Source organism: Camelus dromedarius, unplaced genomic scaffold (assembly GCF_036321535.1).
Source record: "Camelus dromedarius isolate mCamDro1 unplaced genomic scaffold, mCamDro1.pat HAP1_SCAFFOLD_185, whole genome shotgun sequence".
Lineage (NCBI taxonomy): Eukaryota > Metazoa > Chordata > Mammalia > Artiodactyla > Camelidae > Camelus > Camelus dromedarius.
Genome location: NW_026989816.1, coordinates 139,619 through 283,797, shown reverse-complemented (window position 1 = coordinate 283,797; position 144,179 = coordinate 139,619). Strand labels below are relative to the sequence as shown.

General features: G+C 41.4%; 2 long non-coding RNA genes and 1 pseudogene across 2 annotated transcripts; 1 reads left to right on the top strand and 2 right to left on the bottom strand.

Moving 5' to 3' along the window:
* The first annotated feature begins 6,929 nt into the window (after positions 1-6,929).
* LOC135320847 (uncharacterized) lies at positions 6,930-55,687 on the top strand. The gene is made up of 6 exons (XR_010380194.1): positions 6,930-7,941; positions 9,173-9,287; positions 14,233-14,332; positions 41,893-41,990; positions 48,587-48,710; positions 55,318-55,687. It is a non-coding gene; the product is annotated as an uncharacterized LOC135320847 (long non-coding RNA).
* Positions 55,688-86,239: 30,552 nt separating this feature from the next.
* Positions 86,240-137,297, bottom strand: LOC135320837 (trafficking protein particle complex subunit 9-like; annotated as a pseudogene).
* On the bottom strand, positions 105,358-119,401 carry LOC135320839 (uncharacterized). Its single transcript, XR_010380185.1, has 6 exons — positions 118,354-119,401; positions 114,672-114,857; positions 111,976-112,200; positions 108,771-108,942; positions 106,592-106,775; positions 105,358-105,834 (listed from the first exon to the last, which is right to left on the bottom strand). It is a non-coding gene; the product is annotated as an uncharacterized LOC135320839 (long non-coding RNA).
* Positions 137,298-144,179: the final 6,882 nt, after the last annotated feature.

The following is a 144,179-nucleotide window of genomic DNA, read 5'->3' as shown; positions in this document are numbered from 1 at the left end:
TACAGAGAACACTTAAAAGAATGCGGTGTTATTTCTTTTTTTATTCCTTTAAGCCTTTGAATAGAAGGTTTTCTTTGCAGAGTTTCTGGAGTACATCAGAACAAGCAGGAACTAAAAATAGCTTTAAGAAAGCACCAGTATAGATGTTGCTTATAGTATGGTATCTGTCTTAAAGTTAACTCTTTAAAGCAGGAAGTTGCAACTCTCAATTTCTTAAGCAAATATAAACATTCTTGACTCATAATGACATTCTTTGTGGGGTGAAGCAGATTTTGCTTCCATTCTGAGCATTGAAAGGCCTTCTATGATACTTCTACCAGTCCTCAATATTTTATTTTCCCTCTGTTGTGAACTTGTTATTAAACTTGAAGCAGATATAAATATCATTAACTTGCTACATATGTAGATATTTAGTGTTACATAGTCAGAAAGTTTGTGTACATCACACGTATCTACATAATTCCCCAGTTTCCAACTGTGCTCCTGATAAAAGAATGGTGGGAAATGGCATTATGGGGATATGTCTTACAGTACACAGTGTTTCCCCTGTTCCCTCTACCAGATCTGGATGTTCTTTCATATTTCAGCTTCTAGAATTTCTAGCTCTTTTTCTTAAGACAGGTGTAACTCATCCCCCTGCTCACACAAACATGCGTACACACACACACAAACACACACACACACACACACACACACACACACACACACACACACACACACACACACAATCTGCCGTAGGGAGTAGCGTGCACCATCCCATTCTCCGACTCCAGCTCTGATCCCACCCACTGGAGGCAGTGTCTTGCACGAATTCATTTGTAAGTTCCTTTTTAAAACTCGAGTGGTCGGGAAATAGGACTGATATCCTCACCTAGTAGGCAGGCCCTCAAGGATAACTTCTATGGTTAATGCCAGGGTATCTTAATGTTTGAGTACCTGGGTTTCATGTCTTCCTGTACCACCTGTGTGACCCATGATTCCCACAGTTCTGTCTCCCGTTAGACTTTTTCCAACTCTGGACTCTTATAATATTCTGCTGATTTGGCATCTTCACTTGGAACTCTGATATCTTAAAACCAACATGTGTAAAAACTGAGCTCTTGGTCCTCCTACCCCCCAAACTGGTCCTTTATGCAGCCTCCCCCATTCAGTTAGTGGAAACTTAATCCTTCCAGCTGCTTGGGTCAAAAATCTTGGAGTTATTCTGACTTTCACTGACATACCACATGAATTCTGTCAATAGATCTGGTTTGACACTGCCTTTAAAACATATCCAGAGCCCAGCCACTTCTCACCATGGCTCCTGCCTCCACTGCTGCTTCCCTTCCCTGAGCCACTGTCCTCTCCTCCTGCATAGCCCTTCTCAGTAGCTTCCCACCTTTCATCTCTGACCCGTTTGCACTATTCTCACCCGGCAGTCAAGTGAGCCTTGAAAACCTAAGTTAGATTGTGTCGTCCTTCTGCAGTGCCTCCCCATTTCACTCCGGGTAAAAGCCACAGTCCTTACAATGTCCTCCAAGGCCATACAGGATCTGCACTGACCCTTCTCCGCAGCTCCAGCCGTGCCCCCATTCTGGAACATGCGAGGTCACGCTGGCCTTGGTGATTGTTATTCCGTCCACCTGGGACTTCTCACCTCCTAGTCTTAGTTCTAACCTCAGTTCACAGTTTGCCCTGCTCTCGTATTTAATACAACATCACCCTCATCCTATACCCTCAACTCTCTTTACTTTGCCCTTTTTACTTCTTTCCATGGTTCCTCTTTCCTAACATGCCACCTCCTCTGCTGCTCTGTTGTGTGAATTGTCATCTCCACCCCCCACCCCAGCTAGACTCCAACCAAGCTCCGTGAGGACAGGACTTTTGTTTTGTTTATTGATCTATTCTAAGTGCCTAGAGTAGTCCTGGGTTCATAGTAGGCCGTCAAAAATTATTTGCTGAATAAATTAAAAGGCTATTTTAAAAATGAATCATCCTTTCAGGAACAGGTGAGGAAAGGAAGCTGCATGAAGGAAAATGGTGCAGTAAATAATGATATTTGCCTGTTGTACTATGTGTGATATATATATATGTGTTTTAGTCTTAATTTGGTATCTCAGTTTCTTAATTTAATAGCTGTATTAAGGTATAATTTACAGGCCATACAATTAACATATTATAATTGTACAAGTCAGCCATTTTAGCTATTTCTAGAGTTGTGCAACTGTGTCCTCAAAAAGTCCCCTTGTGTCCGTCCATATGCAGTTCGCCCTCCCCTCATTGGCACCCTGATTTTATTTGTTTTTGTTTTTTGGCAATCACATCTCAAAAGAATAATTTACACAGCAGTACTAATATAGCTTTGCACTTTTAGAAATGACACACTTAAATATGAAATCAGCGGTCATTGCTGAATGTAGGCAGCAGTATCAGACATCGGTGAGAAGAATGGACTTCAGTGTCAGACTGGCTGCAGTCTTACCCAGCTCCACCATTTACCAAGTTACCCAAATTATTTTCTGTCTCAAGCTCTATATCTGTTATATAGGTGTAATAATAGCAGCTTACAGAGTTGTGAGGATTAAGCAAACAGGGAAACAAAATTTAGTGTAGTGGCCAGCTTATGTTATTACCTAAGAAATAGCCTTGCAGGTAGAGAGCAAAATTCAAATCAGTTTCTAAAGTATGTGTAAAATATGATCCAGTTACTGCCTGGTTTGTAAACACGTATGCCTACTGCAGAATGTAAAAGCAGGCTAATTTCCAACAGAAAAGATCATTTCTCAGCATTTCTTTCAAAGGTAGTTGCAAAATAATTTTTACTAAATTTTCTGTGCCAATCTCTGACAGAGCTTTGACACCAGGGAGGTAATTATCTACATTTTTGTTAAAATGATGCTGACCATCAGTAAGTGTTCTGAATTATATTTTAGCCTTTATGTTGGGAAATATTGTGAAACTTCTTCTAAATTAATGGGGGATGGGCATTCATTGTAGCTCTTGTAGCCTGATAAGGCTTCACTAAATTATCTTTTTTATTTTAATTAAAGTAATTAATTAATTTTTTGCAGGGGGTGGTAATTAGGTTTTATTTATTTTATTTTTATAAGAAGTTCTGGGGATTGAACCCAGGCCCTTGTGCATGCTAAGAATATGATCTTTCACTTGAGCTATACCCCCCTAAATTATCTGTAATAAGGTCTTTTTCTCTGTTTTGTTATTTTCTTTTATGTACAGATGCACAAAGCAGGGTCATCAGAAGCCTCTCAATTCCAAAGATGATTATAGTGAAAAACATTGCACAGTGACAGTGAATCCTTGGAATATGAAGAAAGATTGTAAAGTCCTGAATGAATTAAGAAGGAATTGTTACATTAACTTACATGTAACCATGGCTCTCTTACCTTTATTTTTCACTTTATAATGAAGATATTCCTCACCCGTCAAGGTTGCTTTGTTAGATATAGGGAATATCTAAAGCCTTTTCTGGAAGTTTTTTAAATAAATAAGAGCAGGTAATTTATCAGAAGTGTGAATGGTGTAATCTGCTCTGTCTAGTATGGTAGCCACCAGCCACATGTGGCTATAGTGAATTGAGATGTTCTATAAGTGGAAAATACATAATAGATTTTCAAGACTTCGTACAACAATAATAATGTAAAATATTTATTAAAAGTTTTCAAAGTGTTAATCACAATTTTGAAATGATAGTATATTGGATATTTTGGGATAAATATAATTATTCCTGGAATTAAGTACACTTGTTCCTTTTTATTTTCTAAATGGGATTACTGGAAAATTGTGACTTGCACTATGTTTCTATTGACAGTGCTGGCTTCTAACTTATTGCAAATAATATGAAAAAAACTTTGATTAAATATTTTATAATTGAGTAGTTGATTTCCATCATATTATTTTCAGGTGTACAACACAGAGGCTCAACATCTTTATAGATTATATTCCATTTAATGTCACCATAAAATAATGGCTATATTTCCCTGTGCTGTATGATACAGCCCTGTAACCTGTCCATTTTATACATAATACTTTTTAACTCTCAATCCCTTACCCCCTTCCTGCCTCCCTCTCCTCCTTCTCCCCATTGGTAACCACCAGTCTGTTCTGTGTACCTGTGAGTCTATTTCTGTTTTATTATAGTAATTAATTTGTTTTATTTTTTAGATATACATATAAGTTAATAAATAGAATATTTGTTTTTCTTTCTCTGACATATTTAACTTAGCATAATACCCTGTAGGTCCATCCATGTTATTGCAAAAGACATTATTTAATTTTTTAATGGCTGAGCAGTATTCCATTGTGTGTGTGTGTTCATGTGTATATATGTGTGTATATATGTAAATATACATATATATATATATAATATACCACAACTTCTTTATCCAGTCATCTGCCAGTGAACATTTGGGTTGTTTCAGTGTGTTAGCTATTGTAAATAGTGCTGCTGTGAACACTGGGGTGCATGTGTCTTTTTGAATTATATTTTTCTCCAGACATATACCCATGAATGGGATTGATGGATCACACGGAAGTATATTTTCAGTTTTTTAAGGAAACTCTATACTGTCCTCCATAGTGGCTGCAACATTAACATTCCCACCTACCAAGTAGGAGGGTTCCTTTTTCTCTTAAAAGGTCAAAAATTCCTACATTTATATACTTTCCTTACAGTTTAGGACACAATTTGGCAAAAGCCAGATAGAATTTAATAGGAGTAAATACAGTATTTTTTCAAATGTCCATGCATTATGGATAGATATGTTATTGATGAGTTGGTTCCCTATTTTTGTAGATGCAGAAGTTTTTATAGCTTCACAGACATTTCAGTCTTGCAGAAAGAAAAATGTCTTTGCATTTTGCTGAACTTGTCCGGGTGGCTTTATCGAATTTGGTCCAGGCCTGCAGAGGTGAATACACATCCAAACCTGAACCATTTGAATGTCTGCAAGATTTTAAGAGTCTAGAATGTCAGATCTGGACTATAACTCTGGTGAATGACATCAGTGAGTGGACACAAGAAAACTCCATTTGAGTGCAAAGCCTTTCATAAGCCAAAAAAGGCTTTGAAATTGTGGCAAAGCCAGAGACTTTTGTGCACCACATATGGCCACAAACCCATGGGGACAACCACAGGCCTTCTGGAGTGCCAAGGGAATTCCATGTGAGGAGTCCAGCACTCACAGGAATCCAACAAGTCCCTGCCAGCCAGAGCACCTTCATTGCTACTGTGGTATTTTGAGCAAATGTCTTTTCTTCAGGTTCAAATTGGTTTGTTGTTGTTTTTTTTTTATAAAAGAAAATCAAACAACTTCTTGTTCCCTTGGTGAAAGTAAAAGCCTAATATTTTCTGATTTCTTTTGACAGAGAAAACTTGAGCCTATGAATCTAAACTCATCTGAGATGGTCTGCAGCTGGGAGCAAGCAGATCAGTGTCAGTCCCTTTGCAGCCGTTGGCTGGGAGCCTGCATGTTCCCTGGAATGATATTTGAAACATGTCACCCTAGCCGTGCCTTCTCTCTGGACTGGGAGGCGAGTCAGTCAGAATCTGCATTATGGAATGTATGTTTCAGATCCAAAGCTAGGAGATCTTTTTTAATAGCCAGAGAATGTAGTCATAAATATATCTATTAATGTATTTATGCAAGAACAATTTTAAAGTTTTTTTATTATAAAAATTTCCCCCAAAATTGAAAATGAAAGAACATTGGAATGAAAATCCAATGGAATTAAAAACAGTGGAATTAAAAATCATCTGTACCTTAGTTATACATAAAGAATCTTAAAATCCTTCTAAACATTTTTTTTTGTTCAAATGTAGATATTTTTCCCTTCCAAAAATGAAAATAATTATTTCACATTTTTTTCTTTTTCCTTTTATTATATATTCCATATCAATAAATATAATTCTTTTAAATCCCTTTTAATGGCTGTTTAAAATTATATTGAACAGATATGTAAATAGTCCTAGGTTTAAGAAATTTAAAAAATTGTCATTACAATGCCCCTGCAAAGAATTTTTTCGTGTTTCTATTTTTAGTTACTAATTTGGACTAAAAGTTAACAAGTTTACTTTTCTTCATCTAAAACATTGGTTATTTTATGAATGAATTGTAAGGATTTTAAATAACTTTTCAGTAATTTCAACAAAGAAATTAACTTTAAGGCAAAAATATATGATGGTTTGCAAATCTATTTTTATTATATCTTCACTTTTACCAGTGTCATATCTGTGTGTGTTTGCACAAGTGCTATAACTACCAGCAATGTAAGAAAAATCTGTGTACTAAAAATGTGAAAATAGTTTCCTGGTTTGTGTTTTCATTCTCCCAATATAGGTTTTGGATGACAAGTTTGTATTTGCAAAAGTACACACCCTGTGGGAGGTGCTCTGTACATACACTGAGATACTGTACATAAAATTGCCTCTGAATCCCAATCATCTGAAAACCCTGTCCTCAGCCTTTGATACCTTCAGCTGTTTTATGAAAGTCCTTCAAGTGGATGAAAGTATCAACAACCGGAACAAGAGTTTTTCATTGCCCTATTTGAGAAGAGCTGCGTGAACGACTTTTATATTCAGGATAGAGATACATTAATCAATCCAACCACCAGGAGCCGCACTGTAAGTCTAAACCGAGTTTAGCTGCTGTCTTGGGGGTGATTTAGAACCTGCTGTTGAATTATAAGTGATTTGGTATTGTTGGTTTGGTTTGGTTTTTAAAAGCTGCCCATAAAAATGAAAAAAGAGAAAGAAAAGAAATATGCCTACAGATTCCTGTTAGGATAGTAAACAGTGGCTGGTTATTTACCCTGTATAAACCGCATGCTCTCTTAGAATCTATTTAGGTTTACTTCATCCTTTCTCAGATCAAGTATCAAGTAAGGGACAGTTTTAAAAAAAATCAGGATTAACAGGCTTGTGAGCTCCGGGATCTGCAAGGCAGCTTTCCCTTCCCATGGTGTAAGTCAAATGGCAGAAATGAAATAAAGCACTTCATGTATCCTCCGGTGTTAACAGGAAAATGTGAGTCTTCTTGACCTTGTTTCTTCCTGGGTAAAATGAAGATAATATGTCAGGAGTCGACAAGCCCATTTAGGGCAGGAACCATGTTGTCTTGTTCACTGCTGAATCCCAGGCACCAGGAAGGCTGAGTTTAACAAGTGAGTGAATGAATGAACTGTAGTTCCCCCAGAGTTACCATGTTGGGCAGTGTGGATTAGCAGCTAAGAGCATAGACTCGAGAGGTGAGGGTACAGCTCAAGTGATGGGGCGCATGTTTAGCACGCATAACGTCCTGGGTTCAGCCCCCAACACCTCCTCTAAAATAGACAAATAACCCTAATTACCTCCCCACCCCCATCAGAATTACCTTATTATCTCCCTGCCACCAAAAAAAAAAAAAAAGGTAGAAGTGGCCAAGAGCGTAGACTCAGGCTGGAACACTTGTGCTGGTTTCTCGCTGTCTACCTTGTAAAAGTCATTTAGCCTCTGTGTTTATCAAGTTCCTCATCAATAAAATGGGGATAATAATAGTACCCACCTCGTAGAGATGCTATGGGGATTAATGAATCTGCTTGAATTTTAGAACAGCCCTGGCTAATAGTAAGTACTATGCATCTGCCAGCTCTTTTCATAATTACTGACAGATGTTATTATCAACCAAAGAAGTATTAGTTCTTTGTAAGGGAAATGCATGTTAGACCATTTCATTTATCATTTTCTGTAATTCAGGCTTTTTCCCTCTGAAATACCATTTTCTGTCTGTGCACTAGTAAATCACAGGGCTTTCCAAATTTCATCTGTCTGAGTTCTTGTCATGATGACAATACTGCAGAGTTTTGACATTTTTTAGGGACTCCATCTGAGATGACAGCAACCCCTCAAATTCAGAAGCACTTCTCTAACTGACAACATCTCGCATGAAATGAAGTTTGTAAAATGTAAGAGCTTCAGACGCTAAATGATGCCATAAATGCAAAGATGTTATATCTAAGCTCTTTAAATAAATCCTGTCATTGAAATAAAGGAAATACTATATTATAGCGCTCTATGACTTTGTTACCTTGCTATCCGTTTATCTGACTCTCTAAGACAAAAGAAAGCAAAGACTGAGATTGATCATTACTACTGTGTGGTACACGTATTTGTGGATGAAGACCATACTGAAATGCACTGTCTAACATATTAAAATGGACACTAAACAGCTGCTTGATGCACATGCATGAACAGAACAGGGAGCTGGTTGCAGGGAGCAGACACTGAGCTTCCTGGATCAGAGACTCAGCATAGCAGTCCAGCCCAGCAGTCCACATGTTTTATATTTATATCCCAGCAAAATTAGCAGTGAGAGTCTGAAATGAACTTTGGGGACACTTGCAAACAGCTGTCATGATTACTAATGTGGGACACCAGGATTCTACAGTGTTTAGTTGGCATATGCACACAACCATTTCTTTTCCACTAAAGCCTGTTGTAATTGCTGGTTCCACATCCAGGCTGAGGAATCATCTCATGTGGTGTTTGGGAGGGAGGTAAGTGGAGTCAGGACCCATGCTAAGTCTGGGTGGGTAATAATCTGGTTCTAGTACAGGAGAAAGGAAAGTAGGTCAGGTGGGAAGGAGAATGACTGGATTTAAATTTTGTTTCTTGAGTAAGCTAAATATATAACATCATGTCAAGTTTCCTTATTGTTTATATTCCATGTGCTGTCACCGAATAACTACTGAATTGTGGGGACAAAAAAGCCTGGGTTTTAGAATTGACCCTGCCCCTAAACAGCCAGAGTCCAGGTTCCTCTGGGTGTCCAAGGAGGGGGCTGCTGCCTCCACTGAAGCAGTTTGGGCACTTGGGTGGCCTAGTTTTTTTTGCTGTGGAAGACTGGCCCGGTTGTAGGACATTAAGCATCTGCAAGGCCCTCACCAGGTACCCACGGTGGTCCCAGGACTGTAACATCCAAGTGTTCCTTTCCAGCCACGTTTGCAAATGACCCTCAAGGGGTTAGTATTAATCCTCGGTGAGAATTATGAAAAATTATATGGTACCTCCATCCCTTCTGGCAAAGGAGGGCCCCTTATTTACAAATGACCACAAAGTGTTAGCACCACATTTTATTAGCAGAACATGTGAACACGTGGTGACAGTGACGCTCACCTGTTTGCTTCTGCTTCCCAGTGCAACTTCAGCCTCCATCAGAGGACCTCAGCTGCCCCAGCGAACAGGGCCTTCTGTACAGGGAATGTGCTCCTCCTCGAAGCATAGACAAGAAGCAGCCCTTAGATCTCATCAGGTGAGCTGTTGTGGAGAGCACTCCAGTGGGAAGGGCTCAGGGTTGCCCTCATGGCTTCTGAGTGTGACAGTCCTCCAAGAGTGTTACCAACCAGGAAGCTCACAGGAGCTCTGAGCTTTGTTGCCCCAAGTTTTTACTGGAGGCTTTATTACAAAGACATGATTTATTGGGTCACTACTGACATGGCTACCCCAAACACTAACTGTAAGTCAAAGCCCTAACATTTGAGCCCCTACCTCTCCTGATGGTCAGTCACTTGTCACAAAGCTCAAAGCCCCACTCCTCTAATCACATGGTTGGTGTCTCTGGCTGGCCAGTCCCCATCCTGAGTCATCTCATGAACACAAGCCATCCAAGGGTCCACCATGAATAGTAAAGACACTCCTATCTTGGGAAATTTCAAGGCTTTAGGGGTTGCCATCCAGGAACTGGGAACAAAGACCTACCAAATTCTTCATTAAACAGGAGTAAATGTTAGGTTTCACTTAAATTATAAAATAAGAGAAGTATTCTCACTGCTTAGCTGTATCTGCTGTTCGACACCGTTTCACTACACCACGTGACTGTAATGTCGCGCTCAGCATGTGTATTCTCAGAGCATCAGAGCCGGCTGCTCCCCGGGAGCTTATGCTGTTTGTGCAAGGCTGCTGGGAGGAGGGAGGCCAAGGACAACTGAGCAAACAAAAATAATCGGGCTAATAAGGAAAAAATTTCAGATTGAAATGAAGGAAATAATACAGTGTTGAGATGGGAGACTTGGGGGGAAGTGAGTCAAGAAAGCTATCTTTGAGTAGGTTACATGTGAGCTGAGATGGTGATAAGGAGCCTGGACTTTGAGGATCTGGGATAAGTCACCCCAGGAATAGAGGCAGCTTGTCCATTGCCCCGAGGCACAAATGTGCTCAGCAGGTTTGAGGAGATACTGGAGCCAGCGCTGGTGAGAGTGATGAGACGTGAGGTTTAGAAGGGCATCAGGAGCACGGAAAGTAGTGTAGACTCTAAGTGCAGTGAGAAGCAGTCATGATAGTTTAAGCACTAAGGTAATTTTCTCTCACATTTTGCAAAGATAATGTGGAGAATGAATTGCAGGGACCCAGGAATCAGGGAGGCCTGGTCGGAGGCTCTTGGGGTGGGCCAGATGAGAGATGGTGGGAGCCAGGGAGAATGCGTTTGGGGAGTGGAGCTGACAGGATGCAGTTATGGGCTGGCTGTGGATGGTGAGGGGAAGAGAAGGGTCAAGGTAGCCCCAGGTCGGCCTGGAGCCAGGTGCCTGATCTTCCTAATCTCAGTGCCCCATTCAGATGCCCACCTACTTGGGCAAACCTCTTAACTTTCCAAGTGAGGGTTTTAAATCACTGAAGTCTTTTTGTTTGTTTCACATTTTATGGAAAGATTCAAACACGTACAGAAGTAGAACAGCACAGCCAGCCTGTCTGTATCAGTCACCCATCTCCAGAATTATCAACTCAGAGTCACTGTTGTTGCATCTTTCATCTCCACCTCTTCCCCTCCCCCACTTCGGGATCATTTTGAAGGCAATCCTACATAGCTTAACCTTTCATTAGTGAAATGACAAGGTCTCTTTCAAATACAATTGGAATATTCCTTTTTTTTTTTTTAGGGTTACAAAATAATTCCCTGATTGTCACAAAAGTACACTTTTAAGCAGTTTTGGGGTTGAAATCAGGATCCAGACTAAGTTCACACATTGCAGCTAGCATATCTCTCAAGTGGGTTCTAATCTATAATTTTTCTGTTTCTCATTTTCCTTGAAATTGCTGAGGGGTTTCTCTATTTCCTGTTTGGTTGATTTCATTCTCCCCTGTGGTTAGACTTATTTCTCCATCCTATGTATTGGCTTTAGCTAAGTGATTTGATCCTCCCCTAAAAGCTTGATCTGATCGAGGTTCAAATTTGTGCAAGAATATTTGTTATATGAAGTTTTGTACTCCTGTCATAAGGTACATAATGTCCAGTTGACTCTCTTTTTCGTGATGACAGCAGCCAATAATGATTGTCACCCGGGATCATTATTTCATAAGGGATTTTATTTCATGTGGTCATACTCTAATTTCCTCCCTCAATTATCAGCAGGATCACAGTCATAAAGAGGCACTTTCTCATTAACCCGGGTTATCCTGTAGAACACAGTTTTAAAAGAGGAAGTTTATATATTTGTAAATATTTAAAGTTGATACATTTTTCTATTGTTTCTAATTTTTTTTTCTAATGGAGGTACTGAAGATTGAATCTATGACCTTATGCATGTTGAGCACACACTCTGCCACTGAGTGTACCCCATCCCCCTTGAGATTCATATTTATATGGTATATTCCTTCTGTTATTTTTGTTTTATATTATACAGAATTTGATGGCAGGGCAATGGGTTTGATGGCTATTTAATCATTCTTTATGGGCTTTTGGGGTTGGTGTGTGTGTTTGTGTTTGTAAAGAAAACAATTTTCCCACTGTTTTAAGTATGTTTTGTAAAGGAAATTATGTTGATCTGTTCCCTTTTCCTGGTCCATGTATTCCCTTGTTGCTTCCCACTAGTGGCCCCTTGAGCACTGTGACAAGACTAGCATGTCGTTAATCCAGGTTGAAGGAGATCTGAAGAGATTTATTCAAGGAGATGAAATTTGTAGACAATGTATTGGAAAGTATTGAGAAAGTTATTCATTAGGAGGTCTGGGGTTGAACTGTTAAGCGCAGAGAAATCTAAGCTATGAACCACCAAGACAATTATTAACTCCAGGAAAAGCAAAGTAGGGAAGAAAAAAGTAAGCCTAGCAGACAACTTGCTACAGCTGTGAACAGTCTGTACAGAGTCCTAATCATGTAAAGCAAGGATACTGAGCTGATCAAAATTATAATGTATTTGTATCAAAAGGTTGGAAGAATGAAGGTTTGGGTGTGTACAGGAGATGTGGTTTGAAAGAGAGCTTAATCCTCATTTTCCAAAATAGAAAGTTAAATAGGTGATACGTAAAGCTGAAAAAGGCAATAGGCTATGTTACAAGGATATTCGGCAGAGATAGGGAGTTTTTATTCCAAGTGTCAGCAGTAGGAGCTGAACGTGTTTGCTTCTGGCCAGGAAATGGGGTGGTTGTTTGGAACTGCTCCTTTTTACAATCAGTGTTCGAGAACTGTTTGACTCTTTAATGAATGTATGGTATAAGTTTGATAAAAAGAAATCAAAGCTGAATTTTGAAAAATTGATGTTAAGAATTGGGGTGTTTTTGACAGAGAGAGATAACAATCAGACAAAACTACATTTGAAGGGATCCTCATTATTTCTAGCCTTTCAGCAAGGACTAGGGGGCAGACATCTGTTTAAGGTTCAAAAATTCTTTCTGACATTCTTGCCGGCATGTAAACTTTGGAAGTAATGAACACTCCGTCATTGTAAATATGCAGGCAGAGGCTGCCTGACCAGCTCTCTAACTGTAGCAGGGTGTGTTTACCATTGGCCAGTTGGAGCAAGCAACTTTTAACATTCTTTCAGTTTTGAATGTGGCATTTTCAGGATGGATAGTTGATAAGAATGTATTACAAAAAGCTTAACAAGAAAGAGTCCAAGACATCTCAAACCCATTGCCAGGGTTTTCTCTGCCAGACACCATCCTGAGCCTGCCATCTGTGAGCCAGGCCACAAAGACCAGTCACATGAGAATGAACACACTTTGTCCCTCCTATCTGATTTGGCATCGGGCTCAGCCATTTTCCCCATGGAATGGTCCACGCCCAGGTCTCTGACGATGGAACTGGTCTCACAGCAGCCCTGTGAGCGCTGGTCCAGCCCTAGGGGTTCCTGCGTGAAGTTTCTCAGGACTCCAGGCTGTTCTCAGAGCTGAGTCCCCCCTAGGCTAAGCCCTCGGAGCTCATCTCAGCTCCAGACTGAGCCGGAAGCTTCCGAGAGAACTCAGAGCTGAGGAAAGTCACAGGTTTTACCCAGCACTGCCGCGTCAGCAGTGCTCCAGCTGAGGGAAGTATCAGCAGCAGCAAACACACCTGAGCCGCCGCCTCATTGTTCCGCCTCATCCCTAAGCCCTCTGTGTCTGCCTGTCTGTGTCTGTCTCCCTTTCAGGACCAGCCTGGCACCGCTTCGTGCCCTGCCTCCTTTCTTCTAATCTTGCCTCCCTGGCCTGTTCCGTCTACTCCAGATTAACTGAGTAACATTGAAGGGTTTTTGAAACCTAGGAACAGCCGACGTGCTAGATACAAAGAATACAGGGCAGTTCCTTACTCAGCCACATCCTTCCTGCCCTCTCCCATTCCCACATGAGTTTTATAAATATTTTGTCAGAGAGACATTGCACTCCCAGTTTTTATCATTATCAGCCATTTCCTTATTATCTGTGGTTTACGATGCATTTGCTCCAGGGAAGTTCCCGAGATAAGGCAGACGCAGATGACTGAGCCAGTAGTTGAAGTCCACTTGTGTCAAACCTGTTAAGAATGATCTTTGGTGGGATTTGTTGAATGTGCCAGACTGTCCAGTGAGTGGTGATGATCCCCTGCATCTGCTCCGGAGTCGGCCTCGTCCCCTCCTTTGCTCTGTTCTCATTTATCTCTCTTCAGCAGGTGAACGAGTGATCTGTATTTCTATGATACGTAAAATACTTCTTATTTCACGGTAGAATTTGGGGGCTGCTGTGAAAACGCATATGTTTTAAGTGTGAATTGAGTCAGAGGTTTAAACTTAAAGCCCCCTTGATTTAGAATCAGAAATTAGTATGATGGAAGGAGGGTATAACTCAGTGGTAGAGTGAATGCCTAGCATGCATGAGGTACTGGGTTCAATCCCCAATGCCTCCATTTAAAAAACAAATAAATAAACCTAATTATGCCCCACCAAAAAACAAAGAAAAAAGAAATTAACATGAGGATGAAGCTACAGAGTGAATATGTGTGTCTTCTGAAACTACCTTCTGTCTTTCTGCAGGAAATTCTATGGAGAGAAGGTCGGAATCTACTTTGCTTGGGCTGGGCTATTACATTCAGATGCTCCTCCTGGCAGCAGTCGTGGGGGTGACTTGCTTTCTGTATGTATATTTTAATCAAAATAACTGTACTTAGAGGTAACTTCTCTTTATTCCTTGTTACGGTGCTTACTTAACTTAGAATGACATTCTCCAGGAGCATCCACGTTGCTGCAAATGGCCCTATATTGTCAGTTTTTATAGCCGAGTAGTTTTCCATTGTATAAATATACAACTTCTTTAGCCAGTCATTCGTTGATGGACATTTAGGCTATCTCCATGTCTTGGCTATTGTAAATAGTGCTGCTATGTATATTGGGGTGCAGCTGTCATCCTGAAGTAGGGTTCCTTCAGGATATATGCACAGGAGTGGGATTCCTGTGTCATATGGCAATTCTATTCCTAGTCTTTTGAGGAAACTCAATACTGTTTCCACAGTGGCTGCACCAAACTGCATTCCCACCAGAAGTGTCGGAGGTTTCCCTTTGTCCACAGCCTCTCTAGCATATGTCATTTGTGGATTTTTGAATGATGGCCATTCTGACTGGTTTGAGGTGATACCTCATTGTACTTTTGATTTGCATTTCTCTGATAATTAGTGATATTGAGCATTTTTTCATGTGCCCATTGATCATTTGTATATCTTCCTTGGAGAATTGCTTGTTTTGGTCTTCTGCCCATGTTTGGATTGGTTTATTTGGTTGTTTCTTATTAAGTCATATGAGCTGCTTATATATTCTGGAGATCAAGCCTTTGTTAGTTTCATTTGCAAAAATGTTCTCCCATTCTGTAGGTTGTCTTTTTGTTTTACTTAAGGTGTCCTTTGCTGTGCAGAAGCTTGTAAGTTTCATTAGGTCCCATTTGTTTATTCTTGCTTTTATTTCTATTGCTTGGGTAGACTGCCCTAGGGGAAGATTTCTGAGATGTATGTCAGCTATTTTGCCTGTATTTTCTCCTAGGAGGTTTATTGTATCTTGTCTTATGTTTATCTTGCTGAAGAGACTATCTTTATTCCATTGTATATTCTTGCCTCCTTTGTTGAATGTTATTTGACCAAAAGTATTTGGGCTCATTTCTGGGCTCTCTATTCTGTTCCATTTGGCTGTATGTCTGTTTTTGTACTAATACCATGCTGTCTTGACGACTGTAACTCTATAGTATTGTCTCAAGTCTGGGACAGTTATTTTTCCAGCCTATTTCTTTTTTTCTTCAGTAATGCCCTGGAAATTCTATGTCTTTGATGGTTCCATATAAATTTTATTGTGATTTGTTCTAGTTCTATGGAATATGTCCAGGTTAATTTGGTAGGGATTGCATTAAATCTGTAGATTGCCTTGGGCAGTGTGACCATTTTAACAATATTGCTTCTTGCAATCAAAGAGCATGGGATACCTTTCCATTTTTTAAAGTCTTCTTTAATTTCCTTCACCAATGCTTTATAGTTTTCTGTGTATAATTCTGTCACGTCTGTGGTTAGATTTATTCCTAGATATTTTATTACTTTGGGTGCTATTTTAAAGGGGATTGTTTCTTTACTTTCTTTTTCTGTTGATTCATCATTTGTGTAAAGAAATGCAACTGATTTTTGAACATTAATCTTGTAACCTGCTACTTTGCTATATTCTTCGATCAGCTCTAGTAGTTTTTGTGTGGACCTTTTAGGGTTTTCTATATATATTGTCATGTCATCTGCATATAGTGACACTTTTACCTCTTCTTTTCCAATTTAGACCCCTTTTACTTCTGTTACTTGCCTGATTGCTGTGGCCAGGTCTTCCAAGTCTATGTTGAATAGGAGTGGTGATAGTGGGCATCCTTGACTGTCCCAGATTTTAGTGGGAATCTTTTGAGGTTTTCACCGTTGAGTGCTATGCTGGCTGTAGGTTTGTCATATATAGCTTTTATGATGTTGAGATATGTTCCCTCAATACCCACTTTGGTGAGAATTTTTATCATAAATGGGTGTTGAATTTTATCAAAAGTTTTCTGCATCTGTTGAGATGATCATGTGGTTTTTGTCCTTTCTCTTGTTGATGTGAAGTATTACATTGATTGATTTTCATATGTTGAACCACCCTTGTGTCCCTGAGATGAACCCCACTTGAGCATGATGTATTATCTTTTTTATGTGCTGTTGGATTTTATTTACTAGTATTTTGGTAAGGACTTTTTTCATCTGTGTTCATCAGTGATATTGGTCTGTAATTCTCTTTTTTGGTGGTGTCTTTGCCTGGTTTTGGTATCAGGGTAATGGTGGCTTCATAGAATGAGTTTGGGAATATTCCTTCTTTTCAATCTTCTGGAAGAGTTTGAGAAGGACTGGTATGAGCTCTTCTTTGTATGTGTGGTAGAACTCCCCGGTGAAGCTGTCCAGTCCTGGACTTTTATTTGTAGGGAGGTTTTTTATTGTTAATTCAATTTCATTCCTAGTGATCCATTTGTTGAAGTGGATAGTTTCTTCTTGATTCAGTCTTAGTGGACTGTATGTTTCCAGAAACTTGTCCATCTCCACTAGGTTATCCATTTTTTTCCATGTAGTTTGTCATGATATTCTCATATGATATTCTGTATTTCTATGTTATTTGTTGTAATTTCTCCATTTTCCTTTCTTATTTTGCAAATTTGTTCTCTCTCTTCTTCTTTGTGAGTTTGGCCAGAGGATTTTCGATTTTATTTATTCTTTCAAAAAACTAGCTTTTGGTTTGATTGATTATTTTCTCTATTTTTTTAATCTTTATTTTATTTATTTCCTCCATGATCTTTATTATTTCCTTTCTTCTGCTGACTGTTGTGTGTTTTTGCTCTTCTGTTTCTAGTTCTTTCAGCTGGTGGGTTAGATTGTTTATTTGGTATTGTTCTTCTTTTTTGAGGAAGGCCTGCATTACCCTAAACTTTCCTCTTAGCACTGCTTTCGCTGTGTCCCATATGTTTTGTGTGGTTGTGTTTTCATTTTCATTTGTCTCAAGGTATTCTTTAATTTCAACTTTGATTACATCATTGACCCATTGGTTTTCTAATAGCATGTTGTTTAATCTCAATGCTTTCCTTTCTTTCTCCTTTGTTTCTCTGAAGTTGATTTCTAGTTTCCATGGCATTGTGGTCAGTAAAGATGCTTGAGATAATTTCTATCTTCTTAAAATTGTTGAGGCTTCTTTTGTGACTAAGTACATGATCAATCCTAGAAAATGTTCCACACACATTTTAAGAGATTATTTATTCTGTTATGGGGGATTGTAATGCTCTGAAAATATCCACTAAATCCAATTATTCTCTTGTATCATTTAATTTCTCTGTTGCCTTATTTATTTCCTGTCTGGAAGATCTGTCTAGTGATGTTAATGTGGTGTTAAAATTTCTGACAATGATTGTATTCCCATCAATTTCCCCCTTTATCTCTGTTAGTAGTTGTTTAATGTACTTAGGTGCTCATGTTGGGTGCATATATATTAATGATTGTAATATCTTCATCTTTTATTGATCCTTTAATCATTATAAAATGTCTTTATTTATCTTTCTTTATGGCCCTTGTTTTAAAGTCTATTTTTTCTGAAATCAATACTGCTACACCTGCTTTTATGGCATTTCCATTTGCATGGAATATCATTTTCCGTCCATTCACTCTCAATCTATATGTGTCCTTCTCCCTAAAGTGTGTCTCTTGTATGCAGTGTATTGAAGGTTCTTGCTTTATTATCCAGTCTGCTACTCTGTCTTTTGACTGGAGCATTTAGACCATTAACATTTACAGTAATTAATGATAGATGAGAGTTTATTGCTATTTTGAACTTATTTTTGCAGTTGATTTGGTATTTCTTCTTGGTTCCTTTCTTCTTCCTTTTGTGGTATGGTAATTTTCCTTTGTATTGTATTTAGTTTTTGTGACTCACTTGTAAGATTTTGGCTTGTGATTACACTTTTTTGTAAGTCTGTTAACCAATTACTGTAACTGTGTGTACTAAACAGATATTAATGTAATCTCAAACCCATCCTACTGAGAACAAGATTTAAAAAAAAAAAGAAGAAAGGAAAAATACTCTCACAGTCATGAATTCTCATTTCTGTAGCATCCTGCTTCTTTTCTATTTAGAGTAGACCTTTCAATATTTCTTTTAGCATGGGTTTAGTGTTGCTAAATTCTTTTAGTATTTGCTTCTCTGTGAAATTCTTTATCTCTCCTTCTATTCTAAAGGATAGCCTTGCTGGAGCAAGTATCCTAGGCTGCATCTTTTTTTTTCATTCAGGACTTTGAATATATCTTGCCACTCCCTTCTGGCCTGTAGTGTTTCTGTAGAGAAATCAGCTGAGAGCCTTCTCTTGTAACTCACTCTTTGTTTTTCTCTTGCTGCCTTTAGGATCATTTCTTTATCCTTCAGTCTGGCTATCTTGATTTATGATATATCTTGGCGTGTTTCTCTTTGGGCTCTTCCTGTTTGGGACCCTCTGAGCCTCCTGTGCTTGGGTGTCTGATTCCTTCTTTAGGTTTGGGAAGTTTTCAGTCATGATTTCTTTAATTACCTTTTCCATCCCCTTTGTTCTTTCTTCCCCTTCTGGAACCCCTATTATGCATAGATTGGCATGCTTTATATTTTCCCATAGGTTCCTTATATTGTTTTCATTGTTTTATATTTGTTTTTCTCTCAGCTGTTCTGATTGGGTGCTTTCTGTTGTCCTGTCTTCTAGGTCACTTATTCGTTCTGCTGCATTATCTAGCCTGCTTTGTACAGCCTTTAGGTCAGATCTCATTTCAGCCAATGAATTTACCAATTCTACTTGGCTCTTCTTTATAGCTTCTATTTTGTTTTTGATATATTTTATGTCTCTAAAGACTATCTCTTTTAGTTCCTTCAGTAATTTGATCACTTCTTTTTTGAAATCTTGATCTAGTAGGCCATCAATGTCTATTTTATTGATCGTTCTTTGAGGGGATTTCTCTTGCTATTTTAATTGGCAGGACTTCCTCTGCTTCTTCATTCTGCTCATATCTCTCTGGCCCTGTGGCTTAAGGAGTATCAGTTATCTATTGTGGTCCTTAAAGGAGTTTATTTATTTATCTATCTAAAGCCTATGTGGGAATAAAACTTAAAAGAGAGAGAGAGAGAATTTTAAAAGAATGAAGAAAAAGAAGGTTTGAAAACAGTGTATAATCAATAATAGAAGAGCAAGTTGAAGCAGAATAGGAATCGAGTTGAGATATCTTTTAAGAATCTTAATAAAAAGAAGAGAAAATTCAAAATACAATATTTGAAACCTGTGACTAATAAATAACAGATCAAAACCAAGAGAATTAAAAATGAAATGAAAATTGTAAACATATAGAACTGTTTAAAAATAAAGATTAAAAATGTAATAGGAATAAAACAGATATAAAAAGATTTTAAAAACAATGATGTGTTCTCCTAGAGACTGTGTGCTCTTAATGGTTTTATTGAGAGGCCTTTGTGTCTTCGCCCTGTTTCACAAACTCACCTTGCTCTGTTTGCCCCCTTGTCTGTGTTGCTCACAGTGTCTGTCGGCAAGAAGATTGCACCCCTCCAACACTGGGTCAGGTGATCCTCTCCTTTGTGGTGGGTGGGTGGGTCACTCCCCCTCCAGATGCTGCAGTCAGTGCTGGGCCAGTTGCTCCATATGTGGGCTCAGCTTCAAAAGTAACAGCTTTATGGAGATATAATTCACATACCGTAAAATGCAGCCTTTGAAATTGTGCATTAGGGTTTTAAGTACATTTCAGGGTTTTGTAGCCATCACTCCCAAAAGCAACCAGTACCCTTTAGTAAGTCACTCCCTAAACTTCCTTTCCCTTAGACCCCAGCAGCCACCACTCTACTTTCTGTCTCTATGGATTTGCCTGTTCTGGGCATTTCATATAAGTAGAACCATACAGTATGCTGCCTTTTTTGATTGTCGTCTTTCATTTAGTGTGACGTTGTCAAGGCTCATCCATGGTGTAGCATATATCAGTACCCAAAGCCCTTTTTGTGTTCAAATAATATGCCATTGTTATAAATACACCACTTTGCTTATCCATCCATCAGTTGATGATGAATAATTCTGCTGTAAATGCTCATGGACAAGTTTTTGTGTGAACACATATTTTCAGTTCTCCTCAGGATATATCAAAAAATGGAATTGCTGGGAAGTATTCTACTTTTAACATTTTGAGGAATTGCTAAAGTAGTTTTTAAAGTGACTGCACCATTTTATATTTCCAGTAGTAATGTATGAGGAGTCCAGTTTCTCCAAATCCTCATCAACACTTTTTATTACCGGGTTTATAGATACATATTTATATATCATATATCATATATATTTGTCATCCTATTTGGTATGAAGTGGCATGTCATTGTGCTTTTGATTTCTGTTTCCCTAATGCCTACTGATGTTGAACATCTTTTTATGTGCTTATTTCCCATTCGTATGTCTTCTTTGGAGAAACATCTATTCAAATTCTTTGCCCATTTTAATTGTATTTGTCTTTGTATTGTCATGTTTTAAGTCTCCTTTGTCTGTTCTGGATAAAAAGTCCCTTATCAGGGAAAATATTGGAAATATTTTCACCCATTCTGTGGATTGTCTTCTTACTTTCTTGATGAAGTCCTTTGAAGCACAGAAGTGTTTAATTTTACTGAAGTCCAGTTTACTTGATTTATTTTCTTTTGTTGTTTGTGCTTTTGCTGTCATATCTTAGAAGAATTTGTACTTCAAATTCCTGAAGAATTTCTCATTGTTAATTTTCTAAAAGTTTTATAATTTCAGGTCTGTGATTTATTTTGAGTTAATTTTCATAAATGGTGTTAAGATAAAAGTTCAGTTTTCTTTCTTTCCAGGTGTATGTTCAGGTGTCCCAGCATCATTTTTGTAAAAATTACTTTTTCCCCATTGGATTGTCATGGAACCTTTATGAAAAATTAACTGGCTACATGTAAGAGTTTGTTTATGGACTCTCAGTTCTTTTCTCTCAATCTATTTGTGTGTCCTTTATGCAAGTACCACGCTGTATGGATTACCATTTTGTTACTGAGTTTTGAATTTGGAAACTTCAAAACTTTGTTCTTTTTCAAGATTGTTTTGACTATTCTGGGTATCTTGCATTTCCATAGTTTTAGGAACAGTTTGCTCATTTCTCTCAAAAAGCCAGATTTGCATTGAATCTATAGGTCACTTTGAGGACAAATGCCATCCTAACAATAATAAGGCTTCTGATCCATGAACACAGAAGAGCTTTCCATTTATTTTAGGTCATTTTTAACTTCTATCAGTAGTATTTTAGTTTTCAATATACAACTTTCAGACATTTTCCTCAGTATTCCACATATTTTTCTTAATATTCCTAATTATTTTATTCTTTTTGATGCTATTGTAAATGAAAATGTTTCCTACATTTTATTTTTAGATTATTCACTGCTGTTGTATAGAAATATAATTACTTTTTTATATATTGATTTGTGTCTTACAATTTTGGTCAAACTATGTTGTTAATTCTAATAGTTTTTTTTTCTCTCTCTCTCTCTCTCTTTTCTTTGTGGATTCCTTGTGATTTCAATGTATAATATCATGTCATCTGGAATTGAAATAGTTTTATTTCTTTCTTTCTAATCTAGAGGCTTTATTTTCTTTGTCTGTTTGCTTTGACTAGAACCTCTAGTACAATGTTGATTTTGGGAGGAAATAATTCAGTCTTTCACCATTATGTATGATCTTTGCTCCAGGTTTTTCATAGATGTTCTCTGTCAAGTTGAGGAAGTTCTCTTCTATTCCTAGTTTTTATCTATTATTCTATTAATATGGCATATTACATGAATTGACTTTTGTATGTTGAGGTGCCTTTGCATACCTGGATACATCCCACTGAATTGTGGTCTATTTTATATGTTACTGGATTGGATTTGCTTGTATTCTGTTGAGGACTTTTGCATTTATATCCATAAGAGATAGTCTTTAGTTTTCTTGTGATGCCTTTGTCTGGTTTTGGTATCAGTGTGATACTCATGTCATTGAATGAATTGGGAAGTGTGCCCACCTCTTTATTTTTAGACGAGTTTGTGAAGCATTTTTTTGTTTGTTTGTTTTTTGTTTTTGTTTTTTCTTTAAGTAGTTGATGGAATTCACCAGCAAAGCCATACGGGCCTAGCATTTCCTTGTGGGAATGTTTTGAATTACTATTTCAGTCACTACTTATTGTAGGATTATTTGACTTTTCTATCTCTCCTTGAATTAGATTTAGTCACATATCCTTCTAGGAATTTATCCATTTCATCTAGATTATCTCATTTATTGGCTATACAAGTATTCATGGTATTCCCTTATATTCCTTGTTATTTTTGTAAGGGCAGTAGTGACATCCTTCCTTTCATTTCTCATCTTAGTAATTTGAACCTTCTCTCTTTTTTTCTTCAGTACTAGCTAAAAATTTGTCAATTTTCTTGATCTTTTCAAAGAACCAACTTTTCTTTTTGTTGATTATTCTCTGTTATTCATCTATTCTCTATTCCATTTATTTCTGCCTTTACTATTTTGATTAGAATATTTAATTCATTTACATTAATGTAATTTCTTATCAGGTTGAAGTTACATCTGCTATCTGCTTTCTATATGTCTTTTTATTTCCCCAATGCTCTATTACTACACTTTTTTGTACAAAGTAGGCATTTTCAAGTGTGCCATTTTAATTTGTTGTTTATTTTATCTTTTTCTTCTCCTCCTCCTCCTCTTCCTCCTCCTCCTTCTCCTCCATTGCCCTGGAGATTATTATTAACATCTTGTTTTAAAGCAATCTAGTTCACATGAATGCCAACTTAATTTCAATAGTACACAAAAACTTTGCTTTGATATCAATCTTTTCCCTCCCCCTCCTCATGCTGTCACTGTCATACAAGTTACACCTTTATGCATTTATAAGTACATCTACACAGTTTCATAAGTATTGTTTTATGCAGTTGTCCTTTACATCAATTAGAAGAAAACACGTACATGTAATACTGTATTTATACTGTTTTATTTTCTTACTCATGTAGTAGTGCTCTTTATTTTTCAGGTGAGTGTCTTTTCATTTACACCTGCTGGACTATCCTTAGTATTTCTTGTAGGGCAGGCCTGCTAGCAATGGATCCTTTCAGATTTTGTAGGAGTGTGTTAATTTCTTCTTTTTTTTTTTTTGAAGAATCATTTTGCTGGCTATAAAATACTTGGTGACAGTATTTTACTTTTATCACTTTGACGATACCATCCCACTGCCTTCTGGTCTCCATGGTTTTTGATGAGAAATCAACTGTCTTACTGAGGAGCCTTTGAATATGTTGAGCCTCTTTTCTCTTTCTGCTGTCAAGATTCTTTGTTCTTCTCTTTTGACACACTTAGTCTGATGTGCCTATTTTCGATGTCTCTACGTTTATACCACGTGGAGTTTGTTGAGCTGCTGGGATGTACAAATTAATGTTTTCATCAAATTTGGGAAGTTTTCAGCCATTATTTCTTTATATACTTTTTCTACCCCTTTTTTTCTCTCCTTCCTTCTGGCGCTCACATTATATGTGTATTGGTATTGTTGATGGTGTCCAACCTATCTCTGACACAGTGTTCATTTTTTTTCATTCCTTTTTCTTTCTGTTCCACAGACTGGATAATCTCAGTAGTTTTAAGTTAACTGACTTTTTCTTCAACAAGTTCATTTCTACAGAGAAATCTCTTATTGAAATTTTCATTTTAGTCATTATATTTGTATCTCTAGAATGTCCAGTTGGTTTTTAATGTAAATTTTATCTATTGATATTCTCTGTACAATGAGATGTTCACATACTTAAATTCTTTAGGCATGGTTTCGGTTAGCTCTTTGATCATATGTGTAATTCCTTATTTATGTCTTTGTCTAGTAAGTCCAGTGTCTGGGTTTCCTCAGGGAGTTTCTATTGACTACTTTCTCCCCTGTGTTATGGCCAAACTTTTCTGTTTCTTTGTACATCTTGTAATTTTCTGTTGAAAACTGAACATTTAAAATATTAAAATATGGCAGATCTGAAAGCCAGATTTTCCTCATCTCCAGGGTTTATCGTTGTTTCCATTGTCATTGCTGCTGCAGCTATTTATTTAGTTACTTTCCTGAACAAATTCTGTAAAGTCTGTATTCTTTATCATGCGTGGCCATGAGATCTGTATGTGTGCAGAAAGCCTAGTTGTCATCACTGTAATAATGATTGGACAGTGAATTCTTTCAATGCCTGGAGCCAATCGTTTGAGCTGTTGCCAGGTGGCTGTGTGCCTGCGTGCTGAGGGATGCCCTCAGCACCGGCAGGCATTCTGCAGCTATTCTGTAGCCTTTAGTTCTTGCTTATGCAGAACCTCAAGTTCAGCCAGAGTTGAAGGCTTAAGATTTTCTCAGATCTTTCCTTGCCATGTGCCACACATGTGTACGGACTTCTACAATTCTCAGAATTTTTTGGAGCTATTTAACCCTACCTCCACCCCCAGAAAGTCTCAATACTCAATTTTGCCTTCTAAGTTTCCTAGTCAGCATCTAATTAGCCTGTACTGGTACCACTGCCTCAGGCAGTTGTAAAGTTACTCACTGCTGATTGTTTTCCACAAACACTCTGGGGACAGGCTGTTTGCACAGCATGAGTTTGAGATAGGTGAATTAGTGACAGCTCTCTGGGGGCGGATTTTTTGGGTAACTTCAAATCACTTCTGCCCCTTCCTTGATTGTGAGACTGTTGCTTTTAAAGGCCACCATTTAGGTGAGGATACGGGGATGGGGGTAGATCAAGTTACGATATGACAAAACTGACTATCTTTATGGAGATTTAGCTGTTATTTTTTCTCTAATAAACATTCCCCGTATTGCTGGAAGCCTTGGTTAAATTTCCAGAGTTCTGCAGAGGTTAATTTTGACAAATTTTGCCATTGTCATTGCTTAACAGAGGAGTAAGTTTTCCAAGATTTTTACTCAGATATTGTAGACGTGTATCCCATTTGCATTTGTTTTTAACTGAGTTACTTGCAAGAGTAACTAATTCTACAGCTCCAGCCCCATTCACATAAGAGTCCATCTGCATGGTTTCTCCTACAGGGAGAAGTGTGCAACCTGTTGTCCGTTTGTTGTTTTACTTATTAAAGTGTAGGGGTTTTTAAGAATATGCTCATGAATAGCCCTTTGTCATTTTTACACGTTACAAATCTTCCACTAGTCTGTGGCTATTTTTTTCCCTTTCTTTTAGTTGTTTTAATGAAGTTCTCAGTTTTAAGGATTTTCAGTATAGCAATATGTGGATGCTGATTACACGGGTGAGGCATTTAACTACTGTCTAAACCTCAGTCTTTGCTCTGATTCACTGTCTAGAACATCTGAACATATCTACTGAACCCCATATACCAATGGACACTGACAGTCCTAATTAAAAAAATGCTTTTTAAGTAAAGCAAAAAATATTATCTTTGACACTGGAAAAGATAAATTTCAAATTTACTAGCTGATCTTGTTTTCTGTGATCATTAGCTACATCATGATTTAGAGCCGAGAGGTATATTGAGCTACTGATTTTATTTCATCGGATTTTAGAATGTAGAACACATTTCAGGCCCACTTATAGCACCATATGTGTATCTTTAAGGATATGTACATATGATGATGTCTTTATTATAAGTACCTTATTTTATTTTAAGTACCAACTGCTGTGAACCTCATTAAGGAAACCTTGGAACTGCGGGACTGAAATTTTTCACACCACCACCATCCTGTAGCATCTCTTTTGCACTTAGATGTTGTGTGGCAGAGTATTTTTCTGCTCCCTAGAAATGATCAATTTTGAAGGGGGAAAAAAATCCCTCCTCTAATAAATAAAGTCCAAATCACATATTTATCTGAACAATGGCCACCATTTTAGTCCACACCAATCCATCTACTCATACTGACTCAGAGTCCTTAACACAGACAATCCACAACTGTAGTCAGGGTCCTCAGCCCACGTTGTATCCCCTCCCCATTCTTTGTTGATTCTGACCTACTTTTGTCCAACACGTCCTGCCAGCCTCTTCGCTACCTTACTGCAGTTTTTAATTTTTACCTTTGAGTCCCAGGCTGTGCCTAGTGATTTCCAGAGAATAGCGAGACACCTGGCTCATCAGGAGGAGTGGGGAGGATTTCAGGAAGCTATTACCCTAACTCACTTACAGATCAGTAAGTGGCTGTTGTGAGCATTCCTTCTAGATCTCTGCCATGCCCGCTGCATCCACCCCAGCAAAATAACGTAGCTCCTCCACCCACCTTTGCCTCCATTCATCTGGGTTTCTGCTTTAAGTGACACTCAGAAGCTGCTGATGGGCATTATATATATATATATTTATTTGAAGTATAGTCAGTTACAATGTGTCAATTTCTGATGTACAGCACAATGTTCCAGTCATTCATATACACATATATATGTATGAATTCCTTTCCATATTATTTTTCATTAAAAGTTATTACAAGATATTAAATATAGTTCCCTGTGCTATGCAGAAGAAATTTAGTTTTTTTAGCTATTTTTATATATAGTAGTTAATATTTGCATATCTCAATCTCTGATGGGCATTTTTAAAGCCACATCTGGAACCCTTGCTGCAGAAAAGTCTGAGAAATATATTTTCAACCTCATAGCATTTTGGTTAGGAAGTTGGAATAAAGGCTGAGCTGGCTCACCTAACTTGTCTGCCTTTGTGAGTAAAGAGGTCTGGAGATTAAAGGCCCAATGAAATGTCCCAGCCCTTCAGTAGCAAACTCTTAAAGCAACCAAAATGCTCCCATCTGCCAGAGCATGACTTGTCCTTAGATACTGCTGGCCATAACCACCAACGCTGTCTAATGCATCGTCTTCATCTGGTGCACACTTTCTTTAGATGTCTAATATCCTGATTAAGAGGACAAGCTGGTTTGGATTCCCAAGGTCACAGGCAGCCTTCTGCCTGACTTTGGTGTATATATGTTCATTGAAGAGTCCTCTCTCAGATCAGCTAGAGCTGCCTGGTGTGTGGCTTGCCAGAGAATGTGGGTATATTGCTCCCCACCAGAGTCCTACCAGTTGTTTTATTGCAGGAAGAGATAAAGCAATAGAGGCAGAACAGAAAGTTCTTGTCCAGCCTCAAGCACAGTAACCCCTGCCCAGGGCACTTGCTCTGGGACACAAAGAAGTACAGGTCAGCAGCGACGTGGCCCTGGTGTACTCTAAAACATGGTGTGGTTTTACTGGGCTATCTGTGTCTTTCATGGACCCTGCAAAATTCTCCCCATTTGTGAAATGGGGTACTAAGGAACTCCCACCCATGCTTGTAGCTCCCAGGGTTTGCACCCTTATGGGTTTTGAGGATTTGCTGGCAATTCATTCTTTTACACCAGGTCATTTCTCGGTTACACGGCAGTCCTGTGACTTCCTCATCAGAACTACTCCTTAAGTTTGGGATTCAGTGAAAGATGCCATTCATGTTCAGGGAGGAGGAGGAAGACAGCACAGATCAGAATTGCTGTTTTGCTTTTATTGTTGTTGTTGTTTTCATAAGCCGTCTCCAGTTGTCGAATAGACCCTGAGCAAATGAATGACTGTTACACTCCCATTTGAAGAATGAGGAAAATGACACTCAGGGAGAGGAGGCAAATATCCTGAGGTTCCAAAGACAAAAAGGGATGAGCACAGAATAAGATCCCTGCAAATTTCTTGGCTGTCATCAGCCTTTAGGTCAGTGACAGAGTGCCGTGTGTAGTATTAAAGTTGTAGCGTGCATTTAGAAGGGTGCAGATATTCTTGTTTTAGTTGATACAATCACACTGTTTTGTCTGGGACTCTGAAAAAGAGAAATGGGTTAGAAAATGTTGGTTTCTCATCCTTGGTCCTTCCTCACCCTCACCCGTCTCATGAGATCAGTACTCATTCATTTCATCCCTGCCCACCTGTAGGTGATAAAGCATAGCATGATTTTCATGTCCTGCTTCACTGATTCTTGTGAAATTAGGTGTTTGAAGATAGGAAGTCATGAAAGGAAGCTGCTTTTTTTAAATAAAGTGCAGTAATTTTCTTAGCAGTGTAGGAAAATGAGGATTTTCTTCATTGAAAATCAATAGAGATTTCAAGAATATCTGTATTTCTGATGTGTAGATTAAAATGACAAAATCTAGAGGGATTACAGAAACACAAGGAAGATACAAAAAGTATCTTTAAAGAGCTTTCCTAAGACTGGGCTTGTAAAAAGACTGTTAGTTGACAGAGACCCTCTTCTCACCCATAGTCCCTCTCCTTAGGTTGCAAAGGGCCAGCGTTTCCCCTGTGTGCAGTCCTGGTGATTCAAGTGAGTTGTGGGGTAGGGCGGTGCACATGGTGCTGCCTTCAGTTTGTCCACCCTAAGTAACCTCTAACAGTCAAGGGGCGAGTGTGTTGTAACGGCATGAACCATGCGCCATGCTCTCTGGGGTGTGTGCCCATCTCAGCTCATCCCAGCTCAGGTGATGGCAGAGCAGAGAGTGGTGGCAAGAGGTCAGACATGAGTAGCAGGGAGCACCTGTAGTCAGCTGGGACCCAAGAGGCTAGGAGTTCCAGGTGGAAATCCCAGGACTTCCCACAGCTCATTCATTCAGCTAATACTTCTCCAGCACCTGTGATGTGCTGGTGCTTCCTTTGTGAACAGAACTAAATCCCTGTCCTCCTGAAGTTGATGTTCTAGTGGAAATAAGAAATGATACACACAGGAGCAGATCCTGGTCAGGACACATGAGTGCTGTCTATTTTGGAGTGCACAAGGTGAGATCCTTTGGGAAGGAATGTATGATACAGGAAAATGTGGGGGAGAGGATAGCCATATCCCAGGTCGTATTTGGGTCCCTGGGATGCACCTCACCAAGTGTGGGTCCTTGGTTTGCCCAGCAACGAATTCGAGAGCCACAGTTCAGTAAAAGTAGATTTATTCAGAGAGATATATACACCATAGACTGAGTGGGCTGTTTCAGAAGGCAACAGAAAGACCATGAGGCGTGGGGGTTGGGTGCTCCAGTTTAAAGTAAAAGTAGATACACACTCCACAGACAGTGTGTGGACTGTCTATCTCAGCAGAGAGAGCAACCACGAGGTGTGGGATTGTTAGATTTTATGCACTCAGTATCTTCATATGCTAATAAGTGGGAGGAATATTCCAACTGCTTTGGGAAAGGTGTTGGGATTCCCAGAAATTGGGCCACCACTCACCCTTTGACATTTTATGGTCAGCCTTGAACCTGTCCTGGGACCTGTGGGAGTGCCATTTAACATCCTGCTGTATTTCGGTGAGTGTGTATTGAAGCTCAAGATTTACTGGGAGTTGACATTTCCACCATCTTGGTGCTAAAGGCTGTGCCATTCCTTTATTGGATTTGCCCGGCCCCTTCCTTCCTTTCTCATGAGGGAGCTCTGGACTGATTGCACAATTGCAGAGCAGGGGACACAGTGGAAAGAACTTCATAAGTGGAAGGTGGAAGGCAGTGCTTTCAGTAGAATTCTCAAGTCAATTACAAAGTAACGGTCTTCTTTTTGCTGGGGGTACATGGTGTCACATGAGGCAACTGTGAGCCTTGGATACTGTAGTGAGTGGGTGGCTCACTGTGTATACTGTGTTGCTTCTTAGGTGGCCCGAGGACAGTTGGCTTATAGGTGACCCATTCCCTCAAGCAGGGGTCTGTTTGGGGATTTTCTGCATGTGAGGGTAACATGGGTCACTTGGGGGGCAGGACCAGCCAGTCACAGCTTGGTCCACAGTCACTTAGTGCCCTCAAGGCTTTCACCCCATGGATGCATCACCTCCCCCTGGATGGGGACAAGGGCACAAGTGGTGGGGCAGCTTCTCAGTGGTGGAGGCATTGCTCTCCAGACCCAACACTCAACAGCGTGGACCCCTGGTGTTGGCCACAGTCTTGGCTAGATGAGGCTGTTCGGTAGCTGAGCTCATGAGACATGGGTGCCATGCTTCCATTCTCACCAAGAGCTCTAGTTTCGAAGGTTTTCGTCAGACAGCCACAAATACTCCATAGCCCATAAACAAAGAACAAGTCTCCTTCAATCGGGGAAGGGCACACAGAAGGAGAACGGATGATCCCGAGAGCAGGAGAGGACAAATCCGTCCTGCCATCAGGGATCTGACAGACGAGCCAGCTCAGTTCCTCTTACTAGTTGTTTACTTGGAGGATCTGGGGTATTTGGGTGACCTGCAAGTGTCAGGAAATAGTACACGAGGGCTTTGTAGATTTTCTGGTCCGGTGTTTACTCACCCCATTGTAGCTGTCGTGTAAGGAAACAAAACTTGTTGGACAACAGGCCATGGCCTCTGCTCCCTGGTGGAGCCAGGAGATTACAATATTAAGTACGACTGCAGGGGCATCATTTCTATGTTGAGAGGCCAGATGGCCTTACATAACTCTCATGCTGGATGTCTAAGTTGCAGAGGGAAACTGGATTCCATCCAGCTCTCCAGCCAAGGAGGATACCAGAAGTGGCCTCCGCCACCAACTGTGAGCTCTTTGCCTCCACTGACAGCAGCATCTATAGCAAAAAGATGGGCTACCACCTGCGTTTCCGTGTACACATCCGAGTACCCACAGCAATGGCCTCGTGAGGGTTGGTGTGCCCAAGGAAGCGGTGTGTGAGATGGAGGGAGCAGTGCCGGGGTCAGACACCGGGCGGGCAGGCAGGCAGTGACGACATCTGTGCAGCGCAGGGCCCATGGAACTGAGCCAAAAGGAGGCGGGTTTTGGAGCAGGGAACCTGGGCAGTGCCGTGTTATTCGTAAGAAGATCCTGGGCTCTGGATCCACGAAGTCATTGGCTTGAGTCCAGACACTAACCTTCATCTTGGGCAAATGTTTGAAGCTTTCTGTGACTCTGTTTCTTGGTGTCCCAAATGGGGACAATAGTAGCAATTACCTCTGAGAGTCAGGAGTGCCTTTATAGTTGTCATTTCATTACGCTCACAGCAGCCCACGAGCACGGTTCTAGGTCCCCCAGTTTACACGTGGCAGACCGGTAACCTTTTAATCAGTAATCACGCAGCTAAGAATGGTCAGAACGAGCATTTGAATTTGATCCCTTTGTCCAGATTATTTCTATTCTCACCCAGTATTACTGGAAAAGTAGTAAACTCAGAAGAAACACTGCTGGGAAGTGGGTGCTTGAAACATGTTTGTCATTGGGGAGTGTTGAGTTCACGTTCCTCACAGCCCATCCGAGGCTCCCTGAATCTCCGGCTGCCCTTTCTGGGGTCTGCAGGGCTCTGGGAAGCTTCTCCTTGATCTCTACCCCAAGGCTCTCTGCTCTCTACAGGTTGATTCTCAACCCTGACTGCTCAGTAGAGCTAATGTCTAAAAACAAAAAAATGGTGGGGAGGGTATGGCTCAGTGGCTGAGCACTTGCTTAGCATGCAAGAGGTCCTGGGTTCAATTCCAAGTACCTCCATTAAAATAAATAAATCTAACTACCCCCCCAAAAAAGGAAAGTATTTAAAAAACAATAAACAGTACAAAGGCCCCACACCAGGCTGGGGCGCACTATGTTTTAAAGGCTCCCAGATGCTTCCCATGTGCAGGACGGTGAGAGCTACCCCTCTACGTCTCTTCTCGTGAGCTTGTCCACTCACAACCATTAGCCTCTTGAAGCAGGAAAACTACTTGGCTCAGCCTAGAACTTTCTCCCGATTTCTAGACTTTTATTTGCCTATTGGACATCTCTCCTGGAGCCCACAGGCACCCAGCCAGAACTGAATCAGTTGTCTCCTCTCACGACTTGCTCCTCTTCCTGCCCTTCTTGTTTTAGGAAATGGCACTATAATTTGGCACACTGCCAAAGCCAGAAAGCTGGCCGGCATCTTTGACCTCTTCCTGCCCTTCCATCACATCTGTGGCCAATCCGTCCACCTGCTGAAATGTTTTCTTCTCTCTCCTCCTAGCGGGGCCTCAGCAGGCCTTCACATGAACCTGCCAATAGGTCTCCCTGCCTCTATCTTTTTTCTTTCTAGATCACTTTGCATGTCTCCTTTACCTTGGAGGCACACAGAGTCCTGTGTGATGTGCACCTGTGATCTCTCCACCTGGTTGCCTCACCTGCCTCCCACACCCTGTGCTCACTTCTAGACTATTTGCAGTTCCTGGAAGTGACCTGGCTCTCTTTGGCCTCCCTCCTTTGCATGTGCAGCTCCCCAGGGAGAAATGGCCTTAACATTATAACTTCACCTGATCACTTCTAGGGCATCTCAGAACTCACCACAGTGGTTCCCTCCTCTGGGAGAGCGTTGGCTACAGTTCCGGCTCTCTGCCCCGAGCACCCACTGCTGACTGTTATCCAAGCCCTCTTAACATGCCTCCTCAGCCATCATTTCACGATGAGTCCTGTGCACCTAGGAGCTCCCGGAAGCAGGGACTGTGTCTTTTTTCTCTTTATTCTCAGAGCATGGTAGAGACTCAGGTATAATGGTGGAGGGAACAGTGGTTATTCTGGAATTTCTCTAGAGTTAGGGCCTAGGGTTAACAGTCTGGTTGGAAGAAGGGCTTAGGGGATTTATCCTGAAGCCACATTTTTCAATTAACATTTCATGTTGTTTTTGTCTACTATTTGAAGTTACGAGTCTTAAAACAGATTGACGATTTCTAAAAATTACTTTACCGAAGATTGAGGAAAATGGCAGTTTTCCATATTTAAGAATATTATTTTAATTTTGTGTGACTGGGGTGGTGGAAAATAGAAATGCAAGGGTTACTAAAGCATTGTTATCCCCTTCCCCACCCTCAGGTCCTTTGGACAGAAGAGACAGGGATGTGAGGAGAAGGCTTGGAGGGTGGACCGTGCACTGCTTTTAAATTGTGACAGTTAATTTTACTTTTTTTAATTTTCTTTTTTAATGGAGGTACTGGGGTTGAACCCAGGACCTTGTACATGCTTAGCACGTGCTCTACCACTGAGCTATACCCATCCCCCTGATATTTGTGTTTTTAGTGGGCATAATGTGCTGGTAGCAGGTACTTTAGCATCAGACACAGTCACCTGCGTCTGACCATCACGTTAATACCTTTTTCATGAGCTAGAGAGCTAGTCTGTTTCCAAAAGTTCAATAAATAATCTACATTTTCTTTTTTCTTAAAAAAAAGGCATTAACTCATGTTTCTCTTTAGTATCGCCTATAAATAAATGTGATTTTATTAACCGTTTACCAAAGTGTTAAGGGTAATAAATATTAAGTACTGGTTTCTGAAGCATCAGTCATCACTGAAGATCCACATTCTGCTGTTCTCTCTCTCTGTTAGTCACCTTACTTCTGGAGTTCTGGAAGCGGCGCCAGGCAGAACTTGAGTAAAAATGGGACACGGTTGAACAGGAAGAACAAGTCCAGCTAGAATAGGAGGCGCGGTGTCCCCACGTGGAGACAGATGAGATTACCCAGGAAAAGCAGGCGCTGTTTAGATGCACTTTAGTCTGTTTACTTCTGGGCTTGTCAGCCTTGGCTGCATGTTGGAATCACCAGGGTACCTTAAAAAATGTTGGTGCCTGGATTCCATCACTGCTAACTCAGATGGTACTTAGTGGCCTGTGGTGCATTCTGGCATAGGGAAGTTTTTAAAGCTCCTCTGGTTATTCTAATGTGCAGCCAAGTTGAAGGAGCACTGACTGGAATGGTGTACACAGAAGAGAAGTGTGGTCCTTCATTCATAGTAACAGTAAAAAGGGGGAAAAGAAAAAGTCTGGTATAAGTGTATAAGAAAAGAGGCATTGACTTTTATCCTTTCATAACACCAATAAATAAATGCAAAATATAAATTAGCTGCTATGACATAGATGTAGGAGGAAAGACACATTGGTTTTTATAGTTGACTCCCATTTTTTCACATGTGCCTTCATTATTGCCGCCTCCTTTTCATCGTAGACTAGGTGCCCCTTTGTCTTTAACTAAGTCCCGGTCACTGCTCCCACTTCCGGTTGGGATGTGCACAAAGCAGCATGACTCTCATCCTAAAGTCAGAGAAAGGGTAGGAGAAGCAGGGAAACATTTGTTGAGATGCCATCAGTGTTTGAGCAGTGTTTGAGCTAGGCATTTTATATAATTGGAAATGTAAATTTATTGCTGCCACTCCTGCTGCAAAATTAAAAAAATAAAACTATATATCTTTGTATCAACGTTCCAGAGCTATGAAAAGATGATTTTTTGAGTCATCTGTATTATTGCTTCTTTCCATCAGCTGAGATAATTTAGAGCTGATGGTACTTGCAGTCAGCAGCAGCAGGACAGTATGTTGTGAACATGAATAACTCTTGGAAAGAAAATGCTTTTACTAGGAGCATCTGAAAATGTCTCCAACTATAGATTTAATAAATTGAATCACAGATCTACAGAATGTTGGCACTGAAAAGTTCTGGAGGGAGCAGGTAAAACTCCTCTTTTTATAAATGGAAAAAAATGAGGTTCAGCTACCAATAGAAAGTGACATTTGTCTTTTACAATGTAATAAGCTTCTAATAATCCCCATTATGAATATTTCCCATTGTTTACAACTGAAGATGGTGGTCAAAGCATATGTTGGTAAAAGACTGTACATTCAGAGTTGAAAGCTGAAACTTAGACAAAATTAGATGTTCATAATGCTTTTGAGTCCTGAAAAACAAAAACGTATCATATTGGCAGCATACAAAAAATACTGAAGAAAAGTTTTTTGGTCATTTAAACTGCCAATTTTAAATTTAAAATTGCCAGCTAATAAGTTTAAATTTTCATTAGAACATGCTTGTTGAAAAATTGAAGATGAAAATTCATTTCACTTTATCGTACTTCCTTATTTAAAAAATTGCCTAATATTTTTTTGTTTAGTTTTTTAATTGAAGCATTTTACTTTACTTGCGAAAGTATGCTCCATTGTTTAGAGAGGCCAGCATTGTGGTAGTGAGAGCTTGGGAATGAAGTTGCCTAAATTCATATTTGAACACAGCAGCTTGCTTCCTGAGTGATCTTGGACAACTTAACTTCTCTGTGCCATAGTTTCCTATAAAATAAGAATAAGAGGGTTGCTTCTTCATGACTGTGTCAATGACGGGTCGAAGTAATGTACAGAATCTACTTGGAAGACTTCCTGGCACAGAGGAAGGGCCATGTACTTAGGGACAGCTATTATTATACTATATCTGTTTTTATAATCCAGGTAAACCTTGATTCTTACTGATTTCATCTCTTAAAAAAATTCGAAATATAAACTCTAAAATGTAAACTCTAAAACTTCATAGTTGTAGCTAATTAACACATAAAGCTCAACCAAGAAACACACAGTGGAGACCAGTTAGCTGCCGACACCTGTGAAACATTCTGTCCTGCACGGACTCTATGCTGTCACTACCGTCACTTCTGAAATCTAAGGCAAGCTCAGGCCTCGTCAGGTACCCAGACCCCCAAGCTCAGACCATGGCAGGGAAATAGTTTACCGTTCACATATGCATTTTCAAAAAATAGTATTAAAATGAACACTGTACGTATTTTGTTGTTTGTTTGACATCGTTAACAGAAAAGAAAAGAACAAAAAAAAGGAAAAAACCCATGCAATTACAAATAATGAGGCTATGTCTGAAAATTATTTTTTTTAAATTATGTTTAGGATTTATTGACCAATTAGGAGAAAAGTCATTTCATTGTTGTAATCCCTTGATTGACTTAACTTGTTTTTTTAATTAGGAAGAAGAGAGTTTTCCATTTACCACCTGGGGAAAGTTTATACATATAACCCTTTGTGCAAGTGCTCTTTTTCTGGGTAAGAACCTGCCACAGACTTTTTAAAATCTAATGTGAAATCCTGAGAAAACTGAAAATCAAGCTGGGAACTATGAAGTCTCATAGAGAAAACTTTTTCCAGAGAACATCTGAGCCAATGCAGGGCTCCACTCTGGAGGTTCCACAGTCTCTTCTGCTCACAGTGCTTCCCCCTATTCTTTTCACCTCATTTGTTCAAATCAGATCATTGGTTTAGGATTCTCCAGGGTCTGATTAAGAGACCAGATGGAGGCATTAAGATTTCTAAAATTTTCCAAGAGTAATAACCAAGGTAAAATGTCTAAGAATAACCTAAGAAAAGGATAGTAGGAACTATCAAAAAATAAAAGTAAAAACTACTGAAAGATATAAAAGATGCTTTAATCACATGATTCTAGATTAAAAGATCATATCTCCAAAATATCAGAAGTTATAAAATTGATTTGGGGTTTATTGTGAATAAAATCATATTAGTAATATAATAATTAATAAGATAATGAGACTTTTAGTAGTTCAAGAATAGCCAGATTAGAAAATAGGACAGGAAGTCCAGATATGGGCTCTGATATCAATAATAATTTAATATAAGAGATGGAAGGCATTACAAATCAGGGAGATAAATAAAGGTTATTCAGTGAATGGAACACTCGTTAGCTACTTGGGGGGAAAAGAAAAGATTGAAATCATACAGTGAACCATATATTGTGATAAATTCCAGAAACATTTAAAAAGTAACACAATTAGAAAGAAACTAGAAATAAATATGGATGTTTACACAAACTCTAGATGAGCAGTAAGTTTCTGAGGAAAGTATACAAAGATTTCCATGCATCAGAAGCATCCTAATTTTAAACAAAACACCAGAGGATGTTATTTGTTTACAAATCCAACAAGGGGCTAATTCCTTCAATACATAGAGAGTTCAGATCACTTCAAAGGTAACATCAAAAAATCTCAGGAGCGTAGAAGGCAGAGAAAAGGAACACACATTCACAAAGGAAAAATAGATGTCACACTCCAATGGTAATTCACTCAGTGCACATCAAAATGAAGTAGTTTTCCACCTCTCAAGTGACACAGCTCTGTTTATGAGGATGAAATGCCAGTGATCACCAATCCCATGCCTAGGTTACTGGATATTTTTTGTGAAGTATGGTTGATTTACAATGCTGTGTTAATTTCTGGTGTACTCCTCAAGCTTTCTTAGAAAGCAGTCTGGCAGTTGATATCAAGAGTCAAAAATATTCCTATGCTTTAATCAACTAATTCAGCTTTGAAAAACTTTTAATCAGGAAGTATTTCAAAATGGCAGGGAAAAGTCATTACGGATGCAAGTCACAGACATACTTTTATATGTATATATATATATATATAAAATCTCAGCCAAAATATTCTTCCAAACGTTCACAAAGTAGAATAGTTTGCAGCCATGAAAAAGTGTGTCCATGAAAATATTTTATGACATGTCAAAGTGTTACACTTACGATAGGCTTGAGAATAAAATTAATATATAAAATGATTTGTAATATACAAACAATGTACCCTTCTGAAGGAATTATGTCTATAGGTAGAAGCATTTTCTTTATTTTATTTTTTATTCATTTTCAGAGTTGGAGTCCTTTCATTGTAGGTGACAAAATCAATTTCCAATGTGTTTAAACAACACCCAAAAAATTGGGATGCATGGGATTTATTGGTTCCTGTAAATGAAAACCTCAGATCTGAGGTCTGGCTTCAGTCAAGGAGAGATACTGTAGCCCAGATGATGTCAAGGGCTGGTCTTGTCCTGTCTTCATTCTGTGTCCAATGATGTCTCAGCATGCTGCTTCTAGGCACTCAGCATCCCAGATCATCCATCCAAACCAAGAGAGGTCTCTTTGGCAGCTTCCTCTCTTGATAGAGGAAGCTTATCATTCACATGGGCACAAGCACGTATCTCCTCACATAATAGTGGCTCTTACTGGGTTATTTGCCAATTCTCCAATCATGTGCGAGGCCAATACAATGAGGGGTATTATTTGTCTTAAACCAACTGAGATCTACCTCTGGTGCTTCAGAAAGAGTGGGTTAATCGAGCTTAAATCACAGGACTAAAAACAAAAGGGAGGTTATTTATCCTAAAGCAAATTCTGGGCCCTCTTCTAAGACTGGGGACAGATCCAGGACAACAGTTCTGTCCAGTACTGAGTACTTTCAAATTTTCTTTAATGAGAAAATGTTAAAATTATGATCAGAAAAGATGATAAATAAGAAGAAACTTGAGGAAGGAGAATGGAAAGCTTTCCTGTTTCATAAGAAATATTGAACCCATTAAGTGCTTGGAAGAAAAATGGAAATGTGTCAAGTTTGTAAAAGTTCTGAAATGAATTACAATTGATTTCACAGACCATGTAGTAGACAGTGCTCTACAGTTAGTGTGTCTTTGGGCTCTTTGAGTATTTCAGTTCTTTCACTTAATAGTTGCTTCATTTGGGGCAAATTGCATCATCTCCATGTGGCTCTATTTCCTCATCTGTAAAAGAGATATAATATTACCTTCCCAACAGGGTGATTGTGAGGATTTAGAAAAATAGATGTGTGCTGAAGCAATAGTAAGCATTTAAAGAATCTTAACTATTAAGATTACTTAATACATAATTAAAAAATTATTATGCAGACTTTTTAAAAATGCATAGTATTTAAATAGCCTATATGTACTGTACAAGAGAGGAAGGCTTAATATACCTTGTATAATACATTTTTCACAGCCTTAACTAATTTTCACATTTAATCACACACACACCAAAAAGTTATTCCTTTCACAATCATGAAGACTTACTGTGAAGAAAAGGATGATGAAAGAGAGTAGAGGAGAAAATAAAATGCTTTCTCTACAAAGTGATGGCTTAAAAACTAAGAAAAACACCTTTTTAAGACTTTGGTCACCATATTCATAGCTAATACTTAGGTAGAGTTTTTCACATGCCTGTGGTTAATGTTCTAATTGTTTTCACAATTAGTAAATCATTGACTCATCACAATAGTCCTATAAATTGCTATTATTATCCCCCCATTATATGGGTGAGGAGATTGAAGCCCCTAGAAGATAAGAAATTTGCACAAGGCCCCACAGCTAGCATCGGAGCTGGGATCCAGATGCAGGAGTGTGGCTCCAGGAGGGGCTTGTAAACACTTCATCTGCTCTCCCCTGCAGGTGCAAGCCAGCCTCCCGCTGTTACTGTAAATAACATGATGTGGTTCACCTAGTCTTGAAATTCACATTCTTTGTAGCTTTCTCTCTGGGGCAGCCATCAGGAGCAGCCAGGGACCCTGAGTACATGCTTCTGGACTATGACCAAGAAGGTAGATGGAAGGAAAACAGTTTAAAAATGGGACCTTTAATGTGCATTCTTCAGTGGGCAGAAAAATACCTGCCTAGTGAGGAACTGAAGCCTTACCAGCCACGTGCAAATTATGCTTCAGACACTCCCGTTGCCCTTGAGTCCACACAGTAAGAACTACAATGGATCAGGGACATGAATCTCGTGCAAATGCAGGGAGTAGGAGTACCTGCCATTTTAAGATCTCAAGGAGTATGAAAAGCTTGTGAAGCTTTCATCAGCAGAGACCTGCTGTCACTTCCACTATTTCCCTCAGGGCATGTCCACAGCTTCACTGGTCCTATTCAGAATGAAGATGACAGCTAGCACCTGCTGACCCCTGAATCAGTGATAGGTTCTCCCTTGAAAGGAAGCATATCCCCTTCATGGGTTACAACTAGTTCATAACCTAAGTAATTCTATAGATGTAGAAGGGTTACTTTCATTGGTTCTGCTATCACAGACTTGTCTCCAAAAGAACATGCCACCAGTTACTCCATTTTCAGCCATTTAAAGATATACTTAACAGGCTTCCTTCTTTAGTGCAGTTTTAGGTTTACAGAAAAATTCACAGAAAGTGGAGTTCCCATATATTCCTTATGCCCTGCACACAGCTGCTCCTGCTGTCAGCATGTTACATTAGTGGATGCACTCATTCTTTTTGACATCCTTCATTCCTCCTCCCCGAAAATTTAACATGCCTGATATTCACGTCTCTTGTGGCATTTACATGCGATTTACATCACTTCTCAGGTTTATGTGAGGTTTACAGCACGTGCATGTTGTCTGTTTAAGCGTAGATTGGGGGCAAGTTTTCTGTGTAAAAATACGATCATTAGTGAGCCTTATGCTGCTGGGCTTTCGGGTTGTCAGGTCCTGTTGACCATTGCTTCAGTTATTGGGATCATTGTCTACGGACTTTCAGTGTTCATTGTATTTTCAGCAGAACTTCCCAAGAACCTGAATGGAAGCACCCAATCCAGAAGTACCTGACTGTGCAGGTGGGCCACGCCCATCACTGCTTCCCTCATCATTTTTAACATCATCGTGACCCTGAACGCCATATATGAGTAAGTGGCAATCAAGATGACTGAGTCTGTTAAGCTCCTTCTGCAGCTGAGGTCATTTCTACACCAGTTTTAGAACCAGGTCAAAACAGAGACTTTATCTTTTAGGCACTTCAATTCCAGTACATTACAGTCTTTAGAAAACTTCAAGTGTAAACGTATTTTCTCTAGCCTATATGAGAAGTGAATTAGCTGCAGCTATGCATTAGTAAAAGGGACAAAGAAAGCTTTAGAATGTCCAAGCTCTGTGTAAATATGTCAGTGCTTAATAATAATTTCAATTACATTAGATCATGTACCCTATTGTTGAAAGTAAATAGTCTCTCTATTGCAAATAAGTGGAAGAGGGTCGTGGTTCCAGTGGCAGATTTGCTTGTGCGTTACGGAGAGGACAAGTAATCACACTGTTATGTGTCCTCCCCCCATGCTGTTCCTGTTAGTGTAGCTCCATTCTCATCAGCTGTGGCTTCTATAACAAATGTTTCTTCTCTCTGGCTTGTATCCCAGCCAGCGGCTTAGCGGCCCTAGTTAACTGCTTCCCACACGCTGCATGTGGCTGGGTCATTCTCCCAGTTGTCTGCTCAGTGGTCATCTTCTGAAAACACTAAGACCAATTCAAATTTTGTATTAGGAGGATGTTTTATGTTCCCCAAATGCTTCTAGCAAGTTGCCCCGTGTTTTGTTTGTTTTCTTCAATAGTCCTACCTTCCTGCCGTTCAGGGAGACAAGAGAATTTCACTTAGCAGGATGTTTAGAAGTAGCTTTCTTTCAACTTACACCTGACAGAGGACAGTTCTTGCCCATTGGATACTGTTGTGCTTATAAATTTTAAGGAACGGGTGACTTTGTTTTTTTTTTGCCTTGTGTGATATTGCATTCATAGTGGGAGAAACTCTTACAACAGTGTGTACAGTTGGAATTAACATAGTAGCTATTTTAAGGAATTCAAAACAACTTACATGAAAAAAGTGTGAATTGTGTATATATATATATATATATATACATATTTAGCGTGTTAACTCATGTGTCCGTGGCTTTGATTATGGTCTCAAAGCTGTTCACAGTTTTACAGACTTAACTTTTCTTTATTCTAGCTGCAGAGATCCCAAGGACCAGACTGACTGTGGGAACAACCTAGCCATGAAGGTGTTCTTCTTCCAGTTTGTCAGCTACTACTCCTCGTGTTTCTACATCACATTCTTTAAGGGCAGATTTGTGACTTATCCTGGAGATCTGGTGTATTGGCTGTGAAAATACAGAAATGAAGACGTGTGAATACAGCTTTGTGTTCGGACAGTCTAACCTGTTTCATGTTTTCTCTTAGTTGCCCAATGAAGAGTGTCTTTACTCTCTGTTCCTTAGATTTTTTTAGGCATAAAATAATGACTTTATTTCATGTTAGAGCTATCTAAAATTTAAATGAGATTTTCTTTCTAATATTCCAGTGTGACCCAGGTGGCTGTCTCCTTGAACTGATGATGCAGCTGACAATAATCATGGGAGGACAGTCCATCTGGAATAACATACAAGAGGTGTTACTTCCGTGAGTACTAAGTCATGTGATCTTGGGGTGAGAACGGCCCACCCATCCAAGTAATTTTCCTGCATGCCCATCTCTAAAACAGGGGAGACTCTCTGCTTATTAAAGCTCTCCAGATAAGATGATCCAGCCAACAGTGTAAACATACCTCCTGTTTAATAATTATGTTTAAATTCCTTCCTTTTTATGTTTAAATTAAATCCTCAAGTGCTATAGTTTCTGCTTATTAGCCCATCACTGGGGACTGACTGATCAGAGCCCTTTGAGAGATGGCCCTTTTTGGGGCCGTGAACTAAGTTTTCCCACAACTTCCTGCAACTTTCTCCTCCTTTTATACATGCATTTAAAAATCCATAACAGGAATTTGTTGAGTGCCTAGTATGTGTTAGTCACTGTATTAAATGTTGTACATATATGTGTGTGTGTGTGTACAATTTAATCACCCAAACAATCCTTATTCTTATCTTCCTTTTCAAATGAAGATCCTGTGGCTTAAAGACAGTAAATGATTTGCCCAAGTTCTCATTGCCAATAAGAGACCACTGTGGGACTCAGATGTAAGACCCTATCTCACGGAATTCATGTTCTTCTAAGAACAGAGACTCTCTTGGTGTCCTAAGGCACAGGGCTACATAATGTTTTAAGAGTCACTTGTCTAAAATAATAACTACAGAGGTTTTGACTTACTGTTCTCTTCCTAAAAATGAGAAAAGCAGATGTTAGCAAAGGTCACACTGTCCTTTGGATTTTCACATATGCCCTATCCCATATCAAAGTGGACAGTCCAGTGTTATCTGCAATTTCTGAACATTTCAAGGAGCTTAGTGTATTCGCTTTCTGTTGTAACAAGTATCCCCAAATGACATGGTAGTAGGAAGAAAAAAGAAATAGTCTCCACTAAACAACACAAATTTAACCTTGTAGGGTTCTTGAACGCAGGAGCCTGCTGAAGTCAAAATATTGGCACGGCTGTTTCTGAAGGCCTCAGGGGAAACTGTATCTTTGACTTTTCTGGCTTCCAGAGGCCACCTACGTCTCTTGGCCTGTGACCTCTTTTCCTTCTCTCAAGGTCAGCATGGTTGTGTGCCTCTGACTCTGATCCTGTGGTCAAATATCCTCTCCTCTCTCCCCTCTTCTGTCTCCCTCTTCCTACTTTAATGACCCTGGTGATTACAATGGGCTCACCTCTATAATCCAGCTCGTCTCTCTTAGAGAAGGCTGGTTAGCAACGTTAACCACATCTGCAACCATAGGCCCCCTTTGCAAGGGAAACTGACCTCTTCCTATTTTCTGGTGATAAAGACATAGACATATTGGGGGGGAACATTTTTCTGCCCACCACACTAAGCTTTTTAAGATAATTTCTGGCTTTGAGTTTCTGTCCTCATGAAACTGTTGATCTCTCTTCTGTCTTGCCTTCCACAAAAGCATTCTGCTCCTGGCCAACCTAACTGCATTGCTCACCACTCTCTGTGGTGTCCCCCAAAACCAATTACACAAGCAATTCTTACTGTTGTTTGGAGCATGGAGGAGAAACTCAAACAACTTGAATTTTGAAATAAAAACCTCCATCATTTTAAAATCTTCCATGCCACTATAAAAAAAATTATTTTTTTAACTTCATTTTTTAATTTTTAAACTATTTTAAACTTTGTAACTTTTTTTAAACTTTACTTTTTTTCTTACCATCCTTCATTGTAAGCTCCAGAAACCTGCTACTCTGCCCACCGCATCCAAGTTCCCTTTCACTGTTTCTCCTCCCTTCCCTAACTTTCCTTCACTCTCCCTTATTACCAATTTTCTGTCCATTCTCTTTATAGGGCAGTTAAATTATTTTTTCTTTCCTTCTTTCTGTTTTTGCAGAGTGAACACATTTGGGTGTCAGTGTGTCCTTCCACATTTCTTCACAAGGTCTTCATCTTTCAGCTTCAGGATGGATTACTGTGGTCTGTCTCTAAACAAAGGCATTTCCCTTGTCCCCCAGCTCACCATGCCCCTCAAAAAAAAGATTCTGATCTTTGCTGTGAAATGAATCTTTTTTTTCCCTACTGTGCAGTAGACAACTCTTACCCTGAGCTCACAGTCAGATTTCTCCAGAGGAGTAAAAGTAGCTCATGTGCAAATAATAGTACTTTTCTCTGTGAAAAGAAATAGATCAGATAGAGGAAATACTTAACTCAGATTACTCAAAAGCATTTCCTGAAGGAAATAGGTTAATTATTTAACACTAAATTTTGTTGAATCTGGTTATCAGTGAGCTATTTTTACCAATCAAGAAGGATATATTTCCTAAATTGGTACTGAGCAATTCATGTGAAATGAAACTTGCTCACATTGACTAGTTTAAAGTAAAGGATGCATTATAGTATCTGTGGTCTGTTTATACCTTCGCTTAAGTAAGCACATTGTTGTAGGTTCCAGTGAGCTGAACTTTGCCTACATGTATTTCTACTCTGGGCTAAAATATTTAGGGAAAATATTTTGAATTATGTTTCCCTTTTTTGAATACCAGAAATTCTGAATGGTAGCCAAGTTCGAGGGTGGCTTGTGTTTTCCTCACTGCCTCTTCTCTTTGTATAAGGTGCCAGTTTCCTTCTTAATTTTTCATATAAAATCATAACATACTAAAGATCTATCAATTACTCTTGCTGCCCCAAAACTATACCCATCCTCAAAAATACATAGGAAGGGAAAAGAAAACTTATCAAAGTTAGTGACTATTTTCATGCTATTTAAATATGTCTAAAGGAACATAATGAAATGAATTCTACCATATCTCACCTGCCTCCACCCCCCAATCCCATGTGGGTATGTTGAGTAGGTTTCTGGGAGCAAATGAAGAAGGACAGTGATGCCGTGATCCAGGCTCTCTCTGGGGTCTCCCCAGCACTTGGATCGGCACTTGGTATAAAGTAGGTCTCAGTCCGAGCCAGCTGAGTGAGTGAGTGACTCACAGGCATCGAATGATTAACATCAGTGAATTAACAGCATTCTTTGTAGGACTCAGAGAATAAGCTGAGTGCACTATGGCCTTCCCAGCCTCACGTACTATTTTGATGTTGGGGTCATTTCTGGGAATGTTATTCTGTACTTGACAAAAGTCTAGTACAATTCCAGGGTTAAGTAACTTGCCCTAGGGAAATTTTATGATAAAATATTAAGAAAAATGGTTAAATTCCCAACATGACATAGCACTGTCCTTTGGTGTTTAGATAATGTATGGCTGTAATTTTCTTACTTTATATGCTTTCTACATTTTCCACCGTGTGTACGCACTACTATATAGTAAGAAAATGCAAATATTTAAAAGAGAAAATCTCTCTTCTCCAGATATGATTTGGTTAGAGGATGAGTCAGATAGATATATTAAGAGAATCTTAAATACATGTGTCCATAATTCACTCTTTAAATCCAGGAACAGGAAACTCAGGAATGAAATAGATTAAGAGAATCAAAGATACTTGTATTCAAGATTAGCAAGTAGGAGTGTCCTCAAAAGAAATGGTGATTATCTATAATTCAGGGATTAAATGTGATAATGAACGTACAAAGACAACATGAAGTAGAAAATGCCACGTGGGAAGCACTGAGTAAAGGGCAATTTACCATGATTATGCCAATATGTGTGGTCAATTCTCAAGCAAATTATTGTGTAACCCCTGCTAGAGGGAGAAAGCTTCCAGCCTTGGCTGGAGAGTGGGGAGGATCCAGTGTCTGTATTTTTTAAAATGTCTACAGGTGTTTCTCATGTGCAAATTGGTATCCCTGCATGAGAACCATAAACCAACAGAAAACCCAAAAGACCGAGGACAATGATGGGTTGCCGACAGCCCAAGCTTTTCTGCCACAGAAGAGTGGTTCCAGTCAGGAAGACTGAGCAAGAGGCTCAGAGTCTTAGCTAAGGACAAGCAAGTCGGGACTTCTAATACGACCTAATGTCATCGACGGGGGAGGGCAGTTCAGCACAAGAAGGGAGCACCAGGTGAGTTAACATGGAAGTTACATCCTGGATCCAAGCCGTGATGGATTTGGGTCCCGGAGGGTTAAAGCCCTGCTTCCGTTGGGCATGGACCGCATTCCACAAGAGGCTGAGACAGGAATTATGAGGCAGAGAAAAATTCCCCCAGGGGACTCCCGAGTCTGGGTGCCTGGAAGGGTGATGGACGAGCGCGGTCCCAGCTCCACCCGCACCGCAGGGCTCCGAGTGGCTGTGGAGCTGTGCGCTCCCGGCCGGACCTCAGACCTGACTGCAGTGCTCCGGGCTGCGGCCTGGGGAGCGGCGTCAGGAGCAGGCTGTCCCCGTCATTCTCGTAGGTGCTGCAGTGACCCCCACCCCGGTGGCCACGGCGTTCCCAAGCCAAGGGTCTAAGTGACTTCAACCTTATTTACAGGTGACCACAGCTGGTTAGCCTGTGCTGCTCAAAAAGAAGATCCCAAATGGGGTTTTGATGTGTTAGGGGGTTTGCTAATACCTGGCCTGCTTTGAATCGTTTCATCTTGACAGCAGCCTGGGCAGTCGAAGTTTCACCTCCCAATTTTATTTCAACATTTTTTGTTGAAAGTATAGTTGGTGTACAATATTGTGTTAATTCTTGGTATACAGCAGAGTGATTCACATATACATACATATATATATATATATTCCTTGTCATATACTTTTCCACTATAGGCTATTAAAATTTATTGAATGTAGTTCCCTGTGCTATACAGTAGGATCTTGTTGTTTGAAACAAAAATTACTAAACAAAGTAACAAAGGAAGCAGACTAAACCTAGCCATGTATACGGCACAGTTGAGTTTATCTCAGGATTTAAATGTGGTTTTGATCTCCAGGATCTCTTTATCAACTTATCATATGTATAGTGCCTGTGGAACACTTCTCAGAAAAATGTTTAAAAATCATAAGATTTAGAGAATAAAGAAGGAAGATAATTATACTGAAAAGCAGGTATCAAAATATAGAAATGGGCATTTGTGATACAGTAATATCTGAATTATTGGAAGGACGTGTTGAATAAGAGGATCCAGTGGTGGGTCTACTGACCTCAACATTCTGCCACAGCAGTGAGTGTAAATCAACTTCTGAGATCTGCAACAATTGCATTTTGAATGTAAATAAAGTTAAATAACAAATAAGCCATGAAGTGTGGATTCAGATTCAGGGGTATCTCGAGTCCATATCCCCACCCCCTCACAGAGCTCCCTGCTCTTCCCCTAATGTCATTGAAAGAATTGGGGAAAGTTTGTGAAGCGAAGGGCATGTTCCATTGCAAAGAAATCTCGTAGCAACCCTGGGAGCATGGCCAGGGAAAGGTTAACGCTGAGATCAGAGGCAGTGGGAAACCTAGCAGGGGCAGCTCTTTACAAGTCACATCATATACTCTGTGTGTGTCCACGTGTGTGTGCATACAGACGTGTGGGCATGTATTATGTATACACCTGCCTTTCGTGTGAAGCCGCCTCACTGTCCAAATTTGAAATCCATCCAAACGTGCAGTGCAGTCAGCCGAAGCTCCGCCAGATGCTAAGTTGTCTGTTGTTGCTCTGTCTCTTCTGCTGAACTCCACGAGTAAACCACGCGCCAGCTGTTGCTTTCAGGAACAACAGCTCTGTAGTCTACAGGTCCATGCCTTGTTTCACTGCCAAATCCGAATTCCTTTCAGGACAAATTGCCATTTGAAAAAGGGGGAAGCATTCAGTTGTCCCACAAGCCTCTGAGTGAGGAAAAAATTTAACCTTAGAGACAGCTCTGTGGGACAACATCCAGAAGGGTGCAGAGCACTGGGCTGCGAGTCGAGGCTGTTTCTTTCAAGCTCTGCACTGAATTTGAGGTGGCATGTCACTTCTTTGGCCCTTGATTTGTTCAGCTTAAATTAGGGTCTTGGACCTGTTCGATCCAACGTTAGAGTATCACTTTTCTTCTCAGTGATCCTCCATGGTTCCACAATTCCTTCAGAGGGAAAAATGCCCACATCCTCATGGCAGCCTCTAAGGCTCCACCCCCCAAAACCACCACTTATTTCCTATTCACTCTGGCCCACACCAGCCTCCATGCTGTCTGTCCAGCGTGAGGGACCTCAAGGCCTGTGATCACTGTTCCCTCTGCCCACCCCTTTGCCTCCGTCTTTGCCTTATTCAAAGGTCACTTGCCCCATCCACACTCCTCCCTACCACACATTCCTCGCCCTCCTTTATTTTCCTCTGCAGCACTTATCACCAGCTCACCGACCCTGTATTTCTTTCTTTTACTTATTTTCTCTGACAATTTACAGACTGGAAATGCCATGGTGGATAATAGCAGAGAAATGGGGGAAAAAACAAATGAGGGTAGGTATCTTCTAAAAGCTAAAGTGCCCACCTGAAAAGGAGGTAGGAGATAAAGTAGTAGTAGTCGTTACAATTTTGGTAAACCCAAGGTACGTAGTCAGGACTAGTTTTCACAATACTTGAGGGTAGGGAGGCAGCAATAAAAAGAAATTTATCCTGAAAACAAGAAATTAAATTCTTGGGAAGATGATGTGTTCAGCTTGAAATGTCAGTAATACTTTTATGACCTTGGTCTGATAATATCTTGCCTTATAATTTGATCTGTTTGACAGCTGGGTCATGAATCTAATGATGCCACAGTTTCGGGAGCAGAACAGACCACCCCACGATGGGAATGGGACAACCATCTGTATCCAACGGGCAAACTGGGGTTATTTTATGAATACCCTGAAATGAGTAAGTCATCAGTGGGGATTTCTGTGCTGTCGGTTATACTAGAATATGCTTTGGGTCTCAGAAGCATCGGTTACCGAGCCAAACAAAGACCTAGCATACCGAAACGGAGCCCGCTTTTCTCAATTAGACGCAATTATGCAGTCAGGCTTTCAAATAGGTTGCCTGTGTATATCTTTGTCAATATTTATGTTATACAAAGCTGAAGGTTTACTGCCATGGAATGAAATGGAATACTCATTCAGGTAATTCTCCATCATTGATTCTCAGATCCTTCTGGTCATGTCATCTAAGGATGAACTCAGAACCGTTACTAGATGTGACTCAGCACGGGCTGCAGCCCGTGTGGCATAGCTGTTGGCTGATATCCTTCTAAACAGAGTCATGTGAGCCCGCCAGCCTGTGCAGAAAGCCCGCAAGAGCATCCTGCCTCATGGCAGCAAGGGTCACAGGGTCACCCCTTCCACACCTCACACCTGCCTTTGACATTTTTCCTATTTCTTCTGGCCGATGGTTTCAGCCTGGTTCCTTGAGTGACCTCATGGCACATCACTGGCTTGAATTCAGGATGAATTTGCTGATCTGGAGTATTGGTAGAACACAGATCCCCTCCTTCTCCAATGTCTTTGTCCATTTCTGTACATTTGCTTGGCCTTTGTTTCTCTTTGTTTGAACTTGGTTTTGAGCTCTCGGTTGCCTTTAAATTGTTGCATCTCAAAATAGATTTCCATAGGAAACTTCATCTTTCCTATTATGCATGGTGCACTTTTACCTACTAGAAGGCTGATGATGTGCACGTTTTGTATCTGAGACCTTTGAGCTCACCACTGCCTTGAATTACTTTTTTTTTTTAAGCTTAGGAGACAGGAAAGTATTTTTGTCAATAGGCTTTGCATTTATGCATGCGGGTTCATGTCTGCAAGACACCCCATTGGGCTTCCTGTTTATAAGTCTACAGAAAGAGGGAGTTTTCTTTTTCCTAAATTACATGCTATATATATAATAATTGCTTTTAAAATATATAATATACATAGAAACACATCTGATTCCCTCGGTGAATGAAAGGTCATTTTGTGGCATCTTCAGTCAGCTATGCTTTGTGGCCTGGTGTCTGATTTGAGTTTCATCTTTGCTTTTGTTGTGCTTAGTGACCAGGTTCGATTAAGGGTGCAGCTCCTGTCCCTGGTGTAGAAATTATGTTCGTTTTTTCTGCTTATTTTCAAAAGGACTTTAATCCAATGACCTGTTATTCCAAAATGAGTCATAATTGTAAATATTTCTTATTGGGGCTATTATCAGCATTAATAATAACAACAACATTCTGAGGGCAGCATATCATTTGGTATTTTAACACACACGAAAAAAGCCTTGGAAAATAGTTATTGTTCTAGTTAAGTCAAATAAAGGTCATTGAAAGGAAAAGTTGTACGCTTTTGGGAGAAATGGATAGGACTTTTAGAACTTTATAGTCTCATTAAAATACTAATTAAATAATTCAGCCTAACTCTACCCTACATAACAGGATGGAGTAACAGCTATTCTAGAGAGATTGTTCAGATTTATTCGTTTTCCTATTCTCTAAATAATCCCTAACGAATTAGAAAATTCAATCCATTTCTGAGAGTAGGCAGTCTGTTATTCTGTATTCAACGCTGGAGTGAAACTTATTTTGTGTTCTTTTCGTTCATGGGAGATAGGATTTCCAAGTGCTTTTTGAATTATTTTTATTCCTCTCAAATAAAGTGCCTTTGGTGGTGATCTCCTGACCTCAGTTTCCTCCTCCCAGTTTTCCCCATGATCATTAATGACACCCCACCTGCCTTTTTAGTTAGGCCTCTTAGCTGCTGAAGGGGAACAGCTTCTGACAGATGACCCTGGAGCCCTCCACCCTTGCTTCTTTAGGCCTCGCACCCTGCCACCATCCCTAGTCTCCTTCGCCAGAAGTATCTTTCTCTGCTTTTCTGCCTGGAAGGGCTCTTGCCAAGCCTTGGCAGCAAACCCTCCACTTTTTAGAGATTTTCTGCTCTCCTCTCTAAGCATGAATTGCAGTTGATTCTTGTCTTGATGGTGCGTGATCATGTCTGTGTCCATTGCGCTCCCCGGCTGCACTGATCCTGTCGGAGGCAATAGTCAGGCTTTTCATCTTCCCGTGCATGTCTGAAGCACCACAGCCTGGACCCTGGTTCTCATACGTGTTTAAGTGACTTGAGCTTGGAGTTTCAATGCACTCACATACAACTGTTAGATGAGTTGGCGGTAACATTGCCCCCAAGGCCCCCACAAGGTTCTATAGGGCATATGTTTTTTTCTGAGTGAAATTTCTCTTTTATTTGTTCTAGTGATTTCCCCACTGTCCTTTGAGATTATTGGAGTAACCCTGAGTTATTAACCACAATAGCTCACCCCCAGAAGCAAAAGATCCTGCTGTTTGAGAACTCAGACACGGGACATAAGAGAAATAATCTATCAGTCTTAAAATCTGGAAGCCATAAGATACCGTTTTGTACTTAGAGCACCCACAGCACAAACACAAGTCTCTCAAGAACTTGGCACTGCCTTCCCAGAGGGCGGGTGCCGTAAGTGAAATGCAGTGAGTGATGAAGTGAGAGCTCTTCGTCTCTGGTACTGCCTTTTCCATCCTTGCTGTGTTAACTTGATCTTCCCTTCATTTATTATGTCCTCTATTTTATTTACTGCATTTAATATCAGTTGTTCTTCAACATCTCCTTGCACCGGCCCCCTCCATTCCCTCTCTCTCCAGTGCTCTCCCACCCACGCCTCTCCTGCGCTCTCCAGGACCAGGCCTTTCTCCCCCACGCCCTCACCTCTGTTCTGTCTGCTCACCACCTGCACTGACATTTCCTTAACTCCGCAGAATGAACTTTCCAAAATGGCAGCTGAGTAACTGGGGGGGATTGTAGACCTCTCATCTCTTTACTGATTCATTCATTTATCTATCCAACAAACACTGAGCACCTGCTATGCCAAACACTGTATCAACTGCTGGGGAGACCAAGACAGGTAAGACTTGGTGTCTGCACTCCGCAGGGCAGGCGAGACTTGGCGAGTAGTTGATGGATTGCTAAGCAGGTGAACACACATTGGACTTCATAGAGCTGGGAATATTTGAACTGAATTTTGAAAGGTGAAAGGAAGTTAGCTCTCTAATGTGTGGTAGAGGGAGTGGACACTTCATGCAGAGAGGTAGAGACATATAAGAGTACACGGCATGAAGCGGCTTGGCCAGACTGAAGAACAACAGGTAGGGTTAGAACAAAGTATCCACAGGTGGGAATATCAGGTGCACAAGGCCACTGTCACGATGGGTCTTGTGTGATTAGACTTGAATGTATCCTTAAAGATACAGGGCTATATTGGAATATATGTAAGCAAGAGAATTGCATAATGATTATGTTAAAGTAGATCTGGTTATACTGGCAGCAGAATGGATAATAACATTTTTGGGGGGAGGCCCATATTTTGGGGGGAAAGGATATTTCGGGGGCCACCCCAGGTAATCCAGACAAGTGGCACACGCCTGCAGAGAGGCCCTGGGCAGAGGGAGAGAGTCGTGGGCGGCAGAAGTGGTGACTGCTGCAGAGGGGACTACAGGGTCTGGGCGGCGGGCTGCAGAGCTGCTGAGGTGACTTTCCAGTGACCCATCTGGAGAGCGGATCTGCAGTGGGAGTGTAAGGGGAGGAGATGCTTTCGAGGAGATGGTTCTGTGTGTGGCATTTTGATTGCAAAGTGTCTATGGGACATCTGAGGAGTGATGCCCGTTGTTAAGCTGGATTCAACAGTCAGGAGCTCAGAGGAGCTGTGGGTGAGGCCGTGGGGGCGATTCATTCCTGCCAAGTGGAGGATTGAGTACGAGGCCCTGGGGAAAAGGGCCATGTACATGGCACATGGGAGAAGAGAAATCCACCAAGAGAAAGAAGAATATCAGAGCAGTTGGGAGAAACTAGTTGAGGCAACACAGAGAAGGCTGTAACCTGGCTTAAGAGGGATTTGAACACTGACTAAAAGGAGCATAGTGAGAAAGGGGGGGGTTTGTGGGGCAATAAAGCAAGAGCTAAAGCCCACCTTTAATTGCCAAGCCTGGGGAAAAGGAGGAGGAGGACTATACTTAGGTAGACTTTAAAAAACAGATCTGTGTGTATCTGTGTGTGTGCATATGTGCACACAAACTTTTCTGTCTGGGCTTTTTAAGTTTATTTAAGTAAAACAAAAATTAAGGGGGGAAAACATCCCCCTGAGAGGAAAATATTTGTCCACGGCAAAAGCTAACTGGTAATCAAATAAACACGAGCTGAAAATGCTGACTAGTTAGAAACACGAAGCCACCGGCAGTACAACTCCTGTCTCAGTGCTGCGATGAGGGCCGTGGGGGATGCAGGGCTCTGAGCCCTGAGGAGTCTTCAGCGCAGTTACTTTTCCAAGAAACTGGACTTTAAAGGGAAGAAGAAAGTGTAGAACATATCAGAGAGCAATACAGGGCCGTGAGAGAGGGTTGGGCGAGGGTTCGTTTTGTTTTACACTGGGCGTTTCTGGCCTTGCTGAGTTGCTAGGCCTTTGCTCTTTTTGGTCTTTGTTCCAAAAGCTTTTTAGAAAGTTCTTCTCGCTTGAAAATCTGAACAGATTAAATCATGTTGGGTTATTTCTGGTGTTTTATTTTTTAATTAAAAAATTATCTGGAATTTATTTTAATGTCATAAATGAGGACAGTCTACCAGGCCTTCCAATGATTTAGCTAATTACTGCAGAACATGAATCCACTGATTTGAAGTGTCAGTTTTATAATATTACTAAAATCTCATAAATATCCACGTCTATTCTTGAAATGTAATGTATTTCATTCATACTCTCAGTGCACTATTTCTACACTGTTTCCATGAACATAGATTAATACCTCCTAGAGTTGGTCCTGTTTTATCCTTTTCCAGAATATCCCTAATACTACAAATTCAAACATCCCTCCTCATTACTTTATTTGTATATATAGGTATATTTCTGGAATACATTTAGGATCACCTTTCAGATTTTTTTCTTAAATCCATTTGGGATTATTAACTAAATTTGCATTCAGATACTAAATTTATTTTGGAGAAAAAATGTTCTATGTCCCCCAAATTTGAGTCTGCCCACTGAAGAGGGTGGTGCATTCTACTGTTCATTCAATCATCTTTTTTTTTTCTTTTTTTAAATCATTTATCAGAATCTTCTTAATATTTTTCATTAATTTATTTCTGAATGGTCTGTGCCTGCTTTGTCATTATAAAATGATATCTTTTCTGGGTTTTGATCTGGGTTGATTGCTAATAAACTCTTAATTTCTGGCTTCTCTTGAATAAGAAGGAGATCTGACACTGTGAGGCCCTATTTCCAATATGGTGATGGTGAGCATTGCATTTCCTTAGGATGTCCACTTGCCAATTTGCCAGTGGCTGCACCCACTCCAAGCATTTCTGCTACTTACCTGCCCCCTTAGGCAGATGAGCTCATGTAGGGTTAGGTGGGTTATGGACACAGATACTGACATCAATGCTGCCACGCTGCTGACCCTGTGGCGTCACTAACTCTGGTTCTTGCTCTCTGACCTCCCTGAATATGACAGCTCCTTTTGGGCTGTGGATCTACTGCATCTTTCCAGCACTGTCGGCTTTTCTGCAACACACGCCTGCCTCTCAGGTCAGAAGCAAATGTCAGCTCCTCCTACCCATCCACCCCATTCACGGTCTTGCCGTTCCTGGCCAGAGTGGTCCCTACCCTTTGACTGAGCAGTAACACTAAAGGGACTATAAATTTGCCTCTCATCCACTCTCTTAGTTACATACCTGTGCTAGTTTACTTTAAAGGTCTGCCAGTTAGGAGGGGAGGGTCTAAAAGTCTTTTAGATCTCTGACCTTATCATTTCTAACCGCTCCCCCACCCTATGGAACAGCTTACCACAGATCTCTGCTGCCCCATCTGTAGCATTGCCCTGTAAATTACACACAGAGAGAAAAGAACTTCTAAGCCACCACCATAACTTTGACTTCCTGTGACCACATAGACCATAGAAATATCAAGATAAAAATTCCTGAAGAAGAATATTTTGCTTAGGAAGACACTTTATTTGCATACCTTTCTGTGACTTGTAATAACTTCATAGACTCTCTGAATGTGCTGTACTCACCTTCCCAGACTCAAGGGAGCTTGCTCACTTGCCTATATTCAGTGTATTTCCTCCAACATTCTCTATGCATATCTTTCCCAAAGGTACATTTCTTATTTCTATTTAAATTGTTAGATACATCCACAATATTCTTTTTTTAATCCTCAAATACAAATCATCTTCCAAGATTGTATTATTTCAACACAGGGAGTGAATAATATGCTTCAAGATTCCCAAGTTTATTATGAGCAAATAATTATGGTTGGTTGAAGATTTTTAAGTATGTTATTCCTACTAAGGGTATATATGTGAAAGAAACAGGTTGTAATGAGTCTTCTTCCCAGAGATTTTATATTTGCCTTTTGTTTGGATTCTTTCACTGTTGAACATTATTATTACCATGAACGTCTTTTCTCTTTGGGATTTAGTTCACCATTTTCCCCTCTCTCTTTACAGGAGTAAAAGAATTTATGTTGTCCTTCCATCCATCCACCACTCCATGTTTTGTGTCCATTCCTTCAACAGGTATTCAGTTTGGGTTCACCACAGTATATGTGGCCTCTTTCCAGTGGCCCCTCTGTTGGCTCTGGAGAACAATATATTGGAAATCAGAGTGGGTACGTGGAAACTTGACTACCCAGTATAGACGCATTGTGCCAGAAAAAGCCCAGAACATCGCAGCATGGCAGCCCACCATGCAAGGAACAGCAATTCTGGCTTTGGTGGACCAATGTGAATAAAAAGGCTTCATTGGGTGAAGACTTAGAAAAGTCCAAAAATGCATTGGCGTTGTTTCCTAAGGAATCTAGTGTTGGGTACTGTTTAATATGAGAGGGAGATGCTAACACTATCATTGTTATAAACAACATAGTTATTGTAACTGTAATTATTATTTTTAATATATTTTCTTTATAATTATTATTTGTGACTTACAAGACCCTTACAGAGGCAGTTGTTAAGGAGCGTGGCCGTTATACTGTTGCTGAAGTGTTAATTCAGTAGAAGCATGGTAATAGCATTAATAAGTACTCACTCTTTTGATCCTCACATTGACTATAAAGGTCACCCAGCAGTGCTTGTATAATGGAGATAGAAATCTATCCGTTTAAGTGTTTGTAGAACTTAAAATAAGAGCAGACATTCCACCGCATTTGACCATATATTCCAGACTATCAGTTTAAAATAGGAACTACCTGATGAGGCCATAGAAACCCTTTGTGCATCCCCAATCATTCACTACCTTCCTGGTCCCCTGGGGCAGCGGTTCTTCCAGAAGGTGGCCCCATCTCTCCTCCCCACCCCACTCTTGGCCTTTGATACCAACTGTTGGTCATTAGCTAAGCATCCTCATGTCCTGCATGTGTCTGAGCTGTGAGGGAACAGAACTCAGCTGTTTACAAACTGTATTGACTATGACCAGTATGAACAGCCTCTCTCCTTACCTGCCCACAACCCCACAGTGCAACACGGGGCTCACAACCACAGCGATTCCCATGCCAGCCCATCAGGGAACCTTCTTTCCTAGAAATATTCTTACAACCAGAGATGTTTCCTCCCTTATTTCACTGCCAGTTTCACTCCCAGGTTACAGTCCCCAACAAAAGGCTATCCCAGTTTGAATTTCTTAATCAAGTCGCATTGACCCTGAGTACCTGGCTTTTTCCTATTAGCACTCATAGAAATAGAACAGGGCCAGGCAGTGGCTGTGGGCCAGGTTCCTGGGTGAGGGGACTTGCTGGGAGCTTCAGGTTCTGTAGCCTGGCCCGAGCTTAGCTCCCAACACGGCGTCTTCCCATCTGCATTATTTCGGGCCAGGCTTCAACAGTTCAGAGTTTCATTTTATCATCTGCAAACAGAATAATCCCCTGCTGCATATTTTAAGACTGTTATGTACCACAAAGGGTGCTTAGGGAATTCAGTGAGTCAATGCATGGAAGTCACACAACCTGGTCCTCAGGGAATGTTAGTTATCTTCATTATGCACCATCGATAAAATTGGCTCACAGACTTGGCCAGGTATCAAAGCTACAGGCACAAGAATTTGACAGTGTGTTACTGTCTGGATCATAGTCACAATTTTACACAGTAAAACAAGCTACCTGGGACCACCCAGCTGTCAGCCCACCCGACTCCCCACCCCAGGATCCATCAATTTATCTGATTTGCTTGCTACCCCTACTTTTTGGAGAAAGTTGGCAAATCACACACAGTCAATGACTGCTAGGTTATGTCCATTCCCATTCACTCAAATTGCCCCATTTTCAGTATCCACTGTGCTGCAAAACATAGACTAATGTTCAGAAATATTACAGCAAGGCCTTTCCCGTTCCACAGTCAGAGAACTAAGAATCTGTCATGTTTAATATGCCATGTGACACTAAGCAAAGCAGGAAAACAGGCTTCTGTGCTTTAAGAAAGTTTTTAACAATGACGTTTGAAACTAAAAGTGTTTTTGTTTGGCCTTCAGCTAACCAGAAAATTCAATTGACTCCTATTATCCATTACTCAGGTGTCCTGGTTTGATTGTATTAGGCACTTTTTCCTCATCTCCCCAGCATGGTTTTGCTCCATCAGCACAGATGGAGTGTCTCCAAGGCTGCTCCGTGTGCATAGGCGTGTGTATGCACACATGTGCACCCACTGATTGGTGCCTCTGATACATATCCTGGAGTTGTTCTGTCTTATAACTCAAGCACTGCTTTATTATATCCTAGAAAACTGCTTTTAGATCATTGATTGAACTATAGACCATCCTTTTGCCCACATTAGAAAGTGACATCTTCCAAGACACAGGTCCTGTGTGCTTGTATTTATGTATAAGTAAGAATTAAATATGTATGTCATCCCCTCACATATTTAATTTGTGCCTTCCCAATTGATTGTGCACAGTAAAGGCTAACTTCCCATAACAGGAGAACTTTTAGGAAGTAAGAAGAAGGAATTAGCCACCATGGAGAAGACAGGATATCAAGCAGGAGTTTGGTATAAAGTCATTTATTCTAAAGCTGCTCTGGCTCAATAAATAAGTGGAATTGACATTGTTGTATCATGCCAGAGCATCTGCTATTGAAGACTGATTTTAATTTACTTTGATATAAGTGGAAAATTATGTCAGAACAGCATGGGAAATGAAGAACACTGCATCTATCTGTACTCCTGAAGTGTGTTTCAGAGCTGCTCAATTTTGAGGAAAATTATCTTGTCTGGAGACAATAGAATTATTTTCATTGTTGGAATTTTTGTAGCTCCCAGAAGCACATCTGCAGGTGATTCTGTAAAAGTCTAGAGTTGACTTAAATAGCAGTAAATTTTAGCCTATTGAAATCAGGAGATGTGAAATATTTTTGCCTACCACCACCACCGCCACCACCACCACCAGGCAAGCACTTGTACACCCAGAGAGATTTCACATCAGAGGGAATGACAAAGCTGGTTCTGTTACTGAGGCCAAACTTGTTCTGCTCACTGCACAACAGTGATAAATAAATAAATCAGGAGACAAGGTTTTGGGGCAAGGAATAGTAACTTTATTCAGAAAGCTGGCAGACCAAGAAGATGGGGGACTAATGTCCTGGAGAATCATCTTTCCCAAGTCAGAATTAAGGCTCCTTTTGAACTAAAAAGGGGAAGGGGTGTGGTTGGTTGTGCAAACTTCTTGCTGCCGGGATTCTTTGTTCTTGCAGCCATCCATGTGGCTCAGGCTATTGTGTCCCTGTAAGCCTCCAACAAAACAAAGGTTATTCTCTATTTTGCGACTTGCCATCTCTGCATAAGTGCAGAAGTGCTAACATCCTTAAAGGTCAGAGCCCCGAGAATAGGCTTTCCTGTAGGTTTTAGGCTAAAGGCAACGTTGTTTTACAAAAGGTGCAAAGCCAGCAAGATTAAGCCTGGAAAACAGGGCACAGTGCTTCAAACTGAAGGAACAGATCCAATATGGCGTCAGATTTGTTCTCAATTACAGTTTTAGTTAGGGGAAATTTTGCAGCAGAAAATCCCCTCAGTTGTTTTTCTTGCTTTGCCTGAGATCTTGTTTGCTGGCTTGTGGTCTCATGGTGTCAAAACCGTATGATCAGATGAATACTATTAAAATCATATGGTGCACAAAACATACCTATTCTGCTTCAAAAAATTGACTGAAACATTTAGCTTCGTTTATTCCCATAGAATTTGGATTGAATCTATTCTCGACTTTCTTCTTCTTCAAACCAGTTTTTTACTGGAGGATTTAAAGCCCAAATTAAAGAATTTTGGAGAAGACTCATGTAATTTATAAGGCGTTTACATCCGAATTTAAGACTGACTCATATTTGTACTTTTAATCAAGGAACACAATAAACTTTGTTAGTCAATCATTTATGACGTTTTAAACTTTGTCCATGTAATCTTTTGGAAGTTGAGAGGCTTAGACAATTGATATAACAAAACAGGTATCATTGCTTAACTGTGTGAATGAAAGAATCCCAGTATAGTTTCCTGAAAGTATATTTTATTAAAAATAATAATGAATTCTTTCTCTCTAATATAGCAACAGACAGAAGCACATACTGAGTGTTTAAAATAAATAATACTGCGGGAAAAATTATCTAAGCAACTCAAGATAGTATAGAGAAAAAAGGGTGAACTTGAAGGAAAATAAATATTGTGCAATTAATATCTTATTTTTAAGAAGCAAATGATAAAAAAACCAATTTTTAAATGATTTATCGAAAAAGGATTTATGTAAAGCCAACTTATTTTCATAAGTATTACATAAAACAGGGCTATCTAAATCTATATTATTAAAGAATAAAGTATATGAAATATATCTCCAAGGTTAATTGATTTTCATAATATTATAATTTTTGAAAATATAACTTACATATACATATCCAAGAAGCTCTTCAGATAAACAGAGTAACCTAGTATACAGTTATACCTATTCCACATAAAAAATGAAAAGGCAAGGATAATGCCCTTGCTTACGAACTGCCACTGGACTTCTGGATATTCCTTTAGGTTAAAGACCAAAAGCAAAGTAACTAGTCTACTTTGAAGCGCTCGCTCAAGATTTTAAGATATTCACTATCTATATCCAGTTACAGGAAAGACTTAAGTTTTCTGAAGTTTAAAAAAAAGAAATCAACTGCTGAAAACGAAATTCTGTAATGTCTCATGGCCATAACTATAAAGGCTATAAATTAATGCTCCCTTAACTGTTTTTTTACAAGCACAGGTCATGATCATCACATTCAAATTCCATTTATGCTAGATGAACGAACGTCTCCCCACATGCTCAATTCTGAGAGTTAAGTGTGTGTGAAAGCCGTCAGTCACCTACCTTATTGAGAAAACACAGTTTCATTTAAGTGGGAAACAACACTACATACATACATATGGGGAGGAACAAGTTCCAACTGGGAATTAAAGTGAAAACTGCAGGAACTTAAAATCGGCAGAGGAAACATACTGAGAATCCAGAGTAAGTGTTTTAACTGCAAACCATTTCCCTTAAGCTAGATGAACGAATGTCTTTCCACATGATCAATTCTGAGATATAAGTGTGAGTGAAAAAGTCAATCACGTAGCTTGTTGGGAACACAGCTTCTTTTCAGTGGGAAACTACACTACATACATATATATGGGGAGGTTCTAGCTCCAAATCTGTTTTACAGTAAAAACTGCATGAACTTTCAACAGGCACTAGGAAACATACTGAAACCAGAGTAAGTGATTCTACTGAAACTCACTACATTTGAGCTAGATGAACGAATATCTCTCCACATGCTATGGTCTGAGATATAAGTGTGAGTGAAAGAAGACATTCACTTAGCTCGTTAGGAAAACAAACTTCTTTTCAGTTGGATTCTACACTACATAAATATATATTTATTGTTACTACCTCGAACTCGGGTTTACAGTGAAAACTGCATGAATTAAAACCCGGCATTTCGAAACAGAATGAGAAACCAGAGTAAGTGATCCTACAGCATCCAATTCCGTTTGTGCTACATGAAAGAACATCTCTCCAAATGCTCAGTTCTCAGGTATACGTGTGTGTGTGGCCGTCAATCATCTAGCTTGTTGGGAACATAAAGTTTCTCTAATTTGGAAGCAACACGACATACATATATATGGGGAGGTACAAGCTCCAACTCGGTTTTTCACTGAAAATTGCATGAACTTCAAAACGGTACTAGGAAAAATACTGAGAAACCAGAGTAAGTGTTTTTACAGCAACCCATTTCCTTTGTGCTAGATGAACAAACGTCTCGCCACATGATCAGTTCTCAGAGATAAATGTGTGTGAAAGACGACATTCACATATTTGGATGGAAAAAAAGGTTATTTTCAGTTGGAAAAAACAGAAAATATATATATGTGGGGAGGTACAAGCTCCAAAAGGGTTTTAAGGAGAAAACTGGATTAATTCCAAACCAGCACTATTAAACATACTGAGAAACCACAGTAAGTGTTTCTACGGCAACCCCTTCCGCTTCTGCTAAATTATAGAACGTCTCTCCACAGGCTCATTTCTGAAAGATAAATTTGTGTGAAAGCCTAACTTCACCTAGACTATAGGGAACATACAGCTCCTTTTAAGTTGGAAATTACACTCCATACATATATATGGGGAGTTTCTAGCTCCAACACGGTATTACAGTGAAAAATTTAAAGTTCAAACCGGAAATAGGAAAAAGACTGACTAACCAGAGTAAGTGTCTCACCTTCAAGCCGTTCCCTCTGTGCTAGATGAACGAACGTCTCTAAACAAGCTCAGTTCTGAGAGATAAGTGTGTGTGAAAGCCGAACTTCACATAGATTGTTGGGAACACAAAGTTTCCTTTCACTTAGAAACAACACAGCTTGGATATATATAGGGAGGTACTAGCTCCAAATAGGATTTACAGTGAAAAATACAGGAATATCAAACCGGCAGTAGGAAAGAGACAGAAAAAACAGAGTAATTGTTTCACCTGCAACCCGTTCCCATTGTGCTAGATGAAAGAAAGTCTCTCAACATACTCAGTTCTGAGAGATAATTGTGTGGGGAAGCCGACTATCACCTAGCTTGTTGGGAACACAAAGTTTCTTTTTAGTTGGAAACTACACTGCATAAATATATACGGGGAGGTACAAAATCCAACACGGTTTTTCATTTAAAACTGCAGGAATTTCTTACCAGCACTAGGAAACAGACGGAGAAAAGAGAGTAATTGTTTATCTTTCAAACAGTTCCCTTTCTACTACATGAGCGAACGTCTCTCCACATGCTCAGTTCTGAGAGATAAGTGTGTGTGAAAGCTATGCTTCACCTAGCTTGTTGGGAACACAAAGTTTCTTATCAGTTGGAAACAACACGACATACATATTTATGGGGAGATACTAACTCCTAGTCGATTTTACAGTGAAAACTGCATGAATTTGAAAACGGCACTACGAAAAAGACTGAGAAACCAGAGTTAGTGTTCTACAGCAACAAATTCCTTTTGCGCTAGATGAACGAACGTCTCTCCACATGCTCAGTTCTGAGAGATAATTGTGTGTGAAAGCCGTCCTTCAACTATCTTGTTGGGAACATAAAGTTTATTTCAGGAAGAAACTACATAATATACATATATATGTTGTGGTATTTGCTCCAACAGGGGTTTACAGTGAAAATTGCAGGAACATCAAACCGGCAGTAGGAAACAGACTGAGAAACCAGTATAAGAGTTTCCCCTGCAACCCGTTCCTTTTGTGCTGGATGAACGAACGTCTCTCCACATGCTCAGTTTTGAGAGATAATTGTGTGTGAAAGCCGTACTTCACCTAGCTTGTGGGGAACATAAAGTTTCTTTTCACTTAGAAATTACACTATATACATATATCTGGGGTGTTACTATCTCCCGCTTGGTTTTACAGTGAAATCGGCAGGAATTTGAAACAGGAACTAGGAAGCAGAGTGAGAAAAAAGAGTAAGTGTTTCTCCTGAAAACTTAACTTTTGTGCTAGATGAACAAACGTCTCTCAACATGTTCAGATCTGAGATATATGTGTGTGTGAAAGCCGTCCTTCACCTAGCGTGATGGGTACACAAAGTTTCTTTTAAGTTTGAAACTGAAATATATACATATATATGGGGAGGTACAAGCGCCAATACGGTTTTTCAGTGAAAACAGCAGGGACTTCAAACAGAACCTAGGAAACAGACTGAGAAAACAAAGAAAAATATTTTCCCTGCAACCCGTTCCCTTTCTAATAGGTGAACGAACGACTCTCAAAATGCTGAATACTGAGGGATACTTTTGTGTGGAAACCGTCCTTCAACAAGCTTGTTGGGAACACAAGATTCTTTTCAGTTGGAAACTACACTACATACATATATATGGGGAGTCACTAGCTCCAACTCGTCTTTACAGTGAAAACGGCAGGAATTTGAAACCGGTACTAGGAAAAAGCATGAGAAACCAGAGTAAGTGTTCTCCTGCAAACCGTTCCTTTTGTGCTAAATAAACGAACGTCTCTCCACACGCTCAGTTCTGAGAGTTAAGTGTGTGTGAAAGCCGTCCTTCACCTAGCTTGTTGGGAACACAAAGTTTCTTTTAATTTGGTATATACACTTCATACATATATATGGCTAGGTACAAAATCCAACTCAGTTTTACAGTGAAAAGGGCAGGAATGTAAAACCGGCACTAGGAAACAGAATGAGAAACCAGACTATGTGTTTCTCCTGCAAACTGTTCCCTTCGTGCTAGATGAACGAACGTCTCTCCACATGGTCTTTTCGGAGAGAGAATTGGGTGTGAAAGCAGCCCTTCACATATCTTGTTGGCAACACAAATTTTCTTTTCATTTTGAAACTACATTACTTACACATATATGGGGAGGTACAAGTTCCAGCTCGGTTTTACACTGAAAACTGTAGGATCTTCAAACCGACAGAAAGAAGAACACTTTGAAAGCAAAATATTTCTCCTTTATCACGTTCCCTTCGTGCTAGAGGAACGAATATCTCTCAAAATGCCCAGTCTGAGAGATACGTATTTGTGAAATGCGTACTTTACCTTAATTGTTGGGAAGACAAAGATTCTTTACAGTTAGAAATTTTACTACATACATATATATTTGGGGAGGTTTTAGCTCCAACTCTGTTTTCAGTGAAAATTGCAGGAACTTGAAACGGGAACTGGGAAACTGACTGAAAATCCAGTGTAACTCTTTCAACTATTACACTTTCCCTTAGAGCTTGATGAACGAAATTCCTCCACTTCCTCAGTTCTGAGAGCTACGTGTGTGGGAAAGCCACCCTTCACCTAGCTGTTTGGGAACACAAGGATTATTTTTAGTTCAAATTACACTGCATAAATGTATAAAGGGAGGTACAAACTCCCACTCGTTTTTTCATTGAAAACTGCAGGAATTTCTAACCGGAACTAGGAAACAGACTGAGAAAACAAAGTAAATGTTTCTCCTACAACCAGTTCCCTTTGGACTACATGAAGGAACGTCTCTCCACATGCTCAGTTGAGAGAAAATTTTTTGTGAAAGCCGTCCTTCAACTAGCTTGCTGGGAACATAAAATTTTTTATCAGTTAGAAAGTACACTATATGGATATATATATTGAGGTACTAGCTCCAATAAAGTTTTACAGTGAAAACTGCTGGAACATCAAACGGGCACTAGGAAACAAACTGAGAAAGCAGAAAAAAGTTTCCACTTCAAACCGTTTCCTTTGTGCTAGATGAACGAACGTCTGTCAACATGCTGTGTTCAGAGAGATGTTTCTTAGAAAGCCGTCTTTCATATATCTTGTTGAGAACACAAATTTTTTTCAGATGAAAAACATTATCTACATATATATGGGGAGGTAGAAGTTCCAACACGTTTTAAGTTTGAAAACTTCATAAACTTCACACAGGCACAAGGAAATAGACTAAGAAACAAGAGAAAGTATTTTCCCTGCAACCCGTTCCCTTTGTGCTGGATGAACGAACGTCTATACACATGCTAAGTTCTGAGAGATAATTTTTTGTGGAAGCCGCCTTCACCAAGCTTGTTGGGAACACAAAGATTCATTTCCTTTGGAAACTACACTACATACATGTATATGTAGATGTACTAGTTCCAAGTATTCATTACTGTGACAACTGCAGGAGCTTCAAATCGGCACTAGCAAACAGACTGAGAAAACAGAGTAAGCGTTTCTCCTGCAACCCGTTCTCTTTGTGCAAGTTGAACGAACTTCTCTCCACTTACTCAGTTCTGAGGGCTATCTGTGTGTGAATCCGTCCTTCAGCAAACTTTTTGTGAAAGCAAAGTTTGTTTTCATTTGGAAACTACACTTCATACATATATATGGGGTGGTACTAGCTCCAACTCTGTTATAGAGGGAAAACTGCATGAACTTTAAACAAGCCCTAGGAAACAGAGTGATAGAACAGAGTAAATGTTTCCCCTGAAAACCGTTCCCTTTTTGCTAGATGAACGAACGTCTATCCACATGCTCATTTCGGAGTATTAAATGTGTGTGAATGCCGTCCTGCAGCTAGCTTGATGGGAACACAAAGTTCCTTTTCAGTTGGAATCTACACTACAAACATATATATGAGGAGGTACTAGCTCCAACTCGATTTTACAGTGAAAACTGCAGGCACTTCAAACAGACACAAGGAAACAGACTGAGAAATCACTGTAATTGTTTCCCAGCAACCTGTTCCCTTTGTTCTAGATGAACGAAAGTAGATCCACATGCTCATTTCTGAGAGATAATTGTGTGTGGAATCAGTCCTTCAACAAACTTTCGGGAACACAAATTTCTTTCCCTTTGGAAACTACCAAACATAAATATATACAGGGAGGCACAAGTTCCAACTCAGTTTGATAGGGAAAAGGGCAGGATATTGAAACCTGCACTAGGAAACAGACTGAGAAACGAGAGTAATTGTTTATCCTGCAAAAACTTCCCCTTGTGCTAGATGAAAGAATGTCTCTCCACATGCTCTGTTATGAGAGATTAGTGTGTGTGAAAGCCGTCCTTCAGATTGCATGTTGGGAACGCAAATATCTTTTCAGTTGGAATCTACTTTTCATACATATATATTGGTGGGTTCAAGCTCCAACTCGGTTTTACAGGGAAAACTGCAGCCATTTCAAACAGGCACTAGGAAACACTATGAGAAAACAGAGTAAGTGATTTCCCTGCAACCCGTTCCCTTTGTGCTAAATGAACGAACGTCTCTCCACGTGCTTTTTTCGGAGAGATAAGTATGTGTAAAAACCTTCCTTCACCTAGCTTGTTAGGAACATAAAGTTTCTTTACATTTGGATACTGCACTTCTTACATATATTTGGGGAGATAATAGCTCCATTACGGTTTTAAAGTGAAAACTGCAGGAACTTCAAACCGGCACTAGGGAACAGACTGAGAACCCAGATTAAGTGTTTTCCCTGCGGCAGTTCCCTTTGTGCTAGTTGAATGACCGTCTCTCCACAAGCTCAGTTCTGAGAGATAATTGTGTGGGAAAACCGAACTTCACAAGGTTTGTTGGGACCACAAATAATCTGTTCAGTTTGAAACTACAGTACATACGTATATATAGGGAGGTACTATCTTCAACTCGGTTTTAGATTGAAAACTGCAGGCACTTCAAGCAGACACAAGGAAACAGAGTGCGAAAACTGTGTAAGTGATTTTCTTGTAAACGTTCCCTGTGTGCTAAATGAACGAACGTCTCTCCACATGCTCAGATCTGAGAGATAAGTGTGTGTGAAAGCCGTTCTTCACCTAGCTTGTCGGTAACATAAAGGTTCTTTTCAGTTGGAAACTACACTACATACCTCTATAAGGGTATTTAATAGCTCAAACTCGGATTTACAGTGAAATCTGCAGGAACTTCAATCCGGCACTAGGAACAGTCTGAGAAACCAGAGTAGGTGTTTCTCCTGCAATTCGTCCCCTTTTTTCTAGATGAAAAACTTCTCTCCACATGCTCACTTCTCAGATAATGGTGTAGGAAAGCAGTCCTTCCCCTAGCTTGTTGGAAACACAAAGATTGTTTTCAGTTGCAAACTATACTCGATACATATATATGGGGATGTACTAGCCCCAACTCGATTTTACATTGAAAACCGCATGAACTTCAAACAGGCACTAGGAGGCAGACTGAGAAACCAGAATATTTCTTTTACTAGAAATCACTCCCTTTAAGCTAAATGAACGAACGTCTGTCTATATGTTTAATCCTGAGTGTTAAGTGTGTGGGAATTCTTCTATCTTCTATCTTGTTTGGAACACATTTTCTTTTCAGTGGGTAACTACACTGCATACATATATATGTGGAATTACTAGCTCCAACTCGACTTTACAGAGTAAACTTCATGAATTTCTAAAGGGCACTAGGCAAAGATTCTGAGAAACCAGTGAAATTTTTTCTACCTCAATCAGTTCCATTTTTGCTAGATGAAACATCGTCTCACCACATGCTCTATTCTGAGAGATAAATGATTTTGCAAGCCATCAAAAACCTTACTTGTTTGAAACACATTTTGTTTTCAGTGGGTAACTACACTACATGAATACATGTGTGGAGGTATAGCTCCAACTCCGTTTTACAGTGAAAACTGCATTAATTTCCAAGCGGCACTAGGAAATATACTGTTTGTCCAGGGTAAGTGTTTCTATTTGAACCCTTTACCTTTGTGTAGATGAACGAATGTTTCTCCACTTGCTCAATTCTGAGAGTTAAGTGTGTGGGAAACCTTCAATCACCTAGCTTGTTGAGATCACACAGTTTCGTTAGAACCGGGAAATTCACTGCTTACATATATAATGGGAAGTACTATCTCCAATTCGGTGTTACAGTGAAAACTTCATGAACTTCAATCTGGCACGAGGAAAACATACTGAAAACCCAGTAGAAGTCTTTCTAGTAGAAACCATTCCATTTAAGCTAGATGAACGAACTTCTCTCCACATGCTCATTTATGAGATTTAATTGTGAAGCCATCAATCTCCTTGCTTGTTGGGAACACACAGTTTCATTTATGTGGGGACTACACTTCTTATATATGTATATGGATGTACTAGCTCAAACTCGGTTTTATCGTGAAAACATCATGAACATTAAACCGGCAGTAGAAAACATACTGAGAAACCCGAGTACGTGTTTCTACAAACCCGAGTACGTGTTTCTACAAACCCATTCCCTTTATGCTAGGTTATCGAACGTCTCTTCATATTTTCAATTCTGACTTTTAAATGAGTATGAAAGCCGTCAATCACGTAGCTTGTTGGGAACACACAGTTTCTTTTGTGTGGAAAATTAAGCTAAATAAATATATTTTGGGAGGTACAAGCTCCAACTCTGTTTTTCATTGAGAACTGCATGAATCTCCAACCGGCACTAGGAAAACATACTGAGAAACCAGAGCAAGTGTTTCGACTGCAACCCATTATTTCATGCTAGATGAATGAACGTCTCTCCACTTGCACAATTCTGAGAGTTAAGTTGTGTGAAAGTCTTCAATCAGCTAGCTTGTTGGGAACACACAGTTTCTTATGAGTGGGTAAATTCACTACACTTGTGTAAATGTGAAGGTACTAGTTCCAACTGGGATTTACAATGAAAACTGCATGAAATTCAAACCAGCACTAGGAAGCTTACTGAGAATCCAGTGTAGGTGTTTCTACTGCAAACCATTCCCTTTATTATACACAAACGAATGTCTCTCCACATTCTCAATATTCAGAACTGAATGAGTGTTGAAGCCATCCTTCACCTACCTTGTTGGAAACCCAGAGTTTCAGTCCAATGGAAATTACCCTTCTTTCATATATATGGGGACTTTCTAGCATGGACTCGGTTTTACACTGCAAACCGGTTTTATTTGAAACCGGCTTTGAGAAACATGCTGACAACTCAGAAAATGTGTTTCTGTATATCACTTAACCTTCAATGCTGGATGAAAAAACGCCTCTCCACAGGCTTACTTCTGACATCTGAATTTGTTTTGGAGACGTCCTACACCTATCTTTTTGGAAAACCAGATTTTCTGGTATAGGGGAACTACGCAACTTACATATCTAAGGGGAGGCACTTGCTCCAACGTGGTTTTCCACACTAAATCGCTTTTACATTGAAAACGGTGTTAGGAAACATGCTGAAATTTTAGAGAATGTGCGTCTATAATACCTCTGCATTTTATGCTGCATGAAGGAACTCCTCTCAACATGCTCAATTTTCATAACTGTATGAGTGTGGAAACCGTATTTCACCCAGCTTGTTGGAAACCCAGAGTTCCAGTCCAAGGTAAACTACGCTCCTTCCATATATATCGAGACGTACTAGTACGAACTCGATTTTACACTGCAAACTGCCTTTACTTGAAACCGGCTATGAGAAACATGCATAGAAATCAGAGTATTTCTTTCTGTATGTCCCTTAACCTTCAATGCTGGATGAAGGAACGCCACTCCACAAGCTCACTTCGTATATCTGAATGTGTCTTGGAGCCATTCTTCAACTAACTTGTTGGAAACGCAGAGTTTGTGGTATAGAGGAATTAAGCTGCTTACATATCTAAGGGGAGGCACTTGCTCCAACTTGGTTTTCCACAGCAAACCGGTTTTACATTGAAAACGGTGGTAGGAAAACTGCTGAGATTACAGTGTGTGTGAAGAATACCTCTGCATTTTATGCTGAATGAAAGAACGTCTCTCCACATGCTCAATTTTCAGAGCTGTATGATTTTGGAAGCCGTACTTCACCTAGGTTGTTGGAAATCCTGAGTTACAGTTAAGGTAAACTAAGCTGCTTTCATATATATAGGGACGAACAAGCACAAACTCGGTTTTACACTGCAAACGGCTTTTAGTTGAAACCGGCCTTGAGAAGCATGCTGAGAAATCAGAGTAAATGTTTATGTATGTCACGTAAACTTTAATGCTGGATAAAAGAACGCCTCTTCACAAGCTCACTTCTGACATCTGTATTTGTGTTTGAGCCGTCCTTCACCTAACTAGTTGGAAACCCAAAGTTTCTTGTATAGGGGAACTACGCTTCTTACATATGGAAGGGGAGGCACTCGCTCTAAAGCGGTTTTCCACAGCAAACCGCTTTTACATTGAAAACGGTGTTAGCAAACATGGTGAGACATCACAGATTGTGTGTGTAGACTACCTCTGCCTTTTATGCTGCATGAAGGAACGCCTCTCAACATGCTCAGTTTTCAGAAATGTATGAGTATGGAAGCCGTACTTCACCTAGCTTGTTGGAAACCCAGACTTTCAGTCCAATGTAAACTTCGCTGCTTTCATATATATGGAGATGTACTAGCACGAACTCAGCTTTTCACTGCAAACCGCTTTTACTTGAAACTGGGTTTAAGAAACATACTGAGAAATCAGAGAACGTGTTTGTACATCTCACTCTGACTTTTATGTTTACTGTGAAATGCTAGTTTCAAAAAAATTACTTTGCTTTGGTAAACTGTTTTGAATCGTGTTCCTCTGCTTTGATATGTAAATTGGGTAGTTCCCGTATTCCAGAAACTCTGGTTTTCCAACATGTTAGGAGAAGGACGTCTCCAACACAAATTCAAATGTCAGAAGTGATCTTGTGGAGAGGCGTACTTTCATCCAGCATTGAAGGTTAAGTGACATACAGAAATACTTATTCTGAATTCTCAGCATGTTTCCTAATGCCAGTTTCTAAGGAAGAGTGGTTTGCTGTGGAAAACCGCTTTGGAGCGAGAGCCTCTGCTTAGATATGTAAGCAGCGTAGTTCCCCTAGACCAGAAACCCTTGTTCTCGAAGAAGTAATGTGGAAGAATGGCTTCAACTCACATTTAGATGTCAGAAGTGAGCATGTTGTGAGGCGTTCCTTCTTCCACCATTGAAGGTTAAGTGACATACTGAAACACTCACTCTGATTTCTTAGCATGTTTCTGAAATCCGTTTCAAGTAAAAACGTTTTGCAGTGGAAATGCGAGTTGGTGCTAGGACGTCCCCAAATATAAGAAAGCAGCGTAGTTCCCCTAGTCCTGAAACTATGGTTCCCAAAAAGTTAGGTGAAAGACGGCTTCCATACATATACAGATTTGAAAATAAAGCATGTGTAGTGGCATTCTTTCATCCATCATAAAAGGCAGAGTGACATGTAGAAACACATTCTCTGATTTCTCAGCTTGTTTACTAACGCTGGTTTCAAAGTAAAAGTGGTTTGCTTAGGAAAACCGCGTTGGAGCAAGTGCCTCCGGTTAGGTATGTAAGTAGCGTAGTTCCCCTAGACCAGAAACTCTGGGTTTCCAACAAGTTAGGTGAAGGACAGCTCCAACACACATTCAAATGTCAGAAGTTATCATGTGGAGAGGCGTTCTTTCATCCAGCATTGAAGGTTAAGTGACATACTGAAACACTTACACTGATTTCTCAGTATGTTTTTCAGAGCCGGTTGCAAGTAAACGCGGTTTGCAGTGTAAAACCTTTTTGGTACTAGTGCATCCCAATAGATATGTATGTAGCGTAGTTTCCCTATCCCAGAAACTGTGGTTTCCCAATTAGCTAGTTGAAGGGTGGCTTCCAAACTCATACATATCTAAAAATTGAGCATGTGGTGTGGAGTTCTTTCATACAGCATAAAAGATGGAGTGACATATAGAAACACTAACTCTGATTTCTCAGCATGATTCTGAAAGCCGGTTTCAAGTGAAAGCTCTTTGGAATGGAAAAGCCTCCTGGAGATTGTGCCTCCCCTTATATATGTAAGTACCGTAATTCCCCGAGGCCAGAAACTCTGGGTTCTCAAAAACCTAGGTGAAGGTTGGCTTCTACTCACATATGTTTCCAAAATGGAACAAGTGTAGAAGCATTCCTTTATCTTACCTAAACAGCAAGGCTTCATCTCAAGCACTTACCATGATTTCTCTGCATGTTTACTTGAGTAGATTTAAAGCTAAAAGCATTTTTCGCTCAGAAACCTAGTTAGAGCTTATTCCTGCTGTTATATATATCGGTCGGGCAGTGCCCCAACACCACAGTTCTGTGCTTCCAGCAGTGTTGGTGAAGGATGGCTTCCACACACTTTCGGTTTTCTCTTCTCCTCACTCTTCTGCTTAGACATCAGTGCAGGTTGTGTATTGTGGAAGCCAAGGATTTTTTTTTCATTTAGGATCGGCCTCGGAGAAAACTGAGACCTGCTTCTGCTTCTTTTCCCTGCTAGATTTCCCCTTGGTGCATTTCAAATCCTCAAGAGTGAGTTCCTTTAACCAAGTAATTATTCAAAAAAATGAGCAGGTTTCCATAAGGCCATTTCTTCTTTTATATTCTTGCTTTTTAATACCTCTCTTCCATCTCTTTATCTCCAGTTGTCTTATTTCTATGTCCTTTGGTTTGGGCTGATGGCTAATCAGCATTAGTGTAGAAATTGTTGCTTGATATTACTGATCTATATTCTTTCCATGGATATTTGATTTATCATTGGATTTTAGGGAAGATAGTTTCTTTAAAATAATTCTGGTAAGTAACTTATGGGGGATACTGATTCTCTTGGCCTAGAATTATAATGCTTAATTTCTGAATAAGTGATACTTTCATAGAGCTCAAAATTCCAAAGGTTTGTGTGCCACCACTGTCCCGAAGCCTTTTATACTTTTCTTTGGGGGCACTCAGAACTGAGTGTGTGTGTGTGTGTGAGTGTGTCCTTCTGAACTTAGTTTAGCCTGAAATGAGCAAAGACAAGTACCCCCCATTTTACACAGATGACTTTCACAAATTGATACCTTTTAAAAATATATGAACTGTAATGTTGTAGAATTTTAGAAGAGGCAGTGACCTTCAGGGCTGTCAGCAATGGAGGCAGAACAGTTGGAGGGACAGCAGGTGCTCGTGCTCAGAGGCTGAAGTCACACAACATCCGCGGCCACCTCTGGTTAATCTTATAGAGTTGTTGCTGTCTGCAGGCATTCAGGGCTGTGCCCCCCTCCCCACCAAACATAAATATTAGGAAAAGTGTTGAGACTCAGTATAAGAAACAATAAAGAATTAGTAAGGGAAATTGAGTTTATTGTTTTTAAAAAGAAAAATTAGCATCCAGGTAGTTTAATTTCAGCTCCTAATAGACTGATGTGTTGACATTCACAAGGATGCATAAACACCTGCAAGATCTTGGGTCAGCACCGGAGACTCTGAAGCAGCATTCACCACACACAAAGTTCACTGCTGCCCTTGACAGCCTTATAGAATTACTTGATTAAGAAAAGGCCATAGATGTTAAATATCATCATTTTGAGAAACCAGTTCTTTTGAAATCTTATATACAAATGTAACTGAATTGGATAAAGAAATGCTAAATGTGTAATAAAGTATCCAAAGAGGTAATGATTACTGAAAACACCACAAATTGAAGAGGACCACAGCATAATGTGCATATATATTTTAATGATCTGGAAGAATCAGCTCAGCAGTATATTCAAGACATCTAGAGATGATGTCAAAAGGGGGTGTCTTTGGATAGCTTTTTGTGAATGTTAGAGTGAAGTCAGGGTCAGGTACACAAATTAGGTTTAAAAGCAAAAGGTGAACCAGATTTCTTTTCAAAAATCTATTGTGTCTGTTTAGAAATCATCAAATCCATGGGTCAAGGTAAGAAAGGAAAAAAAAACTAGTGACCACGTGACAGTTTCAGGAGCTGGTAGTAAAATGACAGTTGACAATTGTGTAAATTAGATATGATCTTGTTGCCCAACTGACCCAAAGATTTTTAGTCCATGTGCCAAAAATATATCAAGGAATAAATAGTGATCTATGTTTTGTCAGATCTTTTATCCCCCCTTCAAGCCTGCATTGTGATTGGGAAACTAAGAACTTCTACTGCAGGGAGGGGGATTTTCAGAAATGGAATGTCCCCCAACTGAGAAAATAAAGAAAATGTAGCCGTACACTGTAGAGACACAGGGAGATCTGTTGAGCCAGATGACACTTGCTTTACTGTCAAATAGTAGGAGGTGCAGGTTTTGATGAATTGGGTACCATGTTGCTGCTTTTCTCAAGGTATTGCCCAAGGCTCTTGAGAAGCGATGAATTGGGGCCAAGGAATTAGCCTCCGATTGCCCTTTGCCATGGATGTTGTCTGTATTCTCCAATTTTAAGCTTTAGCTTAGACAAGTTGTAGCGTCTTGCCAAGTGAGCTACAGACAGGAAGTGAGTCTTGAAGCATACGGCTCTTTCTTCCTCAGTGCAACAGAGAACAACTGCATTGGAGCATCCTGAGATGTCATCGATGGTCATTTTTCATGTTAGGAATCAGTAAGGATGCTATGTCCACATGTATGAGGAGGGTAAGATTTCAGTCTCTAAAGTGGTAATGATGGGTTGACCTTTTCACTTAAAGAGTCTCACATCAACAAATGGGTGTCTGTTCTGGACCAAGAAGAAGCAAGTGTTTGAAAAAGAATAGCTTGAAAGGTCAGTGGGACATGTCAGGCATCTTCTTCATGTCTTCAAGTTCGGGTATCAAAAATGCTTTTCCTATCCTGAGTGATACTGACAATTTGCCGTGCTCTGTGCCTCATGAATACCAAAGGATTTCCTAAATAATATATCTAGAAATGGTAACATTCTTGATATGTGTTAAACCGGGGGAGATGAAGGAATTAAAATTAGTTCCATATACTGATTTTTTTAAGGACATCAATTTTATAGAAACTTTTGAAGAATTAAAGTGACAGAAAATTTCAAAGCACTTTTCCTTCTGGTAAGAAAGGGTTCTGTATTCCTTTACTGATGAATGTAACATAGAATCAGTACTAATATTGTTTGTATTGTACTTAGTGTTTACAGAGTGATTCACAGATATTCTCCTATTTCATCTGTGCAATGACCTCTGGAAGGTAAGATTTCCTAGTTATGCTTTTTAATGTCTATTTTTAGCTCTGTCTAAAAGCAGATTGATTGAGCTCCATTTGCTCAGTTTAGAAGGCTGGACTGATTAATTGTGTCAGAACATTCCAGGAGGCAGAGGAAAGGAAGATACATGGGTTCTACATGATGGAAACTGCTCCTGAAATGATTTGACCAGCAGCCTTATCCATTTTTCCCAAGGCTGGAAACAGAACACAACCCAAGACATGGAAAACAGGGAGCCCATGTGACCACAGCCTTGGCATGTATAGTCACGGCTGTACTCCTGTGCCTTAGAGAGGAGGATGCTTTTGGTCTCTGTTCTACAAACTCTGTTTTGCTTCATCTCCACAGTGTCTTGTTTTATTGGCATATGCTGAAACTTGATTTACATTTCATAGCATTAAAACAAAAATCAAGATCTCTTTATCATTTATTAACTATTTGGTAAATAGTTTTTGGTGAATATTGAACTTTATTATTAGGTCTTACCATGGCAATGTACAACACCTAGTTCCCCAGATAACAGCAGTGGCTTAAACATGCTAAAATTGTATTTCCCTCTTACATAAAGAAGTCAAGCAATCGGTAGCCCAGGGCTGGTTTGCATGATGGCCACTGGGTCAGAGAACAAGATGCCTGTTATCTTCAGCCCATCAACATGATGGCCCAAATTGGCTGCCTGAGGGTCAACCATCAGGTCCAAATTCCAGGAGCAGAAAGGAGGGAAGAAATGTGCTTTAGTTCCCTTTTGTGATGGTTCTGTAAAGTCCCTTGTAGCTTTCCTGCTTTTATTTTGCTTTAGACAGAGGGCTGAGAGACAGCTTTCTATGAGGTAAGCTCAATTCAGGACCAGCAATCTCCCTTGAGGGGAGGGGAGGGAGTGGGCGGGAAGGAACCGATCATCCTGCACATGGTGTAAGACACCACGATGAGCCGCCGGGGGCCTCTGCAGTCCGTCCATTGCTTCGGGCTGCACTGAGCAGTTGGTAACGGTTGAGATTTTCACATAGAGGTGCGTGTATGCTGGACCAATTGCTCGGTTCATTTAAACTAGTGGCGACCATAGCACGTTGGAAAACACATTTGTTCTCACCTTCTAGCCAGTGACCCTCCCGCCAGGTTTCTGTCCTGCTGTTCATTTCCACGTTATTTTCCAAGACTTCCAGAGGAAATGTAAGCAGCCTGATGCTCAAATGCTTTTCTGTGTGATTCCCCCCTTGTTCTTTGCAGGAACAATAATTTGCCTAGAAAAGAGTGGACGAAATTCCAACCCTCCATTTCTTTAAAACTCTGAGATTTGGTGTTAGGAAATAGAAGAAAATTCGAGAAACACCCTTAAGAAACATTATTCTTTCAAATGTGATTTGGAACAGCAAAGGACAATATATTTTATAGAACAATTTTTAAGACAACTGAATTGGCAGTAAGTTCACATAATGAAACTTCCAACAAGTCTTTATATTTCTCCTGGAAATTCCTTGGTTCTTGGTGTAAATTATTAATAATTAATATCAGCTTTCTATTCTTTCTCTTCCTGTAGTTGTAGAGTTCACATGAAAATAGCTCCTTGTGTCACTGAGAAAGCCTCCTGGTCAGCCTTCTAGTTAAACAGCATGTGTGCTTTTCGGTGGCAGGTGTGCTAAATAGTAGTTTTCAGGCACTTGAGGGATGCCCATCACACCAGCACTGCGGGAGCCTATTTCTCACCCACGACCAGGTGAGACCCTCCTTCCTTCCGCTGCCTCGCCCAGGCCCCAGCATTCTGGTTCTTTCTCATGACCCATTTTCATAAAGTTCAGCCCTGCACCAGCCGAGCAAGTCTTGGTTTCTCAAAGACCAGGATCTTAGTTCTAGGCTTTCTGTTAAAGGACAGTGTATAAAATCAGGAAACTTTATATGTCTTTTGAGGCCTCAGGATCTCTGCAATTAAAACAAGAACTTGAGTTACAATACTATTCTTTTCCACTTCTGAATTTCTAAAACTCCACACAATAGCTTTTTTATTAAGTAGCTAAATATTTCTCCAGAATATATCATTCGAAGATTCACAAATATCTGTTAATTTATATTTAAAGATGCTATATTTAAGAAATGGAATAATTATTTACTTTTAAAAAATAATTTAAGTCAAGAAATATTTGATACTGAATGTTTACTATGAGTTCAAGTATGTAAGCTTAATTTTTGTGGTACTGTCGTTAAAACACACAACGTGAGAGTTGTGGGTTAAGTTTTATCTGGGGCAAAATGAGGACCAGAGCCCAGGTGACAGCATCTCAGAGAGCTCGGAGGAACTGCTCTGACGATGAGGGGGAGCTCAGCATTATATGAGATTTCATTGTATGCGGACGTGCAGTCAAGTATACGTTAAGTCCGAGGCTGCTGCTAGTCGAGGAACAGGTGTCTCTGTTAATGATTTTAGTGCTTTTCTAGATAGGAGGAAATGCAAGAATTTGGGCTCATAAAATTTCCTGAAAATGTCTAAATATCTGAAAGATTTTCTGCCCATTTTCCCAGAGCACAGAGCGCCCCATTCCTGAACTCCACACAGAACTACTTTCAGAGGGTGTTGAATGTCAGCAGCTGCAGTGGCTCATGACTTAATCAAATCAGAGGCAGATGACACGTGCCAATTTTTAGTTGACAATATGTATATATTTTAGGAAAAAATTTGCTTTTCAACCCTACCCCTGTTTTACTTTTAGTTAGAGATCACCTGATAACTGTTAGATGACTTAAGTCAGACGAGGGGTTGAAGGAGTCGTCTCTTGAGCCAGCCAGTGCTCTATGTCAACCTCCTTGATCACATTCAATTTTCTTTCTCTTCAAACAGCATGCATCTGATTTTATGAAGTTTGGAGCCTGTCCTGAGCACATGGGGTCTGGAAGTGGCCCTGTTCCTGTGGTCTTTGTTTATTCTGTGAATTATGGTGTGAATCTTTATGTGCCCAAGCTTCATCATAATTTCAAACTTAAAGGATTTAAATATGGGAGATGGATGCCAAGTTCTGGGAATAGATTTTCAGGATAACAGACAGGATTGGTAAAAACTAGGGAGAATGGATACAGCCTTTAAAAAGAAATGTTATTTTACAATTTCTGGCAGATAAATTAAAGTGCTTGTTGGGATTCTGTCAGGAATGTTTAATTGGGAGACCTATCTCCCATTTTTATGAAATAAAATAATTTTATTATTTGTTTAGTGTCTACTGCCTAACAAATAAATATCCCCTATGCATATAGTTTTATCATTTAATCTCTACAAAGATTCCCTGGAGAACACACGTGTCACAGGTGAGGGAACCAAGATCATCCAGGGTATGTGGCTGGAAGGCAGATGGGCTGGATGGCTTACCCTCCTTCAGGCTGAGACAGAGGCACCAAGGTTTATTGACAAGCTTGTTGTTGAAGTTGTTTATTTAATACTTTGCTTCCTTGATGAAGTGGATCTGTTGAAATTGTTTATGTCTGGACTATCTTCCCCTCTCTCCTCTGCCTCAGGACTTCTCCTCATAAATAGTATGAATTCAGCCTGAACTGATTCAGGAAAATCAGAAAATAAAAAATTAGCCCACACAAATGTCTGATAAGTCTTTGTATTTCAGTACTTCCTAAAACTCTTAGAAACACAAGGAAGGTGTGTTACCTCGGGGACTGAGTGCATTTGAAGTGTGAGGAATGTAAGTGTGATCTGGTAAAGGCACAGGCTCTATAGACAGTGATCCCTGTTTGGATCCTGGCTCCCCTAAGTACTGGAAACATGACCACCCAGAGCCTCAGTTTCTTCAAGTGTTAAGTGGGCAGATGGAGCTCACCTCCAAGTGGCCAGGTCAAAATGAGATGGTACGAGTGACTCTCAGGCAGAATGCTTGTCAAAATGCTAGTTGCTCTTGCTGCTTTATAATGTCTCATTAGGTAATTCCGTTGTCCATTGGCTTGCGAATACCTCCTCATTTGATTTAAAAAAAATAGCATGCCCTAAAAATTTTAAAAATAAGGAATGAAGATTTACTGATTAATGCTGGTTGTATTTTTATAGGTCATTTATTAAAAAAAATGTAGGAGTTCCCTAAAGAGAAGTTATTCTGTGTGCCTAGAATAAGATTCAGTTAAAAATGATTTTCCTTTAAATGCTTTTCAGAAATTTTCTGTGATATTTTTCTTGAATAGTAGTTGAAGATTTCTGAGAAGGTTTTACATTTAGAAAAGTTTATTCTTGTAATAATTGACACGTTAAATAAATGATTCAAACCCTGGACAGCATAAAGCCCTGGCTTTTTTTTTTTTTAATATATATAATTTTGGTGGTTAGTGCTATGACATATTATTATTTATTAACGGTTTTGATTTTGCTTCTGGGTTGTCCTAGGTTTCGGCACATGTGCCTTGGAAGGTCTCTCGGGCAAAGATGCTTATTTAAGAAGGTTGTCATTGTAAATGCTCTCAAGAGGATTAAACAAATTCCACAGCAAATAAATGAACATGTTTGGAAGGTTTTCCACCCTCATGTAATTTCCAGAAAACAGACATGATTCACTTGCTAAACCAAACACACAGGTACAGTAATGAGCCTGGCTCACATGACTGGACAGCACGGAGGGAGCCTCATCTATTGGCGTGGGTTACGCTGCAGGAAGCGCAACTGAAATTTTAATTAGAATTTATTTCCAGCGAGTGCTGCTTCCGCGTTTTTCTCCCCAAATTAAGGAAGCGCCCTCTTTGCCTGGCCATCAGTCTGCAAAGCCACACGGCTCACACACTCCCCTGTTCATCAGAAGGCTGGTGGAGTCAGTTTACTTGGACACACTTAGCTACACTCGCAGCGGGGATCATCAGTCTCTTCTGTGTGTTCACCTCCACGTGCAGAGGAGAAAATCGACTTTTGCTGCCGACAAACCCTAATTGACTACCAGTTGTTTCAGAGGGACTGTGATGTTGAAAACTGGTATCCCTTTCATTTTTATATGTTGGATGCTGACAAATTGCACGGCCACACCCCCACTGTAAGTACACCCACCAGGGAGGGTGTCGGAGTTTGAATCTGTGTGTTTTAGTATTCAGATCCTGGCACTGGTCAGCTTTCAGTGTTCTCGTTGGGTTTGGGAGACTATTTCTCAAGCGATTTCTTTGGCTACCAATAAATTTGCAAAGCCGTCTCCTTCAGTGGAGTTCCGATGAGTTGAGTTGGGAGGGGCATGTGAAATTGAGGAGGGCAGAGAGGTGCAATGAAAACTAGCCACCATCTGGTTACCTCTCATTTTTTATGGGCCAAAGATGCTTGTCTTCTTTTCTTTCCTCCTCCATCCATCCCTTCAGGTCAGGGAGTCGTCTTCAAGAATTTCATCCTAAAATGTAAAGTAATGATGAAGGCAGTGTGTTTCTTTGGTTGATTTCATTTGATTTGCGTTCATTGTTAAAGATTTTCTGGTGAGGTTCTTATGAGCTCTTAAAAGCTGGAAGAGCAGCACAACCAAGGAGAGAAAGTCAGAGGAACGAGTCTGCGGCCCCTGTGAGGTCTGCGGGATGAAGGCAGGAGATGGGGCAGAGGCAGCACCGTGGCCTCCCCTGCAGCCCTGAGGGCAACGTGCGCATGTAAAGCCAGCGTCTCTTGTCACCATGTGTTCTAACAGGACTCCCACTAAAGGAATGCGAGATTTGGGGAGGCCTTACCTTTTACCCTCTGGTCAAACATCTTTAATGCTGACTGTATTTATTCAAGATGACACAGAGATCACCTGCAGAGCGTGAGGGAGTGGTGCTTGCTTCCTGTCTTGCCCGCCCCAGGCTCACTCATCAGATACCTGATTCTCGCAGGCACTGCAGTGCCCGTTGGGGGAGCTCTGCTCCTGGGGGTTTCTGCTCCTGTGGGGGGAGCTCTGCTCCTCGGGGAGCTGGGCACTGGAGTGCGCACATTGGAGCCGGTCGCACCAGCGCTGATACCTCTCTACGTGTTGTGCCTTTTGTGTAAGTAGTAGAGGTGGGATCCAGAGTCTTCCTGTGTCTACGGAGCTCTCCAGCAAAGCCAACTTGGAGGAAAGAAAGAAAATGCCTACTGTTCCATGACTGTGTCCTAAGGGTTTAAAGCTCATGCGGAGCACACGTGAGATCTCATTCAGTAAATACTCTGGGGTCTTTTCTCTGACTTGTCATGAATTTGGCATTCTCTTAATGTTATTTCTCTTAAAACATGTCTAAGCAACCATTTTTGTGTGATGGTTATTGTGCGTAAGTGTCCTGAAGAAGCTGTTGTGGATGGAAGTGTGGGCATCAGTGGTACCAGAATGTTTGGTGGCCCTGGGGGCTGCCCGAGCTCCACAACATTTGTTACCAGCAGTCTTTCAGATTGCATCTTATTCCAGAGCTCACTGGGGCTCCCATCTCTCACTACGTATCTTGAGAGAATATTTGTTCAGAGGGTAGGGGACAGGATGCTTCCAAGTCTGGGTTCTGGGATTCCCTGTCTAAAGGTGGCACTGGCACAAATCCTTTATTCATGGAGTAATGAAGCCCCCCAGTCTCGTGGCTAATTGGGACTCCCTGTCCTTCTTCATGTTAGGAGCCGGAGGGCTTGGGTTAGGCCCCCAAACCTGTTTTGGTGAGCTTTCAGCCCTATCACACCACCTGTGTTGTCCCGTTTCAGTCACATGACTTTGATTTTTGCTGGTAGGTGTGACTCCTGGACAGTGCCTGGGACTTCCAGGTTTCCCCTACAGTAGGGACACTGAAGAAAGTTCACCCCATATGGTGTGTTCGGGGGCCTCGAGGACAAGTAGGGACCCATAGACAGATATCTGGATGGGTGGTGATCAGGCCCGAGTCTTGGAAGAACAGAGATTCCATTACTGTTTTAACAGTGAAATTGAGGGAGTAATTCTGGAAGGTCTGATGCAACTGAGATTAAAATTATTATATGGTTTTATTGTTAGCAGGAGTGGTTTTTAACCCTTAGACCCAGTCCCCCCTATTTATAATAAATATTTTGTAACAATTCTTTTCTGGTGCCCGGAAGTGAACGTCATAGAAAATGTAACCTAAGTATAAATATGATAAACAAATAGGTAGATGGAAAGATGTGGTGCCTAAATTCTTATATTATGGGGTATTTTATATTCTATGCTAATTAGTGACCTCTCAGGACAAAAGGCACATACAAAGGGAGTCACTTCTAATAAACTATTTTTTCAAGCCTTACCTAAATGGGAAACAAGTGGCTTCAGAATGTTAGAGCACCTCCCATGTCCCCGGGGAAATCTCCTTGTCAGAGTTACAATTGCTGATGGTGTCCTGTGCTAAGTGCAAGCAGATGCGGTTCGGAAGCTGCCCGGAGGCTGACTCCGGGGATTCCTTCTCCGTCGCAGCAGTGATGGAGCCTTGCCTTTGCTGACCTCAACCACAGAGGCGATTTTGAATCTCTGAAAACTGCCATACCAGTGTTTATCACAACCCTCACAAGATACATTGAATAAAGTAGAAAACTTTAAGTGTCTCCTTTAGGATAGAAATAGGGTATAAAAGAAATAAATTAAAAATTCTAGTGCCCGAATAAGTGCTACATTACACTGGCTGCATCGTAAGGTTAGAAAACTTCATTACCACTTTACATACCACATCTTGCAGTTAGATTTTATTTATTTTTTTTCCTAAAGAAAAAACAATCATTTGATGAGTTCTTGTGTCAGAGGTGACGAGCAGAAAGCAAGTGTAAAACCAGGAATCGTGGTGCTGGTTAGTCTAAGGCCATCTACGTCACTGTGCAGATCATCTTTACTCATTTTACTGCACTTTTTGGAATCACCTTCTCACTTGGAAAAACCCCTGTGACAGTTGGATTTGTTAGTAAAACAATTCTTTTTCTTACCTAGAACATCAGTGATGTTTTCAAGATGATAAAAAAAATTTGCCCATGGCATTTAAACAGTTGCTTGTTCTCGTAACTCATGGCTCACGGTCTCGTATTTGTCACAATTGGAGAACTGTGTTTTCTTTGTGCAAATTCTCATTGCTTTGGTGACGCAGGGACACTTGTCCTTACTGGATGGAGTATGATAGTAGTTTTTTGCATTCTCTCCCTAAATCTGGAGTCCTGTGTTATGTTTCCTGTTAACTTAAAAAATAGGAATATTGTTATTTACCTAAATATCTAACCTCACACCAGTGGTGCATATTAAATTGGTCCAAATGGGAATTCCAATATTAAATGAGACAGTAATTTCACAACCCACTTTTCCAAAAATTTGGATTGATGGTTCAATTATACCAGGGACATTAGCTGTTTTAATTGAATCAATCATTGCTTTCTTCAATAAAATTTTCCATTCCATCTGCTCTTTCGGTTTATTGTTCTTCAGTGTTTCATTTGCTTTCTTTCCCAAAAATATATGATTTTGGCTTTTGTCATTGAAAATCCTTGCTGGTTTTGCTACCTCATGCTGGAGAGGAAGGCTTGTGACTGTTTTATAGTCACTGGTTTCATGGTTGTATGAGTGCTTAATGCCACGTTGCAGGGGTGTGGAGACCTAATGAATTGTGTACATAAAAGGCTTATTATACACTGAGTGCAGGGTTAGTGTTCGCAGCCCATGTCATCAGTATCATAATTAATCCATTACAATCATCCTCTATTAATCAGTGTTATCCTTCTAACGTCTCCAGGAGAAGAAATGTAGTAGTCTAAATGCAAATCTTTGCCAAACTTTGTCAATTCAAAACCTTTAAAGCTTTGCTGTCAATAGGACTGTGTGCTTTCTGTCCCTAATTCTACTTCTCCTGACCCAGGACGCAGTCTCCACATCTGATGATCCGTGAGACACTGGATTCTTGAACCCATGGCTCTGTGTGTTCTGAGACATCTGGGGACTTCAACACTGTTTTAGGGTCTTTGGTTCCCACCTCTTCATAGCATTGCTGAGATGAGATCTGTGGGTTCACCCTCATTCTTGAGTGTATTGTGCATTTTTTCTAGAACCAACACACGCCATCGTGGCAGCACTGCTTTGACCACGTGCTGGGACAGCGTGTGCCTGTCAGTTCTTGGGTTTAAATTTTCTGTTCTAATTTCTATAATGGGGTATATTGACAGATACACTCCATGTAAACAGAAGCTCTGTGGGGTTTTCAGCAACTTCTAAGAACATAAATATTCCTGAAGCAGCTAATCTTCCTCCCAACAAGTGACGAGCAAGCCGGCAAGTCCTGGGTGCCTGTGGCGGCCAAGCTGTGCAGCCCAGGCTGCTCACCGAGGAACAAGGAGAAAATTTTAAAAACCTACTTCCATGCTGTCTTTCACAGAATCTCAGAAATGAACGTTTTAATATCTAAAGAGGGGTGATTTTTTAAAATAAATTTTTTATTTTTTTCCTTTTTCAGTTTTATTAGGTAGAATTTTTACAGTTCAAATTCACATACACATATTGCATGCAAATACATGTATAGAGCATACTGCATTTTTTGTTTACATATATGTACTAATTATTGTTTCTAAGAACAGATTAGAGCTTTAGATTTTTAAAATTAGTTACCAGAGGTTTAAGGACATCTACAAAAGAATAAACAGAATATGGTAATCCAATCACAAAGGACAGTCAGATGTGCTTGCATATATTTAAAAAATCAAAACAATATTTAGTTCATTTGTGGTCTTATTATTATTGCTATTAATTTTAGATTCCCCATAAATGAAGTCATATGGCATTTTTCTTTCTCTTTCCACCCCACTTCACTTAGAATGACAGTCTTCAGGTCCATCCATGTTGCTGCAAATTGCATCTTTTATGGCTGAGTAGTATTCCATTGTATATATGTATCACCTCGTCTTTATCCAGTCATGTGCTGATGGACATTTGTGTTGTTTACATGTTCTTTGTTCTATGTCCCTTCTGGCAACAATTACGGATTTTAAATATTTTCCACCTTAAAATCCTTCCTCAAGGAGATGTGGTAACTGGAATCAAAAACAGTTACAGCACAGGGTTGTGTGTGATGGGCCCTGGGGGCTTGGTAGAAAGGTTGGCAGAAATGATTTCAGATTCTGATCAAATGAGTCCTCCTCTTGTAGCCCTGCTGACCGCCTCTCTCACGGCCTGCCCTACAAGTCTGACCAGTCCCTTCTGTGAATCCTACTGTATTGTGCACAAATTTTGTCCAATTGGTGTCATCCAGTAGGGACCTTAAGTGAGGCACCCAAGCTCCTGTGTTGATTTCTTCCATCAGCCCTTAAATTCCTTGGGAGCCAGGACTGTCTCATTGCCCCAAGGATCCCTAATACCTAGTGAGATGCCTGATAAAGCTGATACTTAACAAGCACATGGGTCAAATGGAAAAACCTGATCAAAAAAAGGCCCTCATTTTTCAGACATACCTACTTGAACACATAGTGTAAAATGACATGTCTTCTTGGATTTGCTGTCAAATACTTCAACAAAGGAGAAATAAAAGAACAAAGGTCTGAATAAAGGAAATATGGAAAAGTTTGTGAATTCCTTAATCTGGGTGATGGGCTGATTGTACTATACTTACTGATGTATACATAAGTTAGTTTATAATTTTACTGTCATTAGCTGAATGGCAAGTATTAATACGTATTAATTGAAATCCTTAGAACTGAATAAACTTACCCCACACAAAATCATTAATATCCTAGTAGTTTTTCTTTCAGAAATCTTTTCCCACAAAGACAGGAAAAAAGGGAAAGGCAGATCCGTGGAGTATTTCCACGTTTTCAAAAGACCAAAGGCCGATACAAAAGAAGAGATTGTAAAAAAGATAAAGAGGCTGAAATTAATGTCCGGAAAACCTAGCTAACAATCCTAAATGGCCCAACATATCTAACCTCAGCACTGCTGCATCAAGAATTGGGCAAATAGCACCTAGTGGATTTTGTTTTTAATAAATAAATAATGATCCAGTTCCTACCACAGGCAATTATGAGAAGACTGTGTATAAGTTCTAACACCAACTAGTGTACAAATCATAATTTCTACTTGATTCAAACTGCTTCTTCTATAAAATTTGAATCTTTTTATTCTTAAGACAGATTTGTGGCCTATGACCTAGTGATAAAATTTTCAACTGGCTTGTATTAAAAAAGTTCACCATAGTGAGAGTTTATTACATCAGGTATTCCTTTTTGGGAAACCCATGTGCCTTGTTACCATCTTTCATAAGATTTCCTGTGGAAAATTCAATCCTTCATTCAGGAAAAGGCTGAGCAATATATTTCATGGAAAACCTTCATAAACTGAAACACAAGAAAATGAAAATGAAAGTGAGCAGCCCGTGAAGCCGGCAGACACACAGCGGACAGCTGTGTTCCCGCCTCGAATTTCTGTAACCAGCAGGGAAAATGTGCATTTCAAGAAATAGACATAAACACTTTTCAGGACCTGAGCACACAATTTCCCTTTCAGGGTTTAGTGGGCTTCCATTTAATTCTATGAGAAATGTTTAAAACAACAGAACAACACCTGAGATAGGGTTTAAAGTAACTTTTATGTCTTAGTGAAAATAAAGCCAACGGATAGTTATCATTTTTACTTTATTTAATCTCACTCTCTTATTTTACCTCCCCAACCTCCTCCACAAAATGATGGTGAACATCCCCTCCTGGGTCAGAAGGCTAAGTGGAAACTACCAATCAAATGGAGGTGTGCTTTGTTGTTTATTTTTCAAAACAAACAAGTTTCATTCGTATGATTTAATAATTAAGATCAGAAACAAAGTCTACTCAATAAATGGAAGCCAACACATGTCATCATAGCTGCTCATCAGGTTTGGCCCCACATTACACACTTTTACATGGACATGTGCCTTGTGCTGTCATGGGAAACGGTGAGTGGGGACAGGGCCTCTGCTCTCACAGGGCACACAGCCTGGTGGGGGAGGTGGTGTTCAATCATTGCCCTTTTTTTAATGTACTTACAAATTATGGGAAATGCTATTTAAAAAGAACAAAATGAGTCAATGAAAGTGAAAAATACAAGGACAGTATTTAGGCTGAGGGAAGACAGGGAACCTCTTTGAAGAGCTGACACTCCACTGAGACCCAAAGGACAACTCCGGTGCTGCAGGTGAAGGGCAGGGACACATTGATAAAGGGCTGATATCCAGAATATACCAAAATCTCTTTAAACTCAACAAGAAGGATGAACAACCTGATTAAAAAATGAGCAAAATGCCTGAACACACACCTCATCAAAGAAGAAATCTACATGCCAAAGAAGTCTATGGAAAGATGCTCCACAGCATCTGTCATCAAGGGGATGCAGACTGAAACAGCGAGGTACAACTGCACACCTGTCAGAACTGCCAAAAAGCAGAACACTGACAGCACCGAATGCTGGTGAGGATGTGGAGCGTCAGGAATTCTCATGCATTGCTGGTGGGAATGTAAAATGGCCCAGATATTTTGGAAGACGGTCTGGCAATTTTTTACAAAACTAAACGTACTCCTAACATATGATCCGGCAACTGTGCTCCTTGGTGTTTACTCGACGAAATGGAAACTTATGTCCACACAGAAATCTGCATACAGATGTTAATAGCAGCTTTATTCATAATCACCAGAACTCAGAAACAACTAAGCTGTTCTTCAGTAGGTGAATGGATAAACTGTGGTCCAGCCAGAAAATGGACTATTATTTGGTGCTAAAATGAAATGAGTTATCAAGGCATGGAAAGACATGGAGGAACCTTAAATGCTTATTACTAAGTGAAAGAAGCCAATCTGGGAAGGTTCCGCAACTGTCTGATTCCAACTGTATGGTGTTCTGGGAAAGGCAAAACCACAGAGACTAAAAGATCAGTGGCTGTCAGAGGCTAGAGGGGAAGGAGCAATGAATGAGGTGCAGCACGGAGCATTTTAAGGTCACTAAGACAGACTACTCTGTATGATGCTGTGACGGTGGATACATGTCATTGCACATCTGTCCAAACCCACAGAGTGCACACAACCAAGTGTAAATCCTAGTGTCAAGTCTGGGCTCTGGGTGATGATGACTTGTCAGTGCAGGTTCACCCATTGTCGCAAATGCACGCTCTGGTGGAGGCGTCAATAGTGAGGAGCTCTGGGGACAAACTGCAGTTCATACACCGAATCCAGCCCCAGCCAAAGCTGTTAATAAAACTCTGTGGGTGTGTGGAATGTCCGGCTGCTCTGGCGTCTGAACAGCAGAGCTGAGCAGCCGCACTAGAGATCAGGAGGTTTGCAGACCCTGAAATACTTACTCCCAAGCCCTTGACAGAAAAAGTCTGCTGAGCCCTGTTCTAAACAATCACAATTCACCCTGATGAGACAGGACAGCAGGGCCCAAACCAGGCATGGTTAATGGGACTGAAGCAATGTTTTAGTTCCAACACCTTTGCTGAAGTCCTGCAGATCCAGCGACAGACTGTAGCCAGGAAGCGTCTGCAGAAGGAGTCGGTAGCAGGCCTTCCCGCCAGGCTCCGGGATGCCGGGGGCCGCGCGCTGCACGGGGGCCACCCGCTTGAAGAAGGCGGACTTGCGGTGGAAGCCGATCAACTCATAGCGCTCGGAGAGGATGCTGCACTGCTGAATTCTCTCCTAGGAATGCTGAAGCACAGGGAGAAAAGCAACAAGCATCTGAACCAAACATGTAAGTGAAAAAAGACCCTTAAGAAATTTTCCCTTAAAACAGAGACGCAATGACACAGGAAGGAAGAGGAAGGCTGACTTCGTGCACTGATGGGACCGGATGCAGAAATGCAGGGAAGCAGCGCTGTGCAGACGCTCCAGACCTCCTCTGGGCCCCACCTTTCCACGTTCCGCCTCTCCTTTTACTAGAAAGGCGCGTATTCCCTGAAACAGATGAATCTGCTACCTAAACATGGGACACAGAGAAGGGAAAGAGGAAAAGGACGGGAAAGTAAAGGAACAACAGTTCATCTACACCCTAATGTTTGGGCGGGAATTTCACCAAACACACAACCTCTCAAAGCACAGAGCACAAAGTGAGAGGCTGACAGAGTGACTGCGACTTCTGCTCCTTAAACACCAGCTACCTGCCAGCACACGCTGTGCCCGTTACTGAATCATTATAATCATTTCAGAAACTATTACTACCCCGGCTCACAGGCAAGGAAATCTGAATCTCGGGGAGGATTTATTATCATCCTGGACAAATTCCCACGGCCAAGAAGTGTCAGAGCCTCCGGCAGACACTGGACTAAAATGCTCCTCATCACCACGGGCCCTGAGCCTCAGGCTGAGGCCACGTTAGGTCTGCACGGGCCCAGAGCATGAGTCTGTGGGACAGGGAGTGGTCCCACTTGAAGTGCCAGGCCAAGGCCCTCAGGAACCTATGTAATGAAACCAAATACCCAAACTGATTTCCAACGCACTTCCCTGTCCGGTAGGACTGCTCGGCACATCTGGCTTATCACCTGTGCACAGGCTGTGCAAGGGGCCCAGACAGTGACGTGACGTCCCAATGGAAGTGGCTCAGAGACCGCTTCATCACAGGACAGACTCTCCCGGCTTCCAACTTTAACTCTCCATTCCATTTCCAACTGGAAAGTAAGTTTAGACTTGTTTTCCTCTCCAGAAACAAAGACAGTGTTAACATCAGCGGGAAACTCAAGACTGAGGAAGAGTCTCTTGGCCATTTGGAAGGATAGGCTGGGGAGGGAACAGAGATAGGGATCAGAAAGACCAGTGTTCCAGTCCAAAGTCTGCACATCACTCGCTTTGACAGTTTACTTATTAATACAGGTGATAAAATCTAATTATGATTGTTGGGAAAACTAAATGAAATAACGTATGCCACTAGCATAGGTGTAAAATCCTAAATGAATGTTCCAGAAATGGACGTGACCATTGTTAGATACTGTCTGCCAAATCTTTTGTGCTAAGCTCACATCAGCCAGCCAGAGATGTGCCAGAGAATGCCTCAACAGCCAGCAGCCTTCTCCAACTTGGAAACTCACAGTGTCCGAAGAACAGGCAGTGGTGGATGCTTTGGGACACTGTGGAGGTAGCACTCCAGTGATGACTTTAAAAAGCTGGGGAGAATTTAGGGGACCATACAGTTCAAATACAGTAAACTCATTCCATGTCTACAAATATTCATCTGTAGCCATGATGATTCAGAGAGGAAATACATATTCAAACGTACATCATTTTCCCACATAAGTGCATCAAAACAATTTGGAAAGAATGTAACTTTCTTCTCTAGATCACACAGTGGGGATTACGAGGTTTGTACTGAAAGCCCTACGTGTAAATCATCTGCAAAAGTAACTGGGTCCATTATCAGTCATCATCATTTGAAGGGAAGGATGGAAAAGAACAAAGCCAAGCTAATACGCTCCGGTATTTTGTTGGGTTATGATGTCACAGAGGAGACGGACAGGTCATCAAGGAACCACTCTGCCGTGATCACGGAGCCAGGGAGCGGGATGGGCGGCAAGATGTAAGGCGCAGCCGTAGCTGTGCCCGCGCTTCTAGGCAGGTACCCAGTCACTTCGACAAGGTGTCAAAAGTGTATGCCAACGTCCTCATCACCTGTCATGCATTAAAGAGAAATGGAAACCTATAAACGGCCAATAACCTCGGTGGGTACACCGTCCAAAGAGCAACGTCACAGTTTGACAACTGGCCATCCCGTTTCCCTGGGCTTCATTCTTGGAGAACCTTAAAAACCACTCCTCTGTCCTCAAGAAGTGCTGCCTACTTGTCCTATCTTTGGCTCAGGGATACAGCACGTTCACGTGGACTTTAATGTCTGCACAGATTTGACTGTCTTTCTCCAGGTTCACTTGTCCATTCTGAAGAGGCCTGAGTTAAGTCCAAATTCCATAAGATCAATTCCCTCCAGTGACAACTCAACGAGCCTGCAATTACAAACCAACTGAACAGGACTGTCCTCAGCTAAAAATGTCACCCGCCCTTCACTGCTTTCTTAATCTCCTGTCCTGGCTAAATGCAACAGACTAACACCACCCTCCACCAAGTTCCCCAACTATGTCAAATAGAAAGTAAGGTCCATAAAAGAGGAGACAACTCCATAGTCACCTCTGAATTCCTAGCATATATTAATGTCAATAAATAGAACTATGATTATGGCTTCTTTCCTTTAAAACCTTTCTGGTTATTTAAATGAGACCGTGGAAGGGAGGTGTTTGGGTCCAGTATCTTGATCCAGAAGACTCTGGAGACCTTTTTCGGAATGGCTGCCCACTGATTCATTCAAAACACAACTTCTCTTTCCGGCAGGAGATTTTCTGCCAGGAGTTTGTTGTCACTCTCATGCCAGAATAGATTTAAACTAAATACTTACATTGGATATGTTATTTTCCCCCGCTTCCAAAAAAATTGACTTTCCTTACTTCCTTGCCTTGAGGAATGCTTATTTACTTTTCTTTCTAATTCACAATTTATAAAGCAGGATTCTCAGGATGTGCTTGGCCTTACATAAGAACAGCCATCCAACTCCCAGTGTGAGAGGCCTGGGGCTCAACCCTACCCTCCTGTCAAGGCAACTGAAACTCAGTTCAGGAGCCAACTGGCCCCCAGGGCTTCTAAGGGTCACGTATCTCCCAGAATCCCTGCTTTCTGGTTTGACTTGGCTTCTGAGGATTTCCCCTCACTTTCTTGACAATTAGCTGTGCAGCTTGAAAGATGAGGAAGGAAGGTCTTATTTCTTAATCAGCATTTTAAGGAACTTATGTAATGAAGGTTTTCAAGAGTTTCTAGAACCCTCCATTGCCGAGACAGAAAACACACTAGATATATTCTAAATCTAGCTATCATGTGCATTTTTTATTTGCTTTTGTTTTCTAAACTGCTAACAGACATTTTTTAATTAAAAAATAAAATAAGGCCCCAAATAGGATAGAACATTGAAGAGGAAACAAAATTAAAGGGCAAAGACAGAAAAATGATAAGTACTCTACAAAGTTAATAGAAAGAATACACTATAGATCAGATCAGCAGTTCTCAGTAACAGCAAATTCAAACCTGACCATGAGGTAAAATGTCTCTCCTGTGAGGCGACGGCCAACAGAAAACAGAATTAAATCAACAAACTAAAATTCTAAGTCTGGCGAGGTAGAGAAGTCTACCAGCTAAATGTGTTTTCTTCTGGTAAAGAGGGAGACTCACAAGATCTTTCCTGTGGAGCCTGAGCCCAGGTGAGGATGGTGAAGTGAGCTCTGTAAGTACCCAATTAGCAAAGTGAGTGATGAATAAAGAGACGTGAGCTTTGATGACAGAGATGATGCTACTATTCACTTGTCCTGTAAGTATGTCTTCACGTTCAATGATCAATACCTTGGCGTCCTCAGGGATTGAGATTATAGGAAAATGCACAGCCCGGGCCTAGACCTCCTCTGTGATTGTGGCACTGCACTTAGATGTTTCAAGGGCACCTCCAACTCCACCTGCAAAGAGCTGACTTCATGGTGCTCCTCCCATGGCCGTCCTGCCCAGGGCCCCTTGTCGGGGTCAAGGTCTGTCTGCCTCTCCCAGCTCAGTCCCATCACTCACAGATGTGACTGGACCCCTCCTTCAGGGCCCAATTTCCTCAGTCAACGAGTCACACCACCCACACCTCACCTACTAGGTTCTCACTGGCACTCCCTCAGCACTGACTCTGTGCTGGGGACCACGCTGTACATTGTGTACACGTTATCTCACTGGATCTCCACAGAAGTCCTGGGAAGTCGGTATATCACTGCTTCAATTAATAAGATAAATTGTTTCACTTCCTTGAGTGCATCATCCAAAGTGACACGGCTACTGAGCCACAAAACTGGGACTGAAAACCACTTGAAAATTGAACACTGCTACACCTCACAGCCACCCTACTCTGACTTATCACATCACCTCCTTCCGAGCCTTCTAAATGTTTCTAATCATTCTACAATACAAAAGTGATCTATGAGAGAACCCCTCTCCCCTACTTAAAATCTGACAATGACGTTCCACTTCCCTTAGGAGAAAGCCCCCCCGGCCTGAGTACAGCCCAACGGCCCAGCATCTGCGTTCCCTGCGAGGCCGTGCCACCTCACCCACCACGCAGCGCTACACTTGCCGTGTCCAGGACAGGGATGCTGACTCCGTACAACCCGGGGCTCTTCTCACTCAAACAATGATCACCCTCTTCAGTGCTGACTCTCAGAAAAATGTTTTCTCTGGATGAATCAGTATCTTTTTCCTTACAACTTCCCATCATTGATAATGAGCTCCCCCCAAAAGAGAGAAAACCTAATACTCAGACTCCTTATCTGTAAAGTGTGAATAACAAGGAAATATGAGAGGTTTTAAGCGAAATAATATTCATGTGAAGCTAAGGGACAATTCCCAACATACAGTAAGCACTCAATATGTGCTTACTTAATATTAAAAAAATAGATTCCATTCCAGCAACCTTAAATCAATGCTTTATGGCTTTGTCCAAAAGACTACCAACAAACTATTCGACGAACCCCTTTGAGCAGATCCACCCAAGCGTACTGGGATAGGTAAGACTTGACTCCAGTTATAGCTGCAGCCAACCAGCACTACGGGGCGGGGGCAGTTTGCTCAAACTCTTACATGTTGTTTGAGCATTTAGTTGTAGTTATTGAATAAAGACAGGTATTATATAGTCAAAGCTCCTGAAACATAAATCTTCAAAGATTGATGCAAATTAGTTTCAAGTACAACACTCTCACTAGAAATTATTTGAAAATTATAGTCTTAGCTCCTCCACACATCGAAAGGGCATTTTCTTAATGTATCTGACTATAAACACTGAAAGGATTGTTTAAAAGAAATTAAGATGAAGCCATAATGAATAAGCTTTCAGTATAATCTGCACAAAGCCCCAACCAAGGGTCTCACTTCTCACTTCCACATAGGTGTTCAGGTAGCTTAACCTGGGTCTTGGTTTCTTATGACACGGGGGTGGGAAGAATTGTGGATAGATTTATGTAGCAAATATAAATCTAGGGTATTTGCTGTGTAGGAATCCTAGAAATAAATAAATTGATATATAGTCCCACCCTTAGGAAGCTCAACCTTTCCAATTACAACAGCATTAAAAATAAAATGAGAGATACATTTAACAAAATTTTACAAGATTTGCACATTGAATATTTTGAAGTATCACCAAAAAAATATTAAAATATCTACATATATGGAAGGTATCCCATGTTCATGGAATGGTAGACAATATTGTTAAAAATGTTAAGACTCCCGAAAGTGATCTACAAATTTAATGGAATCCCTATCAAAATTCCAGCTGACTTCTTTGCAAAAATTGAAGAACTGATGCCAAAATTCATATGGAAGTGCAAGGGACACAGGTCAGCCAAAACAATCTTGAAAAAGAAGAGCAAAGTTGGAGGACTCACTCAAAGGTTACTACAAATCTATAGTACTCAAGGCATTATGGTACTGGCATAAGTTTGGATGCATAAATCTATGAGACACAATAAAAAATCCAGGGGGGAAACTTACATTTACAGTCATTTTTCCAGAAATGTGCCAACAAAACTCCATTGAAAGAATAGTCTATTCAACAAATTGTGCAGAGACACCTGAGTATCTGAAGGCAAAAGAATGAATCTGGAATCTGGACACCTCTATTTTATATAACAAATAAAATATTAATTCAAAATGGATCATAGACGGAAACGTAAAAACTAAATGTATAAACATTCTAAAAGAAGACATAGTTTAAATATTTGTGGTTCAAGGATATGCTATGGCTTCCTAGATACAATACTAAGAGCACAAGTGAAAAACAAGTAAGATAAAATGGACTTCATCAAAATTAAAAGCATTTGTTACAAAGGACATCATCAAGAAAGTGAAATGAAGGGGAAGGGGGTAGCTCAAGTGATAGAGTGCGTGCTTAGCAAGAAAAATAAAATGAATAAATCTAATTACCTCCCCTAGAAAGAAATTGTTTTAATGTTTAAAAAAACTAAAGTGAAACGACAATCTGCAGAATAGGAGAAAAATTTTGCAAAGCATATATCTAATAAGAGACTAGTATCCAGGATATAAAACAAATGCTTACAACTGACCAATACAAAGAAAATCGACCCAATTTTTAAATATGCCAAGTATTTAAATAGATACACAATTGGCCAATAAGCATATGAAAAGATGCTCAGCATCACTAGCGAAATCAAAATCAAAATGATATCTGATTTTACACTCACTAGTATGGTTATAATCAAAACATGGACAATAACAAGTGTCGGTCAGGAGGCAGAGAAATGGGAACCCTCAATACGCAGCCATTGGAAAGGGGCAATGGTGCAGCTTCTTTGGAAAAGCCTGGTGTTTCCTCAAAAGGTTAGAATTATATGGCACAGCAATTCCACTCCTACATATAAAGTCATCCCTCAGTATCCTCGGGCGGTTCGTTTCAGGAACACCCCACCCTGGATACCATAATCCAAGGATGTTCGAGTCCCTTTACAACCACCCATCTGGATCCATGAAGTGGAAACTACAGATATGGCGGGCCAACTGTACAGCCAACAGAATGAAAATATATTCTCACAAAAACTTGCACATCAATATTCATGGCAGTATCATTCAGAGTAGACAAAGGTTACAAACAATATCCATCCATCAATGAACGGATAAACAAAATTACCAAGAATAGTCCCACAAACTGTTGGTCATTGAATCTTTGACAAAGGAGGTGAGAACATACAATGGAGTAAAGACAGCCTCTTCAGAAAATGGTGTAGGGAAAACTGGACAGCTGCATGTAAATCAATGAAGTTAGGCTACTCCCTCACAGCATACACAAAAATAAATTTAAAATGGCTTAAAGACTTAAACATGTAGACAAGACACTATAAACCTCTTAGAAGAAAACATAGGCAAAACATCTGACATACATCCCAACAATGTTTTCCTAGAGCAGTCTACTCAAGCAATAGAAATACAAGCAAAATAATACAAGTAGGATCTAATTAAACTTACAAGCTTTTGCACAGTAAAGGAAACAAAAAGACAATCTATGGAATGAGAGAAAATAGTTGCAATAAATGAAACTGACAAGGGCTTAATTCCCAGAATATGTAAACAGCTTTTACACTTAATAAGAAAGAAAAACAAACAATTCAATTCAAAAATGGGCAGAAGTCCTAAAGAAACTTTTCTCCAATGAAGACATACAAATGGCCAATAGGCACATGAAAAAAATGCTCAATATCATTATCAGAGAAATGCAAATCAAAACTGCAATCAAGACTCACCTCTCACCAGTCTGAATAGCCATCATTCAGAAGTTCACAGACAGTAAATGCTGGAGAGGCTACGGAGAATTGGGAACCCTCCTGCACTGTGGTGGGAATGCAGTTTGGTGGAGCCATTGTGGAAAACTGTATAGAGGTTCCTCAAAAGACAAAAAATTGACCTCCCATATGACCCAGCAATCCCACTCCTGGACATATATCCAGAAGGAACCCTAACTCAAAAAGACACTTTTACCCCAATGTTCACAGCAGCACTATTTACAATAGCAAGGCATGGAAACAACCTAAATGTCCACTGAAAGATGACTGGATAAAGAGTCTGTAGTATATTTCTCCAATAGACTACTATTCAGCCATAAAATAATAATAAAGTAATGCCATTTGCAGCAACATGAATGGACCTGGAGAATGTCATTCAAAGAAAAGTAAGCCAGAAAGAGAAAGAAAAATACCATATGAGATCGCTCACATGTGGAATCTTAAAAAAAAAAATCAAAAAACAAAGACACAAAAAGATAAACTTATCTACAGACCAGAAACAGACACAGAGACATAGAAACCAAACTATGGTTACCAGAGTGGAGAGGGTGTGGGAAGGAATATATTGGGAGTTCAAGATTTGCAGATACTGAGTATGTATAGAATAAACCACAAGTTTATACTGTATAGCACAGGAGAATATATTTAATATCTTATAGTAACTTATGTTTAAAAGAATATGAAAATGAATACAGGTATGTTCCTATTTAAGTGAATTGTTGTGCTGTACACAAGAAACTGACACAACATTATAAACTGACTAGACTTCAATGAAAATATTTTTAAATAGACCAAAAATGAAAAAAAAGAAAAAGGATATTATGAAACCAAAAGAATAAAGTACTGACTCAGGCTACAATATGGATGAACCTTGAAATTTTATGCTAAAATAAGCCAGACACAAAAGGACAAATAGTGCCCTTTAAAGTGAAATGTATCTAAGCGTTTACTGTACTACTTCTGTAAATTTTCCGGAGGTTTGAAGTCTATCAATATCAAAAAAAAATGTATTATTCATTAAAATCATAAAACGCTTCCTCACAGGAGGGCTTTAATTATTAAATGCAGAAATGCATGTAAAGCTCCTGGAAAAACACTTTGCACGTCCACACACAGACACTGCTGTCACTGCCGCTCAGAGGGTGGTGCCAGCGCTGATGAGGGCTGCCTCCACTCGCTGCCCTGCAGACAGGAGTGAGGGCCTGGGCTCTGACAGGCAGGGTGAGCGTGACCCTGGGTCAGACACAGCCATGCCCCAGACTCTGCGTTACCCAACTTTCTTATACAAACTGCAACATGTAATGTAAACACGCTACAGGGATGTATCTTACAACACAGGGAATACAGCCAATGTTTACAGTAACTATAAATGGAGCATCTATTGTACACCTGAAACATATCATATTTTAAATCAGCTATATCTTTGTAAAAAATTAAAAAATAATTTAAAAATGTTATCACTTTAATATTCAATTCGGTTTTTAAGTAACAACTAAACAGCTTAGAATGTATAAAAGCATTTAAGTGTGCTGTTTGTTTACATATTTATTTACTTTCAGCCTCCTGCTAAAAGAGAAATTAAACAATTTTTTTTAAACACACCTTAACAACCATAACAACAAAAAGGCAAAACTGAGAGTGAAGAGAAATTGGAGATTCAATACTTAAATGAAACCAGGGGGAGGTAAAGTCATAAAAATGGATTCCCTGGAGTCAGGGCAAGTGTTAAAGTCCGACTAGAAATTCAGCTGTAAGATTCTTGGCAGCTAAAGCAAAAAGAAAAGATCATGGGGGGGTGGTAGATGGTGTGCTTAGCATGCACGGGGTCCCTGGTTCAAGCCCCAGGGCCTCCACTAACAGATAAATACACCTAATTACCTACCCCCCAAAAGAGTCCCAAAGAAAAGAAAAAGAGACATTTCTTTCCAAAAAAACCTGATATTAAATTTGGATTAAATACTTAAAAAAAAAAAGAAATATAGAAAAGATGAATGACACTGTGAAGGAAAAGCCCAGCTGGGCTAACGAGCTAAGTCACAAATCTAAGTGTGATAAGTGTCGGTTTACTGATCTAAGTATTGCTGGGCTAACTCGTAAATCTGAAGTTTAGTGTCAGTTTACTGGGCTAATAAGCTAACTCGTAAATCCAAGGTCAACAATTGTCAGTAACGTGATCTGTTCCAAATTCATAAGCTTCAGTGTACTGATTCCTTGCTTTTTGTTGTTTGAGCCTTATTGGCTAATAGCCCCTTACTTGTAATTAACCCTATAGAACCTCATGTGCAGGTCTTGGAGGTGCTCAGAGCTTCGGAACAGGAGCCCCTCTGAGCCCGCCAGCATAATAAATCTCAGTGCTTGTTTCTTGGTTGGCCAGTTCTTTCCGTAACAACACAAGCGATAATGCCCTTGAGATAAATCTGTGATGGCTGCTGGCAGGTCCCCATGTCTCACGTGGCAAAATCTGAAACATCCTTCTCACCACTCAGAGTCATCATAAGCCCACTCCACACTTCCCGCTGTTAAATGCAGGAGCACAGGCAGGGCCCGGCCTTTGCTCTCTCTGTGTCATCACAGTGAGACAGGATGGAAGGGGCAGAGCACAGCCATTCAAGGAAGGCCACAGCAATTAACATCAAAATGGTGAAGGATTCAACCCCCAGTAGGCCTTGAGGCTCAGGATGAAGAGATTTAACTTCTAGCAGAGCTTGAGCTTCATTATACACCCATTGTAATAGTAACACGGTGAATATCATGCCCCAAGGTACCATGGCAGTCCCAAGGCTAGCCACAAAATGTCAAAGGGTGGGAAATGGCCAACTCCCTGGGAATCCCAGCCCCTTGCCCTTAGGCTGGTTCTTCTACATATTAGCAAATGAAACCACCAAGCCCAAGAAAACGAGCAACACAGCGCCACCTCGCGGTCACCCCTCTCTCTCCCTCTTCGGAGAAAGCCCACACTCTGTGGAGTGTGTACCTACTTTTAATCTGAGCACCCAAACCCCACACCTCGTGGCCTTTCTGTTGCCTTTCAATGTGTCTCTGTGAATAAATCTATCTTTTCTCAACACTGGCTTGCTCTTGAATACTTTACTGCATGAAGCCAAGGAACAAAATCTGGTGGGACACATCCCAGGTGCTCAACCAAAGCCTGGGACACAGCCCTTCTCATGCCTCACGTTTTTTTCCTTGTATCAACAGGACTGGTTTGTGAAGGGTGCTCTGAGGCCCCAGCTAAGGGACAGAAGTCGCCCCCAGGTCTCGAATTGGCAGGCAGCCTCTTCACCAGCAGGGGCCTTGGGGTCTGCCTGGTTCTCTGTGTTTCTCTGTTGTGCTGACTCCCCAGCCACAGAGCGTTCTCCCTAGCCCTGTCCCCACAAAACCCTTCTCTCCAAAATACAAGCACATCATGTCACAATCCTCTTGTTCAACCAGGAAATGCTTAACCCACTTTTTCCCTCCACAGTAAAGTACCTAACTGTCCTCCCTCCCATCACAACACTTCTTTGTTTGTGAGAACTCTGCACTCCCCACACACCATCCTGAACGCAGGTGCCTTGCTGGCTGGGAACGAGATGTTTCAGTCTCACACAGCCTGCATCCTTTCACTTTCCCCTTGTTACCATAAAAAAGCCTTTCCTGAGTCACCCACAAATCTGATTCTGAACTTCATAATGTGCTGAGGTTGCAGTCACTGTGTGCATACCTCCCACGTTTTGACTAAGTTTCCTTCACGAGATCTTCATTAAGGAGCTGCATCAAGAAGTCGAAAGAGGATATTCTTACATCTGAGCGGAGGAGCCTGCAAGAAATTTAAATGGCTTTCAAGAGACAGTTAACCAGGGACAGAGAGGTCGCAGGTCCTAGTCAACAGTGTCATGAGGCAAAATGTTCTTCAAAGACTCAGAGTGGCTTCTGAACGTAGAGTCGGCAGGGAGGAAGTGACACACAGTGAGTGGGGTGAGTGACACAGGGTACGCTCCCCCAGCTGGGGAAGAATTGGATTTTGTTCTAGTTTTCCAAACAATTTCTTAATACCTTTTTCTCCTATTGTCACATACCATTTCCTATGAATTAAGAATATCAATGTCAGTCATTTGGGCCGCTTGAGGGAGGCAACATGATGCCATTCACAGGGCTGGGACATGACAGCCACACCAGTCTAGGTTGAAAGACCAGTGGGGGTATTTCCATGGTGATCACGGGCATGCAGCAAACTCCCCAGCTTCAATGACCTCATCTCAAAAGTGGGGCAATAAAACTACCAAGAAAAGTGCGTGATGATTATGGAAGACATCTGTTTACTAGGTAAGTGCCCGTGACAGCTGCAGCTTAATGGGGAATGTGTATGATTAACAAGGCCCTGTCTACCTGGCCACACGCTCCCTGCCTTCCTGCCTTGGTGGAGCAGCAGAGTTTGTTTAGCTGAGATGAACGCCCCCAGAGCAGCCCCGACGGGAAAGCTCGCAGCTCTGCTTTGTGAGGCGTGTTCCTTTCCTTCTCAGTGCTGATCACAGTTTGCTGTCATCTGTTTTTATGTTTATCCCTTTGGTAACTTCCTCTCCTCCGGAGTTTTTGCTCAAGCAGCGCAGGGCCAGGTGTGTCTTGCGGCCTGCCCGACATTCTGGGCTGGGAAACAGCCGACCACACATCTGGCTCTGGTGCTGAACGGAGAGGGCAGAAGGCCCTGGGGCCCATGCTGAACCGAGGCCCATGCACCCAAAATTATGGTCTGACTTTGGGCAAATTACACAGTCTTCTTTACCCTGAGATTCCTCATCTGTCCATGAAAATAACTGCCCATGGCACACAGAGTTACCAAGATTAAAGGAAATCACCAAATTCACAACATATTCAAGGGGCTACCAGTGCATCCTCAACAGACAAATGCTGCCTTTACGGCTCTGACACACGCCAAGCGGGGTGGCCACACACAGTGAACACTGCTAAGTGCTTCATGTGTGCTACAATACTCTTTAGAACTTACAACAATCCCAGGAAGAAACGAATATTATCATGCCCATTTCACAGATTCACCAACAGGTTAAGAGAGGTTACATTCTAGTCCAAGGCCGTATGGTGAGGAAATGGTGATTTAAACCAGAATCTGGGCCCAGGCTTAGGCTCCATCTCTCTCCCATCCACCTGACCACTTGCCTATGAATTCCACCTGTCCAATACACAATTTTGCAGCCGGCCAGCACTTAAATGCAATGTGTGCCACCATTTGTCAATGTTGGTTAATTACCATAAACTGTTCTCAGAAACCACAACAGAAAAGAAACGTGGACTTAAGGAATTCTGCATTGCGTTCTCCTGTATTGTGCAGTCACCCTTCACTACACCACCAAATCCAAATGTATGCTTCCTCCATGTTTATGTTTGCACACGGCTTATTAAAGTAGAAGGTACCTGCAGTAATTCCATCTCGGTTGCTTTCCAAGGTTGCAGATTATCCATAATCAGTCCGTGAATGAAAATACTACAATGTGAATGAAAATACTGCAACCATGTCAGTAAACAACGAATGCTGAAACCAAGTCATCAGCTGCTGCTGCCACCCCCCAGCGAGTGCATGCCTGCAGCCCAGCCTCACAGCCACTCACAGTGGTGCCCTCTGAGTGGATTCAGAGTAAGAAAGGACAGGATACTGGCCCTAAATACCTAGGTACCTGCCAAAGGGATGAATTCAATGACACAAATGTTTGCTTCCTCCCATACATAGAAAAGCACTAAATACTTGATCTTGAGATATCTGGTTTTCTTTAGATAACAAGCAATATTTTATTGTTCCAACTACCTGGTCTTTCTTGTAAAACTTCTATATATCCTAGCTCTTCCCCTACCTCTTGGGAGCAGTCCCTCAGAGTGATCTGAGAGGTTGCCATCCCGGCTCGAGTCCTCCAGCCAAATAAAACATAACTCTTAACATTTAGGCTGAACGTTTATTTCAATGAAGTCCCAGAATAGACACAACTCATCAATTCTGTAATGGAACACACTGGATCAGGAAACAAAAGCGTGTTTTAGTCTGGAAAAACTACGGTTTCCTCTTTCTTCCTGTCATTATACAATCCCACCAGAACTCATTAATTTGCTGTCTGCTCATCTGGCAACCAAACTCAGAGAAGAGTCAACTCAGCAGAGTGCTCTACTCGGGAGAACACCCCGCAGCAGCACTGCAGGCTGCCTGTCCTCCCGCACGCTCTGCTGACCCATGGTGTCCTCCGTGACGACCAGGACAACAGAGCTGTTCCCAACAGCTGCGAAGTCCCACACGTTAAATAAATCATTTTATTTTATACGATATGTTACGTATATACCCATCTCTGAAAACAGCTTTGCTAGAAGCTCAAATCTTCAGCATCAATCTGCAAAGGCAAATCCGGTCCGCAAGGGAAACACAAGACTTAAGAGGAAGCTAAGGCATCCAAAGTACTCTCAACAACCTAAGGCCTCCAAAGTCCCCGGCAGGACCTTCAACCAAACTGCCTGCAGGCCTGCAGCTGCAGGCGGCAACATGTCTGCTTTTAAAGCAACTCCTTCCTGCCCTCGGGCACTAAAACGTCCCTCTAGGCCCTCCCATCTCAGGGTAAGAGCAGCTGCTGCAGAACCTCACAGGGCAGCACTGACAGGACTGGACAAAGAGGATCAGAGCTAAACAAAGCCTTCTGATGACACGAGCTTGTCAATCAGTCACTTTACCGATGAAGATATATATACAGAGAGGTGGGGTGATCTTGCTCAAAGTCACACAGCTAATAAGTGGCAAAGTCTATAACTCTGTTCCTCCCTCCGGCATGACGCCCCAGCTGGGACGCCCACAGGGTTCTCTCCTGCCTGCCGGACCAGTCCTTTACTGTCACTCATAAAACACCACAGGGTGTGACCCTAGCCTACAATTTCAGCATCTTTTCCCTGCAGTCTCGCAGGAACAAGGCGGTTCGGGCCATTGTATGACTTCTGGCTCCCAGAAGCCTCCGTGCTCAGGCTGGTCTTGCCTGTGCATCCAGCACCCTTCTCAGAGGCTCTTCCTCCCCTGCAGGAACACGTTCCCACTCTCTGCATGACACCCCATCAGGAAAGCCCTCTTCTCGCCCTCATCTCAGCAGGTGTCCCAGGCCACATCCCGAGCTGCCCCAATAGGACTGCGGGTGCCCAGGTTTGCTAGTCAGACCAGCAGCCTCAGAGCCATGGTTTATGCCCGGGTCACCCTGCAAAACTACTGACCGCCATACAGACCTAGCCAACAGGTCACCTGAAAGTCGCAGCAAGTGCCCCACCCAATCCCGAAGTCTCTTCATTTGCCAGCACCGCTGATGACTGGTCTCCAAACTTTGGTCAGTTTTGCACAAAACAGCAGCTTCCACTGTGAAGCAGGGGGTTTTCTCTTCTGCTCCCCATCCTTACTGGAAACGTCTAGGGAAATGAAAAGGCCTTTTCTCAACCCTTTTCTGATGACACCCACCCACCCACAATACTCACATGCTCAAGAGCTTTGGCTCAACCTGATTTTGTTTCCCTTACGCTAAGGGGCTCAAAACACTGAGGGATTCTTTCTCTTTTGAGGGTATTTTTACTCAGTTTATCGGCTTTAATCTGTTTTTGTCTCTCTCTTCAATATCCCTAGAAGTTGCGACTTCTTATTCCCTTCAGCAGCCTCCCTCCCAACATCTAGCCTAGGAAATCAGCTGTGATGAGGGGCCCGGGGGCAGTCACAGAAGATGCAACTAAGGCACAGAGAGGTGACATAATTTGCCCGAGAAGATCAGCTTCAAGCCCCAACACTGTGTGTCACTTCCCTCTGTTTAACTCTTATGCTAAGCAAGCGAACTTTTTGTAGATTATGGTTATAAACAGATGAGGTATGAAAATACATACAAGGACACACATCAACTCTAAGATGTTCATTAACTCCACTATTTTGTTTCTATTTATTTTATTTCTATTAAAAAAAAATTAAGAACCTCTGCAGTCAATATAGCAAAATTTTACTGGGCTTTAAATACAGAATATAGAGGTTTTAAGTGTGTCATTACTCATCCTTATTTGTATGTTCACAAGACAAACTGATTTGAAAGTCTCTCTCCCCTCCCCCTACTCACTACTGGCTCTCACCTGAGCTCCCAAACCACACATCTAACAGCCTTTCACTTTACCCACAGCTGAACTCATCAGTTATCCCCCAGATCTCCCTCTACAGATTTCCCTCTTCAGAGCACAGCAGGACCATCATTTACCTCATTAATCCACCCAGAAACCTGTTCCTTACTCCATCCTACCTTCACAGACATCATTCATCCTTTCCTTTTTACCATCTAAACATGCCTTCAATCTGTTCGCTTTTACCCGCTGACCATCCCACCGCTCAAGTGGAAGCCACCAACACTGCCCACCTGGACTCACGAGTCTCCCAAGTGGCCCCAAAGCCACTCTCCCCTACTTGAGACAAATGGGATTGTGTCACTCCCACGCTTTTAGGACTGTTTTCAAACCCACTGTTCTTAGAAGAATCTCCAAGTTCTTCACCTGATGAATGTCTTTGCCATCAAATTGTCAGCTCAGGGGGGGGAGGACACGCCCTCTCCCCTAGGACCTGCCCTCTGCCAGAGCATCAGCTTGGGAGGACCTGCTGAGCTACACCAGCCTGTATTCTAACCCTGGTCTTGAGTTCTTAGCAAACTGCTTCAACTATCCATACAAATCCAAGGTAGATTAGAAAGATTTTAGATGTTGAGCTAGACTATTGATCTGGGGATTTTGCACTAGCAACCTGCAAGTACATGTTCTAATGATTCTGTCTTCTTAAAACCACACCCAGATTTAAGTAGTAATTGTGGAATGTCTTCGGAGTAAAAGGGACTGTACTTTTACAGACTTTATGTTTTATACCATGAACAACCCGGACAGGGTCACAAATGGAACCGCCTCACAAGTGACAGAAGACAGGTGACAGGCATATAGCAACAGGTCACAAAGATGGTAAGAGCAAAGTTGTTTCTCCAACCCAAAAAATTTTTGAAAGAACTGAAAACTCTGAATTTTGAAAGTAAAATACTATCATATAAAGAAATAAAATAATCCTCTTCATCAGGGTTTCAAGATCTGACTCCAGAATTTTTAGCATGCCATATTGAATCCTAGCACAGAAAAATCAGATGGACTAGTGGTGAGTAAGTTCCAGGAAAACTGCAGTAATTCCTCCACTTGTAAAAGGACATAAACTCACCTGTGGAAGATGAATGTAAACCCCATTCTGGAGAAATTCGGAAGCTCCCAGGCTCTGCTTCTGGATGGCAAGGACACGGACAGCTTTGAAGCATGCTTCTAACTCAGTCACCAGCATTCTTACACTGCAGGGGGAAACGGAGGCCCTCAGTCAAGAGCAGAGGTGTTCCTGTCGTGTCTCGCAGGCCGTGCCTCGGGGACTCAGTGCCCTGCAGCAGCCCGGCCCCAGGCGAGGACCCGCAGCATGGCCCACCCAAGCAGCAGGTGCACTGGGCTTGAGAAAGCCCATCCCCGATGGGGGCAAGAGTGGCTGGTGGGTTTGAGTGAACATATAAATGCCCATAGCAATATGCCTGCATTCATTCAAGTGATACAAGCAACAGTAGCAGGCTATTTAACAAAATTTCAATTTTCAGTGGAAATTTTGCCATTCCTTTCCACTTGTCCCCTGCACTCTGAGACAGGCTTAGGCTCTCTCACACCGGCAGCTCTGATGCAATAGTTGTGAAGTCGTTTTACTTTGCTGCAAGTGTCCTCGCTCCCTGTGTGGCTATGACTGTCGTCTCTTAACACAGTCAGATGTCTTACTGGATCTCTCCCTGCGTTCCTTGCTCCTGCTTCTCAGATCCTAAGATAAAGGGCAAGTGAAGACACATGACCAGAAAAGGCACCGTAGACTTGAACTAAGTCCTCAGTGATCCCCTAGGTGAGTGCTGCCCACCCCTTACCTTCAATTCTCAAGGTTCTGCCCAGGGTGACATCCAGACAGGAGAGCGTCCTGGGCCAATTAAAAGCTGTGTGACTTGGGCCCTGGGACAGCTGCAGGAGCTGGTTCCAGAGCCATGCCCCTCCCCACCTCTGCTCCCCTCTCTCCCAAGGACCCACTGCCAAGCCCCCAGGTTCCCTGATATTCTGTCCTTCTCTTCTAATCTAATCCAAGCCCTTTTCCTCTTCCTTTATTCCCTAATTATCACCAGCTGAAGTGGTTTTTCAGTCACAGTATCTGAAAAAATTTCCGGCAGCTGAAAAAGAGGTCTCCAGAGGTCAATGCCCATATGCTGGTTCCTGAAGAGAGCCCCTGGTTATGGGGTCCCTCACCAACACCCACGGGGCATCAGACATGTTGCAGAGTCGACCACACCCAACAAGAGTTTGCTGTGACCCCAATGACCGCACAGCGTCCCTGCTCTCATAAATGTATTTGGCCCACTTATCCGTTACTAAGAAGCAAAAGTAAAAAAATTGCTCATGTTTCTTACTAAAATTATTTATGAGGTGGAAAAAGAAATTGTAATAGAAAAGAATAAATTTGACTGCATGTTAGATCTGTTCCTTTGGCTTTAAACATTTGCTGTTTTCTAGGCTCAGACTTGGTAGCTCTGTACCTTTTGTAAAAGAAAGTTGCCTTTAGCCTGAAATATCCAGGAGAGCCTATTCTCCGGGCTCTGATCTTTCACGATGTTAACTCTTCTGCACTTATATAGAGATGGCAAGTTGCAAAATAGAGAATCAACTTTGATTTTTTTTGGAGGTTTTAGAGGGGCACCATGATTTGACCCACGTGGACAGCTGCAAGAACAAAGAATTCCAAGGAGAAACAATTCGTACCGCAAGAAGTTTGCAACAACCAACCACATCCCCGCCCCTTTTTAGTATAAAAGCGGATTGATTCCTGACTTGGGGGAGACGGTTCTCCAGCATGTCATTCTGCCATCTTCTGGGTCTGCCAGCTTTTCAAATAAAGTCACTATTCCTTGCTCCAACACCTCAATCTCCCAATTTATTGGCCTGTCATGCAGCAAGCAGTACGAGTTTCGACTTGGTAACAAGATGACTGCATTGGAGGTAGTATGACTCCACTCTTTCCTCGTTTCCAATATGTAACATGCACATCATTTATGATCTAGTGCAAATAATTCATCAAAGACTACCACAAAAAGAAACTACACTCACCTAGCTATCAACACTGAAGTCACAACCTATCAATTTTATATGCTGTTTAACAACACAACTAAAAAACCTAACATAGGGAATTGATTCCACAGAAATAAAATTATTTCTACTCCTTCAAAACCTTTTTTCTTTTCTATTTTATTTTGTTTTGCATATTGAAAAGAAAATAAAAGACAAATCATTTTATTTCACGTATTTTGTTATAGCTACATAATTTAATTACTACAAAGAGATTTAAATTGCAATAAAAAATTGTTCATATATTGTACAAAGATATATACACAATCAATGTGGATAAGGAAAGGAATGGACATTTACTAAAAATCACCTGCACATCCAGTCTTTTACAAGCATATCCTAGAATATAAGCTCTATGATCCAGGGGTCCCCCACCTGCATTCTCACTGCTGAGTCCCTTAGTAATCTTCTACCAAGGCACCAGCATAGAACCACGCGATCAGTATTTTCGGTATAAATGAGGGAATTAGCTCATTCAATTCTAAAACAAAAACCCTAAAGTAAATACTGAACTTATTTACAGATAAAGAAAATTGGGCACAAACAAGTACAGTTTCTTCCCCAAGTTCACAAAGCTAATAACTGGTAAAGGCAAGATTTGAACTCGTCTGTCTGATTCTAAAAACTAAGGTGGAAATCCCTTATGACTGGGGAGGGTCCAGCAGCACAGCCTATCACCCTATCTTTGTTCAGATCTAGCCTTAGACAGCCTGAGACAGCACCCCATTCCTATGGAACTTGAGGGCAAATGATAACAATAAGGATTTTATATCCAGTAGTTTCTTAGGTATCATTTATATAAACTGTCAGCAGGACAGCAGAAAAACTCTGGGAAATATGAGTGGGTCCAGGGCTTTTTGCTGATTAGAAACTCAGTCTATCAGGACAGAGTGACCTTTCCATGAGAGGCCACACGGACCTAAACTAAAGGCAGCTGAGCAATGAAAACTAGCAAGACCCTGGAACTCAAGCAAGAAGGATCCCTGCCATCTCCCGCCCTGTTGCCTCTTCATCCACGTGGACACGAAGACAGAAGACCTAGGTTCTTGTCCAAGTTACACTATCATGAATTCTCACCCATAAAAAGTTACGACTCTATGCTGTCCTAAGTCCTTTCCAACTCAAATATGTTGACACCAATATCTCAGCAGAATGTCTATGTCTCCACATCCTCTCTTCTATAAGGAGAATAGTTCTATGGCCACAAAGCAGAAATCCAATTAAAAACACCATGCACTAAGCAAGGTGAAAATCTGCGTAAGAGACTTTGCTCTCACGCTCAGTGAATGAAAACTCAGAAAAATTGGTCCTTCTCCCTCAGCAAGTGGGAGGTAGGCTGATTGTGTGTGTGGGTGGGTGTGCGTGTGTGTGTGTAAATCAAATACAATGACGTCTGGGATCTGTACAGATTTTTTTTAAGTTACTGTCATTTCATGAGGATGAGACACCCTTTAAAGTAATTTGAATCTAGTGTTCTGAGAGAGTCTCAGGATCTTTTGGTGGAGGAGGGGAAAGGAAAGGAGGAAAGAAGTAAATGAAGCAAAGGAGTAATAATACTGCAAGGGAAAGGCAAGACATTAATTTTGTTCCTACTTGCATCACAAACAAATTACGGACTGGCTTTGCCCCGATGTCCTGTCGAGCACTGAGTTGCAGATGAAGAGGTGACAGCCCATTTCTCACTGAGATTGTGACTGTACGTGGCATCTTATAGAAACAAATCATTTATCCTGATCAAACACTCTAGCAGCAGGCCGTAATTCTCCTATTTTGAGAGACAAGAAAATAGGAGTTCAAACAGGGTAGATAACTTGACAAAAGTCAGAGGACCAGTAAATAAGAGAGGATGAATTCAAACTCAGATCTGAATGCAGAGTCTGATCTTCCCACTCCCAGGACTGGAAAATCATTAACACACAGACTCCCCAGCTCCCCTGCAGTGTTCCTGGCACCAAGCATTTCCCATGGTGATGGACTCCAGTTCTCACAGACACAGTGCTCTGTGCAGCCAATGACCTTGATCAGACCTTGATCATCTACCTGCCACGCCCATCAGGCTTCACCATAAAGGTAGGTAAGCTGGCTTTCAAGTGCATACAAAGCCACCCCTGGTCTAATGTGGGCTCTTCTGGGGCTTCTCCAGCCTAAATGCAGCCATAAAAGTGCTCAGAGTTTGTACATGAGCCACACTACCTCTCTCCATCTGTCTCCACACCTATACTTCTTAGCTATGACCATTTTGATAATATTGGAAAAAATTTTTAAAAACACAAAAGAAAGGATCCTCGAACAATTACTTAATACTTACAATTTTAAATGATTTGTTACAAAGTGAGTATTTACAAACCGAATCTGCCTTCCTAGGTGTCAGTTTAAACAGTTAAAAAATATAATAGCAAAAAATTCTCTTACAAAATTAACAAAAACATCAACAATAATCTGGAATAAACTCACAATTAATGCCCATGTTGTACATGGAGAAAACTACAGGACTGTACTGAGGGGTAAATAAGAGGTGTGAATGTAGAGACATCAACATATTGCATGGAGGAAAACAGTTTTGTAAATATGGAAGTTCTCCTAAAAATAATTCAAAACTTAATAAAAATCCCATGAATACTCTTATCTGATTTTTTTTAACTTGAACAATATATTTTAGAATTCTTCAGGAATAATAAAGTCATAATAATAGCCAAGAAAATTTGGGATGGAAGAAAAGAACAAAAAAAAATCGCACTGTCAGATAATAATTAATTTTTACAATATGTAAGATATAGCGCTGGAGTAAGGAAGTAAGATTGACAGAAATAAAGCATGAGCTCAAAAAGAGACTCTAGTGTACATAAGTATTTTATACATGTGGGATTTCAAATCAAAGAGCAAAGTATGAATTCAATAATTGTCCTGGGACAATCAGAGAATCACCTGGAAAGAACAAATTCTATTCCTGTCATAATGACCACAAAAATAATTACAGATAGTGATGTAAATATTAAAATACTAATTACAGCAAATACAACTCTTTGCTCACATTAATTCAACTTCTCCTCACTATAACAAGTACTATTATCATCTCCATCTTAGACATTAAATAAACCTACATAAGAGATTTATACCATTATAAGAAAGTATTTCTAAGAATAATAACAAAGATAAAACACAAAAGGAAGACATTTACTATCTTAAGAATATTTTGAGCCACAACAAAAATAAACCTACTAAACAAAATGAAACGAAAGAAATGACAAGGAAAAACTCTGTGATAGATGTTGATGAAGACAAGGGATTAATGTTCATAACATACAAAGAGCTGTCACAAAGCAAAAAGAAGCTTCCTCACTTAAATTTGTGCAAAGGACAAAATGGATCATTCACTTTTCAAAAGTCAGATGGCTAATCAGTGAAAAATGCTCAATACCTCACTGGTCATCAAATGCAAACTAAAACAATGAAAAAGCACTTTTGCTCATCTTATTGGTAAATATTTTTAAAAGATTTTGTAGCTAGTGTCCATCTGTGGGAGAAAAAACTGTGAGCGACCTTTTTGGAGGATGACATGTCAATGGATATGTAAACTCTGAAAAACGTGTGTACACACTGATTCAACCCCACTTCTAGGAATCGTTTCGTTTAGAAAAAAATCAGTTCAAATAGATATACTGTTTACACTGGTGGGAAGAAAAGCTGAAGTGAAATCATATCCAGCGATAGAGAATTGGTTACATAAGTAATTCTACATTTCTCATTCCACACTGGAGAAGGAATTTCTAGTCACTTGAAACTAGCCTGTGATGAAAGTAAATGTCACATCCAGGGACTAAATTTCCAGAAGACTTAACTAAAGGCATGCTCATACAAGATCACAGGAATGTCTGTTAAAGAAAGATGCCAGTCAAACATCCTTTCTGACAGTGGAAAATGGAGAAAAGTTAAGTGTCCACCATCAAGACAATAATGCGGTAAATCACGGTGAGCTGTGGGCACTGAGGGGGCCAGCGTTTCCCCGTGGCCCAGGGCCTTGTCCACAGCACTCTCCCACCAAAGGTGTCCTTGCACAAGAGACCACACCTGCACATCAGGAGACCCCTCCACTCTATCTGAAAGGACCGGGTGAGTCTGGAGTGAGAGGACGTCTATGATATACCCCTGAGTGAATAAAGCGAGCTGCAGAAAACATATAGAATGGCCTTATTTTTCAAAAAAGAATATATACACACATATACATAGATTTCTCATATGTATGTATGTATGTATGTATGTATGGGTATATATATATGTCATAGGCATAAAGGTCATGAAATATATACACCACAATGGCAACAGCTTTTACACTCAGGAAATAAGGGGAAGGGGGGTAGGGCTCTTTCGGTACCACCACAGTTCTCTTTTCAGTATTTCAGTTAAGTACACTTGGAATTTAAAAGTTTATTTAAGCCCGAAGTAAAATGGACGATGCCTCCACAAGACATAATGCTATACTGGTCATTAAAAATCATGCCAGGGGAGATAGAATATTGTAGAAAAACATGTAATAAGCCGAATGGAAAATGGAGGTCTCCACACAGTAAACAGGCACAGAGTGCTCACTGGTTTTTATGACAGAGCTGATACACACTGATGAAAAGAACAGAAAGTAGATGTTAAAGTGTTAATTATTATTTCTGACTAGTGGGACCTGGATAGCCGTTTTTGTCCCTTTTTTCAGACTTATTGCATTAAATATACATTATTTTTCATCTAAAAAAGCATTTTTAGATGTGTAGTACCACACATTGGAGAATAATACACGAGTACTTACAGAAACAAATAACTAGGAGACACTGCAGCAGCGCCACACAATGTAGAACGGGAGATCCTGATTAACACTGCGCAGTTACATAAGGACCCACAAAGTGAGAGCACCTGCTGTAACAGGGCGCGGCCCCCTTCTATTTGTCACTTGTGTCTTCAGGGCTGAGGCAGTTCTGAGCATGGCCAGTGTCAGTGTTGGTGTCTGGATGGATGCCACTGGATGTGAGGGCACCTGCAAGCCGAGAGGAATAACAGAAATCATCCTCTGCCTTTTCTGTCTTGTTTCTTTGTTACTTTAAAAGAGAGGCATAAATAAGATAAACTGTGTATCTTCCCTACTGAAATTTCAGTAATGAAACCGTTTTCAAAGTGTTCACAACTTATATTCTGCCTATAACCGTCTTTTCATCAAAGCTTCATATTTATTAAATGTTAATTAACTCAGTTAATTAACTCCCTGTTGAAACATTCTACTATAGAACATGAAATGCACTATGTAAAAGAACCACTCCTGCAGTGACTAGCTCGGCTGTCTTGACGGCAGTGCAGTCAGCCCCCAACATCCCGTGGCTCTGAGCTCCTGATGCTGCTAAGAGAGCACGCTGCCGCCTCAGATGGAGAGAAAGTGTGAAAGCATTTCCTGAAATCTACAGCACTGACAAAACATAACTGACAAATCCCAGGCTCCTTTGAAGATGTCATTTTCGGTTTCTGGCCAACCCCAGTCAATGAGCAGAACCACCTCATTCCCGAGGAATGGCACTCACTTGGTAAGGAGTTCTGGAGAAATTTCCAGGTATAGAATGTAACCAACTATACATAGAACTCTGACAAAAGAAACAATGCAATACCCTGATTTTGGAAGACACTCAAAATATTCTCCTAAGCCTTTGTAGCTGGAAAGGTTGGGCTTCTCCTTGAGCCACTTATTTATTTCACAGAAACTGAGCATCTCCCACAAACCATGTTAACCTGTGTCTGCTGGGTGCCTCAGGCACACTCTTGCTGTCGATCTTATAAGTCACATGGCAGAGGTGTGTGTCTCATGGCTGCAACCCTCACACAGGCTCGCCTCCTAGCCTCACAGTTTGAACTTGGCCCCATTTTCTAACCTGTTTATTTGGTATCTGTTCTTCTGTAAGCTGCCTGAAATGCTTTTTGGAACAAGTCAGAAGAATGAGTGGGTAGATAAATGGACAGATGTGCAGGTGAGAGCTGGGCAGACCGAAAGAGAGACTCCAAGAAAAGGGGAACAAATAAAATTTCCTGTGCAAAACCCTCTCCTACTCAGGGAAGAAAACCACCACGGAGAAGAGTGAAGAGGCAGGTAGGTTAGGACTGTTTCCTGGATTCCATGAAAAGTCACACCAAGAGATGAGAAGGTAGAACTATAAATAATAAAAGGAAAAAAGCACACATGCTTGAAAAATATATCTACAATATGTACTTTCTAAAGAATAGATTCAAATCAGCAGGGCCCAATACCACAATCCTTAGGTATTTACAGAAATGAGAATCCCATCTCCAAACCACAAGGCATCCCTTTGGAGCACTGAGAGTCTACACGGGGCAGTCATAAAGCCATCACCGCAAAATTTATGCTATCCTGCACTTACGAGGAACGAGCAGTTGTGCACGCGTGACAGTTACATCCCACAGCACCTCTACGGGGGAGGGAAGCCTAGCAAGCCCCATCTCTGCAGGACAGAAAACCAGTCCTGGAGAGCCTAAGCCAACCTACCAGTTCTCCATCTCACAGGACTGGTCATTCCAGAGCAGGACTCGAACTCGGACAGACGTCTGTAAGCACGATATTATCATGCTTTGTGTGATTTTTGTGTGTATAATACATTTGTTTCTGGCATGAAAGGATATTTAATAAATAATTGATTGTCTTGTCTATCTCATTAGCTCACAATCAATCTTTATACTGTTGAATTGTACTCTTTTCCTCTGGAGAACAGAACGGAAAGAGAGTGGGTCAGAATGAGGTGGAGCTCCATTCTTTATCTGGTATCTCATCTCATCCAAGTCCCCAACCAGGGAGAAGGAGCCAATGTTCTCTTCATCTTTTAAAGAGAGGGCTCCACTGATGATGACTTACTCAACCCAAAAACCAAGGCTGGGGGAAGGGCATATGTAGCACCCAGAGCAGTATCAGATGTAGGAAAGTGAAAAGAGCTCACGGGAGGGCTCAGGGGGTCAGCCTGATTTAATTTCAATCGATAAAAAATACCACACTGTAAAAATACTAGCATGCAATAGATTTGTTCTTTCTTGACAAGTTTCCACAGCCCACATGTAACATTATCGTGAACCAGTGAAAGGAAGAGTCTACAGATAGGGAAAATCAATGCCACAGGCAGGCTGAAACCCAGGCTGGAGTATAGGAAGAGAAAGGGCATAGTTAAGAATTGGGGAAAGGCTGGAGGAAAAAATCACAAGGACTCTCAAGCATCATCCTACAATCATATAATCATTCATTCAAGAGAGAGTTACTGAGGTCCTATTTTGTGCAAGATTGTACACAAGGCAAAGCAAGAGCGCAGCGACCATGTTGGCAGCAACGGGAGGGGCTAAAATACACTTCTGATCCCGGTACCTTGCACACTTGTCCTCAGTATAAAGGCAAAGAAAAAAAGTAAAATAATATTCTGTAAACTCAAAGCATTGCTGAAAAAAAATTAAAGAAGACCTAAATACCTGGACAGACTCTCCACGTACATTCCTGGATCAGAAGACAGTGCTCTTGGAATGGCAGTGCTCCCCAGAGTGATCCGTATATTCTACGTGGTCTCGATCACAATCCCAGCGGTCTCCTCTGCAAAAACTGATTAGCTGCTGTTATAATTCATATGGGAATTCGAGGGTCTCAGTAACCAAAACGATCTTGAAAAAGAAGAACAACATGAGAGGACTTGTAATTCTCAATTTGAAATTTTACAACTGTATCTCTAGGTGAGATTAGAGGCCATTTTTAAGTTATTACTGTGTTTATCCTTATTTTCTAAATTCTCTAGAATGAATATAATTGTTATAATAAGGAAAATAAAAAGTAAGGTATCTTTTAAAACATGCACACCGATTCATTCATTGGAAAAAATGTATTTTAACTATAAAGAGGTAAACAAATATCTAGTGAAAAAGGACTACTTAAAAACAAGAGTGCATTTACATTTTTAAGAAATTGAAAACTGAAAAGCACAAACACATCAAGTTTCTAGGGAGACAAATACAACATATTAACACTTATTTTCAAAAATTCTAATTGAACAATGAAAACTCAAGAAATGGAAAATCGCGATTGACAGCCAAATGCAAACACATGGAGAGCAAAGGCCTAGAAATCACAGTTCCTTTAACTCTGCTACTACCTCAGTAGGGGAGGAAATTCCTCCCTGAGGAGACAGTGGAATCCCATGCATAAGACAGGATAAACAGTACAAACTGCGCTAGAATTGGGGGTGACTTTCTTAGAAGAATTCTAAAGATAGAACATTGCTGAAAAACTATAAATACACTGACAGACACATTAAAACACACAGTCATATATATTATATAGAAACATATGAAGTCTGCTCCCATGTTACATAGAAATACAAACATATTTGTTCATTTATGGGCACTGATTACTTTTTCCCAGGTAGAATATTTCAACTAAAACAAATAATCAATAATACACCCCTCTAGTCAAATCTAGTTGATAAGTTACTCTGCTATGTAATCATAATATGCCTAAGATAGATCTAAAATAAGTGAAAAAGATCTTTGTATGGTTTCTTGAACTCTTCTCAACATTCCAAACTTAATTTTAAAATAGATCTGAGCAGTATTTCTATATTATCTTTTCCCTCGTGAAATGACCAATACAGTCTGTTGTCAAAATTCTGTCCTTACAATGATTCACGAACACCGTATCCTCACAAAATTGCTGGACAGCAAGTCACTATCCAGACACTGTGACCAAACAAACGAAACACAAGGAAGACAGTGACCCTATTCTGGAGGGCTTACCATCTGCGTCAACACCGGGGTTTTTATTTGATTGGTTTGATTGGGTAGCAAAATAAAATCAATCAATTATTTTCTTCTCTGAGCATTCTGTAAGTCATGACTCTTCAGTGTCATGAGCAGGAAAGACTTAAGCATGACTTGATTAGGTCAAATAGCAACAATCATCACCGGAGAGTGAGTAATAAAGAAGTTAAATGATAGCAATTCTTCTGCCTACATGAGACCTAAAATAAACCTACACTGATATCCGAAAGGAAAATGAGGAGATGAGGTTCCCAATGAGAAAACAAACAAACAAGAAACCAAAAAATGAAAGACTTTTTCATTAACGATTCCAGGCAGTAGTGGAGCATGGTGGTGAGGAGCATAGATGCTGGGGACAATCATGATGCTCTGAACTCCCACAGCACTGGGTAGCTTTGACACTCATAAGTCAGTGAAATTTTCTGCATCTCAGCCTCCTATCCATAGACTGGGTATAACAACAGCACCCGTCTCCTAGGACGGTCCTAAAAATTAAGATATTTTATATGTAAATTTTAAATAAAATACCTCAGATTTTAAATATTGCCCCAAAAGCACAAGGAAAAAAGAAAACAGAGATAAATTTGAGTTCATCAAATTTAAAACTTTGCTTCAAAGGACACCATCCAGAAAGTGAAAAAAGCAACACTCAGGAGAAAATATTTTCAAATAATTTATCTGATTAGGAATTTGTATCTCCAAATAAAAAAGAGCTCCTACAATTCAACAAAAAAGACAACTAAATTAAAAAATGAATAAAGGATCCGAAACGGTATTTTTCAAGGAAAATATACAAATGGCCAATAAGCACAATGAAACGATGTTCAAAATCATTAGCTGTAAGGGAAATCATGTCAAAACTACTAGGAGGAACCGCTTCAAACTCACTACATTAGGTTATAATTAAAAAAAGAATAACAAGAACTAATGAGGACACTCAGGAATCAGAGATAGCAGCCCTTGCTGGTGAGATGTAACGCTGCGTGGCTACTTTGGAAAACAGCCTGGCAGGACCTCAGAGAGTTGAACAGTTGGTTTCTGAATGACCCAGCAATTCTGCTCTGTGGGCACACACGTAAGAGAACTGAAAACAAATGTCCACATAAAAACTCCTACAGGAATGTTCACGGTGCCATTATTCATCACAGCCAAAAAGAAGAAACAACCAAAATGCCTATCACCTGATGAATGGGTAAACAGAGGGGCCCAGCCATACAGTGGAATATTATTCAGCAATAGCAAAGCATGGAGTACTGACCCAGGCAACAACATGGACAAACATTGAAAACGTTACTCAGTGTGAAAGAAGTCAGTCACAATAGACGGTTCCATTTACATGAATTGACTCGATTTACATGAAATGTCCAGCACAGGCAAATCCACAGAGAGAGAAGAGTGGCTCCCTGGGGCTGGGGGAGGATGGGGAAGATGGGAATGAGTGCTTATGCATATGGGGTTTCCTGTTATGAGGATGAAAATATTCTAAGATTGACTGGGATGCACAATTCTTGGCATAGAGTAAAAACCGGTGTAAATATTAATGGGTGAATTCTATTAAAACTGTTAAGAACAATAGCACCTCGGGCCAGTACCTTCCCATAGTAGAAGCAAATTGCTAACTTTTATTACAGGAAGAAGAAACTGCCCTCAGCATGAAAGCAGGAGATCAGCAAATGTGAGTTAACCGAAATTGGACAAGAGCAGTTCACTTGAAACAGTTGCTGAGTGTAAACGAAATATTCAGAATGAAGAAAATCAGTTTGACATCAAGATGAAGCATTCTGCTTCAAATGCAGATCAAGGATTCGGCAAGCCCACCTGCTAGAAATAACCAGAGAAGAAACCTGGTTCTTAAAACAAGCACCATATCCAACAAGGAAATGGTGGTGAGGAAAGCAGTCAGCCAAAAAACTGGAACAGTTTGCTACAAATAATTTCTGCACTGAAATTTCAAAAATAAAATGAAAGTGATGCAATGCTGCGCTGCCCTCACGTGAATGGGCTTCCTCCGGTTCTCGACAGTTCTGTAACCCCGAATGAGAGACTCAGGAGAATCAGCATGGCTCCTGGGAGTCCCCAGGTGACTGCCCACCAGCACGCTGACCACCATCACATCTGCCAGGGTTGAATTGCAGAGAAGAGACCAACTTCTGAAAGGCACAGGAAATGTTGGCAAGGGAAAAAATGGCTGCAGTCAGTCCTGGGACAGAGGCCCTGACAGCAGAGGCCAGAAGGCTGCAGGTGAACTGGAGTGGCCCTGGGGAAAGAAGGGACCACAAGGGAGCAGATCTCAATTCTCTTCTCTCTCTCCCTTGGGTAGGAGAAATAAAGCCTGCATCATTCTCACCTGGAACTGTGGGTTATGGCTGGCAGAAGTCGTACCGACACGGAATGATTATTCAAGACTCTGTGGGAAAATTCCAGAAAAAGAGAAGGAGTAGGGAGCCAACTCCACAAGCCTCTCAAATGCTCCTATATTTACTGTGTATAACGAAAGGAAAAAGTCATTAACTGTTGTTTGATAGTAAGTAGGAACTTGAGGAAAGACGGGAGGAGACAGAGATTGTAGAATCCACAATGAGTACAAAGGCTTAGTGTATCTTTAGGGAAGTCATGGGGTGAGGGGAATAAGATACATTCTTTAGATTGTGAATTACAAAGCAGACCACGAGACCAGCCAGGTCCTTGTTTTCGGGATAATAGACTATCTAAAAGCACACAAGCCCAGCTTTTATAGCTGAGGGCCTGGGTCCTTGCTTTGAAATGAGCAGAGTGCTATCTAAAGCATCAACTATGCAAGCAAAGCATTGTCTCTGCTTTTTAAGGCAAGGAGACAGGAGTGAGGATGCACAGGCTCCTGCTTGCAAAGCAGTTACTAAGCACACATTTTTCTTCTGAACATTGACAGGCGGCTGGGGTCTGTTACAATTTGTTAACCTAATCTTGGGCTCCCACATGTAACCATTATGGAACCATTATGGAGGACACCCTAGGATAACAAATCCTAGCCCTGGGTCTTTTCCTGCCACCTTCAGACACTCTAGCAGGATCTAGACACATCCCTGACTAACGATCCCACAGAACAACCCAGACTCTTAACTCCTGGCGCTTGAAACTTAATTTTAGCTCTACACAACTTAACAAAGAAAAGTTTCAGAAATAGAAGATATTACATTCTTTTATATCTCATCATATGAAGTAATTTTTCTGATTGCTCTAAGCTGCTTCTAATTGGCAAAGCACCTAATTCTGCAGGTGAATTCAGTACTTTCCATTGGGCATAACTTGCCAGTTTGGGCTCGCTGAATTCTATTGGTCAAATACTGATACACTTAATTGATTTCATTGTTCATCAGTTTCAGCCGGGAGGAGAGGGAGTGTCACTCTGTTCCTCAGCCTACCCTCAACTCTTTTCTCATCAGCAACTCAGGCCTCCTGAAAATAAAACAAAGAATTTGTTTCCCTTCTACGCTTTCCACAAACCCAACAGGAAACATCAGCCTGGAGAAAGAATTCAACAAAAATGTTCAAACAAAAATCTATAAAACCTGAAGCAACTCCATCTCCGAATCATGATACACAATGACATGAATGTAAGTGTGTCAAGCACAAAGCATGCGTGAGCCTGACCACCTCATTTCTATTCTTCAATGGAAGGAAGGTTTTCATATTTTTTATTATCACTCTTTCTCATTGCTTCTGATTAAGCCAAAAATTAGTTTATGAAATAATTAAGCACTGCAATAACAGATTTTTGTTGTATCAATTATAGAAGGCATTCAGAGGGGATAGGAAAACCCACCTTTGTAAAAAATGTAAAATTTCTTCCCCTGTTAAAAACACGTATACAAAATGCAACAGAGAATTCAAATTCTTGCGGAGAGGAGCAAAGCCACAGAATCTAAGCAAAGTCATTACTATGAGTCAATTCAAAATTCACTAGACAAGCATGCTCAAAGCATTCAAAGAATTTTAAAGGCACACTGCAAACCATTCACTTAATGATCTGCAGGCTAGAGGAAGAATTTCCCTCTTTAACAGACAACATAAATCAAAAGGGTGCCCCTCCAAACAAAGAGAAAAGATCAATCAGGTTTTTAACAGTTCTGATAAATCAGCATGTTCTAAAGAACAAAATTCAGAAATTTTAAACATTCATTCAAACCACAATGAAACAAGCACTTAAAAAAAAGAAAAAAACCCCAAAGAAACTAAGCACATTGATCATGCACTTGGATAAATGAGAACGTCTTTTACCCTTCGAAGAAAGAACAGGCTATAGCCTTTTACTTGAAAATTAACACTACTTTAAAGATAACTCCTAAAAAGGATTTCATCATTCATGTTGCCTTGAAAACTCTGAGGCACTTGTATCTGATCAGAAAAGCAATTCTGAGTAATAGTATGTTACAATTCAGCGCCAGTTTGCTTTAGAATAAAAAAGAATAGCTACTGTTCCTCAAATCCTGCACAGAGTGTGAAGTGCCTCCCGGCCTCTTTCTCCTCCCGTTTTCTAAGCTCATGCTCCCCAGCACTTCTGAAACAAGTATGACAACCTCTTATTTCCAATATGCCAAATGACAAAAGAATATCAATTTATTTGTGTAAATATATGCCTACATCTTGAACTGGAGGAGGAAGGTATCAGAGGGCTACAAGGAACTTATTTCTACCTTCCTGAAATCACACACAAACACGTTCACACAGACACAAACACATACACACTGAATTACTGAGCACTTCACAAGCTTAGGAATTCCAACTTCTAGAAGATAACTTTGCAGTTAGTTTAAAATACAAAACTGTCAAGTTTTGAAAGACTTGATCATCTGCTAAATCATCCAAATATCAACGAGACCCAATTTGCCTTCTCTGTAGAATGTAATTTCCCATGATGTCAAAGCAGACCCTAAGAAGTACTGGATCCAAGACTCGTGTTTATCACTAGCTATTATCGTTTTTAAACAAGTAAACAGATTCAGAAAGGTATGTCCCAACATTTATTCTTATTGAAATAGCATTTGTATTCAATTGTCTATACAGAAAATAGGTCCCATGATTGTGTTTAAGAGCTATTCTGTGTATTGCAATATTTATTTTTAAGTGAAGACAAGGAGGGTGGGTATTACTCAGTTGTAGAGCACTTGCTTACCATGCACAATGGGCTGGCTTCAATCCCCAGTAATCCCCCCCCCAAAAAAGTACTTATTTAAAAATAAGAAAAAAGTTATAAAAAAATGCAGACTAAAAACCACTGCAATTTAGAAGCCAGAACTATAAAAAAAACATGTGTTTCTATCAAATACTGACTATATGTCAAACACAGGGACAACCACAAATCACCCCTGACAACCATCACGTGTGGTTCTCAGCAACCCTTCTAAGTAGACACGGATGAGAAGCCCAGCACTGCGGATGAGGAGACGGAGCTCGGAGGAGCCGGGGACGCTGACCGTCCTGCTCCCCGTGACACCACGTCAGCCCAGGACAATTGCTGACAGAGCTGCAGTGAGGGGACATGCAGCTGCGTGGAAACTTCGGGAGCTGGGAGTCCCAGAAAACACGAAAAATTGTTCAGTGAAAAACCAGCTCAAATATATTACACTGTGTCACATTCTTTAAACAGGGAACATGACTGAGACCTTTTTGATGCCTCCGTGTCCTTTATGCCATCATCAGTTATTTGCCCTCACAGCATGACCAGTGATGATCTGGACCCCTTATGAAGTGCACTCAGATGGCAGAGCTTTTAAAGCTGTTTTATGAAGTTTGTAAGACTCTGTCTATGCCTCACACAGGCGGTCATCCATCACTTCTCACCGGTGTGGACGTACCACCTGAAATCACTCCTTTCTGCTTTTTAAAATCCCTTCATCTAATCCAGACTTTTCAACAGCAATGAATCAGCTCAACCACAGACAGTGAACATCTTTTCACCAAATGGACTCGAACAGCCCATCGGACTACCTGGAAGCCCTTTTCTTTTATTAAACCAACTTCCGGGTACTTCATCATTTTCTGATTGGTGGACTTGGCCGCTGACTGGCCTACTCAGAGAGCTCCCAGCCTCACATCCGGGGATGGGAGAGGGCCCTGCTCTTGGGAGAAATCAGTGAGGAAGGCGGACATCCTCCAGTCAGGACTGCACGTGTAGAAGTGCCAGAACGTGCTCAGAAATTATACCGTCAGCACCCCTGGGCTCCCACGGACTGGTTTCACATTAACCAAACTCACGAGACACTGATGCAAGAAAACCAGAAACTTAACTTATTAATGTAACAGAATATGTGAAATTATGAACCAGACTGAAATATCAGAGTTCAACCATGAGTACAGATTCTCCTCCACGGCCTAATCCCGGGCAGGCAGTAACATGGCAACCATGGACAGAAGCAGAGCAGGAAGGGTTTCTAGATTAACTCAATGGACTAAATTTCTGTTATACCAACAGATCTACTGCCTGGAAAACAATTAACTCTAATCACAGTGCACTCTTCGTGGACAGTGGCTGAGACACGACTGTGAGCACCTGTGTAACTCTCCTTTCCCTGTCCTTATTGGGCATACTGATGCACAGAGGTACAGAGATCCAGGGATGCAGATACCTATAAACACCCAAAGCCCATCCCTGGGAGCCTCAAAACCAGACAGCCAGGGTTTAAATACCAGCTCTGCCACTTACTAGCTCTGTGACCTTGGCCAACTTACCCTCTGTGTGCCTCAGTTTCCACACTGTAAAACTGGGATAAAAATCAAACATTCCTTACTCGATTGTTGAGAAGATTGAAGGATTCATTTCTGTAAAACTCTCAGAAAAGAATGTAGCACATTATTGGTGCTCAACAAATGTCAACTTAATATTAAAGTGATTTACAAGTCTCCTTTCTAATCATCTTCTGTGTTTCCTGGCTAGACTAAGTCCCAAAGAAAATCCTTATTTCTCCTTTTATAAACTCTTGGGGAGCTCCCTTCTGTTCCATACCACCACCTGTTTAAACTGAGGGAGGGGATGCCTCCTCCCCACTCCTCTTGGCCACGGAGAGTGCTTCTCCACACCACAGACCCATGGCTCACAGCTAGCCCTCGTCACACTAACAGGGTGAGGTGTGAGTCCGGAGAGACAAGCAGTGTATGTGAAACCGTTCCTTTCCTTCCAGTGCTGGCCACACTTGGGAAGCACCCGGGATGCTCAGCTCCATGGCAGGACAGCCCTGTGCATGATGGGGCAGGTCCTCTCAAGGGAAGGCTCGGTGTGGCCCAGAGTTACCTGGGACAGGGTGAGTCTCTACTTCTGGGACACAGTATAATGACACGCATTTTCCCACAGCCCTGAAGTTCATGGAGAACGTGGCTTCATCAGTAAAAATGAAGACATATATCGCCTGCTTACTCTTTTCTGTCATCTCTCAGTTGGCTGCTGGAGACAACATGTGTATAAGTATTGGATCCCCATAAGCCCCAACATATTTGAAGTAACAAAAAATTCTGTGGCTTAACGTTGGTTCAGGGCGACTGTGTAACAGTTCTGACTTTGCTGATGCTAAATTATGGGTATAGGAACTATGGAACCTCCTCAAATATCTTTCATCATAAAACCATCTTTCCTTATTTTCCTGTTTCTTAGTAATTGCCAAAGACTATCAAATGATGGATTCTCACAAAACAGTAGCTAAAGTTTACGAGCCCTCTTGACATACACACTGTGGCAAACAGTTTACATAATTTCTAATTCTCACAATTCTACAAAGCAGATATGAGCATCCCCATCTCACAGACGAGGGAAATCTCAGAACGAACTGACTTAGGCTCACGTGGCTCAGTGGCAGCGCGTGCACGCAAACCCAAGTCAAAAAACTACACCCCTTCGTATATGTACCAAATCTCCTACCACCAATTAACACACAGCGGCGGGGTCAATACTCAGGGAACCCAGTACACTTTTCAGCTTTAAGGTGCTACAGAGGCCACTTCTAGCTGTTTTATAAATTCCCGGCTCACTGGTTTCTAGCACTGGAAGAAAAGTCCGATTTTGCCATTGTTTGCACAGCAAGTCTGAGATGTTCACAGCGAGATGACAGAATAAAACTAAGATATAAGGAGAATAATTTTTCCAGGTAGACAGACATAATGGAGACTGTGCTATTCTGAAGCATTGAGCAAAGTAATCAAAATAAATTAACGTTGTTTAAGCCTTCTTTAAGAAACAGGAAAATTAAGACTGTAAGAAGGTGCAACAGAGCCACCTATGGCTAAAAAGACCTTCCAGGTTACCGGGAAACATGCAACACAAAATTGCCTGTAGGATCAGAAACGAGAATCAGATAACTAAAAGCTTCTGTAGCACATACTGCACTTTGTTTTGGGGTAAGGGAAGGGTATTCAGTATTTAATCTGATATTGCTAATACTCCTGAATATAAACAAAAGACATAGGCTTATGGAAACTCATCTTAGAGGAGGAAAGAACCAGTCCAGCCTCTTCAGTTTACAGGAGGGGAGACTGAGACCTGGGATCTGTCCTCCTGGCAATCGGCAGCAAAGCTCTCCTAGGCCTCATGTCTTGCAGTGTAGCAAAAACCAACAGAATTTTACTAGGCCTATAATCATAAAAGTAACGTCTGTATTTTTCCAAAAGTAGGTAATCTAAGTATCTTGCAAAATACTTCTCAAAGAGCCAGGAAATCGTAAAAGTTTGTTGAAATTCAAAAACATTTATTTACATATTAAAACAGCATGAGATTAATTCTATTAAAAAAAGTTACATGTCAAATCAACGTTTTGATATTTTAAACCTGTTAAGAGTGCAGGAAAAAAATCAAAATTTTCTTTAATCACAAAAGAGAGAAGATTATTCCCTGAAAATGATAAATGTGGATTTTTCTAAACTTAATGGATCTGTTCAGAATCCACGAATTTAAATGTCTGAGTGGATGTTACAAGGCAACATGAATTCTGAGTTGTAACAATACACATTCTGTGTAAATAATCTTCAAGGTCGTCTGCTTAATGCAATTTAACTAGTCCCTGTCTCAATAGAATGATAAAGATTTCATTAAAACTTCATAGTGCACTAAAAAAAATAAATGAATCCTTGTTACTTTAAGCCATATTCATATATATCATATATATACATATTGAATATGCATCAGAAGTAAGCCACCCCCTTTAGTATTCAGAGTTGATCCTTCTAAAATACCTGTCATTGTGACAGCACATTTTTATTAAGCACCTCTTGGGTGCTTTGTGTACAAGGCGTCTAACTCTCACAGTTAGACAAGGAAAACGATATTACTCAAATTTCACAAATGAGGAAATGTACTTAAGCCATAAAAACAACTTACCTATTCATCATCAGGAAAGAAAAGAGTAATGATTTTACTTACAATATTCACTGACAATCTTTTCTTCCATACAAAGACTACATAAAACCAATTCAGTGTTTCTAAGTATTTCTGTCAATAAGGGCCACTAGAGAAAAGCAAGTAACATCACTAGCAATGGTTGGAATTTCAAAGCCCACTTCTCTTTTGTACTATAATTATTTTTAATGTTTTGTTTTTAGTGCTCACAGAGCACTAAAATTAAAAAAAAAATTAACTTTTAAGTCATTACCTGAGAATAAAACTTTTGTAAAAATGTACAATTTTAATTTATGCCACTCTGTCTCACATTCTCACTGGTGTCTCTCCTTCGAAGTCCTCATCAGGTTGAGATCACTAAAATTGGACATTTATGGAGTCACAGGAGTTCGGGAAACCACTCAACGGGAGGCTGATTAGAAGAGCAATTAAAAATACATCCTGTGCATCCAGGGTTCCAGCACTGAGCAAGCCACTGCAAGCTGTGTGTAATTTGGAACAAGCTGCTCCATCACTCAATCCCTCAGCTGCAAAAAAGGAGACACTGATACCTACCCTCAAACACCTGCTATGAAGTAAAACATGAGGAAAGCATTTTAGCCTTAGGCAGGTGTCCACTCAGAGCTAGTTTGGTCATTATGATGATGAGGATGGGTGTTAATAAATTAAGCTAGACCAGAAAGTAGAAATCACCATAAAGGAGAAACATTTAAATCAATGAGCATTTTCTTTTGGATGGATTGCAGAATATTTTATTGATTTTTTTAATAAACCAAGATTTGTCCATTAATAATAGATTTACAGGTTCATGGAAAAGTCTCCAGAAAAAGAATTAGAGGCCTCTAACTTCTGAATACTAAGAAAGTAAAGTTTAGAAAGAATTATGGGGGAGATTATACCTCATTTTGGAGAGTATGTGCTTAGCATGTATGCGGCCCTAAGTTCAGTCCCCAGTAACTCCATATAAAACTTTTTTTTTTAAGAAATGGAGAATTAAAGCAAAAAGATGGAGGAATACAGAATTTTTTTAGAGACTCAACTCAGAATTCTGATGGGGAATAAAATATCCATTTCTCAGAGGAAATCTTGAAAACTATGTAAACTGGATCTGAGATGTCTAGTCTTTTAACATTATTCAAGAATTCATATTATCAAGTCTTAAAACTACCTGATAACCCACAGTGGTGATAGTGATCATAACAGCTGCCAACACGGATCGAGCTCCGGCTAGGAATGCTCTGTTCTGACATCTCTGCTCCTGAGGCCTCACCAGGCTGAGAGCACTAACTTCGGACATTCATGAGCATCTCGTGTAAGTCCTCAATTTGTGCTTCTCACTCCCCCCTCACCAGGCCCTCTGAGGGAAGCACTGTTATCATCTTCCCCACCCGCAGTTAAGGCCACTAAGGCACAGAGACTAAACTCGTTCCAGGTCAGACTGGCATTAAAGGACTTGTGTATTTCTGCTGTTTTACTTTTTACAAAGGAATCTGAGATATCAATTCAAGGGAGACTGTTAAATAATAAAGTCTGTCTGGTCTCCACTTCAAAGAGCAGATACTATAAATTCCTGATGTAGGATGAGGCTGCCGCCACAAACTGACTCAGCTTGAAATTAATATCCAAGATGAAGCAGCGAATACAAGTAAATATTCACGATTGTCAACTCCACTCTCGGGTCTGGGCCCTTCACTGCCTGAACGGCGGTGAAATCCCCACCCAGGTCAGGGAGGGAAGCGCGGCTCTTCCAGTTCGCACCCAGGCTTCAAGGGCTGTTTCCCCTCACAGACTGTCGTCAACGATTAAAAAGCTCTCAAGAATTTTACACCATGCAAAACTGAAAGACATTTCTGCAGATGGAGCACTTTCTCAGGCTTAAACCTTTTTTGCCTACACTCAGCAAGGGGGAGAAAAGAAACATGACTCTGCAAAGTGTCTGAGCCTCACCACTCATAGGAGTAGAACTGCCTCAGCACAAGATGATTGTTCACATTGCAGGGTGAGAACAAAATAAAGCCGCCCCAACCACAGGCACTCCCAGAGACAGCGCTCAGCAGTCTTCTGCACACTCACGGTTGTGCAGCCCTCACCACCATCTATTTCCAGAACACTCCATTATCCCAGAAGAAACCCCCTGTCACTATCAGTCATTCCCTAATCCCCCTCCACCCAGCCCCTTGCAACCATCACCTGCTCTCTGCCTCTGCATTTGCTTATTCTGCGCATTTCAGATCACTGAAGTCAACAATATGTGGCCGTTTATGTCTGGTTCCTTTCACTTAACGTGCTATTATCAAGGCTTTTCCATGTTGCAGTGGTATCAGCATCTCTCTCTGTTTTTTTTTTTTTTTTTTTGAAAACGTTAAAGTTTATTAGAAGGTGGTAAGTACTATCAATAAGAGTAGAGTGGAGCATAAGGGGTGGGGATTCAAAGGGAAAAGGGTGGGTTGAGCAGTCAGGGTGGACTTCCCAGAACAGGTGGCCTTTTTCATCTTCCTCTTTATTTTTTTTTTTCCTTTTTATTCACCCTTACGTATGAATAATGTTCCACTACATGGAGATACTACATTCAGTTCATCCATTCAGCAGCTATATATGGACGACATCCAGAAGAATGAGTGTAAGAGGTGACTAGCAGGGATGGCATTTAAGCAAAGGGCAAGATGTGCTTTAAAAAAAAAAGCCAACAAACAGAGGCACAAGGAAATTCAGTCCGTTTCTGAGCAAAGTGCATGCTTGCGTCGGCAGGACTACCGTGCAGGGCTGGGGAGGATATTGGCAGGAATCACGGGGAGGGAGTCACCTAAGAAGACTCCCCACCGATATCAGCTCAGCCAATTCTCCTCCCTCATGTTTCTAGGTTTCTCTTATTTCATGTAATAGCACTTTAACTACACATCTGATCATGTGCATCAGACCACTTACCTCGAAGCCACAGAAAATCATTCACTGACCGGAGCAGCTCCAGGACAAAACTGTGATGGACCAGGGAGTCCTACAGCATGCCAGCCTGCAGGCACAAACCCCACATGTGCCTTGGTGATGTCCAGAAAAAAAATGCATGGAAATATCTCACTGCTGGTTCACAACATCTGCCCCCAAATTGCCCCTAAATCATGCTGGCAAAGCACTACTCAACCCTCTCACTACAAAAAAAAAAAAAAAAAAAGCTAAGAAGGCATATTTAGGCTCTGCCATTGAAAACCAGCAACCATCAATGCCAGTATCTGAGCTGGAATGCTCCTGACTTCAAAAACCACTGCACACTTATTTTTCAAACGGGAAAGCAAATATGTATTCCACGTAGATGTTATTACAGTAGGATTTTTATTTTCGAAATTTCCAGTTCAACATTAGCACAAGAAAGATTATGTTTCAGCTTTTAAAAAACTCAATTATCTTCCAATTTCTTAATTTTGAACCTATTATTATTTTATAAATGGAGCTATGCTTCATATTATAAACCAAGTGTTTGGCTTCTGCAAACAAAACTTTTATGACCTCACTATTTCAGAGTAAACTTTAATGATGTTTTGAGAGGTGGGGCCTGGGGCCCTAACAGCCCTTTAAATACTGACAAGGATGTGTTATTAAGTAATGCAAAGGCTCTAAGTCCACATTAACTAGGAAACCAAAGAAACTACACCAAAGTCTTACTTTATCATTTTTAAATATTCCTATTTTTGAATATTAAAGTTCTTAAAAGATATGATTTTTTTGAGAAAGACAACAGCTGTATTAAATTTCCTCTCACCAAGAAAGCAATCTTTATCAAGAGTAAAAACCCCTATTGAAATTCAAGAGATAAGACGTTTCTAGCTAAGTGAACATGCAGATCTGATGACAAACATAAATCCTATCAGATCTCACTCGGACGAGCTCAACAAAGTCCTGGGCTACCCTGGAACTTAGCTCTTCTCTTCCAAATGTTGGCTGAGCTAAGATCATCACACAAGGCAGGGAAGAAGAGAAGAGGAAAGTCCACATGGCGGCCTCCATCTATTTACTTCAAGCCAAAAGGCGCCGCAAGGGCGGCCCAGCTAACAAGCCCTCCCCATAAGGAAATCCGGCATCCACACTGCCCCTGCCGTCCCCAAGCAGCCCCGACGCCCCTCTACCACTTGTGGCCTCCCAGCCTGTGAATGGTCTTCTAATGTCACTCCCCAGTTGGTGGCAACACACCCTTCCCCGCTACACACACACACACAGACACACACACAGACACACACACACAGACACACACAGACACACACACACACACACACACACACACACACACACACACACACACACACGGAGCCAAGGCAGCCTTCCCAAAGCATAAATTTGATTACATCACCCCACTTCAAACCCTTCAGCGGCTCCCTGGTAGAGTTCTAGCCCCACCCCCGAACCTGCTCGCCCATCCTCACCTCAGTACCCAGGTCCCCAGTGACCTCAGGGGCCCCCTGATCTGCTCCTACTTCCCACTTGCCTCCAGGCTCAGTTTGACTGTTTCTCAAGGAAGCCTTCCCTCCCTCCAACCTCCGCAATTTGTTCCTCTGTTCCTAGAACATTCTAGGCTAAGTCAACTTCTGACACTGCTAAGCTCCCAAGGAATATTTTGCTTACTAATGTGGGTCCAAACTCTCTCCCCTAGACACTCAGAAGTGTGCATGTTATGAATAAATGAATGATGGGGTGGGTCTCAAAGGGACAGCCAGACCTGCTCTCGTCCGCCCCGACCTTTCTTACTGTAGAATATCAGAAGCAAATCCAGAAGTACCTTTCCTGATGGTCACTTCCTGGTGACATCCATCACTGCCTCCTCTGTCAGTTCTAGTAAAACCCAAGCTCTTCGAAAGCCCTCCACCCCAGGCCCTCTCCAGTGTCCTCCCCAGCAGGGGCACTCACAAACCTGGACCACACATGGCACTCTCCCCGAGTCCCCACCGCACAAGCCTCCAGGCCTCTACCTGGGCTGCTCTGCCACATGAGCCAAAGTCTTCATGCTTTCTACTGGCTGACCCTTACTCTGTCATCACAATTGAATGTAGAGCCCATTTCTTCCAGGAAGCCCTCTCTGATAATATCCTTTAGGTCTTGGCAAGGCTCCCTCTATAGCAGCACTGCATGGGGACCAACTGGGTGTTTGCTTGCTCCTTTGGGACCACGACCTATTGGGGGCCACTTGGGAAGGAGTGAGATATTACAAGAGGGGTGGGAGAAGCAAAAAGCAAAAATCACAGCTGAAGTCCCAAATTCAAGGATTCTTTCTCAGAAAAAGAATAAAATATTTCACATGTGTGCAATTTGGCTACTATTTTTGTGGCTTGCGGAAAGCAAGGACTTGGTGTTCTAGTCCAAAACCCAGGTTACATGCAAAGAAATGTATATATTCATATCCGAAGGAAACCAGAGCTGTTGAACAACAGTTTGCAGTCAGAATTGAAAGGAATTTTGATAAAGGCAATCTCTCTCTCTCTCTTCTTTCTTTTCTGGCATCATATAATTTTAGAAGTATTTGCATGACTAAGAGATGGCTACAGCCCGTGATTCTGCACTGGAGAGTTTGGGCTGAGGAAGCCCAGATTACATTCACTGTGTAAATGCAATCACACCAACAAACTGACAAGCGCCCTTGTGGAGGAGCTGATGTTCCAAAGCAGGCAAACATATGCAGTAAGAAAACTCTAAATAAAAAGTAAGAAATTCAATGTTCTGTACTCAATTTCATTAGCTATATGGGCCATTACCTGATAGTATATCTTGTCTAATGAAACCCAAAAATAAATTGTGAACGTTGATTTTCTTCATCTGACTATTTTATGCTAAATTTGGATATCAAACCCACAATCCATACGGACAGCTCAGGCCTATGCTGCACCACAGCTACATCCCGTAGAAGAAAGTCTATCAAGGGAGAATTGGAAAGTTTCCCTTCAGAAGCTGCTAAGTCTGGTTTTGCACCTGTACATCATTTGCAACCACTTCATCGTCAAATGAGTAAGACCTTACCTCTGTGGGGCGTAAAGCACTGCGGTGCTTCTGAACAATCAAAGAACACTGAGCTTTGTGAATCAGTCCTGAGGCATTTAAATCGTACTTTTTCTGAAAGGCCCCAAAACAGACCCACTTCACCATTTCACGTACAACAGTGAGGTACCGGAATTAGTAGAGAAAACACGCCCTTGAAGTCTGACAAGACCCTGCTTGAATCCTGTTACAGCATTTACTACCCTCTAAACTGGCCAATAACTTAACCCCTCTGAGAAGGCTTGCCAATCCGCAAAAGGGGGCTGCCACCGACCACCTGGGAAGCATGGATGTGAATGCAACATGCAAGTAGGGCGGCCGACTGGTACCTGACACGGGGCCTGGCTAGTTTCCCTCCGCTGCCCTTGTCCCCCTTTAAACTTGTGCAGTTTACCCGGTACCAAATGCCCGGAAAAGACTGCACGAATATTCTGTGTATCCCTGGATACATGCCTTACCCTTAGGAGGCCAGAAAAACAACTGCCTCCTCCCCAGTCACTATCAATGTTCTTAAGAGTCTGAATTTTTTTAACCTCTATTTTGCAGGGAGACTATTCCAGAATTTTTCAAGCACCATTCTCCAGGTTGGCTCCTCTCCCAGAGCCCATCCCTTCTCACCTCAGATACTCTGTCTGCCTTCTGTTCATTGGAAAGCGAGTCAGGAAGAGCGGGGACTCCCTAGGCCTTCTTCCCTCCCTGATATGTTAGTGTGACTACCTTCAACCCACGCCCCACTCCAACTCCAGCTTCTGAGGAGTCTACCCTCCCGGACCCTGCAGACTCTGCAACTTCCCAAGACACACACGTGGCCACGACCCTCCCTTCAGATTTCTTCCTGGCTGGCCCTGCCCACCCCCCGGCCCCTTAAGGATAAATGGCATTAGTCTGAATATCGCAAACGCCGCAGACTGACACACCAAAGCTGCATGGTCTGGGCTTTCCTCCAACCCAGGCACAGCCCTGCCCCCCCTCAGCCTCAGTCTGCAGCTCTCAAGATGATCTAATTCACATGCGCGGCTGTGAACACCAACTAAGAATGACGACTCCCAACGTGTATCTCTAGTCCGGCTCCTTCAACTCAGCCCCAGGCTCATAGACCCGAGTGCCTCTATGAAGTCCAAACTTGGACGAAAAATGGCATCTTAAAAATGCCTCATGTCCACCATTTACTCTGGAATTCAATTTCTGAAAGGTACCTCCCATGCTCCCCATTTTAGTAACAGACCCAGCACTCACCTAGGTGTTTGAGGTCACATTCAATTTCCCCTGTTCCCTCCCTCCAGCCCTGGCCTGGAATATTAGTCCTGTCATTTCCGTCGCTAAGCCCATCTCAAGTCTGGTTCTGCAGGGACCACGGCCGGATCCCCACAAGCTCACAGCAAGGTGCACTGAGTCACAGTCCTCCGAAGGGTGCTCCCTGGAGGGGGAGGCATCTCCTGCCGCCGGTCACCTCAGAAGGCACTGGATTCTTACAAAGGAGGCCCTGGAGAAGGGACTCAAATTTCTCCCGTGATCTGAGCTTTGAAGGTCCCGAGGTCTGGTGGAGCTCCTATTAGCAGACACACTTGCCACTGAGCAGATGAGGATGGAGGAGCCCAAGCAAGGCTGTCCTCACTCCGACCCCTGGGTGCTCGGGAGCCAAGGGGAAAGGCCTGTGTCCAGGGCACAGCCCACCAATCACAGATCCCAGCCTGCATTTGCCAACCCGGACAGCCTAGACTCCTTCTACTTGCAAGACTTACTTCTGTTCTGTTCCCCCCGAGAATGTGATGGACTCTTTCAGAATATCTAGCCTGTATCAAGCGAGACCAAGTCAGTGAAGGATGAAGTGTCCACATTTGGACTAGAGCATGAAAGGAGAAGCAAGGCCTCATGATCAGCATGATGGTGGTGGCCAAACCCTTCCCCTGGGTGAGATGAACAAGGGTGGGGGTGACAATCCAAGGTCTTAGATTGGCCAAAGCATCTTCCTTCATGGCTGACTGGGGGTTGGAGACTCACTACCGCAAACTAACGACACGGCCGTCAGTGGGGGACGTCAGCTGCAACAAACATGGAGTCAGCTCTTTAATGCCAACATGGGTTAAAAGTAAAGGCCGGTGCAGGGAGGCCTGCACGGCTGCTGAGGCAAACCACAGACCCGGATCTGAATGCCCACTGGCTGGAGCAGAGAGGAAGCTACGGTCCCTTTAACAGTCCCTGTGTCCACCAGATCCATGTAAGCCAGCTACTTAGGAGAAGTACATGTTGTCCTGATACTCAGAAAAACCAGCCTCGTAAAGGGAACAAAAGAGTGGCATGGATTTTAGACCCACTTCTGCCCCTTTATGAAGGCAAAACAAAGTAAATGGCACGGGGAAGTTGAATGCAAAAAAAAAATTAAATAACCAAACGGTGACTGATTCCTCCAACATTGTCCCCTGCAGCTGCTCACCCCCAAGCCTGCCACTTCCTCACCAGTGACCGCCGGTCAGGAAGCGCCGTCACGCACGTCACACAGAGACAGCCAGGAACCGCGTGCTGAGCACGTTTGTGTAAAAGCAGGAATCGAGCAAGATGCTGCAGACTTTGACTTGACAAGTTTAAATACTCCATGAAAAGAATCCCTCAACAGCCGCCTAAATCAATTCGCATCTCACTTCTTCAAAACAATTAAACTAATTGAATAAGGGTGCATTTGTCACCAAATATAAGGAGGACCAAACAGGTTCCTCAAAGTAAAGATTTTAACAGATATCAAACACCAGTGGGTGATGTGCTAACAAAGCAAATATTCCAAAAAATTAGAAAATAACAAGATGACTAGGATAATGCATGGATCAAGGCACCTGAAAAGTTTCTGCTTTTTAAAGCGATGGAGACAGCACGGAGGGCGATCTAGCTATTTCCAATGCAGGATATGCACAGCCACCTTTTCAGACGCAACTGAGCGGTACAAGAGAAAAAGGAATAAAGAAAAACGAAAGGAAGAACAAGCGAAAATTAGAAACACACAAGAACAAAAATGACTTTGACAGCATGTACAAGAATTTACGTGAGTGTGTGAGGCCAGGGACGCGGGGACGGTGAGACCCACCCTCACCTCCTGCTCCAGGGAAGGCAGGGGCCTGAGGGGAGCGACGCTGCTTGGGGACCCCAACGTGGTCAGCGCCCCTAACCAAAACTCCACATACATGCGTCTAGGCAGCTTTTAAGCCACAAAATGTGGTCGCATTACAGGCTGGACAGTTTTACTCACTCCCAACGAGAGTAGCAGGAGAGAATTAGTCTCTGCTCCTGCACCAAAGCATTGTTTTAAAAATTAATGACTGTGGAATAGTAAAAGCAACAATGGAGTAAAAGTGACTGGAGGAGAACGTGCTTGACCCGGGCTCACTGGCCGCGTTATCTCACTTACGTTCAGATGCTGGCTGAGCCCTTATGGTACCAAAACAGACAGGTCCACCAGGAGGGAGTTATTGCGCTGCTGTATTTTGATGCCGAGAGCCATGCCTGGTACACGAGGTTCTGGGTAAACAATGGTGACAGTGTCAACACTATGGGCTAAGCACACATCCAGCTACTCCGCCAAATCCCAAGGGCAGGCTTCAAAAGGCAAATACAAGCTGGAATTCTCTGGTGGGTCTGCAGACTCAGAACCAAGCAGTTGCTGAGCAAAAATGTCACCAGTGCCTCCTATGACAAAAGAGGAGGCACTGGCCATGGGGCTTGGGCAGGGCTCCAGGCTTCCACTGCTCACCCACCAGTCTGTCCAGGGGGAGAACATGGTCCCTGCTTACGTTGCACTGATGCACCTACCTTGACTAATGCCTGGGGGCTCAGCAGGAGGTGACATGTGAGGTGAATGGAGCCAGCCTCGGTGTAGCCCGGTGCTGGCAGCTGTGCCCACAGCAATGCCCAGGCACCTAAACCTGCCACCTCATCCCCAAGGATCAGAAGGGTGTGCGGACGTGTAGATCACAGGGCCCTGCGAGGACAAATAAAGATCATGGCCACTACATGTCTCACCCCTTACTAAAGTCATAGAGGTATGTCCGGGAGGAACAGAAAATTCATCCAGAGCCCGCCAGGCACCACACGCAGGTGGGACTCGGGCCCCCTGTGCCTCTCACTCACAGGGCTGGTCTGGACTTTCTTTTTATCAATTCTCTGGCATCTTCTCCTCCAACTTACCAACAACCAGAAAGTAGGATTTGATCTTAGGTAAGTTCAAGAATCACAGAGCACTGCCTCCACAGCGGGCCTGTGCCAGGTCCTCCGACCGTCACCTGTGGTACCGCCATGAGCACCCTCCAGACTCAAGGCCCGAGGCCGTAGGCCGTGGGGGCACAGCTTCCCTCAATCTCCCCAGCAAAGGGGGACCATCTCTGGGCAAAGGCATCTCACCTCTTCTGCCCGAGGGAAAGCATGATAGATACACGGGGAAACAGAGCATAAGGTGGGGAGGTAGTAAGCCCAGGAGAGCTCGTCTGCACTTCCTAGGCAAAAGTGGGGCCGTTGACTTAATCACAGGGACAAAGTGAGGATGAATCTTTCCCTGCTTTGTCTCATACTCCGTGATATACCTTTCCCTGCATAAGGAGTTCATCCGGAATTCCCTGGAGGTGTTTCTGATGTCCTAACTTGGCATGCTGGCTGTCGGGGAGGAAGAGAGGGCCTGAACCAAGCAGGTGCTGGGCCTGGGAGGCAGGAGACACCGGCTCCAGACACAGCTCAACCAGCATCTCGTTCTGCCTCTCGGGATTCAGCATCTCATTTATAAGCAAAGGGATGAGACTGTCCCAGGACAGGCTGCCTAACAAAATTGAAATGAGAGCCATGTAAAGAAAGCTTCCCAGTTGCCACATTTAAAACTGTAAACAAAGAAACAATCAAACAAACAAAAAAACAGATACTAGAATCTAATTTTAAGAACAGATCTTACTTAATCTGCTGTATGTAAAATACTATCATTTTGACATGTAATCAATATATGAAAGTAACAAGATAGTTTACATACTTTTTACTAGACAAGTCTCAGCGTCTGATGTGCATTTGACCTACAGCACATCTCAGCTCAGACCAGCCTCTTCCCCAGCGCTCATAGCATCAGTGGCTGTGGCTACTCTATTGGACAGCAACTCCAGGGGTCCCACCAGGGGTCTTGGCTGAAAAGCGGGAGGAAGTCTCCACACTGACCCTAAAAGGATCTCTCTGAAACAAAGGCAGATTCACTTTTAAATGTCTGTAAACCGTCGGGCTGCACCACCCTCCGCCCTTGGCTACAAGACAGGCCTCTTCCTTGCTGATCCCTTCCTGGATGTAGGGAAGGAACCCGGCACACAGCCAGGGTGGCCGGGCCTACAGGTAGACTTACCTGCTGTCTGTGTCCAGTCCCATGAAGTCCTCCTTCTCAAACAAGGTGCAGAGGAGGGGGTTCCTTTCCCCAGACTTGTCAGGGTCCCATCCAGCCACTTGGACTTGAGCAAGATTAACAGTGACTCAGTGAAGTCCTCGATCCTCTTCTCCACCACCCTGCAGTCCTCGTAAATTGAAGGCCACGTCGGTGAGTGGCTGCTCGGCTACCTCCCCATGCAGCACAAAGACAAAGAGCTGAGAGTCATTAAGCGTGGTGCCATACAGCTCCTCTGCACATGGAGCTTCTCGAAGGCCTTGGCAGAGAGGCAGTCGGTAATGGTGACAAGGCCCACGACCGTGCGGTGGGTTTGGAAGTCACTCCACGCATTCTCGAACGCATAGTGGTGCCTGTAGTGGATACAGAGTGCCCACTGGGAGCCGCACGGGCTGATCTGGCTCACCAAGGAGATTCGTTTATAGATGCAAAAGAAATTGTCCTCTGAAATGATCCCCACTGGTTGGACGACCACGGGGAGAGTCTCGTATTCCTCAGCACACTGCACTTAGTCAGGGATGCTCATGTTGCAGGCCCTGCCGAGAGGGGAGAGGAGATCAAGGTAAATATTGTGCTGTGGGCTGCGGGCGCCTCTGGGTTGCGGTGACCTGGTGTGTATCAGCCAGAAGGCAAGGGAAGCACAAGCAAACCCGGGGGTACAGTTTGTCCTCAGAGTCTGTACATGACTACCGTAGCTCGGATCACATTACCCAGCTTTTGGTCTAGGCTTCCTGCCCCTGCATAGAAGGGTCATTTCTTGTTTTCTGTTTCCAAGCACCCAGCAAGACCCTGATGCAAAGTCAGTGCTCAACCCTGTGGAATAAAGAAATGAACAAAGGAAATGCTTTCCCCACCCCCCTTCAGCAGATTATAAAGAAAAGAACTGCAGTAGGATCAAAAGATCTGGATTTCAACACCAATTTATTTGAACTCCTAAACTGCAGGATAATGGATAAGAAAACTTGCCTTGGGGAAGAGGGTACAGCTCAGTGGTAGAGCACATACATATCATGTACGAGGTCCTGGGTTCAATCCCCAGTACCTCATTTTAAAAAATGAAACAAATGAATAATCCTAATTACCCTTCTCAAAAAATATTTTTTAATTCAAAATTCAAAAAACACCTTGCAATTGACACAACATTGTAAACTTGACTATACTTCAATTTAAAAAAAAAATTCTTGCCTTACAAGAATATATCTGGATTATGGAAATTTGCAAATATAAAATGCCTAGGATACCACCTGCATAAAGAGGGGGGACTGTTCAAATTTACTATCCCTCCTTTATGAGCTATATTTCCTTTGGGGGGTGTTATAAACTCTCAGAGATAATTTTCTCAGATTAAAAAAACAAAACAATACTTGATTCTCAGTACTGCTGAAGAATCAGATAAGCCTGTGAAAGCATCTGACCCACAGAGTTTACTCAATAAATGTTTGTTCAATGAATGAATAAACAAGCAAAGTGAATGCTGCTCCCTGCCACAGAACACCATAATGGTACTTCCTGGAAATCCCAAGCCCACGTTACACCCGACTACACACTAAACATGTGGGTGACCTGGGCAGGCCTGTGTGTTTCTCTTAGCCCCAGTTTAATGATAGATAGAAATGGGGGCAATAACACAAACCTCAAAGGGTTAGTGAGTCAGTAATGAATTGTACCCCAACTATGCAAGATGGAACCATTAAGGAAAATTGGGCAAAGGTTCCATAGGCCCTCCGTATATTATCTCCTACAAGTACAGGGGAACCTACATTACATCTCAAAATAAAAAGTCTAATATTTTAAAGAGGCTATTGAGGTTAAATGAGCTCATTGTCTCAAATAAGGAACACACAGTACAAGTACAACAATGCCTAGCCCATGAGATACACTCAGTTAACATTCCCACTGAACCCACTGGTCCCTCCAACTTCAGAGCATGAGGATGGGTCCTCTTGGCCAAAGGCCACTGCAACTGAAGCTAACAAAGCTAATGGTCCCCACTTCCAAGAGCCCCTGTCACCACCCTTGTTCTAATTTTCTATTTGTAATATTTTTTTTTATTTAATAGAAACCCCCAATTGCATAGCCTTCAGGTCACCAAAACCTGACCACAGAGATCATGATGGCAGCCCTCCTTGTTGAAACAATAAAATGAAAAGCCATTTCCACAAGACCTCTGTGTAAATCTACTAGGGAACTTCATCTTGGACTGAGGAAGAGGACTGGGGAGGAGGGGGCAATCTGGGGGCACAGAGAACTATGGGCCACCTGTCCCACGATGGACTTTAGACTCAACCCTCACCCTCCAGGTAATTCAAAATACACACCGACAGAGTGCTATGGACAAGATTTTTTTAAAGGAACCCCTGACTCCCTTGCAGGTCTTGTTTCTACTGAGACACAGATGGCTTATGTGTATAATGTTTCACAAAGGCCTTAAAATATTATCACCCCAACTTGACACATTAAGAAACTGAGGTAGAGAAGTTTATCATATTGTACAAGATTAGAGAGAGGCCACGTCAGACACCGTATTTAAACCCAAGCCCCTGTTCCAGGGCTCACACTAGAAATTGTGACATGCTGCCCCTTTCCTGCCCTCTCCCTGCAATAAATTTCTGAAGAGTCTTTTCTGTGCCATCTGGAATCACAATAACTTCAATTTTCCACAAAGAGCTATGTCACTCACTGGAGGACATATCAAAATCTAAAGGGTTGGGATGGGAGGAGAGATTTGCATTTTCTGTTTCTCAAAGGAAACATGGCTTTAAAAGAAACTGAAAAGCACTTATCTAGTCTAAGCCCTCATTGTGCAGAGAAAGAAACGGAAGTTCAGAAGAGATGAGGAAAGGGCCTTATTAACAAATATTGCTTCAGCGCAGCATCATGCCAGCCCTGGGCACTTCTGGGGGAGGATCTGGGAGGCCCAGGAGAATGAGTGTTAGAAAAAGGAAAGAGAAGAAGCATACAAGGCCCTGTCTCTACACAACCATACCATGAAATTCCACCAAATTACCCAGTATGGGTGCAGCCAATATTAAGGTGGGCTAAACAGGTTATAGAAACCTGGAAGTCTCAACCATAGTGCAAATTCCAACATTTACTCTGCTTTTTTCCCCATTTCAAGCATCAACTCAGTGGGCACTCTGTTCCAGGGAATACACGAGGCCTGGAGTTCTCCCAATTACAAATCTCTATTACGTGTGCAAACCACATAAAGGCCCACCAGAAGAAAGTGCCCACAGATAAGATGGAATTCCTGAAGCTGAAAGCAGTCAACCAGCGTATGTTACTAGGAAAAATGATGCTGCTAGAAATGGACTCATGGACTTAGAAAGCAAACTGTGGTTAGCAGGCATGAAAAGGGGGATTAACAGATACACATTAATAAATATAAAATAAATGACAAGGACCTACTATATAGCACAGGGAACTATATCCAATTTCTTGTAATGAGTTTTGCTAAAAACAATCTAAAACATATTTATATACATATGCATATGTTTATAACTGAATCTCTGCTGTACACCTGAATCTAAAATTGTAAATTGACTACACTTCATTAAAAATAATTTTAAAAAATAAGTACAAATAAAATCAACGCCATTAAGATAAAATAAAAGAACACTCTTATCCCCTTAGCTGTAGGTGGTGGAGAATTCTGGTTACAAGCACCAAGTCCACTGGATCACTCCAGCACTGACTGTCACTCTTTCTGACCATCAGACAGTCACTTGGCTACACAGAGGTTACTTTTCTCTTCTGTGAAAAGCTACAATGACAACTAATGATGTATAGAATCTCATCATTCACAAGCCCAACAATTAGTGAGGACTTCCCATGGGCCAGGCTCTGGAGAGATGAAAAGATAGGGTCCCAGATATATTCAAGGGTAGAAGAAGTTTATGCCATAAAGACAATTATTCTTCCTGTTTTGATAGACAGATTCAATGCAATTCTGTTTATAATTCCTACCAGACTTTTCATGGAATGTAACAAGTTAATTTATGGTCAGGAACAGCCAAGAAACTTCTTTAGAACCACCACTGGGGAGGGGTGGATAGGTCATTCATTTCCACTGGTCTTTCTGAAGTGATGAAAACGTTCTGGAATAATAATGGTTGCACCACTGTGAATATGCTAAAAGCTGCTGAATTGTACCATTTAAATGGGTGGAATTCATGGTGTGTGAACAATATCACAATAAAGCTGTTATATGAAAAAATATTCCTTGACAATTATTTTCCCCTCTATACAACTAGTCTAACCAACAATTTAAGAAAAACAAAAAACCAAAACAAACTAAACTGTGCCAGGAGCTTTTTAGGACTGCAATGTCCCTGGGTCTCCAACGCCTCTGGTGGTGCTGTTCCTGTTAACACACACTAGCTGGGCTGGGCTAGTTAGGGACTGTAACTATGTTTTTAAAATCGACGGTCACACGTTTCACCCTGGGAGAGGGAAGGAAGGAGCATGTCACAGCCTCATGCCTTCAGCTCATTTTTAACTGAACCAAGCCCTGCTTTCAACACTGTAATCCCTGGCACTATAAAAACACGTGACATCAACAAGCACCGCCATCATAACACCTGAAAGTGTTCAAGGTACTTACCTGGGGCAGAAACACTGAGGGGGGAGACGGAAACTCCCTCAGCACTGGCGCTCACTTTTCCAGACTCCATCAGGAGAAACTGGGCTTTACAGCTTGAGGCTCTAAGCCCGGGAAGCAGCACGCATGCCGCTGAGCTGGACCTCAGGGAGCTGGAAAGGGAGAGGAGGGCAGCCCCGGGGTCGCAGGGCAGGGAAAGCGGGGGTGGGGTCGCGGGCTGCAGCCCCGCTCTGAGGCCAGACCCAGCCCCAGCCGCCCGCCCCCGATCGGGTCCGCAGAACCCGCCCACCCGGGACACAGCCCTCACAGGGGCAGGGACGAGCCTGCGGCCAAGTAGAGGAAGCCAGGGAGGAGAGGACTCGTGGGCGGGATAGGGGAAGGTGTCGCCAGCCGCGGACTGAGGGGAGCCCGGCTGGGGCGAGAGGCGGCAGGTGCACACCTGGCCCTCGACAGCTGTGACCAGGGCGCCGGGGTAGGTGGCACGGGCAGAGGGGTCTGGCCCGAGAAATTCAGCTGAACACAGGCTGACTCGCGCCCTCGCGGGCTTTGACGCGAGGACCGCCCTCCCGCAGACGCTTGACCCCTTTCCCGTGAGCCCCCACCTTGCATTTCCACAGCAAGAAGCCCCGGCCCCGGGCAGGAGCTAAAGGCCTACCGGTCGACAGAGCTGAGAAGAATTTGGGGCCGATTCCCAGCTCGGAGCTGGGGCTTCCAACCCCCGGTCCAGCTGGCACCGACTGCGCATGCGCAGGAGGGCCAGAGATCCTCTCTGGGTTCTGTGATAGAGGCTGGGGCATCGAGGGAGGGAGAAGATGGGGGGAGGAGGAGAGGAGGGGAAAAGTGGAGGGAGACAGATGGACAGGAGGAGCAGAGTGTAGGTAGGGATCTGGAGAGGGGAGGGGAGTAGCGGAGATGTAGAGAAAAAGCTTTACTTCTGGGGCACCCCGAAGGAGGCGGCAGACTTGCCTCTGTACCATTCTGTAACCCTTCAAGGCCCGCAGCTCAAGTTTTACCTCCCTGGTCCAGCTCTCCAGGCGATGCCTCTGCTGAACCACTACGGGGATCACACCCGTTGTCCCCACGTGGAGCTGGGTTTCCTGTTGCTCTGGGAACCAAGCACCAGCAGGTGTTGTCTCTCAGAACTACCTTGGGAAGTGTACATATTCCCCTTTTACAGGCTGGGAAAAGGCAGGCACGATCTCTGCCTTAGCTCCACTGTCCCAGGTGTTGGCCTTGCAGGGAGCGGGAGGTACAAGATCAGAGCCCCAGACAGAGCAGAGAGCCTGAGTGTTGGTGCATAGTCCCATCCCTCCTGGGTAAAACACACCTAACCCAAGTGGAACCATCAAGGGCTCACAGTAGGTTCCTGGGTGTGGGAGAGCTGTCCTCAATTCCAGTGCCCAGCTTGCTAGGTAGATAGGAGTGTTACCGAGTCCAAATTCATTCTCCTCAGTGAAGGACAGGCCAATAAGTTGGGAGACCCGCTGCTGGGGCATGGAAAAGCAAGTTTCTATAGAGCTAGATGGCAAACTAATGTCCTGAAAAACCATCTCCCCAAGTCAGAATTCAGGTTCCTTTCCTACGTGCTTGGTTGTTGCAATCTTCCTGGTGTAGGAATTCCTTGTTGTTAGAATCCTTTGTTCTTGCCGCTATCTGCCTGGGTCAAATCTCTGTAAACCTCCAACAAAACAAACGTTATTTTCTATTCTGTAATTTGTTATCTTTTTATGAATGAAAAAGTGTTAAATATCCTTAAAGGCCAGAGCCTTCAGAATAGGCTCTTCTGTATATTTCAGGCTCTAGGCAACATTGTTTTACAAGCAAGATGAAGCCTAGGAGACAGAGCAAAGCGTTAAATCAAAGGAACAGATCTAATATGGAGTCAGGTTTGTTTTTTTCTATTACCGAGGCAGAAGCCACTTGAGGATTTAAATCCCTTTAAGTTAAAAATAACTAAAACTTTAAAGGAATTTACATACATAGGTGGGAATGTGCATAGCATATCTGGAAAAGCACACAAAGGATAGTAAACAGTGGCATCTCCAGGGAGGGCTGGAAGAACAGAGGATGAGGGAAAACTTCTTTCACTTGTGTATTTTTGTGCTGTTTGAATTGTTTTTAACCATATGCATGTATTTCTTTTTCAGTTTAAAAAAAGTGTAATGGAGCAAAGGAGTAACAAGCTCAGCAAATACAGCAGCCATGGAATCACTGAGCCATCAATTTGATTTCAGCCAGGAAGCATTTATTGACTCTCTCCTATGTGCCCAGTGCTGTTTTAAAACTTCTTTTATTATTATTAATTTTATTATTATTAATAATATTATTATTGATTTTATTAATATTATTATTTATTTTATTTATTTATTATTCTTATTCTTCTTATTATTATTATTCTTATTATTATTATTATTTTATAAAATAGCAACATGCTATCCCTCACCCCTGCCCATGGCTGGTGGAAAACCAACTGAGTTTTTATTGAATTGTTTTCCAAGGAGTAGAGATGAGTTATAAACTGAACACATCTTCAGGGCAAAACAGGTGGAGTGGTTTTACAGCACGCCAGACAGCTATGAAGGGTTTTCAATAGAGGCACCCAGACGCTGAGAGAGAAATCCTCCAGGACCCTACAAAAAGCTGCCCAAACTTCCTTCTCCATGGCACTACTGAAATAGGAAAGAACAAATCTGACTCCATAGTAGATCTGTTCCTTTGACTTTAAGAAAGCCAAGTTAATACGCTCCGGTCTTTTCATGGGTTATGATGTCACAGGGGAGATGGACAGGTTAACAAGGGACGACTCTG